Here is a 130,565-nt window from a genome sequence, read left to right on the forward strand (position 1 = left end):
CCTCTAGTAATTCAATTCGAATTGAAAGACGTTCAAAGATTGACAGATATTATTTTCGTGCCTCACTGTTTTTATCTGATTCTTAGATGGTTGGATAGCTCTTGAAATTATCTTTCCAATGATATATTATAATATTAATTCCGAGCTATAACGAAAAAGATATAAAAGAAATACGAAACTCTATCCAAAACTGACACCGTCCCACTATTTCGGTTATATCTTTTATTCAACAGAATATTTTAATCTGATTCTAATTGGGTTAGAAAGTAGACTTCAAGAGCTTTCCAACGATATTTTATTCATCTTATTCCGATTTCTGGATCAAAAGATATGATAAAAATAAAAACCGCAAAAACTGCTGTCTATCGCAAGAGTTTTATCCGATTCGAATTCTTATCTTTTCTTGATTCGACCCCTCTTTTTTCCCTATAAATAGAGGTCATATCTCCCCTTTTTCAATCATCAACAAGATTGATCATCAAATCCTTCTCTCTTCCTCTCTCCCTACACCAAAAATATTCTCTCCTCTCTCTCATATTCTAAGCCTTAAACCTATATTCTTAAACACTATTCTTCCCTTAAGCACTCTAAGGAGTCCATATTTAACCCGAGGTTCCGTCCTTAAACCAAGGCGTGAAAGGTATAATTAACTGAGGGTTTGGACCAAATCAACTCTACTTTTTATTTAATTTAATTTTCATTTGATTTATTTTTATTGAAGTTACTAACAATTTATTCATGATGTAGCAATTTCAAGGAATCGCGGAAAGTGAGTAATTAATCACTTAATTACTCTCATTATTATTTCTTATTGCTAATATCATGATGAGGATTATTATTTGATTTGACTAACGCTATTATTGTTAGATTGCTTCCAATATTAATGTTTATTTTATTGTTATTATGATCACCGTATTGCATATTTAAATGGAATATGTAATTGAAAATAACGCCTAATAAGATAATTTGGACAACCGGTTTAGGTTCCTTTTTAATCTTGTTGTTTAATCAAGTGATCACTAATATTTTAGAATTATATGTTGCATTAGTATTCAACCAATTTAGCATAATAATAGTTTGGAGCGAATTGAATCTTTATTTGCATGCCTTTGAGATCACAAGAATACTTTTCACTATAAGAATCGAGTAGAGGCCAATACGGGCGAATGTGACTCCATGACTCACTTCGTACCATCATCCTCGATCCTACTTTCGTGGTTCCGAACCATATGGAGTTAGTAATCTCATGGATTATGAATGGGGTGTAACCTTCACGGGTCAATCGTTGTTGCCTTTCGTTGTCCCTTTTCGTGGTTGCCTTAAATGATTCGTGAACGGTTTACAAGTTCCTTAAAAACTTGTTGGCGGCTCCCTACTTTGCTCTGTCCGTAATCGTTGTCCCTAATCTTAATGTCAATTCCAACTTCCTATGAGTGCCAAGCATATTCACCACTATGCTTTTAACGTAGGCGCATTTCAAACGACGCCTACAATTTGGCGACTCCACTGGGGAGGATTCTTGGTTATTTATCGATTTGAGTGATCGGTATTTAATTGAGATGAGTGGATGAGACTTGAAAGATTCTTGAATTGTATTCCTGAGATTTAATTGGCATTGTCACATATGCATATGCATATTAGGTTACCTATTTTTCCACAATAGTACGTGTTCTACGTACGTGGCAAGCCCGGGGGATTTAAGCTCTATCAACCCAAAAACGCTCATGGCAATAAGGGTTCATCCGAGTTTTTTTTTAAATCCACCCAAACCATGGAGTCGAGTTCGATTTCATCACGAACTCGCGGAGCCGCCCGTTGGCATACACCCTCAAGGGAGGCTGCCTTGCTAACGCGTCCAAACTCTTAACCATGGTACCCTTTGACACCCGAATAAGCTTGACCATAGTGGAATATAGATCTTGACTTTAGGTTGCGAACTTCATTGCATCATTCGTGACAATGTGCTTATGTGTGTATATTTTTATTTTATTTTATTTTTTTCTCTTCACTTTTTTTTTTCTTATCTAAACCTTCTTTTTTATTAGAGTCGAGTCATAAATTTTTTTATTTGTTTTGAGTCAACCCGGATTTTTATTCCCATATCCTGCATAAGAGTCAACTTGTTTTGGTCATAGCCGGAGTTCTAGAAAGAGTTACGTGTCGTGCAACCTATGGATCTGTAGCCCCGAGTTTTTCTTTCATTTGGCGTTGGTTTCGTCCCAATCAGAGTCACAGATATAAAGTTATGATCAATATACTACAGCCTTTCCAGTTTAGGTGTCTTTTTAGCATTCAACCTTCTTTTTTTAATTTTTTTTTTCTCTTTTCGTGTCAAGCTAGTCTTAGCCAAGTCCTTTAATCCATGTCAACTCATATAACATAGGATTATAGATTTTTATTTATTTATACCCATGAGTCCTAACTCTTCTAGAATTCCACTCGTATTCCCAGTTTCTTGTGGTTTTTTGTGCTAATCTTAACATGTATTCTTTGTCTTTGATTGTGGTTGATCTTTATTTATGACTAACGATTGCCAATGGACCGTTTTCACTTAGTAAATAGCATAAACATTAAAATTGGACAAAATTAATCAAGTTAGTTTGTCTTTTAGTCTTCCATGCTATTTGGTCCTTGGGTCCTTTGTTTTTCATAACGTCCTCATGTCTAGCCATGCGATCATACCACTAGTCTTAATAAACTCACCTAATCACACATGTTGAGTCATTGCACACACTTTGTCTTCGAGTAATGCACTATATTGTTTATGATCGTATACTAGGACCATGCATGCGTCTTTTTCCGTCGTAATAGGAATGAGTTGAGTATTTCCCATTGGTTTTGAAAATTCTTTCATACACTCTTCCTTTCCAATCCGAGTATTGAGTCAATGCATTAAGTGAGCTCATTTTGTTCCATATATAGTACTCGAGTTCAAGAATCACTAGGCAAGAGTTGGAATAATAAGGGGAACGTCATTCCTTCCTTCTTTTCTTCTAATCAAAGCATCAGCCACAACAAATTTCTTGTCCCTCTTGGCGATAACAAGTAATTCATAAGCATCCATGAAGACGAAGCACAAGACAAGTTTCCCATACAAGATTTCATACTTTTTTTCTTCTTTTTTTTCAACCCTTTCCCCTAATGAGTCTGGCGTAGGTTCCCCTTATCCATGTGTATTGTCTATGTGTCATGTTTCTTACCTTTTCCATCAATGAGCATTTCATTCCTTTGCTTGATCATGTCATTCAGCAAAAAAAAAAAAAAAAAAAAAAAACAATTGCCGAACTAAACACAAGGTACACCAATGATTTGAGGCACCTTTGCAACCCTGTCATTCCCCTTAAACCATTTCAATCACATTTCCATTTCTTCATCAACCACTTTGAACCTCGTCTAACGTTTGGGCTTTATTTCTTTAACCCACATTCACTTAACCCAGGGATGGGAAGATGTGCAATTTGTGTAACAGTAAGAAAGCAAGTTCAAGTAAAAAAAAAAAGAATAAGTAATAAAAAAAAAAAAAAACAATGTCTAAAGGCAAGTGTTCCAATGTCTTTGATATGAACACGTCTCGAATTGCGTCTCTAATTGAGTGCTTGGTACCGTGCCTGAGAAACATGAATGTTAAGTGAGTGATGGACCGCATGATCCGGGATTGCCTACATTGATTCAAAAGAATTAAAAACGCAAAAAAAAAAAAAAAAAAAAAAAATTGCGAATTCAAAATTTTCAAATACACCATTGCATATCTTGGGGGCTTCTCTCGGGTCTTGAGCCTTTTTAACCCTTTCTTCCTTAAACCATCAGCTTAACCACATTACAACCCTCAAAAGACCTCTTTGAGATGTACATGTACTTGAGCAAAGTTCGGTTAGAGCTACGTTCGGCCTGATTCCGAACGGATACGTAGGCAACCTCACATCGAGGTGCGGCCACATTCATATTTATATCCATGCATGATTGAGTCAAAGAATATCCAATGCTTATCCCTTACCATTTAGAGCTAGACTTGGGGGCTTGAACCCACATCACTTAGCTTACCCAGCCCAACAAGAGTCATCATCTTTGACTCTTCTCACATCTATTTCCATCACCACAACCTTTGCAGCCAACCTTAGTATCACTTTCACACACTTCACTCACACATACATAGCCATATCATCCTTCCCTTTAAGAACCCTTTATCATGAAATCTTGTTTCAACACTGTGCATGTCATCATCTTTCAAGACAACATTCATTAGAAGAAACATTGTATACTTGCCCAACTTCCTGACCTGAGTAATATTCATTGTTTCACGCATCGCATAATGTGCTGAGCAACATTTATATATCAAAGATCTGTAATCATGCAAAGCGTATCGTGCTTAGCTCCTTGACCTAAGCAACATTCACTATGCAATACACATCGATCACTTCATCTATATACGTGCTTAGCTTCCAGACCTAAGCCACATTCGAGATCATTTCTGTACAGCATATATGATGCTTAGCTCCATGACCTAAGTTCATTCATCTATCGTGTCACATGATGTAATTATTCGTAGCCTTCTAGCCTAAGAACATGTATCATGCATACATTATCTTCAAGACGAGCAGTTCAATCTGACAAGAAGAAAATCCATGCGATTCATTTCTCTTTGCTCAACGAGGAAGTTTTAAACTTCTTTTCCTTTTTCGTATTTTTCTTTTGGGGAAGTTCAAAAACTTTTTCATGTCTTTCTTTTTCGGGAGAAAGTCGGTGCCCTCCACTCATGACAAAAATGACGGAATATTTTTGCTTTTACATCTTCGTTAGCTTGTGTCTTCACACTCACTTAAAACATACATATACACACGCACGCACAATCACAAGTCATACACATGTCATGTCAATCAAGTCAAACTTGGTCAAGTCCGTTGGTCAAGTCAATCATAGTCTACACGAGTCCCTTGGCAAATTTTATTTTGCAGGTCTCAATTATAGCCCACGTCCGGGGACAAGCGGACCATCTACAGCCCACGTCTGGGGACAAGCGGACCATCTACAGCCCACGTCCGGGGACAAGCGGATCATCTACGGCCCACGTCCGGGGACAAGCGGATCATCTACATCCCACGTCCGGGGACAAGCGGATCATCTACATCCCACGTTCGGGGACAAGCGAACCAATTACATCCCACGTTCGGGGACAATCGAACCATCATCATTTTAGTGATCATCTCCCAAGCGAAGACGATTAACGACGCAAGGTTCTCGATACACAGAGACTTGCAATTTCATCATCAGACAACTTTTTCCTCAAGCATGGAAAATTGTCATCTGTCGACTTTCCTCAAGCATGGAAAGTATCATCCGGTGGGTTTCTTCAAGCATAGAAAGCTACCAAATTCATCAGTCAACTTTCCTCAAGCATGGAAAGTATCATCCGGTGGATTCCTTCAAGCATAGGAAGCTACCAAACTCATTTGTCACCGATACCCTGGTGTCAGATACACATTCTATCCCTTTACTCTTTTATCTGTAGAACTAACATTCTTCTACAGGTATCGGCGTATACAGAGTGATTTAAGATCGCAGAACGTCTTAAATCATTCTCCGTCCCAATCGACTACTTTGACTGTCGTTTTCGAAACTGTCGTTTCTACAAACTCAGACAAAGTGGGGGCTTCTGTAGACACCTAAAAATGTCTCCCCAAAACCAAACCCGATGATGAATAACCTTTCACCGCCATTATTGGTCGGGTTGAGTATTTAATCTTTGGAGTGCTTAAATCCATGTTCATTCCCAATACATTTGATAAACCAACCCAATTCCTAGCCCATTTCTCCAAACCATAACTTAATTTTCTCTTTTTGTGCCTTTAAACCCAAAATAATTCATTTCGTGTCCTTTAAAATCATTCATTTCGTGTCCATTTAATAAATACGTTTAGATAAGTTTATTTTGGTCCATAATCTGGGTCCAATGATTAAATATTTGGATGGGGCTTTAAAAGAGCTTTCCAACGATATATTATAAGCCCAAATCCGAGTTGTAACGAATAAGTTATGGCCAAAATACTAAACTGAGTCCAAACCGAACCTAAGCCCACCTTACCTACGACCCAATGATCATGTGGAGGGTCCAAAGGATTTAATATCATTCCTAATCAAATTAGGATTAATTAGAAGCTTCTATAAGTTTCTAAAATATCTTAATTATCCTTTTTGAAAAGATAAGATTAAAGAGTTTGAAATAGAATAAAACTCCTCTAGTAATTCAATTCGAATTGAAAGACGTTCAAAGATTGACAGATATTATTTTCGTGCCTCACTGTTTTTATCTGATTATTAGATGGTTGGATAGCTCTTGAAATTATCTTTCCAATGATATATTATAATATTAATTCCGAGCTATAACGAAAAAGATATAAAAGAAATACGAAACTCTATCCAAAACTGACACCGTCCCACTATTTCGGTTATATCTTTTATTCAACAGAATATTTTAATCTGATTCCAATTGGGTTAGAAAGTAGACTTCAAGAGCTTTCCAACGATATCTTATTCATCTTATTCCGATTTCTGGATCAAAAGATATGATAAAAATAAAAACCGCAAAAAATGTTGTCTATCGCAAGAGTTTTATCCGATTCGAATTCTTATCTTTTCTTGATTCGACCCCTCTTTTTTCCCTATAAATAGAGGTCATATCTCCCCTTTTTCAATCATCAACAAGCTTGGTCATCACATCCTTCTCTCTTCCTCTCTCCCTACACCAAAAATATTCTCTCCTCTCTCTCATATTCTAAGCCTTAAACCTATATTCTTAAACACTATTCTTCCCTTAAGCACTCTAAGGAGTCCATATTTAACCCGAGGTTCCGTCCTTAAACCAAGGCGTGAAAGGTATAATTAACTGAGGGTTTGGACCAAATCAACTCTACTTTTTATTTAATTTAATTTCCATTTGATTTATTTTTATTGAAGTTACTAACAATTTATTCATGATGTAGCAATTTCAAGGAATCGCGGAAAGTGAGTAATTAATCACTTAATTACTCTCATTATTATTTCTTATTGCTAATATCATGATGAGGATTATTATTTGATTTGACTAACGCTATTATTGTTAGATTGCTTCCAATATTAATGTTTATTTTATTGTTATTATGATCACCGTATTGCATATTTAAATGGAATATGTAATTGAAAATAACGCCTAATAAGATAATTTGGACAACCGGTTTAGGTTCCTTTTTAATCTTGTTGTTTAATCAAGTGATCACTAATATTTTAGAATTATATGTTGCATTAATATTCAACCAATTTAGCATAATAATAGTTTGGAGCGAATTGAATCTTTATTTGCATGCCTTTGAGATCACAAGAATACTTTTCACTATAAGAATCGAGTAGAGGCCAATACGGGCGAATGTGACTCCATGACTCACTTCGTACCATCATCCCCGATCCTCCTTTCGTGGTTCCGAACCATATGGAGTTAGTAATCTCATGGATTATGAATGGGGTGTAACCTTCACGGGTCAATCGTTGTTGCCTTTCGTTGTCCCTTTTCGTGGTTGCCTTAAATGATCCGTGAACGGTTTACAAGTTCCTTAAAAACTTGTTGGCGGCTCCCTACTTTGCTTTGTCCGTAATCGTTGTCCCTAATCGTAATTTCAATTCCAACTTCCTATGAGTGCCAAGCATATTCACAACATGCTTTTAACGTAGGCGCACTTCGAGCGACGCCTACAGAGGCACATATCCAAATCCAGTGAGAGAGAAGAAAGTTAGCAACTCTCTCAGCAGTTTTGTCCACAAGATGAGTACACGTGTCTTAGGACTGGGGGCACGTGACTACATAGGCGCGACATCGTCTCGTCGCTTCTTTATACAGGGGGTGGACGGACACCCTAACTGTCTAGTAAGCTAGTAAGCTCACTAACTACCGTATTTGCTTCCAATCAAGAAGTGTCTGTTCCTGATGGTTCAGCGCGCTTGTCGACTCATGAGCTAACGCCTAAAGTAATCCTCTACCTTTTGGTTCCGAGAGGTAGATCTCGCAAATCTTGGGCTGAAATGAAATTTTACGCAACACCTACGCCGTACGATACGCCTTTTGCATTTTTACGCTGCATGCCAACGCCTTATTTTTTGCTTTGGACGTGAAAAAAAGAAGAAAAGTTGGACATTTATAACTTCAGTACAGTAAAATGACAAACCTGTCTATAGGTGATTTTACGTAAAGCACCACCATGGAACGTCTTAAGACACTCTTACGAAAAACGTTCAAAACGTAAGCTTAGGGAAGGCACAAAGCGCGGTGTACATGCAAGATGATGCAAAAAACTAACAAAGAAGAAAACAAACTACAAAATGCAAAGCAATTTAAAAGATTTTGATAATTTGCGCGCTATTACGTCTAATAACGAACAAAAATCGTTGAAAAATGATTAAACGGATCATAATCTGGATATCGACCATTTTAGTGACCAGAAGCGTTGGTCTGTCACGTGTAACTGATTCAATTGCGCACAACATTTAATTCAGCAAAAGAAATCACTGAACGTGATTTTCATTTCGCATTCTCTTGCCTCCCTTTTCGCCATTTTCGAACCTTTCTCTTTCTAGAAGACATGTTTTTCTTGCGATTTTCGAAGATAAGGGAAGTAGATATCGCTCTCAATTCATATTGCCATAATTTGTTCATTCTTGGCTGAATTTAGGCGATTTTCGAACCGTTAAACTCCAAATTTTGAATTTCGGGGTTTTTGACTTGACTTGTTTTCATGAATTTGTTTGTTTGTCGTTGTGACATGTTTAAGCAATATATTGCAATAAATTTCATGTGAAGTGATAAAGTATTGATCCTGTATGAGCATGTCAAGCATATATGTGTTTTTTTTGTTCATTCTAATTTTGACTTTGTGCTTGAACTTTATTTCTCTTTTTTGCTCACATAGACTATATTTGTTAATTTTAATGTAAATTGAAGTATTTAGAACAACAATTATGCATTAAAGTTATAAATGAAAATTTGAACTTTTATAATAGCATGAATTTGTTCTTGCGACTGATGTTTAATTTTTCATGTGTAAGTTGCAAAATTGGTTTTATCAATGATAAAAATAACCGATGGTTATTATTATTCACTTATAAAACTGTGATTTCAAGATTTGCACAAAACTAGTTAGTTTAGGAAATTCTTGAAGACATCATCGAATTAAAGTAATTCCGCTATACTTCGGGATTTTGAGCCCCCATTTTATGTTTTTCGAATGTTGTAGTCCCCAATGTTGGGTGACTTCGATGATTTGCTTGTTGTCAATAATTAGACCCTTTCATCACTACTACAAATAAGGGCTAAGTAACCACTCATAAGACACCATTTTATATCAGTTTAATGGTTTCTTAAATTAATTTTACTGAATTGAAATTATTTTTGCTGAACCGAAATTATTTTTGCTGGACTGAAATTATTTTTACTGATTTTCTATTATATTTATTCTTTAAAATAACTGAATTTTACCGAACTGAACTTATTTTTACTGAACTGAAATTATTTTTACTGAACTAAAATTAATTTTACTAAACTGAACTTATTTTTACTGAAATGATATTATTTTTACTTAATATTATTTTTTAAGGTGAAGAGAATAGGGCCTAATAATAAAAGCTTGCCTAACCCCAATAATATTCCATCCTTTTATAAGGATAATAATCCAAAAGCACTAAAAGTCGAAAGTCGACAGTAGCCTAGTAGCTGAAGTAAGGCCCAAGGAAAAAGGGCGCGTCCTGCTGCTAAATCTGATCGGGCCCGATTGCTTGGAGTAAGCTCGCGGACTGGCTCTTGAGTGTGAACATGATTGAGCTTGTCATGCTCAATCCCAATTTCCTTTCTTTGTTGATCCGTAGTAATAACTTGTAAAATTCTTAAACCTCTTCAAATCTCAAGCCCTTAATTATCAAACTAAATTTAATTAGCTCGACCTTGGGCTTTAAATATACGGTCATAAAATACGATCAAACTCCAATATCTTCGTAGTGATTTAATAAGCTTGGGAATTGTCATAAATCTTCAAATTCCAACAAAATAATATCAACTCTACAAAAACACTAGAAAACGTATATTAGTAATAAAATAGCTCCGCAAAGCTCAAATAAGCACAAATATGACTGCAAACGGGGAATAAAAATACATCTTAAATAGACTCATGAGTGGTGGTTAGGGTTGTAGATCTGGGTTTATTTGGGTGGTAAATCTGTATTTGGGTGGGTTAGGGTTAGGTGGGTAAGGGTTATGGTGTAGATTTAGGTGGTTGGGTAGTGTGTGGTGGTGCAGGCTGGTGGTACGAATTAGGGGGGTGGTGTGGGCTGATGGTGGGGGGTGGGAGGCTTTTTTTTTTTTTGTTTTTTTAAAAGCATTTTCCGACGGAATTTCCGGCGGATCCGACGAACTTTACCGAGCCTGAAATTCACTTCTAGCGGACTGAATTCCGTCATTTTCGTCGGAAATTCCGTCGAAAAAGGCCCTTTTTCCGACAACATGTTTTGCGACAACCAGTTGTGACGGAATTCAGTGGGAAATGTGTTTTTTGACGGAAAACAAGTGTTTTCGATGGAATTTTTTCGTCGTTATTTGATTGTTTTCTAGTAGTGCTGCCCAAATAAAGGGTAACTAATATGGAGCTAGCCGTGCCAGAATAAAAGAACCGCTCGTAAGTGGCAGAAATCCTGCGCATAATAACAAAAAGGAATATACAGCATCCTGTACTCCCTGTAGAAGTTATGGTTAAATATTAAACCCCATAACTCCCGGCCCCCCATGTGTTCATACTCAAGGTATATACGTTCCAAGAGTTTTGGTGCATAATATCTTTCACTTTATGTCATTTACATATTTTTAGACTTGGTGGTGACTATCAAACCATAATACAATCAATCATAATAATTATTCAAACAAACAAACATACCAATTTAATTCTTGAATAATTACACATAATATTTAATGTTGAACCCTTTTTAAATATACCTCAGTGTCAAAGACACCTTAAACGTATAATGCACCACAAATCCTATCCTTCAGTGTTGAAAACACTTTAAGTGCACTAAAGCACCAAAATATAATTTATTCCTCATGTTCAAAGACACTTAAATAGCTCTTTCCTCATGCTTAAAACATCAATGTAAATTATATGAACCATAATAAAATTCTTTTTTAATATTCCAAACTCAATTAAACATATAGTTTAAGTAAACATGTTTTCTATCATGCCAATAATAAAAGTGTGGTTCATATGCAACATGCCAAACAATGATTTCCAATAATCAATCCATCACAAATAATTCATGCTTCATAATTTCAATCACCAATATCAACTAATCCACAAATTCCAATCACAAACTAGCATGATACTACTTGGAAATAATATTCAAAGCCTAGCATGCTCCTACATAATCAATTATATGTCAAGTACACGAACGTACCTTGAATACGATCTTAGAATCACCACGACTATGCGAATAACTTAATTGGAAATCTCCTAGACATTAATATCTACTCCACACAAATTTCCAGCTATATTAATACTCATTAAATCACTCATAAAATAATTAAAACAAGCTGAAAATTAATTTAAAACCCCTTACTTTAACCCCAATTCATGGGTAATTAAAAATCCCTTCAAGAAATTCGATTATGGCTTTATCACCAAAATCCCAGCTTTATTAAATCATTAAAACTTTCTGTAATTTTGTTTTAAAACACCCAAAATAAAGATTTACAACATCCATAATCAAATTCCATCATAATACATTAATTTAGAAACCTAGGGTATTCAATTTGGGGTTTTGTAATTGAAATTAAAATCTGAAAATTAATTTGCATCATACTTATAATCAAACATCATAAAATCAATCACAAAACCCATAATTAATAAATAGCTTTAGGTTTAAAACAAAAAAAATTAAAGAAAGAACAATTTTTTTTTATTCGATAGCCGCAAGCAACAGCCACCACGGCATGGCTGGGCTGCTGACGCGCTCTGCTGGTGCCGCTACAGCTGCTGGCGATTGCGTCGGTGGTGCGTGGCGGTGGTGATGGCCATGCAAAATAAAAGGGGAAGGGGAAAGAAAGAAAAGAAAAGAAAAACAAGAGAGAAGGGAGAGAAAATTTACCTTGGGTATTCTCCACTTTGGCAAAGTTTAATTTGCCCATGTATTAAATATTTATACCCCTTTTTAAAGAAACCCTTCCATCCTTGAATTCCCTTTCTAGTCCCTTTCCTAAAAAACTTGACTTTTAATAAGATTCCTTTTATAAAACTTTCCTTTTATAAAATCATATGCCCCAAATTTAATTGGAAAAATTGCCCGCAATAATCAGACCTTTTGCCCGTCCGCTGAAAATAATCCCACCTTTGGATTATTTTTTAATAATTCCACCTTTACCTCGATCTTTTTTAATGGTCTCAACCGGTCAGTTAACTTGTTATAACAAGTTAGTTGACACGTGTTGGCACCCAAATAGTCCAAAAAAAAATAAAATAAAATAAAATAACAATTAATTAATTTTAGAAACCACACACCAGCGAAACCACCTCCCTTGCCACCAATCTCGGCGCGCCGACCACCTCTGCCACCCCTTCCAGCGCACCGACCTCCTATGCCACCTCTCCCCTGAACCACCGTCAAACCGCCTCCCCTGAACCACCCTCAAACCCCTCCCTCCCTCACGAAACCACACTCATACCCCTCCCTCCCTGACGAAACCACACACCACTTAAGCCACCGTCGTCCCCGCCATACTGCTCCGGCTAGTCAGCCCCCTACCCCCCGCCGGTCCGGCGCGCGACTGACCCTACTCTCTCTCCCCGTCCCTGAACCACCAATCCCCTCCCTCCCCCACTAAAACGGAAACACTAGCAGCCCTAAACCCTCGAAAGTTCCTTTTCCGGCCCGATCCCAAACCCCTCCCCGTCCCCCGTCCCTTTTCCAATCGCTCCGACCTCCCAAACCCCAATCCCGATCCCAGCTGCCCTCCTCCAACCTCGAATCAGGGTTTTCGATTTTTTGATTTGTCGTGGGTTTTGGTGGGTTTTTGATTTTTCGAAAGGGGTTTTGGGGTTGGTTTGGCTGGGGTGGGATGGGATTTTGGTAAGCGCGTTAGTGGAGGTGGTTTCGAGTTGGAGCATCAGTGGCGGTGGTTTCAGGTCGGTGAATCAGTGGCGGTGGTTTTGGGTAGTGGTGGGGATGGTGGTGCTAAAACTTAGGAGATGATGGTTTTTTTTTTTTGTTTAATTTTACTTTTTTTTAATTGTTTTTGTTAATTTTGGACAAATCAAGTAGTGACACGTGTAAATTAAACTAGATTAAAAAAAATTACCGCTTCAACCAATTACTGATCACCCGGGACCATTTTAAGCACATTCGGTATAAAGGTCGGATTATTTAAAATAATCCAAAGGTGCGATTATTTTTATCGGATAGGCTAAAGGTGGGATTGTTCCGGGCAATTTTTCCATTTTTTTAATTATAAAATAAAGTAAAATATCATAAATAATTTATTTCGAATTATTGAAATACTTATTTAAAACAAAATACGTATAAAACTACGTGGCATTACAGTTCAGATCTCTCTTTTCATGAACAAACTTGATAGATGCTCCGCAGTGCAAGATCTACTCGACGATCGTAGTTTTTATGAAGGAAAATTCTATTTGATTCAATATCTTATGTATTTGTTAACGTCGAATCTCTATTATAGATGTCGTATGACTTTTAATTAATGAAATATTTTTGCTATTCAAAAAAAAAAAATTGATATTTGTAAGGATATTGGGCTAGCTCTAACGCTATTGTCAAGGGATTACCGGAAAAAAGACATCGCGATGTTTATACGGTGAAGTTAGGGTTAGGGTTTCATGGGTCTCTTGGGGTTGACATTGAAATTTTTTTTTTTTTTATGCCTTTCCTTTGGTCTGTAAGTCCTCTAATTGCCTCGCTTACTTGTTGGTTTGGTTAGTTTTAGTTTTTTTTTCCTACGGAGTTAAGTTTGTTAATGTTTTGGTTATGTAGCTTCCTTAGTTTTTGGGTATTTTGCCATGAGGTATTTGTTCTTAGATACTTTTGTTGTTTTATTTGGGCTAGTTTGTGTTTAATCATCAAGTGGTTTTACATGAAGTTTTTTTTTGGGGGGGGGGGGGGGGGGGGGGGCTAAGGGGGTGTGTTAAGCCTCTTGCTAAGTGGTTTGGTTTTCGGGTTTTGATAATTTCGGGGATGGTCCTTGTTTGTGGTCCGTTTTGGTTCTTGAAGGTGGTCTTGGCTTGTGTTTTTTATTTTGTTACTCCTTTTGACCCGTCCGGTCGATAGAGTAATGGTGGGTTATCACTTGATACTCACCGTTTCAGCTTAGCAATGGATTGTCAATCTATTGTTTTGAAAAACCTTCATCCCAACCCTGCTCAACATAAGGGCTCCCAAAAGTTTCTTTTGAGAAGGTAATGGTCTCTTCCTTAGAGAAGGGGTCAAAGGTACTCATAGCTAAGGGTACTAAGCCTCTTGTAAAAGGGACTTAAATTGTGTCGTTATGCCTTGGTCGTCTTTTGTTATTCCTACCTGTTTTATCGAATGTTAAAGACTCTTTGTGTCTTTTTGAGCCCGAATGAATATGCCAACAACCGCATGTTCTCTGTCTTTCTGTCCTCTTCCCACATCTACAGAAATGGGGATCCAAAGCCAGCACATGAAAATTTTGGTATCTCCAACAGCATGTTCGAAGGCAACTTGGGTGTTCAAGTCGGTGTTTTCTTATGAGGAAGAAGTTGTACTTATGTTTTACTTGTACTCTATGTAATCTTGGAGCTAATAAAACTCTTTTAAGTAGCATAGTGAATCCATCGTATGTAATAATTACCTTTGATTATTATACATATGTCAAAAAAAAAAATGGACATCGATTTGAAAAGTAGCTTCAATCAACAACACCAATTTAGCAAATCATACACACTGGGGAGGATATATCATCCTCCCTTCATTCTCTCTCCTCCAAAGTAGTACCCTCTTTGATGTAAAAATTGTAAGCCGAGAGGATACTACTTTCAAGAGGAATGCAATATATCCTCTTTGTGAAGAAGATATTAAATGTTTGGGAGAGGAATGTTGAGGGGGCCAAAACTCTTTTTTTTTTTTTTTTCCTTTCCCTTCCACGAAACAGTTTGCTTATTTCTGTTGTGTGGTCTCATGAAGAATTGTGTCCATGAATTGAGGGCCTGTTCTTATACGATTATTTTCAATTCAGTTCCGTTTAGCTCAGCTCTAATAAGTTCAGTTTAGTTCAGCTCCTAATTTCCTTCTCTTACAAAATATTCATTTCAATTCTGTTCAGTTCAGCTCTAACAGTTCAGCTTATTTCAATCAATGAGAACAAGCCCTGAACAACCTTAATGTCAAAGTCAAGTAGTCTTTTTTTTTCCTATTTAATTTCCTCTCAATTATTTGACTTTTTTTTTTGACAAACAATTATTTGACTTTTGACATACGACTAGTATAACGTAGGACCTATACCAAAGAACCCAAAGTTGGAAATTTTATGAACATGTTAGAAATTTATCATTGATTGTTACTCCCTCTAAATTTAAATACTTGCTCCATTTCTTCATGCGCGGAGTTTTAGGAGAAATTAAAGAAAGTAATAAAATATGGAGGTGGTGAGGTAGTTGAGAGAATAAAAAATTGTAAAAAACAAAAGTAATGACAAATCAAGTGGAGGTGGTAAAGATACTCATAGTTAAGGGTACTAAGCCTCTTGTAAAACGGACTTAAATTGTGTCGTTAAGCCTTGGTCGTCTTTTATTATTCCTACCTGTTTTATCGAATGTTAAAGACTCTTTGTGTCTTTTTGAGCCCGAGTGAATATGCCAACAACCGCGTGTTCTCTGTCTTTCTGCTCTCTTCCCACATCAACAGAAATGGGGATCCAAAGCTAGCACAGGAAAATTTTGGTATCTCCAACAGCATGTTTGAAGGCAACTTGGGTGTTCAAGCCGGCGTTTTCTTATGAGGAAGAAGTTGTACTTATGTTTTACTTGTACTCTATCTAATCTTGGAGCTAATAAAACTCTTTTAAGTAGCATAGTGAATCCATCGTATGTAATCATTACCTTTGATTATTATACATATGTGTAAAAAAAAAAAAAAAAAAAAAAAAACCCTAGATGGACACCGATTTAAAAAATAGTTTCAATCAACAACACCAATTTAGCAATTCATACACATTGGGGAGAATATATCATCCTCCCTTCACCCAAAGTAGTATCTTCTTTGATGTAAAAATTGTAAGCTGAGAGGATACTACTTTCAAAAGGAATGCAATATATCCTCTTTGTGAAGAAGATATTAAATTTTTGGGAGAGGAATGTTGAGGGGGTCAAAACTTTTTTTTTTTTTCTTTTTTTTTTTTTTTTTTTTTTTTTTTTTTTTTTTTGCCTTTCCCTTCCACGAAACAGTTTGCTTATTTCTGCTGTGTGGGTCCCATGAAGAATTGTGTGCATGAATTGAGGGCGTGTTCTCATACGACTATTTTCAATTCAATTTCGTTCAGCTCAGCTCTAATAAGTTCAATTCAGTTCCTAATTTCCTTCTCTTATAAAATATTCATTTCAGTTCAGTTCAGTTCAGCTCTAATAAGTTCAGTTCTGTTTAGTTCATCTTAGTTCAATCAATGAGAACAAGCCCTGAACAACCTTAATGTCAAAGTCAAGTAATTTTTTTTTTCCTTTTTAATTTCCTCTCAATTATTAGACTTTTTTTTTTGACAAACAATAATTTGACTAGTGACATACGACTAGTATAACGTAGGACTTGTACCAAAGAACCCAAAGTTGGAAATTTTATGAACATGTTAGAAATTTATCAATGACTGTTACTCCCTCTGTTTCTAAATACTTGCTCCATTTCTTTATGTGCGGAGTTTTAGGAGAAATTAAAGAAAGTAATAAAATATGGAGATAGTGAGGTAGTTGAGAGAATAAACAATTGTAAAAAAACAAATTAAAGAAAGTAAGTATTGGGTTCACTAGGTTTGAGAAATGAATTATATATTGTAAAAGTTTTCCAAAAAAAGAAAATGGAGTAAGTATTTAAAAACGACTGGAAATGAAAAGTGGAGTCAGTATTTAAAAACGGAAGGAGTTTTCCTTCTCAATTATTTTAATACCAAAAAAAAAAAAAGGGCTGCTCTAATCTCTCTTTGTATGTTAACTAGAGAGTTTTCCTTCTCAATTATTTTCAATTCTTGTTAGTAGTTACATCATTACTTTCAATAACTTACATAATGTCACGCTTAAATTTATCATTTTACATGATCATTTTCGCTACCGTTATTCTGTTTCATTGTATTCAGCTCGCAACAACTCAGAACAATGAAACAGAGAGGTTGGTGTTGCTTGAAATCAAAGCTAAAATAACAGATGATCCATTGGCTGTAATGAGGTCATGGAATGATACCATCCACTTTTGTGACTGGCACGGGGTTACTTGTGGTGGTACATACGAGCAAGTGACAAAACTAGTCCTGAATTCATCAGAAATCACAGGTACACTCTCTCCCTATATCGGAAATTTAAGCTTCCTGCAGGAGTTGTGCCTTGACAGTAACAACTTTGTTGGGATGATTCCGGATAGTCTAGGAAAATTAAAGAATCTGACTATTATAATTTTAGATAAGAATATGTTCAATGGAATAGTCCCGCCTTCAATCTTTAACCTCTCATTGTTGACACAATTATCCTTAAGGCAAAATGAGTTAGAAGGAGATCTTCCTGCAGGTTTAGGTAATACACTTCCGCGTCTTCAGTATTTGTCTTTAGGCTCCAATCGATTCACTGGTCTTATTCCTGCTTCAATTTCCAATTCTTCAAGTCTCAATGTTCTTCAGTTGAGTCAAAACCATCTTCGAGGTCATGTTCCTTCTCTGCACAAGTTGCAAAGGCTTTCGCGCCTAGTCCTTTCTGATAACTCCCTTGGGTATGGCCAAGACCAAGATTTGAACTTTGTTTCTTCTTTAGCCAATCATACCCTTTTACAATGGCTTCAAATAGGCCAAAATAACTTCAAAGGAGTTTTTCCTGAAATCATATGCAATTTCTCATCCCTTACTATATTGGCATTACACAAGAACAATATAGCAGGAGAAATTCCAGTGTGCATTGGAAACTTAGCCAAACTGCAACAATTTGTGGTTAATGACAACAGACTTTCCGGGGTCATTCCCTCGAGTATAGGGGAACTCCAAAATCTATACTTCCTTTACATGAATGGTAACAGTTTATCCGGGGTCATTCCATCTTCGATTGGAAACTTAAGCAGGTTGTCTATATTTTCCTTGTCTCATAACAACATTAAAGGGAAAATACCGTCTGATCTTGGAAATTGTAAATCTCTAACAGCATTATATTTTGCTAATAACAGTCTTAGTGGTGGTATACCCTTGCAACTTTTTGATCTCCCGGCCTTGTCTATCATGATCGATTTTTCTGAAAACCACCTTACCGGATCCCTCGCGGAAGAAGTTGGGAAGTTGAATAATCTTCAAAGCATTTTACTGAATGGTAACATGTTATCAGGTCAGATTCCAAGCTCTATTAGTAGGTGCGTCGTTCTAGAGTACCTATACTTGGGGAAAAACAAATTCGAAGGCTCTATTCCTGATGCACTGAGATCATTAAAGGGTCTTGTTGAGATTGATCTGTCATACAACAATTTAACAGGGCAGATACCGCCATTTCTAGCAGACTTACAGTTAAGATTGCTAAATTTCTCACACAATAGCCTTGAAGGTGAGGTACCTATTCGCGGAGTCTTTGATAATGCAACAAATGTTTTACTAAGTGGAAATGATAGGCTCTGCGGAGGCATAGTCGATTTACAATTGCCTCGATGCAGTAATAGTCTGGACAAACAGGAAAGCAGACAGGGGCGCACGAAGAAATTGATAGTCACAATTCTTCCTTCATTTTTCGGAGTTATTCTGGTATTGGCTTTAGTACTTGTGTTGTTGAAAAAATCAAGGAAGAGAAAAGAGACTAGTGAACCTGTGTTTCCTGATATATCAGGTCATAAAAATTTCCCAAATTTGTCTTACCAGACACTCCTCAGAGCAACTAATGGGTTCTCGCAGGAAAATCTGATTGGCAGCGGAACATTTGGGGTTGTGCACAAGGGAATCCTCGAGGAGGATGGATCAGTTGTTGCAATTAAGACATTTAACCTCGAACATCATGGCGGTTTAAAGAGCTTTATTGCTGAATGTGAGGTCCTTAGAAGCATCAGACACCGAAATCTTCTGAAGGTAATTACAGCTTGCTCAAGTGTTGATAATCAAGGAAGGGATTTCAAGGCATTGGTATGTGAGTACATGGTGAATGGAAGTTTGGAAGATTGGTTGCATCCATCACATGAAACTAGTAATGTCAAAAGTTTATATGATACCTCAAGATACTTGAGTTTTCATCAAAGACTTGATATTGCAGTTGATGTTGCATTTTCCTTGGATTATCTTCACCATCAATGTGGTTCCCCAATAGTTCACTGTGATTTGAAACCGAGCAATATTCTCATTGATGATGAATTGGTTGCTCATGTCGGTGACTTTGGGCTAGCCAAGATCCTCCTTAAAGGCATCAATAGCAGTCATGCGAACCAGTATAGCTCTGTTGGAGTTAGAGGAACTATTGGTTACACTCCTCCAGGTAACAACTCAACTTAGTGTTCTAATTTATTGCTTTATAATGTTTTCATTGTAATAATATTTGAGGCATGATCTGAATGCAGAATATGGTCTCGGAAATGAGGTGTCTACCATTGGTGATGTCTATAGCTTTGGGATCCTTTTACTCGAAATGTTTACAGGAATGAGGCCTACTAATGACATGTTCAAAGGTGGCTTGAGCCTGCATACCTTTGTGAAAAATGCTATACCCGAAGAGATTGACACGATTGTAGATCATACTCTTATAGAATACACAGAAAAAGAGGAAAAGACCAACAAGAGTGTGATGTTGGAGGCCTTAACTTCTGTACTACTTATTGCACTTTCTTGCTCAGCTGAAGTGCCACAAGAAAGGTTGGACATGAGTGATGTAGTTACAAATCTATCATTAATCAGAAATAAGCTATAAGCTTCTTGATTAAGATTATGTAATAAAGTTAAAACCCATGCTTTCATCTAGTTTGTTATCAAGTATGTTTCCCAATGTACTACCTCCGGTTCATTTTATATGCTATTTTGGTGTAATATTTGTGAGATAAAAAAAATTCAAAAGTTGTATATTATACAGGCCAGAGGTAGTATAGAAAGAATGTATTTATGAAGGACTGTTCCTTTCAAACTTATATTATTAATCACTCAGTTCAGTTAGTCAGTCATTAACTCATTATTCACACATTTTGTTATAAGAGCCAAAAACGAGTTGGAAGTGTCAACTACCGACTAAATACAATTAAATCAAAGATAGACAGTATTAGGGCCTTAGAGGACGGTTAAACACCAACTAATCATGGCACAAGCATAACAGAAACAGAAACACAACTTTATCTTTTTCCTGCAAACTTCAAAAAAGTTGATTGACGCACAGACGCAGCTGAAGGGCATGTCCATCCTCGGCACAATCTGGTACATCGCGTGAGTATAAGTAGCATCCGCATATGAAGCTGTATCAGAGTACCTGGAGGGAACTCCTAAATCCTGTCATCCAATTCCTGAACTATACTTTTACACTGGTCTCAGAACTCGTTTGATAATGTTTTAGCACAACTCTGAGCCAAGATCAACAAATCTATTAGAGTCGGTTTGGTTTATTTCTGTTAATATTGTATTTATGTTAAGTTTATCTTATTATGAGTTTTAGGTTAATTAGGTTTCCTAATGTATTGTGTATATATATGTGTTAATTATCAATACAAAGGTTAAGCCGTTTTCTCCAGATTTTCTTGAGTTTAACATGGTATCATAGCCTCTCTAAATTTTAGAGATTTTTCGATCCTGGTTTGTTCATCCTCGATTTTTTTTTAATTTCCGCATTAATTTTCTGAGATTAAGGCTTCATAATTTGATTTAATTTCATAAATTTATTTCATAAATTACATTAATTTTCTGGTTTATTTTTCTCGAAATTGGGAATTCCTAACCCTAATTTCCTTAATTATTTTTTTACGATTGGTGGTTTATTTTCTGAAATTGGGTGCTGCTTTGGTGGTGCTCTCTGTGTGTGTTTGGTGCGCATATTCTGGCGTGCTATTGTTTGTTGTGTGCTACATTTTTGTGGGTGTGTGTGGTGTGCTGCGTTGTTGCGTGGTGCATAGTTGCGAGGTGCTGCTCAATTGCGTGCCTGTGTTGCTGCTTTGTGTGTGTTATTTGCTGCACGCTGTGATTGTGTGTGGTGTGTATTCGCCTCGCTGTGTGTGCCTACGTTGCTACGTGGTGCTGGTGTGTGCTGTAGTGCGTCGATTTTGCGGGCTGCTCTTATCTTTGTATGTTGATTTTGCTCGTGAATTGGTGTGATGGCTATCAGCAATGATGGTACACCCCCTCCACCTCCTCCTAAATATGAGCCTTTCACTGATTACTATCTTCATCCAAGTGAAGGCTCTCAATTGGTGATTTGTCCCCTGTTGCTTATCGTCGACAACTATGAAGAGTGGTCGAGGTCAATTCGCAACAATCTTCGGTCCAAGAGCAAGCTCGGGTTTGTTGATGGTTTGATTGTTCAACCCGATCCCAAGCATCCTGATTTTCTAGTGGGGTATTGTTAACTCTACTGTTGTTGCTTGGATTTATAATACTCTTGATGTTAGTATTCGTTCTACTGTTATTATTCCTGATGATGCAAAAACTCAGTGGGATGATTTGCGGGATCGTTATTCTCTTGGTAACGGTCCTTGTAATTTTGAATTGAAACATGATATTGCTGATTGTAAGCAAAGAGGTCGTTCTGTTGCAGTTTATTATGGTGAATTAAATAAATTGAAGAATTTATTGTCTAGTTATGTGAAATTTCCTATTTGTACATGTTCCGCTGCGAAAGAATATGCTAAGTTGCATGAGAATGAGTTATTGCATCAGTTTTGTCTTGGTTTGGAACCTAAGAAGTTTGGTTCTGTGGTGTCTACTTTGTTGATGAGTGATCCTTTGGCTTCTATGAATGCTGCTTATGCTAAGGTTGTTGCTGATGAGCGTAAGCAATCTGTGTCTGAGGCACATGAGACCTCTTCTTCCTCTGCGACTGTTGGTTTTAATGCTACAGGTACGGCTACCGGTCGAACTTCTGACCGGATAGAATGTACTTACTGTAAGAGGTCTGGTCGCGATAAGGACCATTGCTATCATCTTCATGGCTTCCCGGGTGGGGGTCGTGGGGGCCGTGGTGGTCGTGGCGGTCGAGGAGGTAGTGGTGGTCGGTCTTCTGGTAAGGGCAAGGGTGAGTTTGCTGGTGCTGCTGGTACTTCTCGTGGTAATAATGAGCCAGTTTCTGATTCTGATCGTGGGAGTGTTCCTACAATCTCTGATGCTCAACGGAAGGAACTCATGTCTGCGGTAAAGGGTGCCAAGTATGGTTCTTGGACAGATGGCAACAAACTTGGTACGTATAATTCCATTGAATGGCTCATTGATACTAGAGCATCGAATCATATGTCTGGTAATATTTCTCTTTTCACTGACTTACATGACATCTCTTCGCTTGTTGGTTTACCCAATGGGAAGAGCAAGATGGCAACAAAGGAAGGACGAGTTATTTTGTCTAATAATTTAACTCTTGATAATGTTCTATATGTTCCTGCTCTTAAATGCAACTTGTTATCTGTGTCTTAATTAATAGAAAAACAATGTTATTTTATTATGTTCACTGACAAGCTATGCATTATTCAGGATCGCAGTTTGAGGAACCTGATTGGAGCGGGGGTACAATATGATGGGGTCTATAGATATTTTTCGACCGGATCGTGCTCGGAATCTGCAGGCGAACAAAGTAGTTATTTCGGATGCAAGCTTTTTATGGAAAAGGCGTCTCGGGCATCCATCAATGCAAATTGTGAGCTCTCTTCCAGGAGTTTCTAGTAGTTGTAGTACTCATAGTAGTAACTCTGTTTGTTCTTTCAATTGTGACATTTGTTTTATGGGGAAGCAACCCCGAAACTCTTTTCCGTTGAGTATGAATAAAGCATCTGGAATTTTTGATTTAATTCATTGTGATATTTGGGGTCCGAATAAGATTGTTTCTAGTTGTGATGCTCGTTATTTCCTAACCATTGTCGATGATTTTTCTCGTGCTACTTGGGTGTTTTTGATGGCCGGTAAGTATCAGGCTTCTCAGTTGGTTCGTGAGTTTTGTGCTATGACTAAAACTCAATTTGGCAAGAAAGTGAAGTTGGTTCGAAGCGATAATGGCCAAGAATTTCAGAGTTTGGGGTCGTTCTTTGCTCAGAAGGGCATTCTGCATCAAACATCGTGCGTCGACACGGCTAAGCGCTAAATGGGAGGCAACCCATTCCATTTTTTATTTATTTTATTTTCCCTTTATTTTTTCTGTTTATTTATTTTTTTTATATTTTTTTTTAGTGTTTGGGGTTACGATGTGACGTTATTTTAAGGGTGGTCCCAGCTCCACCCTTAGGTATGATCCCTCTTCTGTCAGTAGGGCCTAGTTTTCTTTTTCCCTTGCTTGTTCTTATTCGATATATGTTCACATTGAGGATAATGTGAAGTTTAGCTTGGGGGAGGGATTACTTTTGGCTTTGGGTAGTTACTTTGTGAATCATGACGATGAATGGCTAGTAAACTACTTCTCTGTGCCCCTATCCTTGATGATTTAAAGGTTTTTGGCTTGATTTTGATTGAAAGACTTGCAATGCGGATTAAATGATCATGATCTGATATTGGATTGTCTTGGCCTAATGGAAATCAACTTTGTGCAACTGTGTATGAATCTGGAGCTTGGATATGTTAACTGTGAGGCTTGAGCCTTTATTATTTATTCATGTGTTTTAGTTCCTGGTGTGACATTGATCTTAGTTTTGTCTTGAGACTTTTAGTAGTGTGTCATGATACATTGCACATGCACGATGAGGACGAAGGCCATGTTCATTAGGTAGCCTCCAGATGAATTTAGAAACGTCTGTCCCCTTCTTGCTTACCGATGTTGTAGCCTTGTCCATGTTTTTCATCTAAGTCACAAAATTAACCTATCGGCCCCAATTAGTAACTTATCCCAAGTCTAGCTTGGGGGAGTCATCTATCTTGGTGTTCTCTATGGTTTGTGATGATGTTTTGAAGAAGATTAATTTGAAGCTTGATGATGTTTTGGAGAAGATTAATTTGAAGCTTGAAGGTTAATTTTTCTATATGATCTATTTTTAAGCTCTTATAGTTTGTTATTAAAAAAAAAAAAAAAAAAAAAAAAAAAAAAAAAAAAAAAAAAAAAAAAAATCAGCTTCTTGAATGATAAATAAAAGAGCTTCAAAAATATGAGTAGTACGATGAATTGTTATGTAGGGTGAATAAGGTGGTAGTTGCTCTCAATTCAAGTTATGATTGGAGTGTGTACTCTTATGGATTAGTTCGATGGGATTTTGATTTATATTGATTCATTTTCGATGGCTTCCCTAAGGGACTATTTTTGCCCACATTTCCCAAATTTTTCCTACCCATTTTCACCCGGCCTACATTACAAGCTTGAAAAGACCTTCTGACCTTCGTTCATAGTATTGTGTTCATGTGAAACGAGTCTTTTGTCAAAATGTTGGAGTATGTGTCACATTTCGAGACGACTTTTGACTAGGTTGAGCGGCATTATTACCCTCTAAACACACGAGTATTGTGAGAATAGGGGGTTGTTATTATTAGTGGGGATGGAGAGAGATCGGGCTCATTTTTAGCTCGCCACATAAAATTGTGCGGAGTGACCACTAAGTAAGATATTCTAGTTATCGATTCCTTATGTGTACATGGTTGACTCTGTTTGATGGCCATTCAGGCTGATTGATAGTCTGAATGAGGTGATTGGTTGGCTAAGATGCTTGTGTGTCCGATTTCGATTTTGAGAATGGTATTTTCAAATGTATAATGGGGTGAAGTATGTTTATTTGGTTGTTGATAGTCAATGATTGTCTTGCTTGAGGGCAAGCAAGAAGCTAGCTTGGGGGAATTTGATGTACACATTCTATACCATATTTTACCCTCGATTTATAGCTATTTTCGTATGATTTCTAAGCTCTACGGAGCTATTTCTCGCTAATATTTTCTTCTCTAGTGTGGCTTGGTCGAGGACGAGCAAAAGTTAAGCTCTACTCCTTGAGGGCATAGTTTTTTAGTGTTCCTCAGGTTTCTCATTGGGATGCGGCCATTCGTGTCTTGCGCTACCTCAAGGGTAGTCCGGGACAAGGTATTTTGTTGCGACCTACGACGGATTTACGCTTGACAGCGTTTTGTGATAGCGATTGGGCGGCATGCCTGTTAAGTCAGCGTTCCTTATCAGGATATTTTGTTTTCTTAGGTCGTTCACCTGTTTCATGGAAGACTAAGAAACAGCCTACTGTAGCCACATCCTCATTTGAAGCCGAATACAGGTCTATGGCTCTTACTTCTCGTGAATTGAAATGGTTGAAAAGTTGTTGTTTGTTCTTGGTGTTAAGCATTCTAAGCCTATGCAGTTGTTTTGCGATAATCAGTCGGCTTTGCATATAGCCAAGAATCCGGTTTTTCATGAACGTACGAAACATATTGAGGTAGACTGTCATTTTGTTCGTGATGAGTTGATTAACGGTAATATTTCTACCTCCTATGTTCTGACAGGTCATCAGTTGGCAGATATTTTGACCAAGGCTCTTGGACGACAACAATTTGGTTTTCTTTTACGCAAGTTGGGCATTCGTGATTTGCATGCTCCAACTTGAGAGGGAGTATTAGAGTCGGTTTGGTTTATTTCTGTTAATATTGTATTTATGTTAAGTTTATCTTATTAGGAGTTTTAGGCTAATTAGGTTTCCTAATGTATTGTGTATATATGTGTTAATTATCAATACAAAGGTTAAGCCGTTTTCTCCGGATTTCCTTGAGTTTAACAAAATCCTCAATAGTTTTCTGCCATCTAGGATGATATTATGTATTCTTTTCTAAAAGACCAACTAAATCCACCAAAACAGCTAAATCGGAGTCTACTTCTTTCTCAAATTTTCTCGTATATATCAGGACTAAAGCTTCCTACTGTCCTACATATTATATCGATTTCTATAGGTAAAATAATTACTCAAAGGAATCAGAATGTACAACACCCAGAGAAGGTAGTGGTCCTCGAACTCAACTTTGTAGTGTTTAGATAAAAAAAAATAATAATAAATAAATAAATAAATAAAAAAAACACGAGTGGATGAGTAATTTGCAAGCTCAATTGACCACAATTACGCTCCTAGCTAGACTAAACTCAGAAGGAAGTCCTAGTAACTAAAGCAAATAAATTATCTACTAGAGGTTTTTATATCCTTCAATCAATCAATTGTGGATAAAAAAAGCTAGCTTAGTAAGTAGATTCTGTGACTTCTACAATGTTATAAATTTAAGCTTTTTGCTAGTAAGGTGTTTCGAGAAGCAATTCATTCTTTTAACTCATATGCCTGTTGTATATTGTAGGATGATAACGCTTTCATTGAGTAAAGCCTAAAAGACAGCAAAGAAGTTCAGGTATGTGACAAATGGCCAGGTTTTCTTGTGAGTATGGAATTGTTCACGATCCGCCCTTGCCCAACTGCCCAACCCCCTTCCTTTGAAAAAAATGTACTCCCTCCATGTTTTTTTAAGTGATTGATACATATTGACCGGCACATAGTTTTAGGCAATTTAATTGACTTAAATAAAATAAGAAGTAAGTGGGATAGTGGAGTATTAAAAAATTGTTAAAGAAAGATAGTGGGGTTAATAGTTTATTGAAAAGTAATGAATGTGAGAGGAAAAATATAATAAAAAAGTAGTAGTGGGTTTGGGTGGGGGCCATGAGAGGAGAGAGATATAATATTTTAATGTATTGTTTTGCCAAAAAAGGAAATGTATCACTTAAAAAAACACGGCCGGAAATGGAAAATGTATCACTTAAAAAAACACGGAGGGAGTAGGAAGAAAGGATTTACAAAAGATCAATGAATATTATACTTGTGAAATTGCAGATAGAAGATATCATGCTGTGTGAAGGTGTTTAAAGGGGCCTTGAATCACCTGCATATAATACTGGAAGATATGCCCCCACTCTCGAGAAACCAATGTGTCAGATAATGTAAACTCTTTGATTAGAGTGATTTGATAATGATCAATATTTATAGGGTTACAATGAGAAACCTAATCATATTAGGTAACTATAAGATATGTACAGATATCAAAGATAATCTTATACAAAATATATCCTAAACCTAAGATGAAAATATTCTATGGATATTCTCTATCACACCCCCGCAGTCGGAGCGGGAGCAAATCGGATGCTCAGGCTGGATCTGAATCACGCATCAAGCGGTAAGGATAGTATGGTAACCCATGATCAAAAGGGAATTAGTAGACATGTGCCGGTGATGACAATGAGAAGCAACAACCACGACCTACATAAAGTAGAGATAAGAACTGCTAGGCAGGAGGAGAAGAAGAAGAGTCGCACACGGACTTGGGCTAAGTTGAGAAGAAGAAGCTAAGGGATCAAACCATCATCGGGAAGAAGACACTACACTACTACGTGAAATCACAGTTGAAGAAAAACAAATAAAATTGCGCAAGAAAAAGAAGATTTTCCACCGCTTGAAATTAATCAATTTTCAAACGAGAAACCAGGTAGCAAGAATTAATACTCCACAAAGATTCCAAGTGCTGCAACAATAAGAGGAGCTAACTTGATAGCAAAAGAGATGTGCAAAAGTTCACCTTATTGTGATATACCACCACCAAAACAAAATCTACGTGATTATGTGTAGAAAAACCAATGAGGCAATGTAAGAATCATTGTTGGTCATGGGGAGGTGGAAATAGAGTGCGGCACATGGAGTAGGTTGGCAGATATGGTTACTGCCAGTAGTGGGAGGCGGTAGTGTATGCGATTAACACCAATGATGGAGGAGGCTTTCGCGGTTGCTAATGTTGGTGGGAGGCGCAAACTAAGGTTACAATGAGAAAAAAAATATCTATATGTGTGTTTGCGAAGCATAAAAAACTTTGTATATCCCGCCGATGGGTTTAATTTTCTAACCCACCGGCAGGCCAGGGTGAGAATTTTTGTATATGATCCCAAGATCTAACCTAAGCTGTGATACAATGCAGATAATATAAACTCCTTAATTAGAGTGATTTCTATTGATAAATATTTATAGGGTTACAATGAGAAACCTAATCATATTAGGTAACTATAAGATATGTACAGATATCAAAGATAATCTTATACAAAATATATCCTAAACCTAAGATGAGAATATTCTATGGATATTCTCTATCACAATGTACCATTTCCATTGCTTGTTATATATACAGCAACTTTACAGGACAGTCATTTTAAATTATTAAGGAGCATCTACTAAATGCAATGGTTGTGCCAAGAAGTCGTGGCGTATCCAGGATTTTAGATATGAGGGTACATAATTAAGCTTAATAAAATACAAAGTAATATGTGGAGTATTATCATTTTTGTCGACTTAAATTTGAGTTACTAATTAATTTCATTGTTGTATTAGTCCTTGCATATCATGTACGATGCACCAATCCTTCAGTAACAATGTCTATAAATGAGCAACTGGATAGTGACCCTAGCTAGTGACCTTTATTAATTCTTGTGCTACCTTTATATTACTGTAAACTTGAAGTTCACACGTGTCAGCTAACATAATGACCCTAATATTAACTGGGGTTTTTCACGATCATACCAAACTGCAATTTTGCGGTTTGTAATGATTTACGGTTCGGTTTTCCAAAAATGACCAAACCGCAAACAAATTTTTTAGACCAAACCGCTTCGCAAACCTTGATTTAGCATGATATTATTCGGATTTTATGAGTTTGATGAGAGAGAAAATATAGATATCTTAATGAAGAAAAGATTGTAGAGAGAGAAAAAATGAATTTGAAATGTTAGTTTGGGGTTTTTTTTATGTATACATATGTGGAGTGGGGGTGGTTAATCTTGAGTCACTGTGGTTAATGGGGTGAATGGGTAGATACTGAATGGGTGAGGGGGGATATAACTACAACCCTAAACGCTGTGTTTTGCAGGTGGTGTAGGTAAAAGTATACCTACTCGATCTAGGCTGTAGGTCTTAAGTAGGGATGGTAACGGGTCAGATTCAAAGCGGATTATGCTAAATCGACTCCGATCCTATACTACAGAAAGTTGGAGGCTAAATCTGACTCCAAATCCCACTCCAACATCCAACTCCAACATTTGACTTTGAGACTCCGACTCTAATGTGACCTCAATATCTAGGCACTGATTTCGATCTAACTTCGAGGTTTTTTTTTCAACTAAGAAATATACTTTGAGAAATTGGACTATTTGGGCTTTGCAGCCCACACTCACTGCCACAACTACCCACACCCATATCCACGATCTGTTGGAGTCCGCGCTTGATAATCCGTCGGAGTCGAATTTTTTTCTCGGAGTTTTTGTAGGATCCGAATCCGACCCTCCTTCAACTCGAAATCGGATTATTTTCACGGAGTCGGATTTAGATTACTTTTTCCTCAAATTCGGAGTAGATTATTTTCTTCAGATCAGGGCGGAGTAGGGTCGATCAAGCCTGGATTGCCATCCCTAGTCTTAAAAATTAGTCAACCCTTCCAAAAGGCCTGAACCCATTGCCTAAATTGACATAGAATGATGTGATTCAATTGGCCCTAGCCAACAACCTTTGATGGGTTGTGCGATGCTTTGGCTAAAGAAAGTGCATATTCTTAGTTGCAACATCATGTATATAGGATATTTGCATCAATTATAAAACACAAGATATTCTGCATGAAACGCACTTAGCCCAAAGTCAGATCATAAAAACCACTTAATGTTCTTCCCGCGTTAGTTTGTTTCCTTTTAAACATTCTAGGTTTTCTTCTTCCCAATTCTCTCTGTTCTCTTTTCTTTCCTAATTCTCTTCAACATTATCGATCAAAAATTTCATTATAATTTTGTCTCCACTACACCAAAAGTAGTCTTTAATAGCGCTTTTTTTCAGCAAAACACAGCGCTTTTGAAGCGCTATTAATTATAGGTGTTGCTAAAAGAATTATAGCGCTTACTTAAAGCGCTGTTAATATTTCCACGTTTAGCAGCACTGAATAGTTAAGCGATGTTAAACCTCTTATTAAGGTTTAACTAAAATCATTATTGGATTGCTCAAAAAAAAAAAAAAAAAAAAAAAAAACATTATTTGATTGGATTATATTTTTAGAGATTTTTTTTAAGCTTTATATTTTATCCTAACATCAAATGCATGCCAAACACAAACATTATAGAGCTAAATTTAACATCAATAATATATACAACAAAAGCAACTTTATTTTTCTCATATCAAATAAAATTCTCAAATGCTCGTACATACAAGAATTATTCATTCTTTGTTATAATTAAACACTATGTAAAAAGTTAAATAAAAAAACTATACAATCTCATAACTACTTTTAACTCTAAATCAACATTCTGAATTTTGACAGTATTACCATCATGTATCCACCATTATATTTACATGATCTGAGAAGAACGCGATGCGCTTGTTGAGTTCTCATCACTTTATCAATTTGGTCTTGATAACAACTTGAATCATTCCAGTGATGAAAGTACCTAAAAACGAGTAAGTTAATTAGCCTAGCTAGTTTATATGTAGTAATGCATGCTATATAGGCATAATCAAACAAAGACAATAAACTTGGTCAATTTATTAGTAATCTTTTCGAAGATCAAAAAACTTACAATCATCTAAAAGTCTTCAAAAAGGTATTCACACTATATGAGATCTACCACATAGTACTACTTTAAGAAGGAAATTAAACTTATGAGGATGAGATCACATTCAAAACACAACTCTACGATATAAATTGCTCTTTTATTGTGGAGCAGTTCGATTCTAATAATAACTAATAAGCAAGTTCAAAGTGGGCATAGTATAAGCTCAATAATGCAAGTAATAACAAATCTGAATTATAAGACCCTGTAAGTACATATTATCAAGTATAAGCTGTAGCTAAAGAAATATATAACAAAAAATTCGTAGAACTATAAATTGTAGCTTAAACACAACTGTCAGACATCATATATACAAACTATTATTATGCACTAGATTAAATAATCACATGAGATAATTTAGCTCCAGCCAACATAATCCCTTTACGTGAAATATTTCAAAACTAACACTAGTTAACTAGTATAGTGATCATATATAGGGCCTCATATATAGTGCCATTTTTTCCTAGTAACAATACCATATAGAAATGTACTAGATGTAACAAAATATTTTATAGTTATTAGGAAAATTTGTCAAAAAAAAATCTTTTAAAAGCATCATTTTGCGAAAAAAAAACTTTTAAAAGCTTTTTTGTTAAGAAAAAAAAACCCGATTTTTAATTTTTTGGCAAAAGAAATCCCGATTGTAAAATTTTTTTGTTAAAGACTAACAATTACCTCTAATCCACTTAGTGTTAAAGACTAACAATTACCTCTAATCCACTTAGTTAAGATCTAATTTCTTCTAATAACTCTTTAATCCTCACTTAATCATTTGATAATTAAATTAAGGGAAATAAATAAAAATATATAAAAACCACCACCCCAACCACCAACAGCCACCCCACTCTATTACCCCCACCCATGGCAGCAGCCCCCACCACCGACTGAGTCCCTCACCGCCGGCGACCCCCTATTTTATCCCCTTACCCTCTCTTTTCTTCTTCATCTTCTTCACCAATTTCCTTCAAAAATCCTAACTTCATCTTTCTCTCTCCTCAATCTAGGTTATCAATGGCTTCTCCTCAATTTCCCTGAATTATCTCACAAAATCCCTAATTTATCAATACTAAGTTCGAATTCCTCTCTCCTCCTTCCACCGGCTTGTCCGCCATTGATGCCATACGACGTTACAGTCGCGAAGCCGGAGAATTTCCAATAGAACAGGGCTACATGGCGCCGCGAGGTTTCTTCAGCAAGCGAGTAATCGGAGTAGGGCGAGTTTGTTGTGGGTGTTGACGACGGAGGTAGGCTAGCAGTCACGTGTGGTTGGGGTGGTTTTCGTGGGATGGGGTCATGGGGACAGCGATTCTGGTAACTTTGCAGGGGGAAGGAGCTGCTCCCATGGTGGGGTAGTTGGGTTTTTATTTTTATTTTTTATTTCCTTATAAATTAATCTAATTATCAAATGGTTAAGTGAGAGTTAGAAGGTGATTAGAAGAAATTTGATGTTAATTGAGAAAAATTAGTGGCGCAGGTTTCTTTAAACAAAAAATTTAAAATTTGGGTTTTTTTTTTTTTTTTACAATAAAGCCTTTTCTCGCAAAATGGTGCATTTAAAAGGCTTTTTTTGGACAAATTTTCCTAGTTATTAAGCCATAGAATCTAACTATTGCAATTAAGAAATGAATCACAAAAAAAGGAGTGATTTCAAAGTTATTAAGAAAAAAGGCACTGCACACTAATCGAGTAATATCTTACGAATTGAAGCAGCTAGCTTAATTATACCGGCGCATTTTTGGTGCAGCAGGCCACATGGTGCGGCCTTCTGCCATGTCAGCAAAAATAACGGAGTATAGTCGCGCAAAACGGGATTGATCACACGCGCTAAATGAAACTAAATGACTATAAAAAAGACGCGCACAAATCCCTAAACCCTAAAACCCAGAAAAAGCATTTATTGCGGCGAAACTCAATCTTCCAGAAGGGCGATAAAAACGAAGAAAAATCGAATTGAAAACTCGATCCATTTTTATTTCAGAAATTCAAGAATAACTATGGCAGAAGAATTCGAACAATTACCTGATTCGCAGGAATCAATAGAGATGGAGCAAATTGAGGATTCATTGATGAATCTCGAAATCGAAACCAATAATCAAGTATTGGATCTGCAAGATGAACACAGATACAAACAAATTGAAGTAATTGATGTCAACAATTACATACAAGGTAATATCTACATTGTGTTTATCATTTAATAAGTAAAAAAAATGAATGAAAAGTAACTCTATTGAATTCTGTAATCAATTTATTATTTTATAATAAAACTAACATCACAAATTTTTAAAGTAATACAAGTAACATATACAAGTAACACTATACTAAAATAATACAAGTAATACAAGTAAATAGTAATTAAAATACAAGTAACCTATACAAGTAACCCTATACAAGTAAATATAACCATATACAAGTAACCTTATACAAGTAACCCTATACAAGTAACTATGAACAAAAATACAAGTAATCAAATACAAGTAACCCTATATAAAAATACAAATAACCCTATATTATAATACAAGTAACCTTATAAAAGTAACCATATACAAGTAACCCTATATTAAAATACAAGTAACCCTATAAAAGTAAAAGTAACCTTATACAAGTAACCCTAACCTCATACAAATAACCCTATACATATAACTCTATATTAAAACACAAGTAACTCAATACATGTAACCATATATTAAAATATAAGTAACCCTGTACAAATAACACTATATTAAAGTACAAGTAACCATATACAAGTAACCCTATATTAAAATACAAGTAACCCTATACATTAATAACTAACAACAAGTAACTCTACATTAAAAAACTTACAAGTAACCCTAGTGCTTTATAACAAGTAACCTCTGATTATATACAAGTAACCATTGAAAAACAAGTAATCCCCTACTTTAAAAAGATTACAAGTAACCCTAAAGCACTATAACAAGTAACCTCATATTATACAGTAAAAAATTATACAAATAACCCTAGTGCAATAAGTAACCCTACATTTTTATGTCATTAATAAGTAACAACGACTAAACCCAGATTATATTGTTATTTACTAACAACAAGTAACTCCACTTTCAAAAAAATCTAATAAGTAACTATACTTTAATAATTAACAACAAGTAACTCTACTTTAAAAAAAACTTACAAGAAAATGTAGTGCTTTCTAATAAGTTATCCCTGATTATAATTCTTATGTATTAAGTCAATTTCAAGCTATATATTCCTAAATTCAGTTTATAATTTGTAGAAAAAAATACAAGTACTGCAGAAACAAGTAATAGCACATTGATAGAAGAAAGTGGAAATCAAGCTGAACTACAATTGGATGATTTTGCAGGAAGTCTACTAGGTTTTACAGCCTTAACTTTGGATGAAATATATGAGCAATATAGGCTTCATGCTATGGTTGTAGGATTTAGTATAAGACATTCAACAACAAGGTATACACAAGGGAAACACAGAGAAATTAAAGGAAAGGATTTTGTTTGTTCTAAAGAAGGATTCAGATGTGTACCAAAAGGCAAAAGAACACCTCCTCCACCAAGTGAAAACAAAAAAAAAAAAAAAAAAAAAGAACACATCAAGTACCTATTACTAGGACTGGTTGCAATGCATTCATTAGGGCAAAAAAAAAAACAAAGAACGAATGTTTGTAGTTGAACAGCATGTTATAGCACATAACCATGAGTTGACAAGAAGTGTTTGGCAGCATTTACATAGATCAGAGAGAAAGATAACAGAAGAAAAGGCAAAAGTCATTGATTTAATGGCAGACAGTGGGTTAAGACCAGCAGATGCATTTAGATTAATAAGTAGTGAAGCTGGTGGAGAAAAACTTGTAGGACACACTATAACGGATCATTATAATTACATTTCAAGGAAAAAAATGAAAGAAATTCAAGGAGGTGATGCGCAAACAGTAATAGATAGATTATACAAAAGGCAATCTGAAGATGATGATTTCTTCTTCAGGTAACTCCTACTTTTAATAGTAATAAGTAAATTAAATTCTATTAATATTTTCTACTTATACCAATAACTTTTATTACCAAAACAACTAACTTTGGAATTTCTTTTTCATATTTAAGTTAGGAGGTGGTGAAAATGAAAACAAACTCACTGCTATTTTTTGGAGAGATTCTGAAATGAAGGAAGATTTTCAAATTTATGGAGATGTTGTTGTGTTTGATACCACATATAGGACAAACAAATATAACCTTATTTGTGCCCCTATTGTTGGTCTCAATAATCACTGGCTGAATGTTATGTTTGGATGTGCTTTTATTGCTGATGAGAAAATAGAAACTTTTGAGTGGGTGTTAGACACTTTTAAAAAGTCAATGGGAGGTAGTGAACCTGCTTCAATATTTACATATCAAGACTTGGCAATGTCTAAAGCAATTGAAACGGTGATTTATGAATTAGCTTATAATTTCAGTAAGATCAAATCTTTAAACAATAAAAAAATGCAACAGAATTTTAACAGTATAATTCATTTACAATGTTGTAGGTCCTTCCTCACTCAAGACACAGATTATGTATTTGGCATCTTATAAAGAATGCTGTATCAAGATTTGGAGCACTGAACAGAGATACCTCATTCAAAGATGCATTCAACAAATGTCTTTCAGGATGTGTGACAGAGGAAGAATTTCAGGTAACCTTTATAACTATCTTCATAATACAAGTAAGTGATCTTAATACAAGTAACCAAATAATACATAATACAAGTAACCATATAATACAAATAACTTCAGTTAAAACTATATAATACAAGTAACATCAATACAAGTACACATATAATACAACACATATAATACAAGTAACCTCACTAAAAATTAAATAATACATGTAACCTTAATAATATTACATCATACTATTAGTAATATTTATATATACTAATAAGTAACCATTATAATTATGATGTTACATGTAATGGTTTTATAGTTACTTGTATGATGTTACATGTATAGTTACTTGTATGATGTAACGTGTATAGTTACTTGTATATTTTATAAGTAACAATTACAAATTTTAACAATGGTTTTATAATTACTTATATAGTTTAGAAGTGACCATTACTTATAAATTTTAACAAGTAACCATAAATTTTAATAAGTAACTATTACTTTTACATTTTTAACAATAAATAATAATTTCACTTTTATTCTTAATTACTTGTATTCTAAACCATTATTTATAAATCTGAATTTAATTTCACTTTTATTCTTTAATTACTTGTATTCTAAACCATTACTTATAAATCTTAATTTACAGACATGCTGGGATTATATGATTGCCAAATACAAACTTGAAAACAATAAATGGTTTAAAAGGTTGTATGGTTTGAGAGAAAAATGGTGTACAACATTAAGTAAAGACTTTTTTTCTGCTGGTATACTATCATCACAAAGAAGTGAAAGTGCAAATAATGCAGTTGGGTTTAAGGCCAACAAAAACACAAGCCTGACAGATTTCTTCAAAATTTTCAATCAAACAGTGAAGAGGTGGAGAAAGAATGAGTCTGATGCTGATTTTAAATGTTCAAATTCCAACCCAACCTCAAGTATTCCTTTTATTGGATTACTTAAACATGCTTCAGAAGTGTACACTCAAACTATTTTCAGATATTTTTGAAACGGAATTTATGTACTCAATTGGATGCATAACTTATCTTCATGCTACTGTAGGAGATTTTTACTTTTATGAAGTGCAGATTGAGTATGATGATAGCAGCAGACAGAAGGTTACATATAACAAAGCTGAAAATAAAATAGCATGTTCTTGCAAGAATTTTGAAGAAATTGGTTGGCTTTGTTATCATTGTATCAAGATCTTGCATCATCATAATGTGACAAGAATTCCTAGCTTATACATTTCAACAAGATGGTCTAAAATGGCAAAAGCACATGTCTGGAAAAAGAAAGATGAAGATGGAGCAGAAAAAGAATCTCAGTCAGACAAATTAATGCCTTGGTGTCACACAATGGCTAGAAGAAGCTACAATCTACTTATAAAATGTCAAAACCACAAAGAGACACGAAACTTGGTAGAAGAACATTTCACAATGATACAAGAGAAGGCAGATGAATTTAAAAGGGAATGGCAAAAAAGAACAAGGAGAAGGAAAACTCATCTGATCAACAAGAAGCTATAAGTAATCAACAGCAAACTTCAGCTGATCATCAGGAAGCATCACCAGACCTAGATATTCCTGCAGTCATGGATCCAGAAAAAGCTAACACAAAAGGAAGAAGTAAAAGAATAAAAGGGCACTTTGAGAAAGGGAAGCAGCCTAAAGCAAAGAAAACAAAAGCAAAGCAAGCAAAAGGAAATGCTAGAGAATTTGGAACTTTAACTCCAATTCAGAACCCAAAGTTATTTTAGGTTTTGAATTATTGAGTATAAGTGAGGGATACATACTTTAATAGTAAACATATTTTTTTTAATACATACTAGACTTATTTTTTTTCATACATACTACAATCAATTTATTATTATATAATACAAGTAACATTCATTTTCAAGTAAGTACTAATTACTTGTAGATTACTAATAACCAAAAAAAATAACCAATACAAGAAATTATTAATACAAGTAACCTATACAAATAACCATACACTAAATTACAAGTAACACTTTACAAGTAACCCTATACAAGTATCTCTGAACTAAAATACAAGTAACCAAATAATAAAAGTAATCTTATAATACAAGTAACTAAAATACAAGTAACCCTATATTAAAATACAAGTAACCCTATATTAAAATACATAGTAACCTAATACAAGTAACCCTATATTAAAATACAAGTAACCTTATAAAAGTAACCCTATACAAGTAACCCTAAATTAAAATACAAGTAACTCTATAAAAGTAACCGTAACACTATACAAGTAACACTATAAAAGTAAATCTAACCATATACAAGTAACTCTACCCTCATACAAGTAACCTTATACAAGTAACCCTTACCTCATACAAGTAACCGTATACAAGTAACTCTATATAAAAATACAAGTAACCCTATATTAAAATACATGTAACCCTATATATGTAACCATATATTAAAATACAAGTAACCCTATACAAGTAACTCTAACCTCATACAAGTAACCTTATACAATTAACCCTATATTAAAATACAAGTAACCCTATAAAAGTAAATTTAACCATATACAAGTAACCCTATATTAAAATACAAGGAACCCTATACAAGTAACCCTAATCATATACAAGTAACCCTATATTAAAATACAAGTAACCCTAACCTCATAGAAGTAACTCTATACAAGTAACCCTATATTAAAATACAAGTAACCCTATATTAAAATACAAGTAACCCTATATTATAATACATGTAACCATATAAAAGTAACATAATACAAGTAACCCTATAATAAAATACAAGTAACCTTATAAAAGTAACCCTATACAAGTAACCCTAAATTAAAATACAAGTAACTATAAAAGTAACCGTAACACTATACAAGTAACTCTATAAAAGTAACCGTAACACTATACAAGTAACTCTATAAAAGTAACCGTAACACTATAAAAATAAATCTAACCATATACAAGTAACTCTAACCTCATACAAGTAACCTTATACAAGTAACCTCATACAAGTAACCCTATATTAAAATACAAGTAACTCTATATTAAAATACAAGTAACCCTAACCTCATACAAGTAATTGTATACAAGTAACCGTATACAAGTAAATACAAGTCACCCTAACCTTATACAAGTAACCGTATATAAGTAACCCTATATTAAAATACAAGTAACCCTATAGAAGTAACCCTATAAAAGTAAATTTAATCATATAAAGTAACCCTATATTAAAATAAAACCATATACAAGTAACCTTATATTAAAATACAAGTAACCCTATATTCAAATACAAGTTACCCTACAAAAGTAACTCTAACCTCATACAAGTAACCATATATTAAAATACAAGTAACCTTATACAAGTAACCCTATATTAAAATACAAGTAACTTTATAAAAGTAACCCTATACAAGTAACCATATGTAAGAAAAGTGACCTAATACAAGTAAAGTGACCACCAATACAAGTAATCCTATTCAAGTTAATTTATACAGTAACAAACAATACAAGTAACCAAAACTAACAAATTCCAAATAACCAAACTAAACTCAATAAAATTAACTTAATATAATTTAACAGTATCAATTATACCAATACTAGTAGATAAGTAAAACAATAAGAGTAACTAACTAAAATTATCTTGAGTAAAACTATAACAGTAATGAAATACAAGTAACATAACTCTTATATATACAAGTAACTAAAATAAACAAATGAAAGACTGTCATACTATTAAATATTACAACCCCCTAAAAAGTGTTCAGCATATTAAAATAAAACTATTCAATATAACTAATAAAAATTTATTACAAAAGTTCTTACTTCTTTTTTTTAGAACCCCGTTTTGCAGCAGCCTTAATTCTCTCTGCCATTTTTTCAGCAGCTATAGTTGCTGCTATCATAAAGGCTTCTTCTTCCTTCTCTTTATCAGGTGTATTTTCTTTAGCCTTCATCCTTTTCTTCAACAAACTCCTTCTTTTGCTTTTAGATAGACTAACCTTCTTAGCCTTCTTTATTTGTTGAGAAATATTGTTAGTCTTTTCTATTTCTTCATTGAGTATGACTTCAGCATAAATCTCTTCGTTATTGTCACAAAATGCATTCACACTTGTTAAAACATCATCTCGTCTTAAATTCAAATTACATAAAACCAGAGATGCACACATTTCTGCTCTGAAACGACGTCTTTCCAATGCCTAAAATACAAATTTAGAGTAATAAGTAATAAAAATAAAAATAGTAAATAAAATTAAATAAAAGTATAGATAAAAACATTATACCTGAGTCAAACTTTTACATTTGAATGTTTTCCCCTCAAATGTGGCACAATGGTACAAACAAAAGATTCCACAATCATTTGTTTCAGAAGAGCACTTTTGAGAATCAAGTGAGATCATTTGAATGGGGAAATCTTTGACAAATTCTTCAGAATCATGGCCTTTTAAAACCAAATATTTCGACATATAAAGCCTCTAGAAAAAAATAAATATTAGAACTACAGGTTTACAATTTAAATAAACTACAAAAGCAACTGATACAATTAAAATCTATAAAATACAAAAAAAATACAAGTAATTCCAAAAGTCCTAAAAATACAAGAAATTCCAAATACAAGTAACTCCAAAAGTCCTAAAAATACAAGTAACTCCAAATACAAGTAACTCCAAAAGTCCTAAAATACAAGTAACTCCAAATACAAGTAACTCCAAAAGTCCTAAAAATACAAGTAACTCCAAATACAAGTAACTCCAAAAGTCCTAAAATACAAGTAACTCCAAATACAAGTAACTCCAAATAAAAGTAACTCCAAATATTTTTAACTAACATGTAAGTAATTACACTATAAACTATACTCCAATAATTCTAATTACATATTATACCTATAATCCACAATATATGTAACCCCAAAAATTTTATTACAAGTAACCCCAGTTATTCTAAGACCATATTTACCATTTTCATTACAAGTAACTCAAAATTACAAAAAAAAAAAAAAAAAAAAAATACAAGTAACTCCAAAAGTTCTAAAAATACAAGTAACTCAAAATACAGGTAACTCCAAATACAAGTAACTCAAAATACTAGTAACTCTAAATATTTTTAACTAACATGTAAGTAATCCAAAATATATGTAACCCCAATAAACTATACTCCAAAAATTCTAATTACATATCATACCTGTAATCCAAAATATATGTAACACCAATAATTTCATTACAAGTAACCCCATTTATTCCAAAATCGTATTTACCATTTTCATTACAAGTAACTCAAAATAACCAAATTCAAGTAATTATAGAAATTAAGTGTAATATACAACTTAAAAAAAATTTAAAACTTACCAAGTACCAAGTAATAGTATAATACTTAGTGTGAAATTCATCAAAATTTGTAGTAATTTTGAATTTTTTAGTACCCACTTTGGTTGCAACTTTCCCTTTCTTTGAATTGGGATTTTCTTCAACTTCAACTTGCATGGAATAAGTTCTATTATCCAAGTAGTCAACAGTTTCAGTGTAAAAATTTATCACTACAGCAGAATAGTGATTGCCATGATAGATTGGTATGAATATCTGCACAAAAGAATTAAATTCAACTAAAGCATCTGGTAAAAAATAAATCAAATAATAGAATACAAGTAAACAAAGAGTAAGACAAAAACATACCAACAATGCATCCAATAATTCACAACACTGAACTGATTCAGTCCACAAATCTCATGCTCCAAAAACTTCATTTTCATATATGCAACCATCTCCATTACATATACAACGCAAAAGAGGCAACTGTATACATAAAGAATATATAAACACATGATATAAGACATACACCATAAAAAATTTAAAATTATATATAAAAAAAAGTATTTAAGAATTACCATATGTTCACCACCAAAAAAGAATCTTGGTAATTGATTATCTTGTTTAACCTCAACATAATTCAACAAGATAAAAAACAATCCAAAATTCGACTTGAAATCAATTCCTTTTGGTACAATGTCAAAAACTCTTCTCTAGGTAAAATGTAGAACTCATTAAAATATACTAGAATCTCCCTGTTTAAAAATGAAGAAAAGTAAGTAACATAGACCATAAAACATATAATCAAAAATTACAAGTAAATAAAATATAATTTAAGCGAAATTTTATAACTTACAAGTAACACATATAAATGACTTTGATTTACAAGTAATACATAAAAATTTAAAATTAACACAAATAATCAGCCTCATCAAAATCAATTATATTTTCCTTTTCAAAAACATAAAAGTCAGCCTTTCTTAGCCTACGCCTTCTCTTTTTTTCCTTAGGCTAATCTTTTTCTTCAGCTTGCTCTTTCCTTTTCAAACTTTGTTTTTGGACTTCCTTTTCCTTCTCTTCTTTTTTTTCTTCAACTTTCTTTTTTGAAATCAAATTTTCTTTCTTTTTGTCCTTTCCTACAACCCTTTTCTTTTAGCCTCAACAACATCTTTCTTTTTTACTTCTTTCTTCTTTTCTTCTTTTTTCTTTTCTACTTTCTCACCTTTATTTTTACAAACAACAGACTTTGTTTCCTTACTTTTCTGCTTCTTGGTATCAACTGTATCACCAATTTTAGATACAGGATACGTATCTTAATCTAACATACCATGACCATACTTCCCACTTTCATTGCCCAACCTTTCTCTAAAATTTTCTTCAGTCCAATGCTTAATTAAAAGGCAATGAACTATCAACTGTACTTCCTTCCACCTTAATTCTATGAAAATAAACTATCTGCAGCAATAAAAGACAACCAGGCAAATACTTCTGTGTAAGAGAACAACTTGACAATTTCTCACATAAGTCATCTAATACATACTGACACCAGTTGTATGTAGTGATTTTGTTAACATCCTCTAAAGCTAAAACTAGCTTAAAGTCAGCAGATCGATTTGATGTAGGAGCAAGCAGAGTAACCATAGTATACATGACAAAGCATCTTTTAAAATCATCATTTCCTTTTTTCATCCCATCATCACTTATCATTTTATTTCACAAAAGGGGGACTGAAATATCAAGGTTTTTACTCCCATACAAGTTCCTCCAACCAGTCTTCAAATCAGAATTCTGCTTTTTAAGAGAAATAGGTACAGGTGTTGTTCCCATTGGAATCATAAAGACGTCATAAACATCAGCTGCTGTAAGCTGAAAGTTTCTTCCAGAAGGTAAATTAAAGATACAAGTTGCAGGATCAAAACAGCTACAAAGCCAACGAATCATTTCTGTTGGAAAGGTACTTAACTTGATCAATGATATATTCCCAAACCCAATAGATTCAACTGCTTGCTTTTGATCTTCAGATAACTTCTTATATAAGTCTAAAACACCAGACGGTCTACATCTCAAAACAATTACATCCTCCCTAAAACAAAACAAAATAAAAAATCAATTCCAAATTGTAGTTATACACTACAAATAACCAGTAACTCTATTTCACTTCAACTCATAATTATTAAAAATCTTACAAACAATCCATATAAAAAATAAAACTCTTACAAGTAACACATAATATATAAACCTGTTATAAGTAACTCAAAATCACCAAATAAGTAACTAAAAATAAATAATACTCTATAGAAATCTTTTAAAAATAACTCAAAATAACTAAACAAGTAACCTCCTAACAAATAACACTCATATAAAAATAATCTTAATAAGTAAACCATAATCATAAAACAAGTAACCGAACATCATCAAACAAGTAACCTATAAACATAAAAATAAAAAAAAATAAAAATTATCCTATAAATAAAAATAAAAAATAAAAAAAATCCTAAAAGTAAACTATAATCAACAAGTAACCCTCATATTAAAACATCCTAAAAGTAAACTATAATCAACAAACAAGTAACCAATAATCAATAAACAAGTAACCCATAAAAGTAAACTTTAAAGTAAACACCTAACAAGTAACACTCATATTAAAACATCCTAAAAGTAAACTATAATCAACAAACAAGTAACCAATAATCAATAAACAAGTAAACCATATTACAGAAACAACATAAAAAAGCTATAAAACAGAATAAATGTATTAATCAAGATAATGTTTCATACCCCTCTTCAAGTTTTACAACTTCGACCACTTGACTATCTTGAGTAGCAGTTACAGCAGCTCTTCGACCTTTGCGTCCTCTTTTAGCAATGGCAGGTTTAAGATCAGGTTTAACATCCTCTACTGGAGTATTATCAACTTCATCAGCTTTCATATCCTCTGCAATCACTTTATCAGATTTCAGACCCTCTGCATTTACATCATCCTCAACATTCACACTATGCTCTGCATTCACACCAGCATTTGCAACATCCTCAACATTCACACTATGCTCTGCATTCACACCAGCAATTGTCAAAATTGGCATTAACATCCTCAGCATTCAATTCCTTCTCTTATTCAATATCACCTATAGCATTATGTTTTTCTGTTCAATAAACAAATTCAAAATAAATTAGAATACTTGTTTGAGTTAGTGATACACACTATAATAAGTCAAACTAAGACATTATATATTAATTACAAGTACACTCAATACAAGTAACTCTATATATAACAAATACAAGTAACCATTAATAATACAAGTAACAATAGATTACAACAAATACAAGTAACCATAGTTTTAAAATAAATACAAGTAACCCAATACAAGTAACTCAAAACGAGTAACTCAATACAAATAACTAAATTCAAGTAACTCAATACATGTAACTCAATACAAGTAATCAAGTAAGAGTATAATACTCCGTGTATAATTCATCAAAACAAGTAACTCAATACAAATAACTAAATACAAGTAACTCAATAGAAGTAACCATAACATGTACATCCTTCAATAAGGAATTACTAATACAAGTAACACTAGTTTACAAAAAATATAACTAATCCTATACACAAAATTTGAATACAAAAAAACAATAAAAGTAACACAATATAAGATAGCAATACTAATAAAACAATATAAGGACAAATACAAGTAACCATAGAAATAATGACTAATAAAAATAACAGTAACCCTAAAAAAAATTAAAAAAATCAACAAAATTAAGCATATACTACAACTAAAATCAAGATATAATACAACTCAAGAAATACAAATTAAGCATTTAAAACAATAAAACAGATTGAAAACAGAATAATCGCAAAATTAAAAGTAAAAAACCTAAAATCAAACACGTAACCCTAACAAAAAAACACACACAAATTTAAAAACAAAAACAAAATTAAATGAATTAAACAACAAAATATAGGTAAAATACTTTAAATCTAAGTCGAATAACAATAAAAAACAACAATAACACAAAATCAAAATGAAATACAAAAAATCTTTGATCAAAACACTCGAAAAACAACAAAAATGTGTAAAATTATCAAAGAAATACAAATTAAAATTTTGAAAGTACCTGTTTCAACAACATTAGAACAAGAAGACGATTCTTTCTTTCCTTTGCAATTGATAATCTTCAATTTAACAATTTTGAATCAGAAAATTAAACTCAGATGACACAAAAAACACAGAAAATAATGGATTAAACTCAGAACAAAGGCAAAGCAATAAAGAGAGTAAATAATTTAGAGAGAGAAATGAGAGAGAAAATTGCAAGATGAGAGAGAAAATAGAAAAAAAAACTGTGATAATGGCGGTTGAATGAAGAGACAACTCTATAATAATGGCGGTTTTGGGAAAAGAGATACAAAAACACAATTTCAAATAAAACGATTTAAAAAAAATAAATAACGGGGTACCAAATGGGTTCGTTATTTTTTACATAAAAGTCCATTATATTTTGGGCTTCAAAACTTTGGGCCCGTTATGTATGCTGGCCACACCATGTGGCCAGCCACATACAAAAATTTGTGTAATTATACACATAATAATGAATTGCTAATTAATTTCTCGATCTGTAGCAAACTCACAAGTTCACAAATGATATGATGTCCTTATAAATGAAATAAAACTGACAATGATTAATTATGAAGGTATACTCACCCCAATTAATAAGACCCCAACAAATATCAAGCTCCAAACACTCATCAGAAGAACCCCGTTGCAGGCTACAGAGAAGGTAAGTCGGAGTTCCATTAAGAAAAATCTTCAGTCATCAGTAACTAATTAAAATCATGTCATATTATAAATTCATAATAATAATGAATAAATCAACATTGATCAATTCAAATTATTAACTTGTTTTATCAAATTTTAATAAATGTAGTTCAATATCAGCTGGTGTTTTTTTTTTTCCAATCAAATGTCTCGTATATCTATTTCTAAAATTAACATGATTAGAAACCTAGTTGAAACCCCATAATCAGTTCTCACTAGTTAATAAAGCACATATATAAAATATAATTTGTAATTTACACATGCAAACTCACAAATCACTATGAACAAAAACACAATGACATTACTATTTAATAATAAAAAATAATAAAAAAATAATAAAAAAAAAACTCACAATAACAATGGTTGTTATCAAAAGAATTTCCCGAACAAATCAAGGATCCAATTATCCAAATATGCAATATGAATATATGATACTAGTAATACCTTGACGAGGATACAATTCGATTTGGGATTGACGAAAGGGGGACTCATATACAAGGATAAATTATAAATTCGAAGAAACTGATAGAATTTAATGGAATCGTGGGTCTGCTAGAAGCTTGTATAGGGTTTTTTTTTTTTTTCTTTATGGGGAGGTGGGGGGGAGTTAAAAAAGTTAATTAAGAGCATCTTACTAATGGCGTTTAATAAAAGTGTTGTATTACAATAAGATAGAAATAGTAAATCTTATTAAATAACAATTTTTAATAGCAAGAGAGTGAGGAATAGCTCAAGTGGTTTAATAATACGGTGCTATTAATTCATCAATTTGGTGTAGTGATCCTTCGTTTTTCTCCTTTAATTTCTCTCTCCTCTATTTTATTTTTCACTTTTGTTTCAATTTTATTATGTATGAATTTTGTGTGAATTTCAATTGTAATTGTTTCGATTTATGTACGAATTTCGATTTATTATGTGGTGAATTTGTGCTTTATATCGATTGATTAAGTTTTATCTGATTTTTTGAATTCATATGAACTGGATTTTGTCAGCTTCAATCAATTTCATCTGTGTATGACTTTCATCTGATTTTCTGCATTTTTTTTTATCAATGAACATAATCATGCAAAATATGAACATAGGCATAGGTTCCCTCAAATGTGAACATTAGCATTTCAGAAAGTGAACATAGGCATAAATTAAAAAAATATGAACATATGCATTTCATAAAGTGAACATAACCATTCAAAATATGAACGTAAGCATTGGTTTCCTTAAAGTGAATATAAGCATTTAAAAGGTGAAAATATGAGCATAAACATTTAAGAAAGACAACATATGCATAAACAAATTTAATGTAAATATTTCTTGAAAACACATATTTACATTATAAATATTTGAAATTTTCTATGAACACATAAAATATTAATATGAATATAATGCATTTAAGTTTGAACATAAAAATTTTGAAGAAATAAAAAGCAATATGCTTATGAAACATATTCATTATAAGTACTACCTCCGTTAACATCTGCAACATTTACCAATTAAAAAAGAGTGCTACCTATTTATTTGCAACAAAACTATTTCTTTCCTAATATAGTAACTTTTTTCTGGTAAAATGACCAAAGTACCCTCATTTAAATTTTTTTAACCCATATTATCATACATAATTACAAATTATTATGACCCTAATATCATCTCCCCACCATCTCTCTCCTCCATCTTCATCTCCATTTCATCATCATCATCTCTAGTTCATCATCATCTCCCATCTTCTTCGAAGACCTTCATCTCTTATCTCTCATCTTCTTCCTTCTTCCTTCTTTATCTCTCATCTTCTTCCTTCTTTATCTCTCATCTTCTTCTCCATCGTTATCTCTCATCTCAGTCCGTGGGTGGACGGTAGTGGTTTGTGGGTGGATAGATGTTGGTGGTTTGTGGGTGGATAGATGTTGGTGGTTTGTGGGTGGGTTCAGTAGATCTAGAGGTAGTTGTTGTTTGTGGGTGGTTTTTTTGGTTCGTGGGTGGGTTTCGGTGATTCTTGGGTGGATTTCGGTGGTTTGTGGGTGGCGGTTCGGTGATTCTTGGGCGAATTTTGGTGGTTTGTGGGTCGATTTCGGTGGTTTGTGGGTGGGTTTCGGTGATTCTTGGGTGGATTTCGGTGGTTTGTGGCTGGCGTTTCGTCGGTTTTGGGTGGATCTGCTGGGTTTGGTTGGGTTCGTTGGTAGTTTTCTTGGTTTTGGTTGGGTTCGTGGGTGGTTTATTGGGTTTGTGGTTGGGTTTCGTTGGCTTTTGCTGGGTTCGTGGTCGGATGTCGGTGGTGGTTTTGGGTTCAAACTGTCGGTGGGTTTGGTTGTTCCGGTGGTTGTCTGTGGTTTTGGGTTTATTTGTTCCAGGTGTCGATGGTTATGGGTTTTTGTTTAATTTGTTTTTGTTTTGTTTTTTTCTTTTTAAGTAGGATTGATACTTAACCAAGTGCCCTTATTTTTCATTAATCACACTTTAAAAGTTTTGCCTAGGAGTTCGTGCTACCCCCCTTTGTTGCAAATAATTGTTAACGGAGATAGTATTAAATATGAACGCATTAAAAAAAAATGTGAATACATGAATTTCAGAAAATGAACATAATCATGCAATTTTTTTTTAATAGCAAAAATATTTCATTAATTAAAAGTCATACGACATCTACAATAGAGATTCGACTTTAACAAATACATAAGATATTGAATCAGATAGAATTTTTCTTCATAAAAATACGATCGTCGAGTAGATCTTGCACCGCAGAGTATCTCCCGCTTATATTGCTGAAAATTACAGCCTTGTTGGAGAGACAATGTAACGATCCTTTGTAGCCGTGAGGATGTTTTCCTTCTGATTCATCTGTTCGTATTCGAAATCTTGATAACTTTTTCACCAACGAAATAATTTCACAACAATCAATTAGATCTGCTACCATGGATTCGAAACTAAGAAATTTCTCCCTCGAAAAGAGGTGATAAACCTTTTCTTTCGAAGGAGGTCGAAAAACCCTTGTCTTTCGAAGGATATCGGAAACCCTTTCTTTCGAGGGAGAAAAATTCCTCCCAAAAGGAAGACGCATTATCATAAAGCTAAAAAAAAAACAATAAAGAAACAAGGATTGGGGCTTTCCATCGATAAAAATCGATGGAAGCCTCTTCAAAATTCAACAATGGAGGCTAGGGTTTTGATATTTCATTTTTCTCTAATATTCAATGTTAATTTTCAGTTTTTAGTGAAATAAAATCATGTAGAGGAGAGAGAATGAACTTTCTTAGAGAGAGAAAATCACATAAATTAATTGTAAAAATGTTTAAAATGACTAAAACAGTTTTTTTTTTTTTGGAAGTTTTTAGTTTTATAGAGAGAGAAAATTTTAAGAGAAGAGAGAAAGTGAAGTATGTTTAATTAAAGAAATTGGGAGAAGTTGAAGATAGAAAAATAAATTTACAGTTTTTTATTTTATTTTTCCTTTACCTTATAAAAAGTAGAAGATTACAATTATGAATAGTGCACGGACGTTTATGACCTTCAAAATGTTTGTTTACCATTTTACCCTTACCTTAAAAAAAGTTTAAGATTACACTTATGAATGGTGCACGGACGTTTATGACCTTCAAAATATTTGTTTACCTTTTTACCCTTATTTTGTAATTTTATTAGGGACTTTCATTTTTTATTTTTCACAAAACACCCTTTAGACAACAGAGAAAAAGGACAACAAATGTTATTGAATCACAAATTAGCTTACCAAAATACTCCTGGAGTTTGGAGCTTTCTCTCTCTTCTCCATCTCTATCCTCTATATTCAATATTTCTCTAAAAATTACTATACTACGTGTTCTCCATTAAAGCACCTCTTGAGCTTTTTCTCCAATTACTCTAAGCTTCAATTCATATGGTACCCACATCACAGGTTAGCAAATATTAAATTCCATTTTAAGAGCATCCTCATCTCATTTGTTTATTTAATAATGAACTAAACAAGTTTCCAGTTGGTCATAGATCATAGTACAAACTAGGTTAGATCCCGTGCCATGCACGGTAATTTCAATATTTATTATTAGTTTAATACAATTATTTTACTGTAAAACATAATATTAAATTGCAAAATAGGATGAAAGTTCTGTAATCACAATTTTTTTTAAATCATTAAAGAAAACAGAGGAAGAAATGTATGTACGACTAATGAAAATAACTATGGATTACATTACAAATTTATAGATAAGATTACATTATTGTATTATATGACTTTGTTCCCGTCATAAAATAAACAAATAAATCTTTGTTAAATGTGTAAAAATGAATATACTTGCCAAATAGAAAAGAAATATTATTGTAAAGTAAGTATTAAATTAAATACTTCTTTAAGAAGCTTTGGGAAAAAAATAAATAAAAAATTAAAAATTAAAAATAAACAAAAAAAAAAAAACACCTTTTGGAGGGAAATTTTTTAACCAGGTTATGACAAGTGTCATTTCTGGTTTCGCCTTTAGTATAGGTATATTGATGATTGATGATTACCAAAAACAAGTGGTAATATGTTATATTTGCAAGGAAATATTGCTAAAAATAATACAGCCTTTGGTCCATTCTTTTTTAATAATACAACCTTTGGATTATTTTGTAATAATACAACCTTTAGGGGGTGTTCATTTTAAACAAGATAAAATCAAATTTTCGGTGGACTTTGAGGTTAAGAAAGGGGACGGATGAGTTTTTGGTGGTGGGGATGAGGAAGGATGGAATATCCCCTCCCCTTCACCCACCTCAAAACTCACCGAAAATTCGATTTTATTTTGTTTAAAATGAACAGCCCCTTAAGGTTGTATTATTACAAAATAATCAAAAGGTTGTATTATTAAAAAAGAATGGGACAAAGGTTGTATTATTTTTAGCAATTTTTCCTATTTGCAATTGTATTGTTGCATTATAAGAGGGAGGCAAATAGGGGCTTTAGCAGTAATGTTGAGACTTGAGACTTGCAAAAATGTGGGTACATTCATACATGAAATTTGGATTAATTACCTGAAATTAGAACGGTGAATCATATAATAAGAAGAATGATGAAACATAGTATTGCTCGTGAGATGCAAAAGCAATTAATACACAAGAGCACAAAAAACAAATTATATGCTCCTCAAGTGAAGAAGTTCTTATTTATAAATTGTTAATCTAAAGTTTGTTAGGCTTGTTTTTTTAAAAAAAAATCTGCTAGGTTTAAGCTTTACTTGTGAAGCAGTGATGCTTATGTTTTCATGAGCCAAATAGATTCTTCCATTCATTTCGTTATTTATAACATTAATAAGACGATATTTCTCACCTTATATATTCACATTATAACCGAAGACATATAGCGAACGATTTTATTACCAATCTATTACTTATGTGTGGAGTGTAAATGCAAGCCAAAAGAACCTAATGTAATAGCTGGCCATCCGCGCCTATCGTGCGAGTGAGCTACCTAGTTGTAATAAAAGTATAACAGTTGAAGGAAAAAAGTTTATTTGGGCCTCGCATTTTATAGCTACACTAGGATGCAGCCTAAGAAAGAAAGCCCATCAATTACACAGATATTGGGCCATTAATTTCCTCAAAGTTACCGTTGATGGGCCTTATATGTGCAATGTATTTGTGTTGGACTGGACAATGTCCGAATTATTGCATTTAATTTAGAATTAGTGTGTTATCAGGGTTTTGTCACAGGTGATACTTTGAATTACTTCATTTTTATATTAGACGCTTTAAAAGACTTATGTTTTGGATTTTTTTTTTGTTTTTTTTTTTGTTTATATTATATATTCTAATATAATAATTTTTTTTGTAAGAAATTACATTCTAATACATGTATGCATTTATATATAAAATTTGAATAAGAGAGCATGAATTAATTATAGCTAAGATGGTAATACATGAGGTTTCCATTTAATGAGGTTTGAATTGGGGTTCTAATCTCATTGTGGCCTTATACCGGTGTAGAAAATATACACGTGACACATACACAATTTTATAAACATTATTACTTCGTATATAGTATAGATTATATGTTTAAATCAAAACTCAATTTATTCTAAACCTTTTTTTTAGGATTGTTATTTATCCCATTTTGAGACGAAGTATTTTGTTGCAAAAACAGTACTACTACATGTATGTTATACGTGTACTTTGTATGATATAAGTTAGTGATAGATTATCTAGTCTTTGAATTTCAGTTTGCATGCATTGTACCTTTTCATCAACAATTTAAATGTAAATAAACCTATATTATTATTATTATTATTATTATTATTATTATTATTATTATTATTATTATTATTATTATTATTATTATTATTATTATTATTATTATTATTATTATTATTATTATTATTATATCTCAAAAACAAAAAGTCATACAACCTACAATAAATTAGTGGGAGCCGAGATACAATATGGGCCCCCACTCCTCTAGCTATAGCAAAGCCTACCCTAGTAAAAATATGAGTTGCAGCACGTACTCCAATGTCTTGCGTCGTCGAGAACCTCTGAATTCGCTTAAGCAACGCAACAACCTCCTTCTTTAATTCACCAAACGAAGAAAAGGAGAAGGGAATTAATCCATATCCAATCGCCTGACAATGAGCCTAATACTTAACCCGCTTCCCGATGAGCTGCATCAGCCACAACCCGTCCAGGAATAAAGTCAGAAGTCCTGACTGTGTCAAAGGAGAAGATCCTGTGAAATATGCACAGACATCGCGACCACGATCCCAAGAATAAAGTAACACATCAGCAGGTCTGAGGGCCTCGTCGTTCCCTCCAGACAACCCAATGTCAACTTCTTTCCTTCCTGAAATCCCAGAACGATATTATTATTATTATTATTATTATTATTATTATTATTATTATTATTATTATTATTATTATTATTATTATTATTATTATTATTATTATTATTATTATTATTATTATTATTATTATTATTATTATTATTATTATTATTATTATTATTATTATTATTATTATTATTATTATTATTATTATTATTATTATTATTATTATTATTATTATTATTATTATTATTATTATTATTATTATTATTATTATTATTATTATTATTATTATTATATCTCAAAAACAAAAAGTCATACAACCTACAATAAATTAGTGGGAGCCGAGATACAATATGGGCCCCCACTCCTCTAGCTATAGCAAAGCCTACCCTAGTAAAAATATGAGTTGCAGCACGTGCTCCAATGTCTTGCGTCGTCGAGAACCTCTGAATTCGCTTAAGCAACGCAACAACCTCCTTCTTTAATTCACCAAACGAAGAAAAGGAGAAGGGAATGAATCCATATCCAATCGCCTGACAATGAGCCTAATACTTAACCCGCTTCCCGATGAGCTGCATCAGCCACAACCCGTCCAGGAATAAAGTCAGAAGTCCTGACTGTGTCAAAGGAGAAGATCCTGTGAAATATGCACAGACATCGCGACCACGATCCCAAGAATAAAGTAACACATCAGCAGGTCTGAGGGCCTCGTCGTTCCCTCCAGACAACCCAATGTCAACTTCTTTCCTTCCTGAAATCCCAGAACGATATTATTATTATTATTATTATTATTATTATTATTATTATTATTATTATTATTATTATTATTATTATTATTATTATTATTATTATTATTATTATTATTATTATTATTATTATTATTATTATTATTATTATTATTATTATTATTATTATTATTATTATTATTATTATTACTAGTCGTTGGAGCACGCGCGATGCGCGTGCTCCCCCGACGGCAAGATAAGTAACATTCGTGGTTTTGTTCGATTTTTGTGATTTTGTGGTTGTATTTGGGTTTCGCAGTAGCAATGATACATGAATTTACAAGGAGTAGCGATAAAGTTTCAACGGGGAAATATTTATAAAACAACAATTTTAAAAGTAAAAAAGTTATCTAGAATTTGTTAGAATATAAAGATTTTTAAAAAATATACTACTATTATAGAATGCAATATGGTTTAAATATCTCCGTCTTAAAATGATTGTGATAATAAGGAGCAGTAATAAAGAAATGTAATTTTTAGAGGATAAAGTTGTGTAAAATGGATTAAATGCAAAACATATGAAAAAATTGTATATTTCTTTGTTATCAGTCTACATAATTGGTGTGATCTAAACTTATTCAAAGTTTGTTTTTGTATTTATATATTTTTTTTCTTTAAGTTAAATATTAAATTTTAATGCTATTTTTATCCTCGAAATTTGTATTTCCTGAGTGAATATACAATCTAATTTAGGCAAAAGTAATTGTCTTGGCCAAAAAATACCATTTCTCAATAATGAGGTGTAAAAAGAATTTTCTTTCGCTTTCTCCCGGACCTCTTCTGTATCTCTCTCCTCCCTTTTGATCTCTTTTTGACCCGCTTCTCTCTCTCTCTCTCTCTTCCCTTGGTCTTGTACCCTTGTCTCCTTGTTTGTATAAGAAAAAATGTTTTACTTTGTTGTTAATGGCTTTGAAAATTATAGGCCGCAGCTGCTCGTCTCTTAATCATTCCTTCTTTTTTATTGGGAAAAACTCTTTCTCTCACTCCTTTTTTTTTTTTTGAAAATTATAAGCTGCACTTGTCATCTCAATCCATATCTCCCGACTTCTTTATCTTTCCCAGCTTTTCTCTATATTTCTCTCTTTCTTCTGGCCTCCTTATCTCTTTTCTTTCCCATCCCCTCTCTATGTCTCTAGGCCCCTTTATCTCTTATCACTCTATCGTTTCTTCTTTTAACCCTTCTCACCCTCTTATGATCCTCTTTCTCTTTCTTTCTTCCCTTAGACCCTCTTTCTTTCTCATTCTCTTTTTCTTTTAACTCCTCTCTCATGTCCTTTGTTTCTTTCACTCTTTCCTAGACATCTTCTCCCTCGTCCTCCCTTTCTCTCTCTCTCACAGCCCTCTTTGTCTCTTTTTCGGTCCGCATCCTCTCTCGACCTTTCTATTTTCCAACTCCTTCCCCTTCTCTATCCCTTTTCTCCTTCCTTCTCTATCTCATTCTCTCCCCCTCCCCCCTTCCCCTTTCTCTTCCTCTCACTCTCTCTTCCCTTATCCTCTCTTCACATGTCCTTTCCTCTCTTAACCTGCTCTCTCTCTTTTCCAGCCCCCCCTCCCTCTCTCTCTCTCTCTCATGGCCCCATTCTTTCTCCTTGCCCTTCTCTTTTCCAACTCTTTCTCTTTCTCTCCCCCTCTCTCATATGTGATGAGTGTCATTTTGACATTTATTTTCTAGTCATGTTCCCAGATTTTAGGTTAATTGCTTTTAAATTTAATGTCTTCATTTATGTATTTTTTTTTGATATTTTGTGGCTTATTTCTCCTTTGTGTGTTTTTATACACTATTAAGGTCATTTTGAAAGATAAAAAGATGAACAAAATAAAGTGTTTCAATGTCTACGGAAAGAAACATGGTATATGCATGCAAACTGAAGGAAATATTACATGGTAGAATGTGTTGGGTTCTTGTGTTTCAATGTCTATGGAAAGGAAAGAATCTCCCTTCCTATCTTATGATTTTAAAATTTAGAATGTTAATCTTTATTTGCATTCCTGCTGGTCTCAACCATTCTCCTCTCTCTTTCCATATTTTGTTACATTGTACCACTTAGGTTTTCCAAATTATAAAGTCTTTTTGAAAAATAGTTTTTCTTTTCAAATTCTAAATTCTTTTCAAAAAGTGTTGTATATCTTTGATTTATTCGGTTAAATAGAATATTGTGTTTGCACATAACATTTGTAAAAGTGTATACATAACTTGATACGTAAGTATGTAACGTTCATGCAAATGAAGGAGCATAGAAAAAAAGTATGAGCTAGTAATCTAAAGTTCTTATATACATTAGAGCCATTACCGTCACGCTATCTCAACACGTGGTTGCAATTTATATGGTGTGTCATAACCATTAGAATCAACGATCACGTGCGACCCCTTAAATTATCAAAAAGCTTTAAAGATACACTTGATATTTCTTAAGAACTAATATAAAAAGGTCATTCTAAATATTTTACATCCTAGATTTTACTTTAGACAAGACCTTTAAATTGTGTTCTTTCACTAAGAGTTTTAAGAGACCATACTGCACTATTCCAAGTAAGCACATCTTCTTCAAAAAGAAAGACAAAAAAAAAAAAGAAAAGAAAAAGGTATGGACGTTTATAAAGAATCCATGTTGACCTAAATAAGTGTTTTGGGCTGATTTCAAGCCAAAAAAATATCATTAATCCTGTAAAGAGATGTCAGCTAAAGTAGAAGTTAGATAAATTCTACCAAAACACAATCATGGTTAATAATTTTAACAAAAAAAAAAAAAAAAACGAAAACGAAAAACAAAAAACAAAAAACAAAAAACAAAAAAAAAAACAAAAACTTGGCAAGTACCCAGAATCCACACTTTTCTTGCTTTTTTTGAATTGGACTTACAGTGTATCAATGTCAAATAATTCAATAGGACAATGATCTTTCACTAATGCTACATAGAACAATGATATTAACATTCAACAACATTATATGCAGCATAGGAGGCAACAACAATAGATCTACCAGAATGAAACCTTAGGGGTACATTAATGCTCACAGGTCATCAAGATTTTACACAAGAAGACCTGTATAGAAACACACAAAACAAGTATGAATAGCAGAAACATTGATGTAGATAATTGCAACTGAAGTATAATTGAGCAATCTAAATATTCAAAGAAACAGGAAGAGACGTACGCTTTAACTCATTAAGACCCCCGACCAGATTTGGAATTTAGGTAATGCCCACCTGCGAACACAATCATAGTAGGGTGTCCCCCTTATTTCTTTTTTTTTTTTTTATTTTTATTTATTTTTTTTTTATCTATGCCTCCTAGATTAACTTTGTTATGGGAAAGGTCATAATGTATCTCTTATCTTATGACTTATGACAAACTTTAGGCAGAAAAGTCTGCCTCCTTTTCAAATACTTTAAGAACATGGAACCTGTCTTCTTCACAAGATTACAAGTAAGAGGAATCTTCGGAACATTAAGTCATCTATTTCCTTATGTGCACTTTAGAAACTTCTATCAGTTTTGTAGCACACATTATTTGTTATAGGAGTAGATAAAGTCATAAATGACAAATGACATAAACAGTATTCAATTTCGGGTCATGACAACGTTGTTTGGTGATCGTGATGAGTTGTATTTTCCTAAAGTAATGATTGCTCTCTAAGCTTTAATGAGTATTTGCAGGCTTCTAATACATAAAATCAAGAAAATAAAGTAAGCAAGCAGAGATGTAAATTAATTGAAGTGCTCAAGAACAAAAAGTCTAGAAGAGTAGTATATTGTAATAATCTCAAACAAAAGAGCTTGATATACTTTTAGAATCCATCGCCTCGCAAACTCGTGGAGATTCATAGAAATGAAAGGTCTAACAATGATCTAGCTTTGCAAATCTTTTGAAAAAAAAATAATTATTGCTTCAGATACAAAGGATCATGATCCTGCTCACCATCATTAAATTTATGCAGGAAACGACACACATAGCTGACATACAAAAATAGGAGATAAGAGTGAATACTGAATATATTTGAAAGACTAACCTCTTTACTCTAACAAGGATGTCCAGGTTGCTTTTTTGGTAGTTAAGTTGATATGGAGTCAAGGAGGGCCACACATTTGAATTTTCTTTTTTTGTTATAGAAGCACAAGACTCTAACTTCAAGCACTGCATTATTTTGCACCAACCTGCAATTACTGCTAATATTACAGTAGAAAAGATAAAGGATTCTCAAGTAATCAGTTGTATGCTAAGATATATATTTTAATAAATTATAAGGAGGCTATCATATCAAACATGACTTCTTTGTTGACTCCTTAATACTTCCCAAACTCACTTGATAAGTTATTACACTCATATAAATAGAACACAACCCTTATCTAGACATACATTATTTACAAACCTTTACATATATATATTTTCTCACCTCATTTAATAAAAACAACAAAAGGCTCATGTAATACGAAATAAGAAGTTGATTAAGAGTGATGAATAAACTTGGGGAGATTAGTGTTTGTTCATCAAATCTATTTTATAAACATTTAAACCCTTTAATACATTTAAACTAATTAACTTTAGTCAGTCACACATTTCAAAATTTAACATATACATTAATCCTCATCACTTTGGCAAATTATCAATTAGTCAATATCCTAATAGTCATTAGTCAAAATTGGTGACATTTTAACTTTATAACTAATGTGTAAATAAATGAAAGAAGGGAAGACAAAATAAATAAGAGAAGCCCAAGCATTCATTTTAGCACCCCAACCAACTCAACACAACAATACCACATAGGCATCAAATGAGCAATAACAGCCTGCTGCGATAAAACCAGGGTAGCAGACCGCAGTAAATTCCAGAAGGCATAACTCCTAGCACACAACTCCAAATCGAGAAATTCTTGAGCCTATATTGAATAATGTTTCGAGATATAAAACATTGATGAAGGGAATATGAGCTAAAAACAACTTCAGATCGATGATTTTTGGACGAACAGAACATTAGTAACAGGGCAGCACCAGAATTACAGCAGCAACAGCGTGAAACAACAGCTACCATCTATAGTCACTTACAACAGCAATATTTAATTTGACAACATAAATTTTAGCAGCAAACACCATATGCATATAAGCAAATTAAAAAGAGAAAATATTGGGAGAAAATGGAACGATAGGGAAAAAAAACAAGTAAGCTATTCATATTAAAGGTTAGATGAAAATTGAACCAGTTAGAACAAGAAAGAAAAAGGGGAGATAGAATTGTACCTTTAGATCAACAATTCTGTTACAAATTAGACAATAATGTTACTAACAATATAAAAAATCAACCCAAAAAAACGATAAATCCCTCAAATTCAACCCAAAAAAACCACCACACAATCGAAGAAGGCACTGAAATTCAACCTAAAAAAACCACCACACAATCAAAGAAGGTACTAAAATTCAACCCAAAAAATGAAATAAAAAGAATTAATGTCAAGCAGACTGGGTGCTTGCCAAAGCCTTCGAAGAAATAAGATCAATGATCTTATTTCCTATGTTGAGAAGAGCAGCGATGATGGTACATCAGTAAACATCGGCCAAGCAACATTCACTACTACCCTCAATTTGCTGTCAAATACTTTTTTTTTCAGTTGATATGGGTTATCCCAATTCTGAAATTGCTCGTGAATTTCGAGAGACAATACGAGGCCTGATGGAAGAAGTTGGGAAACCCAACTTTGCAGACTATTTTCCCTTCCTGCAAAAGATCGACCTACAGGGTATCAGATGGCATACAAGTGTTCACTTTGGAAAGCTGATAGATTTTTTCAAGATTATGATCAACCAAAGGTTGCAAGGGGAAAGACCGTCAGGATCAATTGAAGGCAACGATGTTTTAGACGCACTGTTAGGCATTAATCATGAGAAAAATGAGAAAATTGAACTTTCGATCATACCTTATCTTCTACTGGTAGTCATCTGCTGTATCTCTCTTGAAAAATATTATTGGTTTTTGTTGCGTTAAAAAAAACAAATTGACATATATTCTCTGCAGGACTTATTTTCAGCAGGAACTGACACAACATCAACCGCCCTAGAATGATTGATGAACGATTGCAAGAAAAGCAGCCATTAAGCTCAACTAAAGGCACTGATGTTTTGGATTCATTGCTAGAAGTCAATCAGGAGAAACTACGAAAATTGAACCATCAAACATTCCAAACCCTAAAAAAACCACCACACAATCAAAGAAGGCACTGAAATTCAACCCAAAAAAACCACCACACAATCGAAGAATGCACTAAAATTCAACCCAAAAAACGAAAATAAATAGAACAAATAAACCCTTAAAAAATCGAACAAATAAACCCAAAAAATCGAAAACAGATTGATCAAATAAACCCCGTTAAAAATGAAACAATTAATCACAAATACACCCACAAATATTCAACCAAAAAAATTCAAAAACATATCGAAAACAACACGAACATATATGCAAAAAAACCACAACAATCGAATAAGTAAAGCCCAAAAATTTGAAACTAAATCGAGAAAGAGAAACGGGATCGAACCTGATGAATGTGATGATCAAGAAATCATCTTCCACAACCTCAGACTCGAAAAATCAAAACGCTAAGAAGAATCGAAGCACCATCGTCGAAAGGGATGATCGTTGATCTTGAGTTGCAGAAGTTTCTCTCTCTAGGTCTCTCTCTCCTTGTTTCCCCTAAATACTCTGACCCATTTTCCTTCAGATTCAGACAGAGTGGGAAGAAGCAAGAAGGTCAGAAGGTGAGGAAGTCGGTGAAAAGCAAGGGCCAAGTAAGGCCCCTTTCTTTAGAGCTGCTTTGCTCTGATCTGCTTTGCTCTGCTGAAATCTGCTTTGCTCTGCTCTGCTTCAATCTGCTCTGCTCTGCCCTGATCTGCTCTACTTAAAATTAATACTTAATATTAAATTATTATAATAATAATTAATATTTAATATTTAATAATAATAATTAATATTTTATAATAATAATAATAAATAATTAATATTTAATAATAATAAATAATTAATATTTAATAATAATAAATAATTAATATTTAATAATAATAAATAATTAATATTTAATTATAATAATAATTAACACTTAATAATAATAATAACAATAATTAATTATTGATATTTAATAAAAAATAAAAAAAATTAATAATAAATAATTATTAATATTTAATAATAATAATAATAATAATAATAATAATAATAATAAATTATTAATAATTATTAATAACAATAATAATAATAATAATAATAATAATAACAATAATAATAATTAATATTTAATAATAATAATAATAATAGTAATAATAATAGTAATTATACTAATAGTAATAATAATACTTATAACTAATAATATTAATTATAATAACAATAATTGATTTTTATAATAGCAATTAATATTAAGATAATAACTAATATTTAAAGATAATACTAATTATTTATTTTTAATAATAATAATAATAAAATAATATTTAATAATAATTATAATTAATATAATAATAATTAATATTTAAATTTAAAAATTTAATGATTATAATAATAATGCGATAATATTAGTAGTAGTAGTAATAATAATAATAATAATAATTAATATTTAACAATAATAATAATTAATATTTAATAATAATAATAATAATAATAATAATAATAATAATAATGATAATAATAATGATAATAATAATAATAACAATAATAAGAACAATAATAATAATAATAACAATAATAATAATAATAATAATAATAATAATAATAATAATAATAATAATTATAATAATAATAATAATAATAATAATAATAATAATAAAATCTGCTCTGCTCTGCTCGGCTCGGCCGAAATCTGCTCTGCTCTGATGAAATCTGCTTTGCTGAAATCTGCTCTACTCTACCCAGAAGCTCAAAAGAACAGGGCCTAAGTCGGTGAAAATAAGGGGTATAATTGGCAATTCATTAATATTGGGGGCAAGGCTGTAATAGCAGCACAAGATACTATTCATAAGCTACAGTAATTTGGTTTGCATTTTTATAAGATTTAAAGATGATTATTATTATTATTATTATTATTATTATTATTATTATTATTATTATTATTATTATTATTATTATTATTATTATTATTATTATTATATTTACTATTATTATTTTTCTTTTTTATTTTCAATTTTTTTTTACACGATAAGATACGGAGGATTGCCCCTCCTATCACAGTAGGGGTGGGGTGAGGATCTAACTCAAGTCACTCATGAGGAAGATAGTAGGACAAACCTTTACTCCACTGCTTGATCCTTTAACCTATTATATTACTTAGCTTAGCTTAGCTTAAACTAATTGTGTTATTTGAATTGCATTTGGCTTTAAACCATTTAATCCGGTTTCCAAAAAAAAAAAAAAATAAATAAACCATTTAATCCATTCAGTCTGAATGAAGACTTATGCACTTTTGGTATTCACTTTCGATATAATACATTACAAGACTTACAATACAATGTTTCACCAAACAATCCATTTTGCATGCACCCGGTGTACAGTATTTTTACTGTACATCGGACATTGTGCACGTGCCACTCATTTACTAGGTTTTTTTTTTTAAAAAAAAAAAAAAACAAAATCGCGAAATTTAATACCTCAAAATCAAAAAAACGCAGACAACAATGGAGGAGAGAGAAAGTGAGAAAACGCAGCTCTTGATCATGAACTGAGGAGAGAGAAAGTGAGAAAACGCAAAAATTATAGAAATCGATCATCAATTGAGAAGAAAAAAGTGAAAAACGCACAAATTAAAAATTTTGATCATCAATTAAAGTAGAGAATGTGAGAAAACTTACAAATTGAGGAATTCGATAAACGCAAATATTGGAGAATTCGATCATCAATGGAAAATTCGACTTTCGATACCACAAATTGTAGCAATCTCATCCACGAATTGCTACAAAAATAGAGGCAAATTGAAAATGAATTTGAAATCGATTTAAATTGATCGATTATAGAAGAAGAAGAAACAAAGAGTTTTGGAGATGAATTCGTACCAATACTCAACAATATAAACAATGTAGACGATGTAGAAGAAGCAATTGAGAATGCAGAAGAAGCAATTGAGATTGCAGAAGAAGCAATTGAGATTGCAGAAGAACCAATTGAGAATGCAGAAGAACCAATTGATAATGCAGAATATCAAGTGGTTCCTGGCAAATCAATTGATTCAAATTCAGAACAAACAACCAAATCAAATGCAACTGAAGGTAATTTCTATAAACATTTCAGATTATATGCAAAAAGTTACCCTTTTGACAGCACAAAATTACCCTTTTAACAGCACAAAGTGACCCTTTTAACATCTCAAAGTGACCCTTTTAACATCACAAAGAGATCCTTTTAACAGCATAAAGTGACCCTTTTATATTCATAAAGTGATCCTTTTAACAACATAAAGTGACCCTTTTATCAGCATAAAGTGACCTTTTAACAGCATAAAGTGACCCTTTTATATGCATAAAGTGACCCTTTTGTATGCAAAAAGTGACCCTTTTAACTGAAAAAGTTACTCATGTAACAACATACAGTGACTCTTTTAACAGCATAAAGTCACCCTTTTCATGCATAAAAGTGACCCTATTTTCGAACAAATGTTACCATTTTGTTTTCTCTAAATTGAATTATATGTTGCCTCTAATTATAATCTGATATATTTGTATTAAATAACAGATACAAATCCAATTCATGCTTCTGGTTTAGATCTTAGAGGTTCATTTTTTGGTGTGGTAAAAGAAACTTTTGAAGAAATTTTGGAATTGTATGAAAAACATGCTGCTATACTGGGGTTTTCAATACGAAAACATACAACTAGATACCAGACACACACAAAAATAGTAACTGAGAAAAATTATGTGTGTTCTGCTGAAGGAAAGAGAAATTCAGGTTTCAAGAAAACAAAGTTAGTTGAAATGGTCAATGAAGAGGATGTGAATGTGAAAACAAGAAAGCCAAGACAAGTAGCCATTACAAGATCAAATTGCAGGGCATGCATAAGAGCAAAAGTGAATAAAGAAGGAAAGTTTGAGGTAGTGGCTCATGTTATGCAGCATAACCATGAGCTAACAAGGTCACAGTGGCATTATTTGCATCGTTCTGAAAGAAAAATGATAGAAGAAAAAGCTGAAGCAATAAAAACAATGAAATCTTCAGGTCTAACTACAATAGACACTTACAATTACATGGCTACAGAGGTTGGAGGAGAACAGAATATAGGTCATAGTGTTGTAGATCATCAGAATTTTTGCTCAAGGTTAAGAATGGAACAAATTGAGGCTGGAGATGCTCAAACTTTAGTGAACATTTTAAATCAGGAACAATCAAAGGATCCAAACTTCTTTTTTAGAGTTAAGTTTGGCAAGGATGGAAGAATTTCCAATATCTTTTGGAGAGATTCAATGATGCTAGAAGACTATAGGATATATGGAGATGTGCTTGTCTTTGATACAACATACAGAACCAACATATATAATCTTATATGTGCTCCATTTGTTGGAATAAATAATCACTGGCATAATTGTATGTTTGCATGTGCTTTTATTGGGGATGAAAAAACAGATTCATTCGTTTGGCTACTAGAAACATTCTTGAAAGCTATGGAGAATAAAAAACCAACTTCAATATTCACTGATCAAGACCAAGCAATGGCAAATGCAATTGAGCAGGTAAAAGATTTATATTTACATTTTACAGATTTTAAATTCTGACAATAATGTTTTCCTTTTCCCATAAAGTTACCCTTTTAAATGCATAAAGTTACCCTTTTAACAGCATAAAGTGACCCTTTTAACAGCATAAAGTGACCCCTTTATTTTCAATGTAGGTGCTTCCTAATATAAGGCATAAACTTTGTATCTGGCATTTGGAACAAAATGCTATAACCAGATTTGGAGCTCTTAAAAAAGACAAAGAATTCAAGTATGCATTCAACCAGTGTTTAAAGATGTGTGTGATAGAACAATAATTTGAAGCAAAATGGCAAGCAATGATGCAGAAATATGAGTTGACAGCACACTCTTAGTACCAAAGAGTGTACGAGTTGAAAGAGAAATGGTGTCCTGCCCTTAGTAGAGATTTCTTTTCAGCAGGAATCTTATCGTCACAAAGGAGTGAAAGCACTAATCATGCAATAGGATTCAGAGCAAGTAAAGCAACTACCTTGACAGAATTTTATACCATATTTAAGAAAACAATCAATCGTTGGAGAAGCACAGAGAAATATGATGAGTTTACCTGTAGCAAGTCAATAGCATTCACTTCATTGCCACTATCTGGAATGCTAAAACATGCTGCTCAGGTAAAAAGTTAACTGATAAGTAGATAATTTACACATAAATTATACCAGTTTAAATGTAGCTAAACGATTTTGGTGAACAGGTTTTCACTTTGTCACTCTTTAGAGATTTTGAAGAGGAGTTTGGATATTCTATGGCAACAACTGTTCAAATGATTGGAAGAAATGAAGAATGTCTACTCTATTAGGTAGCCCTGGAAGACAAGCCATGGTCTGCACATCAAGTAAACTATATACATGAGAGCCAGAATGTATGGTGTACTTGCAAAAATTTTGAAGCATCTGGATGGTTATGTTATCATTGCATCAGAATTCTACACTTGCATTCAGTAACAAGAATACCAAACAAGTATGTTTCAAAAAGATGGACTAAGTTTGCAAAAATAGAGACATGAGATAGGTTGAAGAATCAGGATCCTACACATCAATATATTCCATGGAGACAAACAATGATAAGGAAATACTACAATCTAATCTTAAAGAGTCAAGAAAATGAAGAAACAAGAGAATTTGTGGAAGAAAGTTTCAGAAACAGTCTTAAAACGGTGGATGACTTACTTGCTAGTGCTGCCCAGAGAGAAAGTGCAGAAGCTGCTTCTAATGTTCCTGATGTGGCAGACATCAATCACAGCAATGATGATGTTTCTTCGGCATCGAGTACAAGCACAAGTGTACCAACAATACTTGATCCACAAAGGGCTGTAACAAAAGGTAGAAGCAAGAGAGCAAAAGGAGGTCTAGAAAAAAGCAAGAGAAAAAGAAAACCAGCACTGCCACCTCCACATTCAGAATTTGGATCTAAAACACCTAATTTGAGACTCTTTTAGGAACTTTTTTAGATCATTTTTTTTTAAAATTAATGTAATTTGTATTCTAAAACTATATATGTTTTTTTTTTACTATGTGACTAGTTTAATGAATATGTGATTGACACTATTATTAGCATATCTTTATTTAGTTAAACGTTTAAATTAAGAGTGACCCTTTTAACAAAAGAAATGAACCTTTTTTAAGCAAAAAGTGACCCTTTTAACAGAAAAAAGTGAACCTTTAATTTATTGAAAAAAGTGACCCTTTTCACATAATAAACCATTTACATAAAAGTAATTCTTTTCATGAATAAAAGTGAACCTTTTTATAAATAAAAGTGACCCTTTTCATAGCCAGAATTACCCTTTCTAAAAATAAAGTCTACATTTTTCTTGTTTAAAAGTTACCCTTTCTATAAATAAAAGTTACCCTTTTTCTGCATAAAAGTTACCCCATAAAAAACAGAAAAAAAAAAAAAAAAAAAAAAAAAACCCTTGACCCTTTTAATTTACAGAAAAAAGTGACCCTTTTCACATAATAAACCATTTACATAAAAGTAAACCCTTTCATGAATAGAAGTGACCCTTTTTCTACATAAAAGTGACCCTTTTCATAACTAAAGTTACCATTTCTAACAATAAAATCTACCTTTTTCTTGCTTAAAAGTTACCCTTTCTATAAATAAAAGTTACCCTTTCTATAAATAAAAGTTACCCTTTTCATCTGCATAAAAGTTACCCCATAAAAAACATAAAAATAAACCTTTTAATTACTTTATGTATTCACATACATCAGTATTCCAAAAACAACTAAAGACTTTAAACTAAGTTTAATTTCATCATTAAACTTAATGTATGCACATACATTAAGTTTTTTCATTGTTAAAAAAAAAATCCCTGACCTAATCAGCTAACAACTATCAATTATTTCACTATTTAGAAGGAGTAAACTTTTTTGCCTGCTTTTTTGCCCTTTTTCCTTTGGTATTTTCCTCTTCTCCCTCTGCCTTTGCTTCTGCTTCTGCTGCCATTTTTCTTTCTTCTGTTTCTCTCTTCTTCTTCGCAGCAATTGCAACCTTTAATCTTTCTTCAATTCCATTGACATAAGCAGGATCTTTCTTATTCTCATTGAACTTGTGTAATTCTGACAACACATCGTTCCTAGATTCATTCAAATCACACAGCACCAGTGTGGTACAGATCTCTCCTCGTAAAAATTTCCTTCCATTAATCTCAAAACAGCAAAAAAAAATTATCAATATGTAATTAATAAAAGCATTAGAAAGGAAAAAACTACAGAAACTATATAGATAATTACTGTTTTGAGTTCATTTAATTTGAACGATTCGCCAACAAAATGGAGCATGTGATACATGACAAAGACCCCACAGTCCAAATTGTCAACTTTTTCTTTTCTCCATTCCAACTCAACAACTTCAAAACCATAAGAAGGTAGCTGAGAACTCTTTGGATGATTTCTTTTGCCAAGAAAAGCACCCATTTGAACACACTGACATAAAATATAAAAGTTTAGAATACATTAAAATAAAAAAAGTTAAAATGGAAACAATGAATCAACAGTAACATAACAAAAAAACAAACACAAACATACCATGTTTGAACACAATTCTTTTGTATAAACAAGAGTAGAATCAGTCCAGATAATAATGTCAAGATAATATACCAACTCTTTTGTATGATCAATAACATACAAAATGTAGTGATTCTCAATAAGAACAGGAAAATAGATTTGAAAGAGCAAAATTAAAAGAGATTTAAACAGAGCATATCATAAAGAGAACTCTTTAAAATTTATTACATTAAGTTTAGAATAAATATACCAGATCAACATCCATTATATCACATTCTGGATTCTCATAGCTAACCCAACCTTCCCATAGGTCGTGCAAATCCTTAACAGCACTAGATATGTTACCTTTGCCAATATTGTCACAAACATGCAAGAATGCAAACTATTAAAGTATAAGATCTCAATAATATATATATAAAGTAAATGTGTTAAGATATAAAAAAAAAAGAATGAAATAACTTACACTCTGCCTAACACCGAAGAAGAATTTTCGAGGACCAGTGGCCTGAAAACATGCTTTCTCATTCAAATACAGATATAAGCAATCAATAACGCACCATCGAATCCAAAGTGGAGCAACAAGGGACACCATGTCTTCTCTTGGAAGTAAAAAGTTCATTCCAAAAGTAACAAGGCTATCACTGAAACAATAAAAAATAAGATCAGCATTAAAAAAAAAAACAAAAAAATATAAGAAAAAAATCAGATAAAAAAATAATTATAATAAAAAAGGACACTTAACTTCCTATCCATTGAAACATCCTTCAGCAAACAATAATCGAGAATTTCCAAATGTAACTGAGGCAAATTCTTGAAAATCCGAGCATTGCTTTTTACAAAAAGAGTTACAAAAGGCACCTGCACACCTACTGGTCCACAGTCCAGAGAGCATAGAGATTTATTTGCTCTGAAGATACATCGAGGAGGTTCATTTTGATCAATATGCCCGATAGGTTTATTTTCAGTAGGACCAGGAATGATAGCAGAAGGTGCAGAACCATTAAGGCCTTCATTAACTATTTTTCCATGACCATTGTCAATATCCTTAGGAATATTTTCATTGAAACCTTGTGCAGGTTCTTTTTCAGGAACAACATCTTTGTTACCTTCTGTAGGTTCATAAAAACCGCAAAACAAATCATGTACAAACTTCATTTTATTACACTTATCAATTAAACCATCTAAAATCTTCAGATAATGAGGATCAGAGAGTAGCATTTCAGTTTAAGAAACTAAAACAGAATCATCAGAAGATAATGAAACACTTATGCGAGAAGTAATCAGATCATTCAAGGTTTGAAAATCAGTTGATTGAACAAATAATAAAACATTCATATTTCTTTTAAACAAAAGAAACGTTTCATGAAAAACCTACAAACATATGAACAAAGAAAAAAAAATGTTGCAAATAAAAATAATAAAATAAGTAGGAAATCTAAATATATGCTAAAAGTGACCCTTTTAAATGCATTAAGTGACCCTTTTAAATGAAAAAAGTTACCCTTTTGTATGAATAAAGTAACCCTTTTAACTTAATATTTAAGATAACTTTAATGCATATAAAGGGTAACTTCGGTGCAAATAAAGGGTAACTTTGGTACACAAAAAGGGTAACCTTGGTACACAAAAGGGTAACTTTTGTACACAAAAGGGTAACTTTTGTACACAAAAAGGGTAACTTTTGTACACAAAAGGGTAACTATTGTACACAAAAGGGTAACTTTTGTACACGAAAAGCAATAATAACTAAACATATAAGAAAACAGAACATTTACATCAGTTGAATTTTTTTTAATTTCTTCATCAGTCATAATACCTTTTGGAAGCTCAAATGCAACAATGCGACCAGTGGTACCACTTATAGAAGCACCCTTATCATAACCCAAAGTAGGAGCTGGCTTAAAAACAGTTTCCCTAAAATTAAGCTGTGACACAGGATATGTAAAAGTATCCAACGGTCCCTGCCATAACCACCAGCTTTGATCTCTAACTTAATCCGCTTCTTAATCTTTACATCCGTCCAATGTTAAATCAAAGGAAAAGTACTACTTTCCTTTTCACCTTGAAAATTTAGACGATGAAAATACATAATTTGCAAAGCCAGCAAACAACCACTAACATTTTTAGCATTTTCATCATCCTTATACTTCTGAACAGCCTTCTTTAACTTTTTCAAAACATATGAACACCAATCGAAAGTTTTAATTTCATCAACTTTTTCAACAGCTTTCAGCAACTTCAATGAAACAGTCCTATTAGTAGTAGGAGATAAAAAGCTAGACATAGCTTGAAGAACAAAACACCTCTTAAATTCTTCCCCTCCATCAACCAAATCAACCATCCTAGACTCCAATTTCGACAAATGAAGAGGTTGCTTACCATAAAGACCATAATCAGATCTCCATGCCTGAATGATACGTTTATCTACACTTTCATCTTCAGAATTTTTATTAAGTTCAGGAACGCAAATATCACTCAAAGGCAAGCAAAACACATCGCATATATCATTTCTAGTAACAACAAATTCTTTACTAGTAGCGATGGTAAACATGCAGCTACCAGCATTGAAGTTTTCAACAAGCCAAGGTAGCATTTGACGATTAAGAGTTTTCAATTTAAGATGTAATAAACCTTCAAAACCAATTTCTTCAACAGCCTGTTTTTGCTCAAGACTAAAGTTCTGCAGCAAAATTTCCAATGAATAGGGTCTACATCTTGCAATCAAGCTTCTTTGCTCCCTAAATAGAAAAAAAAAGAAAGAAAATGTAACTGAAACAATATAAAATAAAAACAAAATATAATTAAAAATGTAAAAAAAAAATATGTATACTTACACAAAAGATTCAGAATCAGAATCAGAAAGCATTTCATAATCAGAATCTTCCACTGTATTAGCTTTCTTAGGTACAATTTTGGCCTTCTTAGGAACTATTTTGGCCTTCTCAGACTCTGGTTTGTCACTCTTAGAAATAATTAAGCCCTTCTCAGGAATTTTCACAGCCTTTTTAGGTACTGCTTTGCTCTTCTCAGGAGCTATCTAGGTCTTTTTTGGTACTGGTTTAGCCTTAGCAGGCTCTTTAGGCTTTCCTTTTCCTTTTGTAGGCATTTTATAACGATAACCACCTATTGAACCAACTGTATTTAATTATTAAAGTGAAATAATTACAAATTCAGAAATTACTCATGCAAAAATATAGAATAATGTGCATAAATGACACTTTTAAATGCATAAAGTGACCCTTTTAACAGCACAAAGTAACCCTTTTAACAGCACAAAGTGACCCTTTTAACATCACAAAGTGACCCTTTTAACAGTATAAAGTGACCCTTTTAACAGTATAAAATGACCCTTTTAACAACATAAAGTGACCCTTTTAACAGCATAAAGTGACCTTTTATATGCATAAAGTGACCCTTTAATATGAATAAAGTGACCCTTTTATATGCATAAAGTGACCCTTTTATATGCAAAAAGTGACCCTTTTAACTGAAAAAGTTACTCATTTAACAACATACAGTGAATCTTATAACATCATAAAGTAATTTCTGATTCAACATTGGACGGATGTAATGATTATATGCATGAGTAAAGTGACCCTTTTAACTGAAAAAGTTACTCATTTAACAACCACGTATTGAACCAACTGTATTTAATTATTAAAGTGAAATAATTACAAATTCAGAAATTACTCATTTAACAACATACATTGACTCTTTTAACAGCATAAATCGGGTAGAATCGTAAATCGAATCGTATGATATACAAGAAATTACAGATTCTGCTTGTTTTTAGTGAACTTGCTTTCCATGTTAAAAGAAAAGAGATAAGTTATATATAAAAACATGTCTCTTATTTTATTTTATTTTTTATTTATTTTTTTTGAAACAAATTACTTGTACTTATATTTGTATACAACTTTTTGATTTTAAAGGACTCTCATTTAAGTTATAAATTTTCTTAAAGTATCATAATTTATTTACCATAATTAATTTTTAAAATATAAAGGATAATTATCAAACGATAATACTACTATATAATATAGAACTTTTTTTTTTTTTTTTTTTTTTTTTTTAATTTTAGTTTTTTTTTTCCTTATTATTCTATGCTACTCCTAATTTGAATTCCCTAAATCCGCGACTAGACCTAAAGGCCAGGACAAATTGTTGACAATTCTACCATATAATACAACGTTTTCTGAAATGTGTATTTAATGAAGAAGTTAAAATATAAATAAGGTGGTCAATCATTATCACATGCTAATATGGTACTGTACGGAAACAGAAAATGCCATTATTGATACCTTAGGAATAGACTCAGCAGGTCTTCCTTAAATTCAAAGACTATTCCACAGGAAAATAAGTGGATATTATGAGTTACCCTTTTAAAGAGTACAATGCCGTGTTTAGGAATTAAAGCATGCATAGGTTTTTCGTGGGACCGTTTTAAGTAACTCCATTTTATAATGCATACATCCATTCCTCACCAAATGCCACTGTTACTACCTAGCCACTTGTCGGCGGCTGGCAACCACCCTTCCATCCCCCGGTGCCAGCGACCCTCCCCCACCCATTCCTCGACAAAAAAAAAAACGCACAATCAGTTACAGAAAATGGGAAAAACACTCAAATCATTTGGGAATAAAAAAACATGTACAACCCATCAATTGCCTTTCAAACATTTTGGGTGATGAAAGGGAGGGAGATTTTCTTGTAATACAAATTTTTGTATGTGGCTGGCCACATGGTGCAATAAGGGTTACTTGTAGGGTATTACTGGTTTTGTCAGGGGTTACTTGTAGGTAATACTTGTATTCTGGGTTACTTGTATGGGTGTTACTGGTTTTGGTCAGGGTTACTTATAGGGTGTTACTGATTTTGTCAGGGGTTACTTGTAGGTGTTACTTGTATTTTGGGGTTACTTGTATGGGTGTTACTGGTTTTGGTCGGGGTTACTTATAGGGTGTTACTAGTTTTGTCAGGTGTTACTTGTATTCTAGGGTTACTTGTATGGCTGTTATTGGTTTTGAGTTACTTGTAGGGTGTTACTGGTTTGGTATGAGATTTTGATCTGGAGTTACTCAGAATACAAGTAACACATACAAGTAACCCCACGATACAAGTATCCAATACAAGTAACCTCATAATACAAGTAACAAACAAGTAACCCCAGAATACAAGTAACCCTAAAATACAAGTAACCGTCCCGCACCATGTGGCTTGCCGCACTGAAAAACCTCTGTTCTTGTAATTATCAGTTGAGAAATTAGGGAAGTTCCTCATAGTTGTCTGGCTGGATGAAGATGTAGTGGTACACGAGAGTAATCCTGTTTCAAGTATTCTGATCAATATTGTGTAATATCTTATACTTATAAACCAATATGTGACTATAATAATCTAATTTCTGACACTTTTAATCTAATTTCTGATAGTTATTATCTAATTTTTTACAATTACAATCTAATATCTGATAATTATAATCTAATATCTAATAATTATATTTCTGACTATTATAATCTAATTTCTGACAATTAAAACCTAATATTTGACCCTTATAATCTAAAACCTGATAATTATAACTTAATATCTAACCATTATTATCTAATTTCTGACACTTTTAATCTAATATTTGTTATTTATAATTTAATATTTGACTATTATTATCTAATTTCAAACAATTAAGAATTTTAATTTTTTTTCTATTTGTATGACCAGATAATGTGAGTTCCTTCTACAAAATACTTTTCCTCAAAGCAATATATATTATGTCGTTTTCGTTCATTACTATATACGTAGTATGCCCAACTTAATAATCCTTTGCAACCTGTCCGAAAGTTACAGTATTGTTCTTTTAATAATCTTGGAATTTAAGGAAAATTATTAAGGTCTATTCCTGAGTTGTAAATAATGGCCGGCATCTTCTGTTTCCCCTTGATTATGATGTACCACCTTATTCATATTATCTCTATTTCATTAAATGTCGTATTATATAGTAGAATTTTCAAGCAATTTGAGCATGGATTATTTATTATTGAACTGCTCCAGGTCCCCCATCAATTAACAGTTTTTGGATAATCAAACAAGATAAACAATTTAAGGAGGGATTTGCATTTCCTGCTTAACACAAGAAGAGTACTGCGCAGTTAAGCCCTCATTAATTAGCATACAAATCATGGCTCTTATCAGCATTCCTCTTCGCCACGCGGAGATTTGCTTCTCATCACGTAGCATGTCCCTCCGACACATGGAGAGCTGCTTTGGCCCACCTAGGCACCTGTTGCCTATAAGGTCGGTTTGCCATCTATTGGTATAGGTGGCACCTGCTTGGTTGTCTTTCTATAAATACCCAAGCAAATCCCCATTTAAAAGGTGGAATATCTCTCTCTCTCTCTTAAACACTTTCTCTCTCTTCTTTCTCTTTCTTCTCATCAAAGTACTGACTTTAGCATCATAGTGGTTATTCCCAGATAACCCCCGGGTTAGCTAATCCGTATTGGCTGTGCAGGTGCGCAATTGGACGGTAAATCATTACCAGCCCTCAAACACTGACGGAAGCAGAATTCACCCGGAACAATTGGCGCTAGAAGGAGGGGAAGTAATAACTTCTATCGTCCAACAGAACCTTCGGCAGTCATGGAAGAAAGTAAAGAAGCTACAATCTCGATACCGGAAATTGAAAATCGGCAGTATGATAGCAATATCCTTAACGCTAATATAAGTAAAACCGTAAACAACATACCTGAGATCGTGGTCGAAGATGAAACTCGTCTCCTTCAGGGCAATACAACAAACATGCCAATAACGCCTGACCTCAACAGGGTAGTAACCTCAGATCCTTTGGAAGGGTTTAACCCAGAGGAGTTGGAGATAACGACTAGGGTTATGCGGGCAATGTCTAAGAAAAGAAAGGAAGTCGAGCTAATGGTAGGTGAAGTACTAGGTGATGTACCGGCAAATCCAGTAATTGTGAATCTTGAGAGTCAGTTCAATCAGGCAGGACAACAACCCCTTTCCCGGGCCCGAGTCCGAGAGACGATAATGCCGGCTGAGCGCCAAATCACACCCGACACCCAAATCGGAGACTCGGGTTCTTATCGACATGAAGTTTGCAGTGGATTGGAAAGGCGGGCAGCTAGGGCAGTCATCAGGCCAAGGATATCCCCATTCACGTAAGAGGTACTTGATCAACAGATGGAGAAGATAAAGATGCCATCATGTACTTTCGACGGTAAAGGGGATCCCAAGCTATATGTGGCAGCTTTTGAGAGCCACATGCTGCTATACACCGACACCGACGCAGTATGGTGTAAGGTTTTTCCGACAACCCTGGCTAGAGCAGCCTCGGACTGGTTCTCTAATTTGGAGCCGGGATCTATTGACTGCTTCGAGACCCTGGTGGAGTTGTTCACGGGCCAGTACATAAGCAACAGCGCAAGGCAAAGGACATCTGGTGAGCTTATGGCCGTCCAACAGCGGAAAGATGAATCGCTTAGAGACTTCATTAGGCGCTTCAATAACGAAGCTAATACTATACCAAAATTACAGCAAGAAATTGTCGTGATGGCCTTGATGAATGGTTTGGGTGACAATGATTTCAAAAAATACATGTCACGAAAGTCTTTCCCGAATTTGGGGGTAGCGTTCGCCAAGGCTCACGAATATATGAAGAGTGAGGAGCTACTAAAAATAAGCCGCCAGATAGCGTCGACAGAGCCCTCCAGGAGACAGAGCGATAACATTCCAAGCACCCAGGCAAGCGGGATAAACAGATCGCAGCAGCAAAATCAACAGAGATTTGGAAGGCCGACAAGGGGCTTAGGCCGTTACAGTAGTTATACGCAAATAAATACACCGAGAGCGACAATCTACTCTGTCAACCAGAATAAAGAAGACAAGAGTCGACCGGCGCCAATGATAACAAAGGGCCGAGATGTTAACAAGTACTGCATGTTTCATAGATAGAGACGTCGGTCATTATACCGAGGAGTGTATTCAATTAAAGGAGAATATTGAAGACCTCATAAGAAAAGGGCATTTGTCCCAGTATCGTGACCAGGCAGGGTCTGGCCGGCAGCAGAACACACAGCCCAGGCAAACTGAATACCGAAAGCAAGGGGATTCATCAATACAAGATGATACCTATAGAAAGAATCATACAGAAGCATACATGCAAGGAAACGTTCCGACAGGGTGCAAAATTACAATAGACGTCATTACCGGTGGACCAGTATATGGGGGTTCCATAAGCGGAGCAAATAAAAGTTTGTCAGAATCCCGGCACATAGTAAATGCACTGGGGGTAGAGGAGCGACCCCGACCTTCTCCGATGCCTTCGATGTCCTTTTCGGAAGCAGACGCTAAGGGAATAGTTTTCCCCCATGATGATCCGTTCATATTAATATTGATGGTTAATGAAGCTGATGTCAAGCGGGCACTTGTTGATGGCGGAAGCTCCGCCAATATCTTATTTGCTAGGGCTTTTGACGCCATGAGAATTGGTCGAGAGTACTTGACGCCAGTGTCCTATCCAGTGATAGGATTCAATGGGTTGACGATAAGACCTGAAGGTAGCATAGCTCTACAAGTTAGAGTTGGGGAAGGTCCAACGGTTAGAGTCGTTATGGCGGAATTTTTGGTGATCGACGTACCGTCGACTTATAATACTATCGTCGACAGACCTTTAATTCATGACATACAAGCTGTAGTCTCGACGTATCACTTAACAATGGTATATGTATCCAATGTTGGAAGAACGAAGCGCGTGAGGGGGAGTCAAACCATGGCAAGAGAATTTTATGTTTCGGCATTGAAGCAGCCAAGCCGACAACATGCCTCTGAGCAGGCACCGTTTAAACGGGAACGAGTTCCCTCTACTCATGATTTGGAAATGGAAAATTTTGATACTCGATCGGTAACCGCACCACGCCCCTCCCCAGGGGCCGAGACCATGGAGATCGAGTTGCAGCCTGGGGTCCCAGGAAGGGTGGTGCGTGTTGGATCCGATATGGATGTCAACACGCGTTGCCTTTTGGTAGAACTGTTGCGGGAAAGTGCTGACGTGTTTGCTTTCTTGGCGGATGAAATGCCTGGTATACACCCCGATGTTATGGTGCATAAATTAAATGTTGATAGGAAAGCAAGACCAGTTAGGCAGATGAAGAGAAACTTCTCAACTAGAAAAAAATAGAGGCCATCCAATCAGAAGTCAATAAGTTGCTAGCAGCGGGGTTTATCGAGCCCTGCACATATCCCGAATGGCTAGCAAATGTGGTTATGGTTAAGAAACTATCAGGGAAGTGGAGAATGTGTGTGGATTTCACGGACTTGAACAAGGCTTGGCCGAAAGATTGCTATCCCTTACCGAGGATAGACAGACTCGTAGATTCAACTTCCGGTCACGCCCTATTGAGTTTTATGGACGCTTTCTCCGGATATCATCAGGTCAGCTTATATGAGCCAGATCGAACCAAGGCGACATTCATCATCGATGCCGGGGTATTTTGTTACAGGGCTATGCGTTCGGATTGAGAAACGCAGGGGCCACATATTAGAACTTGGTAGACAAGGTCTTCGCAAATCAGAAGGGAAGGAATGTAGAGGTATACGTGGATGATTCGATTGTAAAAAGATGTTTGGCCGCGGATCACGTTGCCGATTTGAGAGAAACCTTCGAAACTGTTCGGCATTACCGGATGAAGTTGAATCAAGAGAAGTGCATGTTCGGTGTTCGATCGGGAAAATTTCTCGGGTTCATGGTAAGCGGAAGGGGGATATATGCTAATCCCGATAAAGTTAAGGCAATCCTTGGATTACCGAAACCAAAGTCGATAAAAGGTATACAAAAGCTTACCGGTCGTATGGCCGCATTGACAAGGTTTATCAGCAAATCGGCTGATAAAGCCTTACCATTTTTCGTGGTCTTGTGTCAGAATAAATCATTTGTGTGGGGGAAAGAGCAATCCAAGGCATTAGAGGTAGTGAAAAATCACCTGAGGTCTTTACCCACTTTAGCAAGACCGGAGCAAGGAGAAACACTTCAGCTGTATATCTCTACGTCACTAAAGATGGTAGCGGCGGTGCTCCTAGTAGAACGGAAAAAAACTCAAATTCCAATTTATTTTGTGAGCCACGTCTTAAATTCCGCCGAAATACGATATCCACTGGTTGAGAAAATCGCATACGCGGTAGTCATAGCTGCACGAAAGTTGCGACCTTACTTCGACGCGCATACAATCGACATTCTGACAAACCAACCGTTAAAGAAATCTTTTCAAAAGATGGAAACCTCTGGGCGCCTACTTAAATGGGCAGTGGAGTTGTCTGAATACGTTATAACGTATAAACCGAGAGTATCAATTAAAGCCCAAGCATTGTCTGACTTCATTGTGGAAACATCTTACTTCGAAGAAGAAGAGGATACCGGCACATGGAAGGTGTCAGTTGACGGCTCCTCAGCTTCGACCGGTTCAGGGGCTGGAATAATTATGGTATCCCCCCAAGGAGACGTGTTCGAATATGCCATCAAGTTCAAATTTAAGGCCTCGAACAATGAGGCCGAATATGAAGCAGCCTTAGCTGGAATACAACTATGCATACCTGCTGAAGTAAAGCGTATTGAGCTGACAATTGATTTGCAGCTAGTAGCGAATCAGTTCAAAGGCACTTATGAAACTCGGGAGCCGACAATGACAGCATATTTGGCGAAACTTAAAAATACAACAGCCAACCTAGAGTATTTTAAAATAATGTTAGTTCCTCGAGTGATGAACACACAGGCAGACGCGCTGGCAAGACTTGCAAGTTCGAGCTTCAATAATTTAGAAAGGACGGTAATGGTAGAGATTTTGGAAAGAAAGAGTATCGATGAGCAAGCCCCTAAGGAAGTAAACTATACAAGCGAAGGCCGAGAATGGTATGACGATATCTTAGCTTACAAAATACACAACGTTCTACCCAGTGATAAGGCTGACGCGAGAAAAATCAAGAAAGACAGCGTTTGGTTTATTATGTTTCGAGGCATGCTATATAAGCAAGGGTTTTCATTACCATTACGAAAGTGCATAACAGCCTATGAATCGGCAAGGCTAGTAGAAGAGATATACGAGGGTGATTGCGGAAATCATGCGGGGGGACGGTCAATGTCCTTGGAAGCAATGAAACGAGGCTACTATTGGCCGACAATGAATGCCGACACCTTGGAGTACGCCAAAAAATGCGATAAATGCCAGAAATATGGGCCAGTGATTAATCAACCCCCGAACGATTTAACACCCATTCTCAACCCGATTCCGTTTGCTCAATGGGGAATGGATATTATCGGACCGTTTACATCAGCAACGGGTGGCAGTAAATTTTTGATAGTGGGGATAGACTACTTCACTAAGTGGATAGAAGCGGAACCGGTAGCAAAAATTACAGCAAATGAAGTAAAAAAGTTCATTTGGAAAAGCATCTACACCCGGTTTGGATTGCCGACATCAATGGTATTTGACCATGGCTCCCAATTTGATTGTGGCCCGGTAAAAGATTTTCTCGGCATATATTAAGTAAAATTCGCATATTTGGCGGTATGTCACCCGCAATCAAATGGCCAAACCGAGGCTGCCAACAAGCAGATACTGGGTGCAATCAAAAAGAAAGTGGAGGACGCCAAAGGCCCATGGGCAGATTTGATACCTGAAATATTATGGGAAAATCGTATGACGACGAGAGAAACTACGGGGGAGTCACTTTTCAACCTTGCTTTTGGCTCGGAAGCAGTGGTTCCGGCTGAGGTCGGCCTTCCTACGTTCCGCATACAACATATTTGTGAAAGTCAAAACGATTTACTACTTAGACAACAATTAGACTTTCTACCAGAATTAAGATTGACGGCTGCAATTAAATCCGCAGCATACAAGAACCGGATGAGTCATGCATATAATCGGCGCGTCCACTATCGGCCCATGGAAGATGGAGACTTAGTATTGCGTAGAACTGTAGCAACAGGCAAGGGGAACACAGAGGGCAAATTTACTACCACTTGGGAAGGACCTTACCAAATATATGAAACTTTGCGGCAAGGGTCCTATCGGCTTATGACTCTAGAGGGGGTGCCCTTGAAGAACGTTTGGAATGCTGGTGTTCTAAAAAAGTATTTTATGTAGAATTTTATGTATTTTATTTAAGTATTAAAGATCAGAATGACATGTAGTCATGCGTGTATTTACGATGTTTACAAGCACTGTAATTTGTATCAGTACCTATGACATACAATACCCCTACCTACTTTCGATATGACCTGATCACAGCCTAGCTAGCTGACTCAGTCGTTCAAGTGAGGGAATAATAGGATAACAGTGAACAAAGATAATGAAACTCAAGGTGAGTTGAAAGAACAGTCTAATCCACTGCCTTTGCTCGGCCTTATAAAGGTCGGATATGTAATTTCAAGGTTGCATACTCGGTATGCTTTATGTAAGACAACAAAATACAGGCATTGCAAAGTTTTACACATAATTTATTTTAAAATAAATTTTTTGCAAAACTCGGGGATTATAGGTAATGGGTAACCAACCCATTAATACTCGGCATTGCAAAGTTAATACCGAGAGTTTGACAGTCGAGAAAGGAGTTCGCATTAAAAATCTTAAAATCAAAACAGATTAGGCGAAATAACAGAGTAACCAATTAAAGACATAAAGCAATAAATAATAAAAAACATAATAGCAAGAATTACAGTTGTGCATAAAACAAACAACGACAACCAACACCCAAAAAGTTAAGGGTCCGATCGGCTAAATATCCGACATAAAAATAAATATTGTACGGTAACGTAAAGACAGTCGTTTTAAAAATAGCTACAAATAACGATTATAAAAAACAGATGACCCGCATGACTCCGGTGGTGACTGCCCATCCCATTAATCCTTTCTGATCTCCACTTCTTTCACGGCCACCTTACCAGGGTCATTATCAGCTTCGTTCCCAGGGGGACCGTCAAGCCCATCTTTTTCGGCATGAACGGTAACAGGGCTGCTGATAAGGGCGTCATCAAACTCCACTTCCGACAGTTCATGCGGGTCTAAGTTGGTTATGATAGAAGGCGGTGGAAGCTCGTCAAAGTAATCACTCTCATAGCTGGTAGGAGAGTGGTTTATATCCTGACCGAAAGCCTTTTCGACAGCCTGCCACTTTGTCGAATCCCACCCCTCAACTTTGCATACACAGCGATGCGCAGAAACCCACCCTCCAGTATAGCTGTTAACCAGCAAGTTGGCGTAAAGGTCGGACTACAGGAACCGACTAACGGCCCGATGCCTGACTCTCGGCTTGTCACGCTCCATCTCCTCTAGATTACCTGCCAGCGTGGCCTTAGCCTCTCTTTCATCTTTCAAATTCTGCTCAAGGCTGGTTACCTGCTTCTACAAGTTCTCTTGGTTCAGAAGCTTTTTGTTTAGGTCAGACACTTGCCTTTGCAAGAGTTTCATGTCAGCCTTAACCTTGTCGCGTTCTTTGATAACGACCTTGCAAGCATCATCAGCTTTCTTCAGCTTTGTCTCGGCTTGATCGGCACAACGCTGGTAGTGCTGATACATATGCACCACCTCAACGACAAAGTTGACGGTCTGGAGATAGTGTTGGGTATGCCGTTAGTTATAAAGGTATAAAATAATAATAATAAAAATAATATATATAAATACCCGGAGCATGTTGTTCATCATCTGACCGTAAGGAACAGCAATGCGGTTGACGGGCCTGTCGACTGGCGTCGCCAGGTCCTTCAGCATTCTCCAACCCATGCTTCCGCCGGTACTAGGGTCGTCACAGGTAATGGAATCGCCCCGGTTGACATTGATTTGGGGGCACCATGGTCCCCCCGCGGCACCGGAAGGTATAGTCAAGGCCTCAGCAACTTCCTTAGGAATCCTAACATGAGGAATCTCAATGAAGTCACCGGTAAGAGCAGGAACGAAAACATTTTTTCTGGAGGTGCCAGAACGCGCCGAGATGACCGATTGTCTCTCTTTGCTTGGAGGCTTCTTGAGGTTGGCCACCTGATCAGTTCTGACCTCGCTGTCGGCCCCTGGACCACTTGGTCCCTTAAGGTGACGGTCAGCTTCTTCTAAGGAACAGGATCGGTCTCATCCTCCAGGTTCACAACCCCGTCCGGCCATATTCCTTGTTCTTCCTGCCGGAGGTTGACTGAATCGACATCCCGTTTTTTCTGTTTCTTGGACTGGTCTCGGTCAGTTGACTCAGCCGTCCTTTTTGATGCATTGCTGCCACCCCTTTTCAGTGCTAGGGTTCGGGGTTTAACCACGCGTTCGGTAGGGGCCATGTCTTGTTGTCTTGGCCTTTTTCTTTTCGACGCTCTGGTGGCGAAAACGGGAAGGGTGTCGTATGACTTTCTTAGCCTGTTTGGGCACTGTTGTTTCACTCTCTCGTCAGGATACAATCCCAGTCGGCTGTAGTCGAGTTTATCAATACCTGGTAGTAAAGTTGCACGGTAACGAACGTCAATATGCTAACACTATCAAAAGTAAATATAGACGTATGAAAAATAAAAACAAAGAAAGTATCAAAATTATAAACAAGAGAAGAAGACGGTATAACAATAATGGTAAACATAACACTTAGGAAGATTAATGTGGAATGCAAATCGAAAAGACAGTAAAGCTTCTTTGATTACTAAATAATTTTTTTACAAGCATGAAATTCTTTTTTTACTAAAATCGAAAAAATAGCAAATTTTAAATTTATCATTTTCAACCTTAATCGTCATTCACAATAAAATTTTATTTGATCTTTAAAATATGTCATCTTCATCCTTAAACATTCCATATTGAACCAAAAATTTATTTCGATAAATTTTATATCAAATTGCATTATATAATCATTTGAATTATTCAATTCAATTAAAGAAATAATTAGTATTATTCATCAATTTATAACAATGTGTTTCGAATATTAGATAGATTAAAATAAACTTAAGAAATTAGATTAAAGTAATTTGTCTTATAGATCAAAAGCTAAGCACTTAGAGTAAAATAAATCTCCTATTTCACATTTTTGTTTCAAAATTCATAAAAAATTGTTTGTTACAATAATTAATTTTACATTGTGTTTGGGGTTAAAATACCCCCTACACGTGGTCCAATCCCGTAGTGACACGTGGTCCAATCAAAGGGAGACAAGTGTTCCGATGAGAAGATGATGTGTGTCAAGCTCAGGAAACAGGAGGCCCAAATCCCGAGAAAGCCGCAAAACGACGTTGAGCCCTATACACGTGTCGATACATGATTGCGCTGCCAATCAAATCGCGTCATTCTAGGATAATGACCTTAAAAGGCACAATTCCCCACCCATATAATTATCCCAATCATTTATGATGGGAGGGGGGGATTGTGACATAACATTTAATAGAGCACTAAAAGCTCCAACTTCTCTCTACTTTCTCTCACTTGTTTATTCCGTTTTCTGATTACTTACTATATCGTCAGAGGCGGATCTTCGATAAACAAGAGTTTCGTTGTTTTGCAGGTGTCCGAGTCTCATTGCCGGTGAAGCGTGACCAGTATCCCAAGGGATTCCAAAAAACCCCCAAAACATTTGGCGGTGTTTGTGGGGATACTCGTCCGTAATGGCATAGATGGTTAGACACCTGACGCCGGCCCTGGCCCAGGTCAAGACGGCCAGGTCGAAGACATAGCTGCAACAATCAATTCTGATGATCCTCTGATCGCCTCATTCCATGAGGTCGAGGACCCTCTAGTTACTGCTGCTTCCCTAAAGGCCGCTCTAAACAAACGCTTCCCAATATGTTCATTCTACTAGTAAACTTTCAACCGCTTCCCATTACGTTTATTCTAATAGTGAACTTTAAAAGGAGTTCGAAAGTAAAAGGCCATCTACCTCCAGAAAACCATCCAGAAGGGAGGAAGAAGGTGCTCCAAGGAAGAATCAAAGCAAGGCAACCAATGCTATGGATGTTGGGAACACCCCATTCCGACGTCCGCATGGAAGATCTCCTAGGGTGCCACAAACGAACCTGTCTAGGCTCCTTGAGAAAACGCAGTCGGCTAGGGGGCAGACCATACAAAGGGAAGATTCCGTATAATTTTCGCAATCGCGGTGTTGGAATGATGCAAGGGAATATATCCGGCACAACCAACGGGAGCGGGCGGCCTACTCAAAGATGGCCTTGACCCTAACAATGTCGGATGAATTCCCTAACCAATATCTTTCTAGAAATACCAGATCGTCCTTGACCAGCAGGAGTCAAGCTCATCATACTCAAAATCCTATTCTAGTTCAACTATTTCAGTTTTAGACCCCTCAAATTTTCATTCATGTTCAGCCGTTTGGACAGTACGGGCAGTATGGCAAGTCGTTCGACCAGACATCTTACTTGGAAGGATCGGCCGCACCACCTCATCCTATTGACTAGCAAATGCGCTTGTTGAATCTTGGTGACAACCCGCCTCCGTTTTCTTAAGAGATTCTTAACTCTCCTCAACCAGGGAAGGTGAAAAGTGTACTTGTGGGCGCCTATGATGGTACATGCAACCCAGAAGAACACGTCACCTCGTACCGAAATATGATGTATGGTATTTGCAAAGTGTGGATGATGCCACATGGTGTAGGTGCTTCCCGGCCACCCTGAAGGGCGTGGTGCAGGACTGCTTTAACACCCTGCCGGCCGGGTGCATTAACTGCTTCACCACTCTAATTTTATTGTTTAATTTGTCGGGAACTTTTCTTACAACAATCTCCCAAGGAAGACCAGCCTGAACTTGGCAACAATCGTCCAAGGGAAGAATGAAGGTTTACGTTCGTAAGTTCAAAGGTTCAATCAAGAAAAAACCCAAATTCATAATCTGCCGGATGAAATGGCCTATTCGGAATTTCTCTAAGGATTAAGGCATAATGGTTTCAAGATTGATTTGGTCAAGAAAAAGGTTCGGACATACGCAAACGTTCTGCAGGAAGCCGAGGCCTATATTAAAGCAGTTGATTTTTGTTCGCTTACTAAAGCATAACTGAAGGAGTTCTGTCTTCGTCGTGTGTAATTACTAGATATATAATTAAATCAAATTATGGAGATAATTAAGTTCGTACATTTGGGTCTTCGTTTTTCCATAGCTAGAGGTACTAACAATCTTTGGACTAGTAAAATAGCCCAAAGCCCAATTAGACGGATCCTATAAGGTCACACAAAGGGGCTATATCGAGCATTAGAGGACAAGGCCCATCACGGGCCTCATCTATCTAGGTGGCCGGCCATATGGGGATTATATGAGAGTTTTGGGATTCGTGCCCTAGTCTAATTATAATGAGATTATAAATAGACTAGGTGTCTAGGTTTGCAGCAAGTAAGCAATTAACTGATCAGTGTGATCAAACCCTAATTAGCAAACACGAAACCCAACCCCTCTCATAGTCCTCTCTCTCACACGGCTCTCCTCCTTCTTATTGGCGTCGGTGGTGTCTCGTGGTGGTGGTGGTTCGTGCGGTGGTTGGTTGTCCATAAAAGGTGGTGATCGCGGTTTTCCTCAATCACTCGACCAATCTAGTATTGGTGGACGGCTCGTTTGAATCACGTGGACTAAGTAGAGGAGCAACACTTGGGGCTCTATTCTCTCCCTGATTTGCCTGTTGAATAGCTTCGTGGAATTCACGCGTCAAAGGTATGATTATGTGTCTTATGTGTTATGCATGTGATCTTGGGATTGGTACAAGATTGAATATGATTCATGTTTTTTCCGCTGCGTAGTACCTATAAACTCCTAGAGTGGTATCAGTTAGCCTCTTGCATGAACGCGCTAGATCATAATAATACGATTATTTGATGTCCACGTTAATTTTATAATCAATTAAGAGGGAGAAATTAATTTAATTATGGTTCAATTATTATATTTAATGTGATTAATCTTTTGGAATCGATTAAATGTGATTTAATTATGCTCAAAATAGCTATGAAGAGACCGAAATTTAAGCCCTAAATTATTCGAAAATTTTGAAACCCCTAACCCTATTTTTCTAATTTTTCGAAAATCCTATCCCTAAAATATGATTTTTGTGCTTGATTTTGATTTAATTCGATTTATTTTATGATTCATAATTTTAATCGGATTGATTTATGCATAAAAGTGTTTTGTGTATGATCATCAATTTAATTTTAAAAGTTAGAATTAAATTGGGATTAATTTTATGAAGAACCCTAATTTTAAAGTTAAATGTGATTTAATTTTAATCTTATGGACTCATTTAATTTAATTATCATAAGTGTTATTTTAATTAAATTAAAATACAAAAAAAAAATTATTTTAGGTGGCCGGCAACCGCGGCTGGGTGGCGCAGCCACGGCGGCTGCCGACCAGATGGTGGTCCAAGAGGGAGGGGAAAGGGAGGGCGGCGGTCTTGGTGGCTGAGGCAGCAGCTGTGCAAGCGTTGCATGCTGCTGCCGTGGCTGCCTCTGCTGCTTCCTTGCGACAGTGGCTGCTGCAAAGCATCCAGCCACCGTGGCTAGCTCCGACTAGCCAACCACGGTGGCCAGCAACCGTGCAGGCACGGTTTTTAAAAAAAAAATAAAAAATTAATTATCTTATTTTTAAAATTATTTCAAGATAATTGTGAATTTTTTTGGGATAAAATCAGTTTTATTTTGGATAAGTTAAAATATTTTGAAAATATGATCTTTTATTTTAAAAGATAAAATTGATTTTATTTGGATAAAATCTTTTATTTTAGGATAAAATCAAATATTCAAAAGTTGTTATATTTGATATTATCCATATTTAAAGTTGTTAAATTGGTAATTATCCTGATTAAAGTGGTTAATTTTGGATAAGATTGACTAGGATATTCTGAGCATATTCCATAAGGATAATAATTGATTTAAATAATGTGATTATCCTATAATTAGGTTAGGATATAATTGATTTTAAAATTATTTGATTGGCTAGTAATTAGGATAGAATCTCCTAAATTTGTTAGGATAATCATGGAAGATTAAATATGATTTATCTTTCTAGATTAAAATATGATTTGATTCTATCTCATGATTAAATTAAATGTATGATATTTTGTAAACGGTCATGAATAATATATGATATTATCTAATTATGATTAAAATATGAGATATTTTAGGAAATGCATTGACTTTATTATGAACATCCGATGTTGTAGTTTAGACAAGCATGTTGAGTGATTTATTATATGGCACTTTTATAATATATGATATTATGTTGCTATATATAGACTAGTATGGCCCATAGATTCTTAAATACGATCTGCGCATCGTGATGTATTTTTGTAATCTAAATATGGTCTGCGTGCCGTTAAGTATTTTTGTAACTTTTATTTAAAGCAAATAGAATAGTTATTTAAATAGTGTTAGTCCAAAGAAGCTCATGAAGTGAAGGCCCAAAGGAGCAAGGTGGATGCAGATCCATGACGATTCAAGTGAGAGTTTTTTCATTTCTAGTTTTCTTAGGACTAAGGGGCCATACTATGTCATGATTTATTGCATTAGTAGAGTATGCATGTTAGATTTTATTTATGTTGATTGATGATGCGCTAGAGTTCACTAAATAATCACAACATAATAAATCTAGGTCCCAGTAATATTGAGGTAGCTTTTCCAATTAAAAACCCGATGAAACATTTGATATTTTATGATGGGTCATGCCTCAGCTGGGTGTCATATTATATCTTAGGGGAGTGGGGGTAAATCACGTTTTACACTTTTAATTGGTTATACTCAACAAGATTACCTAAAGAGTTTAGAACCTTGAAGCTAAGGGTAATAATTAAGCGTGTGATGATTAATTATTCAACCAAGAGTTACAAGAGTTGTAATCAGTAAAGAGTTTACTCACCTTGAAAATGAAATGGTTGATGGTAGGGCCTCAGTCCGGTCAATTATTGCACAAATAAAGGATCTTGGAATCACTTAAAATTCAATCGGGATCAATTAATCATTGAATAAAGTGTTTTAAAGTTACCAAATGAATGCGTTTACGGTACTTTAATTTTAAATTAAACATAATTATTAAACCTTGCCTTATTTTGACATAGATGGGTAGCCGTAATCACAATGACAACAACGTTTACAACCTTCGACCATTCCTTAAGAAGGATAGGTTGATAGGGGAAAACTTCTCCACTTGGGAAAGAATGCTAAGACTTGTTCTGAAATCTGAGGGTAAAGAGGATATCATTGACACCCCATTGTCAGGACCTCTGCCAGAAAATCCAACTGCGGCAGAGATCAAGAAGCACAAGGAAACTCATGACAGAGCTATACCTATCACTTGCTTAATGATTGCTACCATGGAGCCTAGTCTTCAAAAGCGTTTTGAGGACCAGGATACCTACTCAATCATGCAAGAACTCAAAGCTTTGTTTAAGAAACAAGCTAGAGTTGAAAGGTATGAGCTCCATCGTGAGATTCTGGATTGTAGGATGGAGAAGGGAGCCACAGTTCATGATCATGTTTTCAAAATGATCGGCCTAATTCAAAGTATGGAAAAACTAGGGCACCCATACAGTGATGATTTAGCAACAGACATCATTCTCCATTCACTACCAGAAAGTTTCAACCAGTTTGTCAAGAATTTTAACATGATTGCCACTGCAAAGACTATGAATCAATTGCATGCAATGGTGGTTAGTGCTGAGAAACAAATCCCTAAGGAACCTAAGAAGGAAGTTCTTATGATTCAAAAGGGAAAGGGGTTCAAGAAGAAGGGGCAAAAGGCTAGTGCTAAGAGCAAGGGAAAGAAAGTTGCCAAGGCTCCTGAAAAGCCTAAGACGACTTCAAAGCCCAAGGCTGCAAGTGAAAGTGAATGCTTTTGCTGCAAGAAGAAGGGGCATTAGAAGCAAAATTGCCAGAAATACCATGACTTCCTCAAGAAGAATGGAGCATCAACCTCAGGTATAATGTTATAAACATTTTAACATTCACTTAGGTATGTGATACCAAGTTGCAGTGCTTAACATGGTGATGTTGCACAGGAACTACAAATAAGTGAAGCTAGCATGGAAATGGAGCTTGAAGGTGCACTAGAAGTATTTGAGTGGCCAGAGATAGCTTCATAGTTTTAAATTTTGATTAGTTTATCATGATTTTAGAACAATTTCCAGTTTTGATGAGACAATATTTCGGTTTTCTTGTTTTGAATACTGAATTTTGGTTTACTTGGCTTGGACAAGTGTTGATCCATGACCAAGGTAATAAATGGTTTTCATTTTGCTAGATATGAGTTAATTTTGTTTTATGACATTGATATAAGTAGATCACAAAAATAAGATGATTTAAAGTACACTTACTTATAACAAAGTAAGGTTGGGTCACATAAACCATTTGCACATCCAAAGTTTTGGATGGACTCTCATTCTTATATGATTATGAATCACTTGAGAATTAGAAGTCATGCTTGATAAGTTAGGATGACCAAGTTGCCTTTTAGTAGAAAGGGTAAAAGAAGCTAAAATGACCTTTTGATACTCATACATATGATGTATGTGAATCAATAAGTTCAAAACTAGCAAAGGGATTTAACTATTTCATCCCTTTTACTGACGATTTAAGTAAATATATCGATAATTACTTAATGAAGTAAAGCTTGGAAACATTGAAAAGTTCAAAATTCAAAAAATGAAATGTAAAATCAGTTTGAGATATACAATTTAACACCACAATATGATTGTTGTGATAAATGTTTAACTCAAAAGGAATGATCATCTAAAGGGAATTGTTGAATTAATTCACAATCCAGAAACATTACAATTAAAGTGTATGTTTATGAAGAAGGAATCAAACTTTGCTTGCCATTGTTCGATCCAAGATTTAATGATTTACAAATATCGTTTTGAGAACATACATTACAAAAACAATTGCGATTATACTAAACAGAAAACTTAACCAAAGCAGAAGAAAAGATGTCCTAAGAGTTATGATTTGGAAATGTTCCAAAAGTTATCTTTTCTAAACAGGATTGAAGGATATGAAATTAATGTAAAATGTTTACAAAGATAACATAATACACCCTAAATCAGAAAAATAGTTCTTCATGGGTTTTCTCATGAAAACTAAAAGGTATTATTCCTACAATCGCGTAGAAACAAAGTGTTTGTTGCTCGCGATAGTGTCTTTATAGAAAGAATGTCTTCCTACAAAGCCAAGTGGGAGTAAAGTTAGATCTCGATGAGATTCGAGACGAGCAACAAATGGATGTGGATAACACTACATCAGAGACGAATGCGCATGAAATCAGCTAATTTGATAAACCATGTGTCAAAGCAAGCTAATTCCACTAGCAAGGCTTCTATCGTCCCACTAGAATGAAAGGCTTCAAAGAGTTGAAGAGAATAATTCTATTATGGCTCATACCTATCGTAGGTTACTTGGCATCAAAACAAATAGTTTGTTGAAATTCTAAGAAAAGATGGATTCTAAAATTTTCTTATTAGAACAGTTAGAATCCATGGCCTATAAGCAAGCTTTGGACAAATGCCAACTCAGGAAAGGGCTTAAAGCCATGAAATCCAGTATGGACTCCATGTTTATAAAAATGTGTTAGTCCATAATAGTCTTACAAATAGGGTCAAACCTATTAGTTGGGTAATCCCATTTGGATTATTCTAGTCATGGATATCAAAATCACATTCATGAAATGTTCTTGATGGTGAGTATGTATATGATACATCCTAAGAGTTTTGACCTCCATAAATTCCTAGAAAGTTTTGCAAACTTCAGAAATTCATTTATGGATTGAAGTAAGCATTAAGGAGTTGGAACATTTGTCAAGAAGTTTAGTGGGAGTAATTGGTATTTTAGTCTAGTATGTAGTTGACATACATTTCATATGAAATGATATATTTATGCTTGAATTAGTCAAGCATTGGTTAGAAAGATTGTTTCAATATGATAGACTTAGAAGATGTTGAGTACATATTGGGAATTAATATCCATGAAGTGAATCTTGAAGAATGATTAGAATGAATCGAGAGACTTATGTTGATAAGGATCTTGACAAGTTCATGAAGAAAGACTCTAAGATAGGATATCTTCCCATGTTTCATGGTAATACACTCAGTAAGACTTAGTGCCTTCAAAAGCTAATAGATTTGAGTTGTATTGATAATGTACCTTATGCTTCTGCAAAAGGATTCATTATATGTGCCATGAAATGTACAAAGCAAGATGTTGCATGTGACTTGTGCATATGTAACAGTTTTCAAACAAATTCAGAATAAGCATACGGAGAATTACCAAGAACAGATCCTTGAGTACTTGAGAAGCACTAAGAGGAATTCTTTTAGCTATTGTGTTAAATGGTAGTTTAAGCAAGGTCTCAAAAGGTTACATGAATGCAAGTTTTTCCAAACAACCAAGATGATTCTAGATGGTGATCTAAATGCATATTTGTGTCTGGATGGAAAAGGACAGTGAGCTTGAAGAGTTCAAAGCAGAGCACTGTTGCATACTCAATGTCAAAATATGTGTATTAAACTATAGTAAGATAGTTAGAGAGAAAGTTTGGATTAGAATGTCATGTGACTAACAGGTCACCTTTGCCCAAGAACAAAGGGGCCAGAGTCACATCACAAATCCAAACAAAAGGATATGAGATATCACCTCAATTATGAGATCATTGACCAGCGGAAGGTCGTGTTCTGCAAAGTTTTATTATGAGTGAGAAATCACTAAACCCCTTCCATGGAATAAGATATGAGAGTCATATTAAAGTCCTAGGATTGAAGCAAGTTATGTAATTTAAGTTGTATATGTTTTGAGAAAACATATTACATGATAAATGGATCAATTTGCAAAATTATGTTTAAAATAGAAATTATTATTTCTCTTATTTAATTATGGTTTTGGAAATTAAATGAAATGTCCAAAATAATTATGAATTGATGGGCTCATCAGGTTGATGACCTGGTGAATTGAAACCCCACAGGTGAACAAAATTCATACATTATTTAAAGTTCCTAGTTCGAGATCATTAAAGTGGACATAAATGATTTCAATAAATGGACTAACATGTAAGATTGATGGATAGCGCAGTTTCATGAGCTATAGGGGCATAGTGATGCTCGGTCAATTACTTGGATATGCATGAATGATGCATGGTCAAACTATTGACCAACTTTGAAGTTCAAGTATAGAGATTCCGTATATATTAGTGGATTCCTTTGACATGAGTGGAACATTGATTTCATTCAATGGATGTTGTGGCTGTGGTACACTCAAACGTCTAGCCGTAACTGGAGATTATAAAGGGTGTTTCCCGGTTATTTTAGAAGTTGAGTGGGAGTCATGTTACCACAAGATTGGATAGAGTCTACCTATTAAATTAGGAAATGTGTCATGACCACTTGAAGAGGGAGAATTCAGAAAATATGTGGCCGCGTTCAAATGCATTACACAATAATCATTTGGTTTTGTAATTCTAACTCAGATTTCAAGAAATGATTTGTAGATTAATATGATCTCGACATGTGATGCAATCATATTATCAAATCGACACATATATTGACTTAAGGAATTTGAATATTACACCCTTGTCTCAGACAAGTGGGAGATTGAAGGAGTTATGTCTTCGTCGTGTGCAATTACTAGATATATATAATTGGATCAAATTATGGAGATAATTAAGTTCGTACATTTGGGTCGTCGTTTTGCCATAGCTAGAGGTACTAACGATCTTTGGACTAGTAAAATAGCCCAAAGCCCAATTGGACAGATCCTATAAGGTCACACAAAGGGGCTAGATCGAGCATAAGAGGACGAGGCCCATCACGGGCCTCATCACTCTAGGTGGCCGGCCATATGGGGATTATATGAGAGTTTTAGGCTTCGTGCCCTAGTCTAATTATAATGAGATTATAAATAGACTAGGTGCCTAGGTTTGCAGCAAGTAAGCAATTAACTGATCAGTGTGACCAAACCCTAATTAGCAAACACGAAACCCAACCCCTCTCATAGTCCTCTCTCTCACACGGCTCTCCTCCTCCTTATTGACGCCGGGGGTGTCTCGTGGTGGTGGTGGTTCGTGCGGTGGTCGGTTGTCCATAAAGGTGGTGATCGCGGTTTTCCTCAATCACTCGACCAATCTAGTATTGGTGGACGGCTCGTTAGAATCTCGTGGACTAAGTAGAGGAGCAACACTTGGGGCTCTATTCTCTCCCTGATTTGCCTGTCGAATAGCTTCGTGGAATTCATGCGTCAAAGGTATGATTATGTGTCTTGTGTGTCATGCATGTGATCTTGGGATTGGTACTAGATTGAATATGATTCATGTTTTTCCGCTGCGTAGTACCTATAAACTCCTACAAGAACAACCGGCCAAGGGGGCTGAGAAGAAGCAATGTTCTCAGCAAGACTCGGCCGAAAAGAAAAAAGAAGGAAACAAGCGAAAGGAAGTATGGGTGGCGGACAATCAGCTGCCAAAGTAAAAAAGGTCAAGACGTACGAACCACAATACAAGTTCACCAAAGATTGTTACTCAATCCTGATGGAAATTAAGGATAAATTTCAGTTTGAAAAGCCCCAACCGATGAGAGGTTCGACTTAGTACCGCAACAAGAGCAAATACTGTCATTACCACAAGGATGTGAGACATGACACAAATGAATGCATAAACCATAAAAAAAATTGTTGGATAAGCTGGCCGAAAAGGGCATGTTGAATTTGTACATTTTGAAATCAAAATTCACTTACACTCGAACAGAAAACAAGTCCGAGAAGAAAAAGCAAAATGACAAGGAAGAAGATGGAAATAGCACCGATTCTTGTTTAGTGGCTGTAATATCAGGCGGCTTTTCCGTAAGAGGCCCTACCATGAAAGGAATCAAGCAAGTTATTATGAGTAATTAGTTGTGGATTGATGACACGACTCTATTTAAGGAAAATCTTTACCTTAAATTATGATGCAATTATGACTTGTGTTTTCCTAATAAAAAATTTAAATAGTTAAATAAGTTAAACTAATTATGAATTATTTTTTTTGAAAGAAAAGACTTATTATGAATTATGAATAAGTTAAACTAATTATGAATAATTTTTTTTTCAAAAAAAAAAAAAACTAAATATGAATTATGTTGTACATTAATGTTAGATTTCAAATATATTTCTTTTCTGATTTTATGTTATTGATTCCATATGGAACTAACATTATGAAACGAAGAGTATGTTTTTTTTTTAAAAAAAATTACTTAGGTTCCTATTTGGTATCATTGTGGTTTTCAATTTTTTTTTTTTTTAATATCATATGTCATTTAATGATTTAATAATTGGTCAAAATTATTAAAAGCATGATAACTTTGAATGTCGCCAACAAAAAAGTGAAAACACCTCGCTCTTTCTTGTTTCCTGTTTTTTCCAAATACACCTTAGACTTATGATTAGTTTTTTTTATTTTTTTAGAAAAGACTTATGATAGTTACATGTAAATAATTCCATCTTTTTATTAATATTTTTTTTACTAAAGTCATTTAGTTAAATATAGGATAAGCCTTCCTAGATAACCTCCTAGATGATAATACCAATAAAATCTTTGAACAACAAATTATTAATTTTTTTTTTTATCATAATGGAAATGTAATCAATTATTTAAAATCAATCAATTGTGAATAAAAATATTTTGAAATAGAAATTAACAAAAAATATACAATAAAATAAGTCAATTTTTGTTAGAGATAACATTTTATGAAGTATATGTAACACAAGTGAATTATAAAGTGACACTGGACAACTCCACATTGTTGCACTTGTATCAAAAGTAAAATATATTGATGATTGATTGATATCAAGGAAAGAAGATATGAATTATTATATTTTCATTATTCACTTATTAATATTGTCAACATTAACCTTCTCCATCATGTTGATCAAACTTATAAATTTATAATGAGTTAGGGCATTGTCCAGACCAATAATTAGTTTGAATTCCATTACTAATTTTAATAAAATATTCAATAATCAAATTATTAAACATGGATTAGCTGGCGAGTCGAAGGCCTTGTTTAGTTCAATTTATTTTTACTTATTCAAGAAAAAATAAGTTCAGATCCAATCAGTATCATGTGTGGTTCCTTTTCGCTAAATATCTTTCATTATGTAGTTAAAAAATTTATAAAAATTACACATTAATAAATCTAATATATATATATATATATATATATATATATATATATATATATATATATATATATATATATATATATATATATATATATATAAAGGGGAGTTTTTTCCTGAGTTTTTAGAGAGCCACGTAGGATCTAATTTTCTCAGCGCGTCATGTAGGATTATAAATTTTAGTAGTAGCCAATTAAATAAGAGATTATTAATTTCTTTTAGAATTAGATAATTTAAATGCCATTATTATTATTATTATTATTATTATTATTATTATTATTATTATTATTATTATTATTATTATTATTATTATTATTATTGTTATTATTATTATTATTATTATTATTATTATTATGGGGGATTTATAAATAATTATTATGAGTAGTTTTAATAATATAAAATGAGATTTTTAATAATGTTTATGTTGAAAGTTTCATGTACATATAGTTGGGAGCTGAGGTTTTAATTTAATTATTTGTGATTATTTGTTAACCTTATATTAATTAAGGTTATATTTATTTGTAGGGTGTGTTCAATCAAGGTTCTTGAGGTTCTTTTGTGTGGTTTTTCTAGCAATGATCAAGGTACGTTTAGGTGGCTAGATACCTTTGAAAGTAATTGGTTTGAATAACATGTTTTACATGATTTGATTGGTGATTGAATTAAATTGATTTTGAAATAAATTATGTTTGAAGGTATTTATTTGAATGATTGATTTTTAAATCATGTTTTGAATGGTTTGGATTACTTATCGTGTTTAAATAATATTGGGAAATATTGGATATTAAAAGGATTTATTGGACCATTGAATTATTATTATTATTATTATTATTATTATTATTATTATTATTATTATTATTATTATTATTATTATTATTATTATTATTATTATTATTATTATTATTATTATTATTATTATTATTATTATTATTATTATTATTAATGCTTTATAAGCATGTTAGTAATCCCACTATGCGGATTTGGTTTATTGATAAGGCCTTGGACTTTGTATGACCGGGTCTTTCCTTAAGAATAGCCTTGTAATATAAGGAGACTAGCTTGGGGGGTGTGCACACTTGGGTGAGGAATTGATTCTTATTAAAGGAATTGGTTTTATTAACTATTAGTTTGAATATTGAATCATTGGAATCGGTTTTGGAATAATGAGTTTTGAATTTATTGGATTAATAAATTTAGTTTACACTATCTTGCACTTATCGTACTTAGCATATTTTGCTAATCCGTATTTCTTATTTATTTTGGTTCGCCCTGTTTACCGTAATGGTAAGCAGTGTTGACTATTTTCAAGTGGAGTCATGAATGAGCATATGAAAGTCCAGGGATTTGCTTCACCTAGTTTAGGAATGTTGGTTTTGTCTTTATTTTTGATCATTCATAACAATGTTACTATTTTTATAAGTATTAATAAAAGAAAATTGAGTTTCCGCTACAAGTTTTGTAGTTGAGTGAAGTACTTTGAGTAGCATTGCGTAATCACGCGGCGGTAATACGCCCAAGTCTATCCCTATGGTATAATTATACGTATTATACTAGTATTTCCGTATAAAAAGATTTGGGGGTGTTACACTGAAATTGTTTAATCAAACGTACCCTCTGACGTAAACTCGACGTTAGATTTGTAAATAAATAGGAAGTAATAAGAAGCGGATGAGAAAAAAAGAATAAGAAATACACTGAGAGCTTGACTTATCAATGGTCGCTTTTAGAAGAAAGAAGAAAAAGCAAATGAGAAAATTTGGAAAAAAATGTTAAATGTTAACCTACTTATATATAACTCTAAATCAATTTGTGCGTGAAATTTCTCTCCAAAGTGTGGTAAAGAACCGTTAACACAACTACTAACATTGGATTAACGTTATAGGGTACGGTTGAATAGGCACATTAAGTTGGAGGGTATATCTTGTAATTTTAAAAAAGCATGGGCACACCTTAGAAAATCAATAACCTTGGGGGCATAGCTTAGAAAAACCCATAAAAAATTTAGCGTGCACACACACACACACACACACACACACACACACATATATATATATATATAAATATATATATATATATATATATATATATATATATATATATATATATAAAACAAACCGTGCATCGCACGGGTTTCATCTAGTATTTTATAAAGGAAAGTTTGGTACAAATTTAATTATTTTAGTGTATTTATAATGTCAATTAATTTTCATAAACTTTAAATTTTGGGGACAAACTTGTTTTAAGGAGGATATATTGTAATACCGTATATTTAATAAATAAAATAAAAGCACTGCTATCTTTATACGAAGTAATAATGATAAAAATCTGGAAATTTTGTTACAAAAAACTTTTTAAAAGCACCATTTTGCGAAAAAAAATCTTTTAAAAGCTTTTTAGTCAAAAAAACCACCATGTTAAATTTTTGCGAGAGGAACCCTATTTCTTTAATCACCCTCTAATTAACTTAATTAGCCTCTAATTTTTTCATATTTTTTCTAATTAACCTCTAACCCACCAAATTATAAAATAATTATTATTAAATTGTTAAAAAAAATTAATTCTCTTAATTTCCCTTCTCACCCCTCCTCTTTCTCTCTCTTCTCTCCAACAACCCATCAATCCACCAATTCCGCCACCCCAACAACCCACCGAAAAATCGGAAACAAACCCAACAACCCACCACAAAACAGAAACAACCCGCCACCTACCGCCCCAAAAATCACGGCGCCACCCTCCTACTGCTCCGATACCCAACCCCGATCCCAAAATACACCTCTAGTGATTTTCCCTCTCCTCTATGTACCACCCACAAAACCCCGGCCCTAACACCAACCACCCTAAAACCCCAACCACCCCAGCAAACCTAAAAATCGACCACCCCAGCCACCCACAAAACTCGACCCCTAAACTCGCCCCCTATTTCTTTTTCAATCCGATTTGGATGCTCCAACTTGGGTTTTGATTCCCTTTTTCAAACACCATCAAAATACATCATCAACCTTCATCATTGAATAACCACCACTCATCATCACCGAAAATCAAAATTATCAAATAACCACCGTTCGATCATAATTAATGATATTACTTTGTTTTATAATTTGGCTATTGTTGGGCGGCAATTGTGGTTTTATGACGAGGGTAAGGGGGTGATTGGTTTTGTTGATTGGTGTAGCAGGTGACTGCATTGTTGTTTGCGGACTGATTAGGTGGTTGGCGTGGGTTGTGCGTTAGCTGATTAGTGTTATCTAGGAACTTATGAGGGCCGTCAGATCTAATAAGAAACACGCACTAAATGAACGGCCAAGATCTAAAATCAAGCCACTCAAGCATTTTCTTTCTCCTCAAGTGCTCTTTCTCTCCTTTAAAAATGGATCACCGCCATTAATTCTCAAGCACTACTTCTCTCCTCCACGAACTAGAAAACCTCCTGTAATTGCAGAATCGATGTCTAAACAGGTATCTAGTTTGGATTTTTCTTGATTTTTAAATATATTTTTTTAATGAATTAAGAGTTTGAATTTTTCGAAATCCATTTATTTAAAAATTTATATAGCAAATGGGTTTGAATAAATCAATTAAGGGTTTGAAGTTCATTACGGGAGTAGTTGAATGGATGACTAGGAAGTTAGAGGAATGTGCTCAAGGTCTTTAATTTGCATGATTCCACGGAAGTAGGTTTGATTGTGATTAGGGAAGCCATTGATAACTCGGCAGAGACCATTGGTATTATATAGGGATTACTTTTCCTCATTAATCAATTGAATTATATGTTAGGGTAGAACGACTATTGCATTAATTGTATTCATGTTTATGCTTGATCTTGGATGTTTTTAGTATTTGATTAGTTATTAATTCTCACTTATTTGATTTGGTTTACTTGCTTAGTAGTTACTTGAGTATATTTAATTAGTTGAATCATAGTCTCTTGAGATCCGACCCTTGCTTGCTCGTCTACATAGTAATGGTCTAGTTAGGTTTATTTTTGTTAGGTACACGACACGCCTATAAAAAATATACGTAATACGTTGTATTACAACCTTAATTAAATAGATTAACAATTTATACAATCCAATTTATCAAATTAATAGATACTCAATAGTAACAATTTGAAATTGATAATCAAATTTTATAGTGATTTGATGATCAGATAGACATATACTAATAGATTACCTATTCCAAGAAAAAATAAAAAATAAATAAAAATATAGACTGTTTGAAGACAATGTGAATTTCAATCATTGATTTGATGTTGCAATGCACATATAAGTCCAACCCTTGTGAACTTATATGGCAATATATGAGCATGATTGAATTGTACTCTTAGTATAGAAGTATTAGCTATATATATATAGGATGTCTTACTAGGCAATAATAATAACATACTACAATTTCATTCATCCCCTTTACTCTTTCTCCTTCACTTCTAATTTCACTGATTAAAGACTTTATATCGGTAAACATTTAACACGTTATCATTACCAGTTTCTAGTCAGGTATATTTATACCTACTTCTAAAAAAATTTATAACAAGTAATATTATCTACTTCTAAAATGTTTTGAGGTGTATGCTCTATAGTTGTCCATATTTGGGATCTTCTATACCAGAAACTCAAACATTTACTGTATTATATATATCTCAAAAACAACGGTGAAAAAAAAAATCTCTTACTTATAAATTCATTACTATCCTCTTTGTTTGTCATGTTGATGTTTCTTACTTTATTCATGTTGATGTTTCTTTGTTTGATTTATGTTGATATTACATAATCATGTCTTACGTAAATTTTGATCTTAGTTATTATAATTGCTTAGTAGTAACTTTGCATGCATATTATTAACTAGATTAACAAAAAGATGCAGCCTTTTATACTTATTATTTTTCTTACTTTTACATACTTTTTGTGTTTCTTTCCGTTTTCGAACCCATGATCTCTTATAGATAAAAGGGCTCTCGAACCACCATGGCTTGCATTCCCAGTGTGATAACCTTTTATAATTATAAATATATATATATTTGGACCATAATTTTTGTCAGTATATTAGATTGTTATATGATATTTTTACAGTTGTACAGAATAGTAACGGAAAAACCTACCTCTATAAAGGTAGATTTTTCCCCCGATTTCACCACAAATCCCTTATCCCTTCCTACTTTTATCCAAAAAATTACCTAAAATTTTATCACCCCATTTCCTCTATGATTTGTTCCCCGACGACGGCAATTAAAACACCCACAACTTCACTTTTGAGGAAGATTTAATGAAGATAAAACAATATTTCCTTCTAATTACGGCGCTTGTAATTTTATTAGTAGCAATATTAATTTTTGTCATTATGTATAAGTAAAACTCACTTATTTTGTCGTTTTAGTGTATTAAAAGCTTGTTTTTGTTTTATTATGTTTGTTTGTTGTTATTAATCATCATTGTATAATGTTATCGTTTTCATTATAATTATTGTTACTTATGTTATTGTTGTCGCTTTGCTGTTTTTTTTTAACTAACATGATTAATTTTTGCCTAATCATATAATTACTCACAATAATAAACCGAGGGGGAGAAAAGACTATATTATTTATGGTTTATTATTATTAAATTTAACTATCACGTGTTTTATTAACTTAATTATAAATATGGAAGAACTAAACATGTGAGTTGTACATATAATTTGTTATTATAAACTAATTATCACGTAATTTGTCGTAGCTAAAATGGGAGACCTTATGAAAAGACGGTTCATCATCTTAGATTTATCTGGAAAGAAATTTCTGGAATGGAAAGTGGATGCAATGATGAATTTGAAAGCTCAAGGCTTGGAGCATACCGTTAAAGAAAATAAAAGTCCCTCTGGTCAAACAACTGATGCTACCTCTTCTGCAATGACGTTTGTAAAACCTATCACTGAACAAGATAAAGCAAAAGCCTTAGTGTTGTTAAGGCATCATTTACATGAATGCCTTAAAACTGAGTACATGATGGTTGAATATCCTAAAGAATTATGGGATTGCCTTAATGAAAGATTTGGACACCACAAAAGGGTGCTCCTTCCTAAGGCATTGTTTGACTGGACGAATTTACGGTTCCAGGATTTCAAATCTGTAATTGATTATAATTCAACCATATATGAGATAGTGTCTATATTGAGATACTGTGATCATCCAGTTACGGATTAACAGATGATTGAAAAAACATTCACTACCTTTCATGCAAGCAACATACTGTTGCAAGAACAGTATCGTGAAAGAAGTTTAAAAAAATTTAATGAATTAATGAGTGTATTGCTTGTTGCGGAACAAAATAGTGAACTTCTGTTGAAAAATCATAACCTGAGACCAATTGGGTCTTTGGCCACTCATCATGAGGCAAATGCAACAAATTCTTATCCACCCGAGTCAAATGCTACACGAAGAGGTGGACGTGGAAATTACAATGGTCGTGGAAGAGGCCGTGGAAATTATCGCGGACGTGGCCGTGGTCGTGGTAGAAACAATTTTCAAAGAAACAGTAATTTCAAAAATTTTGAAAAACAGAAGGGACAATCATCTGGAAGCCACAAACAAACTCCTTCGAAAGGAAAAGACACATGTTACAGATGTGGCATGACTGGACATTGGGGACGTACTTGTCGTACGGCCAAACATTTGGTAGACCTTTACCAAGCTTCTATAAAAGGAAAAGAGAAAAATGCAGAAGCAAATTATGTTAACGAGGAAAATGCTCCTTGTCCCAGCCTTGATGTGTCTGATTATTTCATGGATAATGCTGAAATTGGAAATGATTTCATTCTTGGAGAAAACAACAATGCTTAAGTTTCCCATCTACTAATGTAACATATATTATGTTTTAATGTATTTTCTTTATGTCCTGTATTTTAAATTTCTAGTCATGTACTTTTGATCTCTATCATCAATAAAAATTTGTATGATATTTTTCTAAACTAATGTCAAATTTATTTTATGAAGATATGGATCTGCCTGAAGTTAGTTCCGAATATCAATGCCTTTTAGACAGTGGAACAACACATACTATCTTAAAGGATAGGAAATATTTTTCACAACTAAAGTTGTTTCAAGCAAATGTAAACACCATTTCCGGGTCAGCTAAATTAATTGAAGGATCTGGAAATGCTTGTATAATGCTTCCAAATGGAACAAAAATAATAATCAATAATGCTTTATATTCGAGTAAATCTCAAAGAAATCTCATAAGTTTTAAAGATGTACGCCAAAATGGCTATCATCTAGAAACAATGACAACAGATCAAAGGGAGTATATATGTCTCACGGCAGACAAACATGGCAAGAAACATATATATGAGAAATTGCCAGCATATTTTTCGGGGCTATATCATATAAACATACGACCCGTGGAAATTAATATGGTATCTAACCAGAAGTTAGATGACAAAAATTTGATTATTTTATGGCATGATCGTTTGGGGCATCCAGCAACTGGGATGATGCAAAGAATAATAGCACATTCAGTTGGACATTCAATAAGAAATGTCGAAATTCCTCGATCAGATGAATTAACATGCACTGCATGTTCACTTGGCAAATTGATAATGAGGCCATCTATAAACAAAATTGCTACTTGTAGACACCCATTTGTGTCTCCCCAAAACCAAACCCAGTGATGAGTACCTTTCACGTTGAATCATAATCGAATGAAGTGAAAGTGTGGAAAGTTTAGTGTTGCGGAAAGTTTTAATTTCTTTTCTTTTCTCTCTGTTTTTGAAAACCTATTTTAAGAAAATAGCCAATCCAATTTGGTTGGTCCATGATATGGGTCCAATAGTAGTGTAGTTGGATTGGGCTTGAAAAGAGTTTTCCAATGATATATTATAAGCCCAATTCCGATGAATATTGAGGAAGTTATGGCCAAATTACTGAACTGGGCCCGGTTTGAGCCTTATATGCGGCCCAATGATCTAGAGGAGGGCCTAATATAGATTTATCATTCTTAATGCAATTAGAAATGGTTTTAGTCTTCTAGATTCTTCTAGAAGGTTCTTTTCATTCCTAATTCAATTAGCATTGATAAATTGACTTTTTGTTGACTTTTTAGAGTTTTAATCAGAATCAAAGAACGTTTTTGAGGAAAATACGATTTTATCCTCCTGTACGACAATTTCTATCTGATTTAAAGAAAACGCGTGAATTTCTGAGTTAGCGCCAAATGCCAAGCGTAGCGTTGGCGCCTGGCGCTATCCTTAGCGTCTGGCGCTAAGGTCAGCGTTTGGCGCTAACTTGATTTTTTGCGTTAGAACTCTATTTTTGATGTTTTATCTTTTTGGCTGATTTCCTCTACAAATAACGTCCTAAAAACTCCGTTTTCACTCACCAACTCTCATTAAGATTTTCTTGATTACTCTCTCTCTTTCTCTCTTTTCTAAACTAGTCTTCTCTCAAATATAAAAATTCCGCATTCATTAGATTTAGAAACACCTAGCCATATTCGAAGTTACCTTTGCCCTAGACGTGAAATGTTTTAATTTCTGAGGGTTTGGTCCCAAATCTTTATTTCAATTATTTAATTTAATTGTTGTTTTATTATTTTCCTTGAAGTTACTAACGTGTGTATTTTGTTATTAGAAAGAGATACGAGGCATCCAAGTAAGTACTTTGATGGTTTAATTGATATTATGATATAGAAATCATGCTTAGGTTATTATGATTCCTAGTATCATGTTAGGATGTTTTCCTTAATTTGATGTTTAGGGTCACAACAATAAATTCCTAGTATCATGTCTAGGGTAACTTTAATACTAAGTATGATTATTATGATGCCTTTTATGTTCTTCCTAATATTTATTCATGGTAGTATCATGTTAGGGCTAAAACTTTAATCTTTATTGTTTAGTGACATGCTAGGATTTGTTATTAATCTTGTTAGTATCATGCCTAGGATCTTGCTATGCTTTAATATTAACATCAATGTGATTACGATTATAATTGTTATAATTTATGATGATTATTATTGTTATGATTATAATTATTATTATTTATGATTATTTGTCATGTTGCTTGATAAATATTTATTTTTATTGCTTGATCACGCCTTTTATGCATGTTTAAAGGGAATTGGTACTTGTAATCACGCTTAATAAGATAATTAATAATCTTGTTTAGGGTTAATTTGATAATTCAAGTGATCGCCAATAATAGATTTATTTGTGCATTAAATTCAACCAGCATAGATAAACAGGTTTAGGGTAATCCTATTGATTGCATGTTAGTCAGAAAGCGCACATGAATACGATCAGAATAAAGTAGAGGCCTATTATTAGGGCAGGTTCAATCTCTTTTAGGTTGGATTTGTACCTTCATCCCCGAATCGTATTTGGTTCAAGACCTTATGGAGTTGACGATCTCTTGGATCGTTAAGGGGTGTAACCTTCACCTTGTGAACGGTTTACAAGTTCCTAAAAAATCTTGTTGGCGACTCTTTTGCTCTATCTTCTTTCCCTTTGGACGCCACCGTACTTTAGTGTATGATCACAGTGGGGTTCAAGCTAGCAGATAAATGCTTGAAATATTCCCTACACTACTGAATCTCCAAAATTCTTGGAAAGAATTCAGGGAGATATATGTGGGCCAATTAATCCGGCATGCGGACCATTTCGATATTTCATGGTTTTAATTGATGCTTCTACACGATGGTCACATGTCAGTCTGCTTTCAAGTAGAAATGTTGCATTTGCAAAATTACTTTCCCAAATCATCAAATTAAGAGCACAATTCCCAGATCATATAATAAAGAAAATAAGACTTGACAATGCTGAGGAATTCACATCCCAAACATTTAATGATTATTGTATGTCAATTGGAATTGATATCAAACACCCAGTAGCTCATGTTCATACACAAAATGGTCTAGCTGAATCACTAAATAAGAGATTACAATTGATTGCAAGACCATTATTAATGAGGTTAAGATTGCCATCATCTGCTTGGGGACATGCTATAATACATGCAACAGCGCTAATTAGATTGAGACCTACAGCTTATCATAAATTCTCACCACTACAACTTGTTTGTGGTCGAGAACCAAGTATCTCACATTTAAAAATCTTTGGTTGTGCTGTATATGTTCCCATTGCTCCACCCCAACGAACAAAAATTGGTCCACAAAGAAGGCTGGGAATTTATGTCGGGTTTGAGTCCCCCTTTATAATTAAATACCTTGAACCATTGACTGGTGACTTATTTACGGCTAGATTTGCCAACTGTCACGTTAATGAAACAGTATTCCCAGCCTTAGGGGGAGAGAAAGTGGACCCGCATAAAAAAGAAATTGAACTTATTTGGAATGCAACACAATTGTTGATGTTAGACCCACGAACAAACATGTATGAACAAGAAGTCAAGAAAATTGTTCATTTACAAAGTGTTGCAAATCAATTGCTTGATGCATTTGTAGACACAAAGAAGGTGACGAAATCACATATACCAGCAGAAAATGCCCTTACACGTATTGAGATTCCAACTGGTAATAAGGCCATAGAAAGTGAATCTCAAGCACGCAGAAAGCGTGGGAGACCACTTGGTTCAAAAGATTCTAAACCAAGAAAATTGAAAAGATTGGATGGAATAGAAAATGAGACTAATGATGTTCCCCCGTTAGAAGGTCAAAAAAGACCAAATGTGGATGAAAGTAAAGAAAATGATGATAATCTAATAGGGCACGAACAAGAAGACAACCCTACGGGGAATGAACAAGACGTTCAAAACATCGATAACAACGAAATTTCAATGAATTACATCTCTACAAAGACTTAGTGGAATAGGAAAGATGTTATCATGGATGAAATATTTGCAAATTCCATCGCAATCGACATTGTATCTGATGAAAATGATGTTGAACCAAGAACAGTAGAAGAATGTCAACACAGGAGTGATTGGCCAAAGTGGAAGGAGGCAATGCTAGCTGAGTTAAAGTCACTTGAAAAACGAGATGTTTTTGGAAAAATAACCCTTACACCAGCAGGTGTAAAACCCGTTGGATACAAATGGGTATTTGTGAGGAAACGTAATGAGAAAAACGAGATAGTTAGATACAAGGCAAGACTTGTAGCCCAAGGATTTTCTCAAATTCCAGGGATTGATTTTGAAAAAACATATTCTCCAGTGGTTGATGGAACTACATTAAGATTTCTGGTAAGTTTGACGGTCACAAAAGGACTGCAAATGCGATTAATGGATGTAGTGATTGCGTATTTGTATGGGTCACTCGATACGGACATTTACATGAAAATCCCCGAAGGACTAAAACTACCAGAAAATCACAAGCCTAGACAATTGCTTTCCATAAATCTAAAAAGGTCACTTAATGGATTGAAACAATCTGGAAGGATGTGGTACAACCGTCTCAGTGAATACCTTATGAGAGAAGGATTCAAAAACAACCAAGTTAGTCCCTGTGTTTTCATAAAGCGATCATAATCAGGATTCGCTATCATTGCAGTTTATGTTGATGATTTAAATATCATCGGAACCTCAAATGAACTCGAGAAAACTACAAAATACTTGATGAAAGAATTTGAGATGAAAGACCTTGGGAAAACTAAATTTTGCCTTGGACTGCAAATTGAGCATGCACTTGAGTCATGGTATATTGTCCATCAATCAAGCTATACAGAAAGAGTTTTGAAAAGATTCTTCATGGACAAAGCAACTCCAACCAACTTCCCAATGGTTGTTCGTTCTTTGAATATGAAAAATGATCCATTCAGATCCCGAGAAGAAAATGAAGAGATTCTGGGTCCAGAAGTACCATACTTAAGTGCAATTGGAGCCTTAATGTACTTAGCTAACAATACTAGACCCGACATAGCTTTCTCTGTGAACTTGCTAGTCAGGCACAACAATGCACCAACATATAGGCATTGGAAGGGAGTTCGACACTTACTCCGGTACCTACGATGGACACAAGACCTTGGTTTATATTATCAACCAAAACAAGATGTTGCTCTCATTGGGTACGCAGATGCTGGATACTTATCGGATCCTCAAAATGCCAAGTCACAAAATGGATATGTGTTCACTTATGGCGGCACTGCAATATCATGGAAATCAACAAAGCAGACATTGACCGCGACATCCTCAAATCATGCAGAATTGATAGCCCTCTATGAAGTAGGACGAGAATGTGTATGGCTGAGGTCGATGATCAGTAATATCCAAAAGGAGTGTGGAATGAACGCAATAACAGAAGACCCAACCATCATATTTTAGGACAATACAGCATGCATTGCTCAAGTGACTGAAGGATATATTAAGGGAGATAAAACGAAACATATTGCCCCAAAACTGTTCTTCACACATGATCTGCAAAAGGACGAGGAGATAAATATCCAGCAAATTCAGTCTTGTGATAATCTTGCTGACTTGTTCACCAAATCACTTCCTTCGAAGAAATTTGAGCAGTTAGTTCACAAAATCGGGATGCGACATCTCCGTGAACTATGCTGAAATCAGGGGGAGTATTATATGTACTACACTCTTTTTCCCTTCGATCAGGTTTTTATTCTACTGGGTTTTTCCTGACAAGGTTTTTAATGAGGCAGTATACCAAAGCATATAATACTATATCGTTGTACTCTTTTTCCCTAGCTATGGTTTTTATCCCATAAGGGTTTTACCTAACAAGGTTTTTAATGAAGTAATAAATATTTTTTTTGTATAAGTATGGGCATTCAAGGGGGAGTGTTAGAAGACAATGTGAATGTCAATCATTGATTTGATGTTGAAATGCACATATAAGTCCAACCCTTGTGAACTTATATAGCAATATATGAGTATGATTGAATTGTACTCTTAGTATAGAAATATTAACTATATATATAGGATGTCATACGAGGCAATAATAATAACATAATACAATTTCACTCATCCTCTTTACTCCTTCTCCTTCACTTCTCATTTCACTGATTAAAGAATTTCTATCGGTAAACATTTAACAAAGACAGTTTATTTAAAAATAAAAATGGTGGATTCTGTGACCCACCATCACCAAGCTTGCATCAGCCCGTGCCTTTCACACCAGGTCCAACATCTGTTTGAGTTGGAGCATATGGAGAATTTTCAGAAGGATTATGAAAAGGATAATAAAGTAAATGGCGACCTGTTGTAGATTGGCACCCCTCCTTGGACTCTGGTAAACAAAAGCGAAAGTTTTATTAGTAGTTTCAAGACATTTCGTAACTTAAACCCGAGGATTTAACACCAGAAGCTACTCGTAGCCATTAAATTTCTTTCTTTTTTTTTTTTTTTCCTTATTGGCAACATAAACTGATACTCCGTGATACGTAAGAGTAAGATGCGTCAAAAATGAAATAAATAAATAAATAGCTAATACATCTATAGTACATTAGTACCATATATAGCTAAGATATATATATATATATATATATATATATATATATATATATATATATATATATATATATATATATATATATATTAGTTTTGTGCCCGTGCGATGTTCGGGTTGTTTATTGAATTTAAAGATAAAATTTTTAATCTATATGTCAAATTTTAAAACATACCATTGATACAAAATTAGTTTATTGATGTGCTTTTGTGACGATTTGCTATCTAGTATACATGTAATGACTAATACTAATATTGGTGGAAATGTTCGATTTAATACATTAAAAAATAAACAAATAATAAATTTAATAAGATATATGTTCAAAGCCCGTTGGGCTGACCCAAACCCAAATTTTTGGGAAAGTTTGAATATTTTCTGACTCGTAACCTAAAGTGACACAATCCGAAATGACTCATGACTCAACCCTAATTGACATGTCTATGTAGTAATAAAATTCTATTAGTTGTGAAGTATATTATTTTAACCGATTAGTATATATTATAAATAGATGTTTTACATTTTAAACTAATTCCTTCGCTCCAAAGAAAAATATTATGACATAAAAAATTAAATTTATATGATAGTTTTTAAAAATTATAATCTAATAATTTTTTTGATTAAAATTATAATTCAATTTGTATCTCTAAAATATTGGTCTTTTATCGAAAATAAAATCCTAAACTTAAAATTTTATTCTAAAATTCTTTTTTTTTATTTATCTAATCTAATATATATATATAAAGCGGAGTTTTTTCCCGAGTTTTTAGAGAGCCACATAGGATCTAATTTTCTCAGCGCGCCATGTAAGATTATAAATCTTAGTAGTAGCCAATTAAATAAGTGATTATTAATTTCTTTTAGAATTAAATAATTTAAATGCCATGTAAGCAAAATTGGCGAATAATATTTTTAAGTTTAAATTAATTAAATATTATATATTATCTTTTAATATTAGGAATTTTATCTAAATATATAACAAATTTTAGGCTCATAAATACAAAAAAAACATTATTTTAAAAAAATCAAAAAAACCGTGCATCGCACGGGCTTCATCTAGTGAAGTCTATTTAAATCGCTCCAACGTGGCGCAATACTTGACGAAAAGTTGGAACGCCAAGTGTCGCAAAATAGTAACCTGACTAAAAGTTTAACTATATATATATATATATATATATATATATATATATATATATATATATATATATATCTAAACTTTTAGTCATGTTACTATCTCGTCGCCTGGCTAAAAGTTTAGCTATATATATATATATATATATATAAAGAGCTAAACTTTTAGCCAGACGACGAGATAGCGACACTTGGCGCTCCAACTTTTCGCCACGTATCGCGCCACGTAGGATAGAGTTATATAGAATTCAATCTGTATGATAAAAAAAATTAATTTAGAATTCTATTTTCAATCAAATTTGGATAGAATTTTAGGATAAAATTGTTAATTTAGAGTTTTATTTTCGATAAAGTATCAATATTATAATTTTATTAAAAAAAATTATTACACTTATAAATTATCATATAAATTTATTTTTTGTATCATAGTATTTTTTTGGAGCGAAGAATTAGCTCAAAATGCACCACATCTATTATTTATAATATATTCTAATCAATTAAACAATATACTTTACAATCTAGAGTCATTTCGGACAGGGTCATTATTTCAGGTTACTGGTCAAAAAATGTTTTTCACCAATGTTATTATTAGTCATTACATGCCTATTATACAATTTAAATAATCACAAAAACACATCAGTCCTAAGTAATTTTGTATCAATGATATGTTTTAAAATTTGACATATAGATTTAAAATTTATCTTAAAATTCAATAAATAACCCGGGCATCGCACGGGTACAAAACTAGTATATATACATATATATATATATATATATATATATATATATATATATATATATATATATATATATATATATATAAACACATTTTGATGATAAAATTGACATTATCCTAAATACCTCTCTAAAAATTATAATTTTTTTTTTTTACAGGATCCTTAAAACTGACTATTCATGCTACATAGAAAAAAAAAATACTCCGTAACCCCTAGTAATAAAAATAAATAAATATCAACAAACAAATATTAATTTTTTTCCTTAAAAAAAAAAACAAAAAAAAAAAAACAACTACTCTACTTAATCATCCGAAGTACATACTAAGTTACTAACATATATCTTAGGAACAAAAATCTTATGAACAAAGATAATAGCCTTGGTTAATTTTAAGTTTTTGTTATCAAAAAAATTAATTAATTTGTTTTTATATATACACTACCGTATTATTTAAAGAAATAAAATTATAAATTACAAGTAAGTTTAAAATAATAAACCTCTTAGCTTGTTCCATATAAAAGGTTAAGACTCTTAAAGAGTTAAGAAACTCACCGGTCTGTAGGTTGTAACGGTCAGACTCAACCAGGAGTCGAGTTGATACCGTAGAGGGGAAGAGAAGAGTGAAGGCTAGAAGGATGCCAAAAACATAAACTGATTTTGATGAGATCATCTCAATTGTGCCTTTATAAAAGAATCGAGCATGTATTTGTAGCCCCGTCGAGACTTGAGAGTAGGGGTGTCCTTATCAACCCGGTCCGATTTAACCCGAATCGAACTTAAACGGTTAAACCCATATGGAGAATGACCCAAGACAAGTACTTGATTTTGACCCAACTGATGATATAAGCTAAGTAGCAGCTACAGCTACATTAGACTAATTAAGTTCAACTCATTTATTAGAATGGTAAGGAAATAATACTTGTATTAATTTAAAATCAAGTGAAGATTTGACAGATTTTAATTTCAAAGACCTCTCGCATAGAAAAATTGGCAAATATGATTAGCATTTTTAGTAGTTTTTGTCAAAAGAGTATGGCCAAGTTTCTTTGGTCGATATATGAATTTTCGACAGTGGACTCGATCAATTGACCTATTTTTTAAAACTAATATCAGTCGGGCCACTTGGTTTGAAATGTATAGGGAGGTGTTACACTTAATAAGTTCAACACGTTTATTAGAATGGTAAAGAAATAATACTTGTATTTCCCGTCAAAAAAAAAATATAATACTAGTATTAAATTGAAAATCAAGTGAAAATTTGATGGATTTTAATTTCAAAGACCTCTACACATAGGAAAATTGACAAATAGAATTAGCAATTTTGATTTTTTTGTCAAAAGAGTAAGGCCAAGTATCTTGGGCCGATATATGGATATTCAATGATAGACTCAGTCAATTGACCTCTATTTTAAAACTAATATCGGCCACTTGATTTGAATTGTAATGGGAGGTGTTAAGAGCATGAGCAAAAAAATGATAATGAGCAAAACTTTAGGTGAAATTAAAAAAAAAAAAAAAATGACTTACATCAATGAGCAAAAAAAAAAAAAAAAAAAAAAAAAAAAAAAAAAAAAAAGAGCAAAAGCAAAATGAAAATTGCTCATAGGATGAGCATTTTTAAATATGAATAGTAACCATGTAGGGTCCACAAGATAAGTAAAAAAAAAAAAAGAAATTAAAAATAATATGGTAGAAAGAAATATAAGAGAGTATTAGTAAAAGTAAGAGAGAAGATGTAATAAAGAGGGAATTGGTGAAGATAATTTTTTTGATTATTGGTAGGATAGAATTATGATCACAAAAATGCTTATGAGTTGGAAGAGAGAGAGAAAATGGGTAGAGAGAGAGTGAGGAAACCAATTTTTGCTCATTGTTAATAGTGCTCTAAACAATGTCAATGTTGTAGCTAAAAATTATTAATTCCACCAAAAGGGACAAGATTGCCCTTACTAAACCGTAACATATCTTTCTTTTTTTTTTTAATAAAACCGTAACATATCTTAGCTTCCGCCTTGTTTTTTCTTTTTCTCTCTCATCAACCACACCAACATCACTCTCTCAACACAACCACCACTATCTCACCAAGCCGAGAACAAGTTGCGGTGGCGGACGGTGACTACATGGCTAGAAATCCGAGGAAGGTGGTTAGTTTTTTTTACCAGTGCCTTTGTTTTTAAATTTTTTATTATCGACAACCACGAACATTGCCAAGTTGGTTTTCTAATTCAAATTTCCTATGGTTCACAACTAGGGTTGTACACAGTTTGGTCTAGACCGTAACCAAACCAAACCGCATTTTAGCGGTTTGGTTTGGTTTGTGGTTTGGAAAAATACGATTTGGTTTCGATTTTTTGGGAAATACGGTTTACGGTTTGGTTTGGTTTATAAAACCAAACCAAACCGTAAACCAGTAAACCGTATTTTAATATTTAAATAATTTTTAAATAAATTAAAATAGTTATTATACATTATAAAAAAATAAAAAGAAAAACAAAAAAAACATGAAAAATCATTAGAAGACTATACGGTCAGTATACTACTATACTCTATACTCAATCTCAAATATCAATACTTAAAATTCAATAGGTCATATAACTATAATGTAGTATGATCTAGTATGAATTATTTTTCTGGACAAATGTATTATGTTTTTTTCCACTGTTAATTTGTTATGTATTATTTTTATTATGTGTTATTGTGTTAGCACTTAGCACTTGATTAGTTGGTTGTTATTTTTATTAAAAATTTGTAGTAGAATTTAATCCCTTTGGCTAATTATTTGAACTTTATTATAAATTTATTAATATTTGACAATTTTTAGGAAAAAATGTCGTCTCATCATAAACCGCAAACCAAACCGCACTAAACCGCATTATTACGGTTTGGTTTGGTTTGGAAAATTGACCAAACCGTATTTTACGGTTTGGTTTGGTTTAGACTCAAACCACACCAAACCAGACCATGTTCACCCCTATTCACAACCGGTGGCCAAAACTGGTGGACCGCCCAATAACCGGCTACATAAACCAATTGTATGATGGGTTACAATGGCTTTGGATACTGGTAACTTGTGATGGACCACTAGCCTTGGTCACCACTAGTTGCAATTGGACAAATCCATTATTTTAAGAGCAGGTGACCGGCCACAGTCAACCAGTTACAGCTGTTGATGGGCGATGAAATAACCAATTTTATTTTATTTTTTTAATTATTGAAATTGTTGTTGTTGTAACACCCCCAAATCTCCCTCTATGAAAATACTAGTATAATACGTATAATTATACCGTAGAGATAGACTTATGCGTATTACCACCGCGCGATTACGTAAGCTAGGCTACTCAAACTTACTAAATAAAACTAATACTTTGCAGCAAAAAACTCCAATACTCTTTCTTTATTAATTAAAACCATAAATATTAACCATTGAAATGAGTACTCATAATTATTACTCATAATTAAATACAAGGACCAACATTCCTAATCTAGATAAAGACATTCCCGGGACTCCATATGCTCATATATTGACTTCACCTGAAATTAATTAACACTGCTTACCATTACGGTAAAAAGGTTGAACCAAAACAAATGAGAAATACGGGTTAGTAAAATATGCTAAGTACGATAAGTGCAAGATAATGTAAACTCATTTTACTTGCAAACATGCTTTTGAAACCAATTCCAATAATATTCCAATGAATTCCATAACTCATGATTTAAAATCAATCTCAATATTCTTAAACAATTCCAATAACTTAATAACTCAACAATGATGATTAATAAAATCAATTATTTTCAAAAACTCAATCTCCTCTCTTAGTGTGCACACCCCCCAATTAAGCTAGTCTCCTACTATTTCAAGGCTATTCTTAGAGAAAAAATAGGTCATACAAAGTCCATAATCTTCAATGAATATGCATAGTGGGATAAATATAATAAACATGCTTGTAAAGCTTTTTAAATAATTCAATGAACCTTTTAACTCAATAAATCCAATCAATACTCAACACCGTACCTTTTTAATAAAATTCAACATGCTTTTAAAACCAAACCTTTTAAACATGAATAATAATTTTAATTAGAATCTTGCTAACGAACGCCCGCAGGGCGTTGGATAAGCATTTAATATAATAACTGAAATGGTATTATTTTTTAAAATCATGACAAATCACGCATCGATCGGTGTAATTAATGTTCATTTTAATTTAAACTTTATACTTTTAGGTAGATTATCCAACACCCTCAGGGAGTTCGTTAGCTTTTGCCTTTTAATTATTCAAAACATGATGTAAAAATCAATCCTCCAATTTATTTATCAAAACCAATTATTTAAACATGTCTTTATTTTATAAACCATAATTTAATTCAATCATCATCAAAATCATATAAAATATGTTATTCAAACCAATCACTTTCAAAGGTATGTAGCCACCAAAACGTACCTTGATTCTTGCTAACAATCACACAAAGAAACTTCAAGAACTCTTTTCAAACACACCTTACAAATAAGTATAACCTTCATCAATATAAGGTTAACAAATAATCACAACAATTAAATTAAAAACCCTCCAACTATATGTACGTGAACCTTTTAAATTATTTTCTCATAAACATAATTAAAATATGATTTTATTTAATTATTTAAATGACCCATAATTATTTTTTATAAATCCCCCATAACAATAATAATTAATTAAATAAGAGAAGAGAAGAAGAAAAGGTAGAAACCCAAGAAAAAGAGAGGAAGGAGGTGACGGTAGCAGGTGGTTGCCACGACTGGTGGCGGTGTTCGGCGACTGGTGTCAGCTGCAGGTGGCAGCCGGTGGTGAAGGTGGTGCTTTGCGGTGGCAATTGGCTCAAAAAGGGAGAAGAAAATAAAAGATAATTATAGAGGAATTAAGAGAGAATTAGGAGAATTTGATGTGAGTGTTTGGCGATACATCAATGGGTATTTATACGCTAGCTCATACATGAATTATATAAGGAAAATGTGGGAAGAATTATGGCACAAAAAATTAAGGAATTATTTGTAGAAGTGAATAAAGAAATATGGAAAGTTTTGATATTAAGGTGATTAAGAATAATAGAATTTAGGAGAGTATGTTTGTCATGAAAATAGTATGGAAAAAGAGATTACTTGGGGAATAATCAAGGGAGATAAAAGGTAGGAAAATAAGATTATCAAATATTTAGGAGATGGAAAAATAAAATTATGGAAAATAAGAGATTTTAAGGAATATTTAAAAATACAATTTCCCAAAATAAATCACCTAAAAATCCAATCAAGTGGCCGAAAATTTTGAGCTTCCATAGGTCCAAAATTTTCGGACATCTCTTGTAATATTTAGGGGAATATTTTTCTAGATTTAAGGCTTAAAAATAATGGCGTAAATAATATTTATTGTATAAAACAATTAAATAAATAATATACCAATTATTCACTAAATAAAATAACTAAGAAAATCAGATTTTCTATACATATAAAATCCGAAAATCATAGTCATTAGTTTAGGAATTTTCGGCCATCCTAACTAAATAATAAAATATAATTTTATTTAATTAAAATATCCGAAATATATACAAATAATACAGTTTTTAAAATAGAATTAATGGATAATAAATCTTATCCAAAATCTAAAATTAAAAATTGGGTTTCAAAATGCTTTTGGCGCCAAAATTCAAATATTATTTTGGTTTCAAAATTCAAATAGTAAATTAAATTGCTAAAATACCCTTTATAGGAAATAATAATTAATTAATTAATTAGAAAAATACATATCAAAATACGGGGTATTATAGTCTACCCCTCTTAAAGAAGTTGCGACCCAAAACTTAGCCAAAAGATAAACGAAAATCATTTTAAAATTTTGGTTCATCCACATCCTAACTTGACTCAAGACTCCAACCAAACTCAAGAAAGACTCGAAATCACTCAAAAATGACTCGAAAAATAAACGCGCAAAACTTTATCGCTCTCTACCCCCTTAAAAGGAGTTACGCCCCCGTAACTTGACTACTAACCTTAGGCAAACAACTCTGGGTAATTTTTCCTCATATCCGCCTCAGCTTCTCATGTAGCCTCCTTAGTTTTCTGATTTGACTACAACACTTTAACAATACTCGCATTCTTGTTTCTTGTTCTCCTCACTTTAGAATCTAGGATCTTTACTGGTCTTTACTCATAGGTTAAATTCTCATCCATCACAACAAGAAAAAGGCATGTTTCCGACAGAATAGTTCCGTCATTGAATTTCGAAAATCCGTCGCAAATCGCGTTTACGACGGAATTCCGACGTTATGTTCCGTCGGAAAACCTTTGGTAGGTAAAAGTTGATTTTTTGAGGAAAATTCTTTCAGAAAGGGGTATTCCGACGGATTTTCCGACCAAAAAAGTTATGTCGAAAATTATTTTGACTTTCGAATATAATCCGTCGCAATTTTACAACGGAAAAATCCGTCGTTGGAATAACCATAACGACGGAAAAATCCGTCGTAAAAAACAGGTTTTCGACCGAAACTAATATGTCACAGAGGTAGTAGGTTGCGACGGATTTTAATTATGTCGCTAGTTTACGACGAAATTTTCGGTCGCAAACTACCGACGGAATTAAAATCCATCGCAACATACTTCCTCCTGCGACGGATTATTTTCCCAGTTTATCCGTCGCAAATTACATTTTTCCGGCTGATTTTATCACTAATTTTTCCGTCACATATCTTTTTGCATTTCAACAAATTCTGATAATTTTTAATAATAAAAAGCATCATTAGTAGCCTATATTCCTGCACCTAATACCTGTGATAATTAAAATCATAATTGAATTATGGAAATATTAATATATATATTTCCACAAAAGCGATGCTTAAGTAGAACATATCCAAAAGCTGCATAATATATAGTAAGCTCAACAAAAGCGGAAACATAATCAAACGCTACATAAATTCAAATTAAGTACATGTCCATACTACATAAACCAAAGCTATGCTAAACAACTGCTGGGGTACCCTGGCTTGCTCCTCCATTACCTGGGTCATCCCTGGGCCGGGGTCTCGACGCTGAGGCTGAAAGGTGGAACATGTGTCGTTGTTGCCGAATCGACTCATGAACTCATTCCACCTGTCCTCGGTTGTCCACTCCATTTCGGCCACTTCAACTTGAATTCGGGTTTGCATCTCAACTTCCATTTCACACCGAAGTTCACTCCGAATTTCACTCCGGAGTTCACTCCGCATTTCACTACGAAGAGCCTCCACCCTATGCTCCATTTGATCCTGCATCTGAGAAACAACAGACGGTGTGTATGCTGTGAAAACCTAGAAACTCGACCCATCCGATTGCCATAGTGCAACTTTGCATTTTGGCCGAGTCCCCTCACCCGACCCTTCTTGTTGCGACCACCCACAGTCTCCTAATACAACTCATTAGGACTCTTTTTAATCCCTTGAGTGGTGGCTTCTTCAACCTTCTTCTGGTAGGTCTCCTACAAGAAATACATTATAAAATTACATATAGTTTAAACAATTTACCAACAACATAAGTTACAAGTAAAGCAAATAAACAAATAAGTGAATGTGACTTGAAATGACATAAAAGAAGTTAATTTCTAAGGGTTCGTTCGGCATTGCTGTGGTTTTTTGTTTTTTTGTTTTCTAAAAGTATATGATATGTGTCCCATAATGAATCAAAAATTATACTACCTCCGGTCCAAATTACTAGCAACTTTAGAATATTTTATATCTCACAAATAATACCCCAAAGTTGCGAGTAATGTGGATCGGAGGTAGTATAAACTTATTAAAATTATGATAATTTTAAAAACTAACAACAGAAAAGTGGAAACACCTTTTTCTTGTTTCTTTTTTTGGTTTTTGGTTTAAAAAAAAAGGAAACTGAAAATCAAAATTGATGCCAAACAAGCCCTATGTATATGGGTCCATTTCATCAAAATAAAGTCATTTTAAGCCAAAATGGCTTCTAACATGCCTATTTTGTTCATTTCTTAACTTATGAACTTATTCTTTCGCAAACCATCTCATAATTATTTATTTATAAGTGAATGTGATTTGAAATGACATAAAAGAAGCTAATTTCTAAGTTTATTGGTCCATTTTATCAAAATAAAGTCATTTTAAGCCAAAATAGCTTCTAACATGCCTATTTTCTTCATTTCTTAACTTATGAACTTATTCTTTCGCAAACCATCGCATAATTATTTATTCATAAGTGAATATGACTTGAAATGACATAAAAGAAGCTAATTTCTAAGTTTATGGATCCATTTCATCAAAATAAAGCCATTTTAAGCCAAAATGGCTTCTAACATGCCTATTTTCTTCATTTCTTAACTTATGAACTTATTCTTTCGCAAACCATCTATGTAACACCCCGACCCCAAACAAATTAGGGAGGGGCCTAACGTCACGAAATGTGCATCGAGGGCCAACAACTGTCCCCATAAACCAACACAAGTCCATCCGGCGCATTTTGTCCTCACTTATGCGCACCCCGAGAAAACTTCCCAGGAGGTCACCCATCCCAAGACTACTCCCAACCAAGCACGCTTAACTGTGAAGTATCTTAGCAAATGAGCTCCCTAAAAGGAAGATGCACCTTGTTGATATGAGTAGTATATCAAATCCTTTTTAAAGCAATCATGAGGGGTATTACATACACCCTCACTTGAGAACGACAACGCCCTCATTGCGCCTAGAAAGCTAGGGACTCCAGTATTACGTCTGATGGCAACTGGGTAGCCAAAGTGTTACATCCAGTCTGGCTATGGTCATATGGCCCAACAACTGTCCCCATAAACCAACACAAGTCCAACCAAGCACGCTTAACTGTGGAGTATATTAGCAAATGAGCTCCCTAAATGGAAGATGCACCTTGTTGATATTAGTAGTATATCAAATCCTTTTTAAAGCAATCATGAGGGGTATTACTTACTGGAGTGACATTAGCGACTCTTTGGTTCTAGGGCCAAAATTGATTCAAGATACTGTTGAAAAGGTAAAGGTGATCCGTGCTAGATTGAAAGCTGCACAAGATAGGCAGAAATCTTATGCTGATCTTCGGCGGAAACCTGTTGCCTATGAGGTAGGGGACAAGGTTTTTTTGAAAGTGTCCCCGATGAAGGGGGTAATGCGCTTCGATAAGAAAGGGAAGCTCAGTCCGAAGTACGTAGGTCTCTATGAGATCCTTGAAAGGGTCGGAGAAGTTGCTTACCGGTTGGCATTGCCGCCAGAGTTGTCAAAGGTTCATGACGTATTTCATGTGTCACAACTACGAAGGTATCGTAGTGATCCATCTCATGTGATCCCGGTTGAGACAGTTGAGGTTGAACCCAACTTGACTTTTGAGAAGCGACCAGTTCGAATTCTCGACCGTCAGGATAGAACTCTTCGAAGGAAAGTTGTTCCTTTGGTGAAAGTCTTGTGGAGAAGTCAAAAGTATGAGGAAGCCACATGGAAAACTGAAGAGTCAATGCGACTAAAATACCCTGAGTTGTTCGAAGCAGGTACTTAATTAATTCTGTCTGTTTTCTTTTACCTCTATTATTTTGAGTGTTGAGTTGGTTTATGCTTGTTTGCAAGTTTCGAGGACGAAACTTTTTGTGAGTAGGGGTGACTGTAATACCCCATATTGTTTGTGACGTAAGTATTTTTTTTTAATATGTATATTTATACTAATATTTTCTTTAAATTAATACAAATTTTATTTTCTTATTTAAGTAATAAAAATATATATTATTTTGAGTATAGATCGTCTTAGTGCTAGTTCGTCGTAGTAGTAATTTTAAGTTAAGTGTGCGAAATAGTTTAATAGAGTGTTGGACCGACCAAACTATTTTACCCACTAGTGTTGACCCATTTACTAAGTCACGTAAAGGGGAGAAATTAAAGGGTTGCTGGCTGCTAATGCTCCTTGTAACCCCCATTATAATTACCTCTCTATTGATGATTGTAACCCCCAATCCCTTTAATTTTGCCTAACCCTCAAACTTCTCTCCTTCCCCTCTATTTCAACCTCATGCTGCCCAACCATGTTATATCATTCTTGCTGCATTCTAGTCTCTAAACTCACAAAATTTCTCACAAAAAAAGTCCACAAAGTAACGGGTTCCATTAGAGGGCGTTTGGAGTATTGATTCTTGTTCGTTGGGGCTTGTTTGTACTCGTTCATGCACTCTACTTTCAAGGTAACTAGTATTACATGTATGTATATTTTGTTGGAGTATTAGGTGACATTGGATTAGCAGGTTTCATGGGTTTACGTGACTGAAAGAGTTTGACTTTTGTTGGTCTGTTTAGATGATAAACTAGTTTCATGAGTCTTGATTTAAATTGGGTCATGGTGTTATATTGATTGGTGTGAATGGGTAATTAGCATATCGTGAAGTATGGTACTGTTTTGATGATTAATATGTTGCGAAATGGTGCTTGCATTTTTGCGTGGAAATAGTGTGGGTATATAGTACTCTAATCATCACTTAGAATCATGCTAGGGGGCCTGGTTATATAATGTGTTTCATGTATATGTAGTTTGTACTATGACTAGTGATTAAAATAGGTGAATTTTTGACTTGATAATGTCGTATTGAAAATTGAACTTTTACGTAAGTTGTTGGTTGGGATTAGTTTAGAGTATATAATCATGATTCAACCCTGTTATGTCTCTTATTATACTTTATAATACTTGTGTCAATGTGAGGGTCAATGTATGCAAGTTTGATAATTTTTAGAGCAATAATCTGATTATTCTGATTATTTTAAAAGTATGTATTTGCAATTTGTTAAATGGGACATCATGTATATGTGCGTTTATAATGTGCATGTTTCTAATTAAAAGACTTCTCATGGTGTTGGTAACACACTATTTAACCTACGCATATTGCGGTGTTTGATTTGATAATATTTGAGTATAAGACCATATGTGGCATCTCTGTTGATCATTGATAATTTTTTTTTTTGATTTAAAATTGTATTATATTATTTATCGATTATAATATTGACTGTAAGTTGTGAGCCATTGGGCTGCAGGATTCCAATGGTTAGAACATGCCAACTACTTGGCTGCGGGATTCAAGTAGTATAACTTGGGTTAATTGTTGTCGTCCGGGAGGTTCGGAGGTGTAAGACCATATTTGGCTTCTATCCGGCACCGGGAGTTTGGCCATTCTTAGACACAGTCTCCTGTGAGTTGAGTGGAGGTTCGCCTGACAAACCTTAGGAAGTGGACTGCGGGCTTCCACTAGCATTCGATCCTACTTTAGTCAAATTGTTTTTCTATGATATAAATATTATTACTAAACTATTTAACCTGTCTTGCTTGTTTGAATTATTATATGAACTTTAACAATTATTTTATTCCGTTTCAAGTTTTGATTTACTAAGTAACCCTATTTTCCATTGAATAGTTTCTTTCTAATATATTTATTTTCTTTTAGTTCATGTCTTGTGACTTTGTTTTCATATCTCTTTTTCTTTGTTCTTACCTTGTCTTGATTCTTGCTATGTGATCTCCTTGTCTTTGGGAGAACTGCTAGTTACTCCCCACTGATTGTGGAACCTAAATGTTATTTGCAGGTGAAGAGTAGCTTCTGTTGAGTCTGGGCTGAGAGTAGAGTGTTTAGTTTGTTTCTTAACAGTTTTATAGACTTCCCTATGTTATCTTTAGACCCATTTTTTTTTCATTTGAGACAATTAGATTTGAGGTTGTTCTGCCTCGTTTGAAGTTTTCTATGTTTATTGAGTTTTCTTTCACTGAAATAATTTATTTATTCAGTTGTTTCCTTTATTTTTATTTTTTTGGTAACCTTTAGAGTGACATTACCGTCTCGACGTTATTTCCGCTAACGTCTCGCCTTCTGTTTTAGACGGGGTGTTACAATCTCACAATAACATATTTATAAGTGAATGTGACTTGAATTGACATAAAAGAAGCTAATTTCTAAGTTTATGGGTCCATTTCATCAAAATAAAGCCATTTTAAGCGCCAAAATAGCTTCTAACATGCCTATTTCTTCATTTCTTAACTTATGAACTTATTTTAATGCAAACCATGTCATAATTATTTATTTATAAGTGAATATGACTTGAAATGACATAAAAGAAGCTAATTTCTAAGTTTATGGGTCCATTTCATCAACTAGGTCATAGTCATTGAACTCGATCCTGTTTTAGGCTAGGGTAGGTCGTGTAGTATACTTGGATCACTTGGTAAGATAATACAAAGGGATCATACTTGGGGTATTTCTTAGTATCACTAGTAGAAAAAGGCTCATTTGTGTCGCTCATTTATAGTGTATTTGCGTCGCTTCTATGAGCGACGCAATGCTCGCGACGCAAATGATTTAAAATTCATTTGCGTCGCTCCTAGGCGCGACGCAAATAAGAGTCATTTGCGTCGCTCCTAGGCGCGACGCAAATAAGAGTCATTTGCGTCGCTCCTTTATAAAGGAGTGACGCAAATAAGAGCGACACAAATGACTCTTATTTGCGTCACTCCTTTATAAAGGAGCGACACAAATGACTCTTCTGATCAACTTCTTGTTTGTTATTTGCGTCACTTGTTTATATAGGAGTGACGCAAATGACTGACTAGACAATACAAAATTGCTTTATTTGCGTCACTTGTTTGTTTAATGAGTGACGCAAATGAGGTGAATTTTTTTTTTTTAATTATAATAATTGCTTGTATATGTTTGTAGTACCTGTTTTCCTTGCTAGTGGTATAAAGTAATATGCTAACGCTAATAATTGAAATTAAAATGCAATATTATTGAATGCAAATGTAAATTTCGGCAGAGTCTCCTTTGTATTTTGGCCTACCCATAAAATTGGGAATGACGATGACATATTAAAAACCTGTCCAATAAATTTACAACTCAATATCATTGACATTATGGTCATCATCCAACACAATCACCAATACCAACCCAAATTGTTGGTAAACCAAATACATTCATGTCAAGCCTAACAAATAAAACAAGAGTCTAATAAGTAAATGGAGTTTGCTAAGTGTAGATATAAAGTTCAACATAGCATATAAAATAGTCTGCCCAAATATCTTGAACCTTATTTATCTCCTCCTCTTTATACGTTGTAGATCTTGAAAAATCCTATTAGCACAACACAAATAGATGAGCAAAGGTGTAATTCATGTGTAGGTACTTCAAATTGTATTTATTAAGTAAAAATGAAATATTTGACAACTTATACTGTAGTAAAATATTCATTGCTATGATGATTTTGAAGTATTTCGAACAGATAAAAGATTCAAATTACACTATGTGAGAATAAGAAATAATTCAGGTGACAAGCAAAAGCAAAACTTAAATTGTACTTTCTCTATTTTTATTTCATTCTCTTTGGGTTAGGAGTTATCTCTTTCTTTCTCTTTGGGCTTTTAAACTTCTTAAATTGTACTTTCTCTATTTTTATTTCTTTCTTAAAATTTAAATTGCTTGGCACAATTCATAATGAAGTATGATTTAGATTTTATTGTTAATTATAATGTTATTTCTTCTTTTTCAAAGAATTTTTATTGTTATGATGGTGATTATTAAAATACAAAGAACTTAAGAAACCAACGTACAAGTGATTGAAATACCCAGCAGCCCACTTAATTAATCCCAAAATTCAGAACATACATTAAAATGTAGCAATTAAAAAGAAATTCACTAGTTCTTAGCTAAATTATCCCCCTGCCAACAACATATATATTAGCTATTTTTTTACCGTTGCATTTAATAACAGATGTAGTAGTGCATCAAATAAGCATATTGAACTCAATTTAGCAATACTAGTGGCTGAAGCTTTTATACCTGCATTCATAGAGAACACTACAGCTATAATGACTCTCATTCACAAGGTCTCCAAGTTTGGTCATCGGTGAACATAATTTCAGCAAAGTGTAGCTTTACTGTGTAACTGCCTCGTTGCATACGAAGGCCATAATATTTGAGGGACAGAGGTGCCAATCGAGCAGTTCGGAAAATACCAGATACATTAGGATCAGAAGTCTGTGTTACAAAGTTAGCAGTGCCGTCGAACTGATAAGTTCCTGTACTGCTGTAAGCCCACTTTTGTCCAGATGAAAAGAATATTGATGGGCCTTGAGAGATTGTATCTTCTTCATATTCATTCCCTTTGAAGCTCACTTTGTTTCCTCCACAGTTAATAAACAACGAATGATCTGAAAAACATGTGGGAACATAAAACAGGAAGCGAACATTTTGAGTTAATTAAGCAACAATGTCAATCCTTACAATGGGGCTTTGTGGAGCAAGGAAGGCCTTCATCAAGCACCAGTTTACCCTGCAGAATCAAAAGTTAAATTAGACAATTCTATCATTATTTATGCAACATGAGATTATAAGAATCCAATATCATCCACTAGTATTGCTGACCTTTTACCAAGGGGCTTCTGTGCACTCTCTTCGATGACTTACGAAATAACCTAAGCATCTGTAACCTCCTGCTCTGCTATGGGGGTGTGAGTGTATATTTTTTGATATTGTATTTTTTGTTTATTTAGCTAATTACAATGTTAGCCTTAGTTAACCCTAATCACTCTTATATATAATATTGTTTTGGATAAATGTGAAAGCACATCAGTCATTTCTATTAATCTCCACACCAATACACCATATATATAGCCAACATGGAAGACTTGTGGACTTGTGGTTGGACTTGGACAAAGTTTGAATACGTATTTATAATTTTAAGCATATCATCCTCCCTGTAAAGACAAGTTATTAATTATAAGAATCCAATATTTATTTATACATAAAACAACAGGAGAAAGAGGATCCTAATGCCCAGCAAATAGCTAAATTTAACTCACCTCAAATCCGAGGATACAATCAGGATTCATGAATGGAAACATAGTTGCAACTTACAAGGACCTAAATACAATTAACAATCATAGACAGTCAATTAAGTACTGCAAATATGCCGCATCTTTACTATCATACCTTCATACCTAATGCAACTTATAGTGCTGGTCGGCCGCCTTCAAAACTTATACTATCGTACTGCAGATATGCTACATCTTTACTATCATACATTCATACCTGATGCAGCACAATATGAGAACTCTATTGAAATATGCCATCATATAACACGACAACTTTGCCCCTAAATAAAATTCTCTCTACAACCAAGTGATCCAACACATTCTAATTAATGGTATTATGGCATAATCCGTTGCCTGGTTCCTAAAATAACAAGTCACTCAACCTTGGGTCATGCACTATGATGCAAATATTATTGCAATTTCAATCAATTATATCACAATTAGAAATCCAATAAAATTCACAATCATTATACCAACCACAAAAAATAAGTTAAAACTACAGAGAATGGTTAGAGTATATACCACAAGCGAAGACAATGTCGTATGTGTACTACCGCCTCAATTGTTTGTACACAATCACAAACTCGTGGAACTTAAGGAATTCACTTCCACATAGTTGAGAAATCTGACATAAATTTACATATATTAATTAAACCAACAAAAGCCAAACAAGCTAACAATTATTTTCTAATGAACTAACACCATTTTTGCAATTAAACTAAGTACTTGTTCAAGTTAAACGCTGAAATTTATTTACCATGAAAATATTTAACATAACAACAAGAACCAATGGGTCGAACTTAGCTGAAATTGACTTCACAAATTCACTGCTACAATGGGTCAAACTTCACGGAACTTTTCCTCTAATTAGGTCGAAATTTCTAGGGTTTATGGGGGTAAAATATACTACCTCTGCTTCGCATTACTCGCAACAAACAAATATTTTATATCTCACAAATAATATCCCTTTGTTGCGAGTAATTCGAAGCGGAGGTAGTAATAAGTTTTTAGGGGGTTTTGCTTGAATTTTCTAGGGTGTTTAGCACTGATTTTGAGCTCGAATTGGGGTATTTTGAGCTCGAATTGGGGCGTTTTACTGCTTGGGGTTGAGGTTCGAATTTTTGCTCGAATAATTGGGGAGTTTTTTGCTCCAAAATGTTTAATTTTTCTAGGGTTTTTAGGGTACGAATTTGCTGGGGTTAAGGTATGAATATTTGCTCAAATTGGGCGGTTTTTGGCCAAAAAATGTTTGATTTTTCTGGGTTTTTAGGATTCGAATTTTTTGGGGTTTTAGGTTCGAATTTCTTCTCTAATTGGGGGGTTTTTTGCTCGATATGTTCGATTTTTCTGGGGTTTTTACGGTTCGAAATTGTTGGGGGTTTAGGTTGGAATTTCTGCTCGACTTGGGGGGGTTTTGGCTGGAAATTTTTCGATTATTCTGGGGTTTACATTCGAATTTGCTGGGGGTTTATACACCGAACTTCTGCTCGAATTGGGGGGGGGGGGGGTTTTGCTCGATTTGTATGGGGGTTTTCGTGTTCGATTTTGGTGGGGGTTTTGGTTTGATTTTCTGCTCGAAAATAAGAGATTTTTGGCTTGGATCTTTCTATTTTTCTGGGTTTTGGTTTGAAAGAATTGTGTTGTTGAATTCAGTTGTTGAAGGCAACAACAAATGGGTTAGCAAGAGTATTTTTTTGTGGGTATATTGAATTTGGAGGCAGCAGCAAACGGAAAGATGGGTGGAAAAATTAGAATTTATTACTAACCTAGACTTATTTGCGTCGCTCATTAATTAAAAAAGAGACTCAAATAACTTAAATTTAATGAGGTGAATTAACTATTTGCATCGCTCATTAATTAAAGAAGTGATGCAAATAACTCTCAAACTCATTTGCGTCACTTGTTCCAAAGGAGTGACGCAAATAAGACTGTTATTTGTGTCGTTCTAATAAATAAACGCGACGCAAATAACATAAAGCTGAAGCATATCAGGCTTTTGTGTCGCTTCATAGCAAATGTGCGACGCAAATAACTTATAATGAAGCTAAAATATATCATTTGCTTCGCTTGTTTCTACGAGTGACGCAAATGAAAGTTTTTCTACTAGTATATGATTCACTTCGACAAGCTAGTATTGTTTATGTATGTTCATACTCCTACCACAATCCATCCAACTACACTTAACCAAAATAGTCTTATACTCTTTTTTTGGACTAGTGTAGACAAGTTCAATTATATCGTATAGAATGCCAAAGTACGTACTCTCCACTGTCCTCACTAGACACACACACCATAATTCTTAGACTTGTGTTTTCCATGGGAATGTGTATGGAAATTAAATTCACAACCAAAAATCTGCCTCCAAGTTCGAACATGCTTGAAAGGACGCATGCACAATGCTTGCAGAACATCCGAATTTGGTTTTTCTTCAACCACCTATTTACGTCACAATTCAAGTATTAATTAAAATGAACTGCAAGATCTAAAAATCATATTTAAAGAACAGCTAAAACATTTCTATCACCTTATGGTGAACCAATCAAAGAATTCGGCGTCACATTTCTCCATAAGTTCTCTATGCAAAAAGGTCGGGTACTAAGAACGTAGTCCTCAAACTTCCTATTAGGTCAATGACACAAGAGAAATTAGTAATTCAACCATTTTAATTCTTCAAAACTATGAACAAAATTCAGTCCTTAACACGTATACCTTTCATATTCACCAAGAATGCCGCAGTTATGTAAAACAAACAAATGAGCACACTCGAGTTCCTTTTCATCTAAATACCGAGCTTTACCCTTAGTTGAGACACGACCGCTATCCACCGAGAACAACTCTGGTAAGTCAGCGTTGTCCACTGTGGATTCCACATCTACATTCACATTTCGACCAAGATCCCGAGTTTTTGTGTCAACTGATGCCTGAAAGTAATTTGAGCAGAAGTTTGCTATCTCTTCAGTGAGATAAGCATTGCATATAGAACCTTCAACTTGAGCCCTGTTCCCAATTTTACGTTTTAAGTGATTAAGGAACCTGCAATTAAATTAGTATAAATAATTGTGTAAATAGGTCATGACTATGAAGGGTTTGTATGAAAGAAGAAGTGAAAGGGACTTTGATTTACCTTTCTAAGGGATACATCCATCTATATTGAACAGGACCACATAACTTGCCCTCATATGGAAAATGAATAGGTAAATGCTCCATGGAGTTGAAGAATGTAGGAGGGAAAACCTTCTCAAGCTTGCAAAGGATTTCAGCTATGTTTTTCTCTAATCGCTCCATGTCACTAACAGTGATTGTGTAACAACACAAATCACGGAAGAATTGACTGATCTCTGTAACCGCATTCCAAATATGGGTAGGGAGCAATTTCCTCAAAGCAGTGGGCAACAACCTCTCCATGAACACGTGACAGTCTTGGCTTTTCATTCCATGAAGCTTACAGGCTTGTATATCTACGCATTTGCTCAAATTAGAGGCATACCCATCAAGAAAACGCAACTTTTTAACCCATTCACACAACACTTTTCTTTAAACCTTGTCAAGAGCTAATGGGGCTTTTGGCATGAACTCTTTTCCTCTATTGTCCTTTTGCAGATGAAGTTGTGGCCGTTTACAATATTTGGCAAGGTCATTTAGAGCCAATGGCGTGTCACATGTATGCCTTTTCACATCCATTATGGTGTGTATTAACTTATCAAAGAAGTTATTTTCAATGTGCATGACATCCAAGTTGTAACGGATGAGCAAGTGCTTCCAATAAGGAAGGTCCTACAACGAGGTTTGCTTTAACCACCCTTTTTTGCTTTTTTGAGGTGTTTCAATGCCTCCGACCCATCAGTTGCCTTTGAAAGGTGTCTCACACATTCCCACAATTCCTCACCTGACATGATGTGTGGCGGTGAACCTTTTTCGACTTTGTTTTTACAAAATGCAGTTTTACTATTTCGAAAACGGTGATCTGTTGGAAGGAATTGGCGATGGCAATCAAACCAAGTAACTTTGTCACTGTGTTCAAGCCAAAATTCTTTGATTTTATCCATACAATAAGGACAAGCCTTCTAACCTGTTGTGGTCCAACTAGACAACATACCGTAATTCGAGAAGTCACTAACGGTCCAAAGGATGGCTGCTCGAAGATTGAAATTTTGTTTCCTCGAAATGTCTAAAGTATTTGCTCCAACTTCCCATAATTGTTTCAACTCTTCTACCAACGGTTGCATATACACATCCAAATTGCCCTTAGGGTTCTTAAGACCAGGAACGAGCAATTAAAGGAACATGAATTGTCTTCTCATACACATTGAGGGAGGCAAGTTATAAGGGGTCAAAATGACAGGCCAACAAGAATATTGTCCCCCAAACTTACCATAAGGAGCAAAACCATCTGTACACAAGCCAAGTTGAACATTACGAGGCTCATTGGAAAATTCTGGAAAGCAATTGTCGAGGTGTTTCCAAGCTTCACTATCACTAGGGTGTGCCACATTGTGCCTTGAACTCGAGGATTTTTCGAATGCCATGTCATTTTATCCGATATTTTCTTGGCTGCATAAAGCCTTTGCAATCTCGGTGTGATCGGAAAATAAATTAAAACATTCAAAGGCACTAATCTACCTTTAGAAGTCTTCTTGTATCGGTCGCTACCACACACCATACATGTAGATAGCTGAACATCATCCTTCCAAAACAGCATACATCATTTCCGGGCATGCATGAATCTTTTCATGAGACAACTCCAACCCCTTCACAATCTTCTTCACCTCATTGAATGTGTCGGCCATATGGTTGTTGTAGGAATCGCCTCATTGACCAAAGAAGCAAACCCATCAACACATATATGGAGCAAATTATACTCGCACTTAAGACTAGTAATTCGGGCAGCCATCTCTAATTTAACACAGACAATGAACTCCCTTCGTATAATGGTTGTTCGGAAGCCTTTAATAAATCCAGGAAATGCTTAGCATGTGCATTAGGCTCCTCCTCTGCCTCTTCTGAATGCCCTTAATCTTCATTAAGACCAAAAGCATTGAAAACGATTTCACGATATTCATTTGACGGTCCTTCGGGAACTCCCGGAAACCCTTCCCCATGACACATCCACTCATAGTAATTAGGTACAAAATCCTTGCGGTAAAAATGAATTTTAACCGTTTCCGCATCCCAAAGCCATTTGTTCTTACATTTAAAACATGGACACCTAACTTCATTCAGGTTGCTGCTCTCTGGATGATCTTCCACGTATTTAAGGAATTCATCTACCCCTTTCACAAGTTCTGGATTAATAAAATGCCCAACCTTCCTTTCATACATCCAGCTACGTTCTGTTCGTTTCATGATTACAACTTCTACACAACTCACGAATATGTATAATCACATTAGTCACAATGCGTATTGAATATTCATTATCCATCAAAATGTTATGAATATGAAAATAAGATTGTAAATGATGTCAAAAGGTCCTTATCACTCCAACCTAACCCATCCTTGGACATTTATAGCGAATGTATGCCAGATTTTCAATCCTATGGAAATCCGGCAGCATTTCCCTTAAATTAAGTTCTCCAAGTACAAGATGTAGGCTATGAGATAACCTGTCATATGTACCCAGAGAACATTGTAGAGAAATGACAAGCTAGAATATTCCCATGAATCTATAACAAGGCCTACATTCACCACCTAAGTGAGAATAAACGTCCAAAGATAGTCCCAACCGGGGACTATTCAAGACATACTCCTAATGAGTATGCCTTGAACGGGTATCCAAGCAAATGATTATGCAAATGATTCATTCAAAAATATATAAACTAAAGAACACATCCATTTGTTATAACACATCCATTATAACACATTCATCATTATAACACGCTCATTTAAAAATATGCCAAGCAAATAACACAACCATTATAAAGTAAAGAACACAATTAATTAAATTATAATAATAATTATAAGTAAACCAAATATATCATAATCATAATTAAATTGACATAAATAATCATGTATAAACAATTAATATTCATAATTAAATTGATATAAACAATTATTAATCATTACATTAAACATACATTATATTTAACTAAACAAAACTAATGAACATTATATTAAAATAAACAAAACTAACATACAATATTAAATTATAATAAATTAAACTAAACTAACATACATTATTATAATAAACTAAACCAATGTAGACTAACATATCACGCCGTACATTATTATAATAAAATATCAACCTAAACTAACATATCATGTCATACATTATTATACTAAATCAAAAAAATTCACATGTCATGTCTTACATTATTATTATAAGCCAAACTAAAACTAACATATCAACCATTATTATAATAAAATAAACC

The 130,565-nt window shown here is 34.0% G+C and overlaps 3 protein-coding genes, 3 long non-coding RNA genes and 1 pseudogene across 7 annotated transcripts; 4 read left to right on the top strand and 3 right to left on the bottom strand.

The window, feature by feature from the left end:
• Positions 1 to 30,530: 30,530 nt before the first annotated feature.
• On the bottom strand, positions 30,531 to 46,305 carry LOC145635919 (uncharacterized). Its single transcript, XR_014113944.1, has 3 exons — positions 46,153 to 46,305; positions 45,595 to 45,659; positions 30,531 to 30,809 (listed from the first exon to the last, which is right to left on the bottom strand). It is a non-coding gene; the product is annotated as an uncharacterized LOC145635919 (long non-coding RNA).
• Positions 34,548 to 37,358, top strand: LOC145635914 (protein FAR1-RELATED SEQUENCE 5-like; annotated as a pseudogene).
• Positions 46,306 to 74,165: 27,860 nt separating the features above from the next.
• LOC145636737 (uncharacterized) lies at positions 74,166 to 76,161 on the top strand. Its single transcript, XM_081688292.1, has 2 exons — positions 74,166 to 74,802; positions 74,933 to 76,161. The coding sequence occupies exons 1-2, from the start codon at positions 74,166 to 74,168 to the stop codon at positions 76,159 to 76,161; spliced, it is 1,866 nt and encodes a 621-aa protein (XP_081544418.1).
• Positions 76,162 to 99,817: 23,656 nt separating this feature from the next.
• Positions 99,818 to 100,279, top strand: LOC145636738 (uncharacterized). The gene has a single exon (XM_081688293.1). It carries the CDS (start codon positions 99,818 to 99,820, stop codon positions 100,277 to 100,279), a length of 462 nt encoding a protein of 153 aa, XP_081544419.1.
• A 6,649-nt stretch (positions 100,280 to 106,928) lies between these two features.
• Positions 106,929 to 110,419, bottom strand: LOC145635916 (uncharacterized). The gene is made up of 2 exons (XR_014113940.1): positions 109,896 to 110,419; positions 106,929 to 107,261 (listed from the first exon to the last, which is right to left on the bottom strand). It is a non-coding gene; the product is annotated as an uncharacterized LOC145635916 (long non-coding RNA).
• Positions 110,420 to 118,269: 7,850 nt separating this feature from the next.
• LOC145636739 (uncharacterized) lies at positions 118,270 to 118,866 on the top strand. The gene has a single exon (XM_081688294.1). It carries the CDS (start codon positions 118,270 to 118,272, stop codon positions 118,864 to 118,866), a length of 597 nt encoding a protein of 198 aa, XP_081544420.1.
• Positions 118,867 to 122,208: 3,342 nt separating this feature from the next.
• LOC145635918 (uncharacterized) lies at positions 122,209 to 125,953 on the bottom strand. 2 transcript variants are annotated; one of them, XR_014113943.1, is made up of 6 exons: positions 124,958 to 125,953; positions 124,723 to 124,825; positions 123,752 to 124,083; positions 123,611 to 123,659; positions 123,167 to 123,537; positions 122,209 to 122,461 (listed from the first exon to the last, which is right to left on the bottom strand). It is a non-coding gene; the product is annotated as an uncharacterized LOC145635918 (long non-coding RNA). The 2 variants fall into 2 exon arrangements; XR_014113942.1 differs by having other exon boundaries at positions 123,167 to 123,659.
• Positions 125,954 to 130,565: the final 4,612 nt, after the last annotated feature.

The sequence above is a fragment of the Chenopodium album genome, chromosome 6 (assembly GCF_948465745.1).
Source record: "Chenopodium album chromosome 6, dcCheAlbu1.1, whole genome shotgun sequence".
NCBI lineage: Eukaryota > Viridiplantae > Streptophyta > Magnoliopsida > Caryophyllales > Amaranthaceae > Chenopodium > Chenopodium album.

What these genes read in the sequence shown, in the direction of transcription:
- LOC145636737 (XM_081688292.1), top strand. Translation starts at nt 74,166, where the DNA reads ATGGAGAAGATAAAGATGCCATCATGTACTTTCGACGGTAAAGGGGAT. An exon ending in AAGGGGCTTAGGCCGTTACA is followed by an intron (nt 74,803 to 74,932) that starts GTAGTTATACGC and finishes CATGTTTCATAG; the next exon opens with ATAGAGACGTCGGTCATTAT.
- LOC145636738 (XM_081688293.1), top strand. Translation starts at nt 99,818, where the DNA reads ATGGGAGACCTTATGAAAAGACGGTTCATCATCTTAGATTTATCTGGA.
- LOC145636739 (XM_081688294.1), top strand. Translation starts at nt 118,270, where the DNA reads ATGAGGGGTATTACTTACTGGAGTGACATTAGCGACTCTTTGGTTCTA.